This window comes from Onychostruthus taczanowskii, unplaced genomic scaffold (genome assembly GCF_017590055.1).
Source record: "Onychostruthus taczanowskii isolate IOZ18803 unplaced genomic scaffold, ASM1759005v1 scaffold29, whole genome shotgun sequence".
Taxonomy (NCBI): Eukaryota; Metazoa; Chordata; class Aves; order Passeriformes; family Passeridae; genus Onychostruthus; species Onychostruthus taczanowskii.
Window position 1 is genome coordinate 2,948,284 of NW_024500239.1, and position 144,179 is coordinate 3,092,462.

Below are 144,179 nucleotides of genomic sequence, written 5' to 3' on the forward strand. Positions count from 1 at the left end.
GGAAGTGCAGCTCTATAGGCCCCATGCCCTATTCACCTGTCTTCCAGGTGAATGAGTAGAGATCCTAGAATTATAGCATGGTTTGTATTGGAAGGGACTTCAAAGATCATCTAGTTCCAACCCCCTTGCCATGGGCAAGGACAATATATGTGAAATATCTGTGCAATAACAGAATTAGGGGATGCTGGGAGAAATACAAAGCGCTCAGCGAACATTGCTCCCATAAGGAGTCCTGCCCTTGAGTTCTGTCAAGTGTTGGAAAGACATGAAAATTATTTGGTCATCTGGTTGATATATATTACTTGAATTTCCAAAAACCTTTGCAAGAAAATGTGGCATGACACATCTCATAAATTCAACAAACCTGGGCTTTTTCATAAATGTTTGGGCAAGACAGAGTTAGCATTCTACCACGGAGGGTGAGGTGACTGACTGTCTTCTACCCAGGCTTCATAGTTAGGTTGCTGTAAGTATCCTGCAGAAATATAACAGAGTTCTCTCCTTCCCAAAGACTAGAGAGTACCTCATCTTTGAGAGGAATCATTCAACAGATCCCATTGTAGAGAAGGTTATTTTTTCAGGTGTGTCACTAGGTGAAGGAGATGTTAGTGTCCCTATGGTCATGGACAGTCTTGTCCCTGGTAGAGGTGGTGCCATGCAATGAGTAATTCTCACCAGTGGCTGGGACAGACGTGTGGAAGTTGTGGGTCTGCTGAGACACAGCAATGTGTACCTTCCCTTCCTCTAGTGAAGCCTTTACAGACTAGGGAGTGAGGTCAGCACCACTCCACTCATGGAGGACTGGCCTCCTTTCCTACTAAAATAATGAATTTCTTCCTGGGAGCAAAGCAGTTCATCTCCTAACATCAGCATGGCTGTGGAGTAAACTCCCTGGCACCTTGTGACTTACAAGTTGAGGCTTGCCAGACTCTTTTAGCCCTTAACAGAGACGGGCGCCAGCTGGCATTCCAAAGGGAGGCAGAGCAATAACACCAGGCTTCATGGGACCTCAGCGAGGCTGTAAATGAAATACTGTACTGCCACTGCATACTGAGGGGCAGGGGATTTGTAGACAGTCTGAATCCATCAGCATCTGCACCTAGGGTAGTGATAAAGCTGTTGCCCTTGGTCTGACCTCTCTGAAGGATCTATTTGACATGTATTTTCCCCCATATGTCTGTTGCTCCAAAGGTGACAGCACCTTTAAGGTAGAACGTTGCCTGTGACAAACATAAGGTTCACCATTTCCTGTGAGAAGCATGTTCAGGAAGAAAGTAAGAGGAAAAGGAAGAAAAAGGGATTAATTAATCTCCACCAGCTGCTGGCAGGTCCCAGCCTGTGCCTCTTCCTGATGCCTACTTGGTGGTAATAACCACAGCAGTGGTGGAGGGGGAGAGGGCTGCTGCAGCCAACTAAGCGGGGCTCTTTCCTCTTTCTTTTCACAGGTACCACGTGTTTTTCTGTGTGTCTACCATTGGGCTGGGGAGAGAATTCAGGAGGGAGAGGGGGAATGAAGGAAAACAGAAGAAGAGTAAGGTTGATTTTCTGGCTTTTGGGGGTTTTTTTGGAGGGGTGGCAGGATGAATAAGGAAAATAGAATCACAGAGACATAGAATAGCTGAGGCTGAAAGAGCTCTATAGAGGTATCTAGTCCACTCTGCTGCTCAAAGCAGGGTCACTTAGAGCAGATTGCCAAGTGCCATGTCAAATCAGACTTTAATACCCTCAAGGATGGAGACTCTACAACCTCACTGGGCAATCTGCTCCAGTGCTTTATCACACTTTAAAAAAAATCATGTTTAAATGGGATTTCTTCTATTTTAATTTGTGCCCACTACCTCTTATCCTTGTTATAAATGAGAAGCTTCACTAGGCCAATATTCAAGCAGCAATCAATTTATTAATTAATATGGTAAAGTATGAGCAATACAGCACTGGGTACAGTGGGGAAGTTTTCTCTCCAACTGCACACTGATAGTTGAGGCTTACAGGTATTTATAGGGGTACTCATAAGCTTTCTCAGCAGTTTCTATTCCCAATTTTCACGTCACAATTCTATACACTATTGTGATCTAGTTTTTGTCAGGATGTATCCCAGAAAGGAGTATCCCCAGATGGTGGGGGTCCAGCTTTTGAAAGAAGTCTCCCAGCTGGTGAGGTCCAGATTCCAGATGTGGGTCCAGCTTTTGATTGCAAGGACTATAAATCTCATAACAGTGATGTCCAGCTTCCCTTGGTTGAAACTATCAATCCTTGAGTTGATGTTCATCTTCCTTTCTCAAGCTGCTTTTCACTGCTTTGTTAAGTCATCAAGATAAGCACGTTTCCTTTTTATATATTCTAAAGCTATAGTTTCAAAGATCCTTACTACAAGCAATATTCTAAAATTATACTTCAAAAGGTTATTATTGCAAAACTCTTTAAGGCTTAGCTACAAGCAGAAAGTTCCTGTCAAACAGCAACATCCTTAAAGCTTTAATTCAAATACTCCTAAATCAGCTTAAGATTTATAAAGGTTAATTGTGAACAAAGGATAGGTTCAAAGGCCTTCTTCCATCTTTACTTCCTCAGTTATTTATTAGAATTCGTCTTTATAACTGTCCCATGGTCAGTTTCCACACATATCACAATCACAAATACACATGTTGCCTGTATGTACCTGACACGAAACATAGCTTTGTATTTCACATCCTGATACTGGATACCATTGAGAAGAATTTCCATTGAGAAGAATTTGGACCCATCTTGTATTTATTCACTTTGATATGATCCCTACTGAGCCTTTACTCTCTGGACTAAATAATTCCTTTGATATGATCCCTGCTGATCCTTCCTCCAACTGACTCACAATCTCCTCCTATGTCAGATTGTCCTGCTCCCTAATTACCTTAGTGACCATTAGTGGAAAGTTCTCTGTGATCACTACAATATCACTCTTTTACTGGGAACCCTAATCTGGACAAATAATGGGGTCACTGTTCTCAGCAAAATTTATGCTTCAAGGCATACTTAACCTTATCCACATCCTGCTTTGCATCCAGTTTCTGTGGAAGGGGGTTACCCTGGGAATGGATGATGGTAGTGGAATGATAAAAATAAAACAGTTTTTATGGTCAACCAACAAAGTTAAAGGAAATGAGATGTTATGTTTGGGTCCAGCTTCAGTAATGGCCATTTAAAGAGGCAAGATTTCTGCAAATGTGCCTCTGTTTTCAAAGCGCAATTTGAGAAGGATAAAGGAAACTCTTAGAAGAAATGTCACAAGATGAGTAAGTAAGGTGTCTTTCAAAAACCTGTGTTCAAATAGAAAAGTGTTCAAATAGAAAAGTGAAAAACAAATCAAATAATATCAGATTAGTTTGATTAATAACTTCTCAAAGTTGAAAGAAACATGAAACATCAGAAGTGGAACAGCTTGCCAGGAAGTCTATAAGGCAAAAATAGAGAAGGAACACTTAGGAGAACTGTGGCAATACTGAGGAATTTGAGGGCGGCTCCTGTGTCAAATCTCCGCACACAGCATGAACAGTCTCAAGGTCAAAGTACTGTGAATTATGTTGTTCAAGAAAGATGGAAAAAATACAAAAAATTGGTGAGTCTCTATAATTAGATGGTAATTACCAGTGAGTTTAAAGGGACTCAGGAATTACCCACGTCAAGACGGAAAGTTTCTGTATCACAGGCTATGAAAATACGTAACCTGACATCAAGATTCCTGAAGGATATCATGGGGACTACCTAGCAGTAAATCTGAAGACTCAGCTGTGAAAATTGACTAACTGTAGTAGAGAATGGATTTCATGGACTTGTGGATAACTATGGCACATTGGAGGAGTCAACATTACATTTGCTGAGGATGACATTATATGATACAAGGGGACATTCCTTTGGTCAGTTCAGGTCAGTTGTCCCAGCTGTATCCACTCCCAGATTCTTGCCCACCCCAGCCTGCTCATGTTGGAGGCAGGGTGGGAAAATAGAAATCCTGATGCTGTTCCAAGCGCTGCTTAGCAATATCAAAATGTGGGTGTGTTTTCTGTTAGTCACAGACTCAAAGAAGAACACAAACAGACTGCTTTGAAGAAAGGTAACTCTGTCCTTGCCAGATCAGTACAATTTGTCAGAGTCAGACCCCTTTTTGGCTCATCACATCCATCAGTCTGAGTCATCACTGACTAGGGGATCTTCAGCCAATGTGGCTGACCTTGGTGCCAGTCTCACCTGAGGCTGCTGCTTGAGACAGATCATACAGTGATGTGCCTTTAATCAAGGACATCCTTTCAGCCTAACCAGCTGCTCAGTGTAATCCCTTTTTAGAGCATCTGTCATATGTCATGGCTGTTATCTGCTGTGGAATGCAGCCTGTTGTGATAGTGACTTGCTCTCTTCTGTTGGCTTGCATCTGCAGTCTTTGTTTTCTTTACAGTGGTCTTGATAAATGGAGATGTGATTTGGTTCTCTGGCTCCCCCCGTGCAGAGGGCATGTGGTGTGGGGAGACAAGCCCTTTCTAGCACTATTATCAGAGTTACCAGACTAACACGGGTCTGGCTCTTCCCATGTCTGTCCACCACAATCCTCTGGACTGGGACTCTCCCTCTGAGCTGCAGTGATCCCTTCACCTCTTACATGCTTTTTCCAGGCCACTGTGTCTCTCACACTGTGTGATGGTCCCTTAATGGCACCACTCTTTTAATGCCAGCCCCAGACTTACTGTTTGATTCAGCTTCTCCCTACTTGCCTATTACTCCTTAAAACAGATCTTCAGCCCTTCCTTTCCTCCCACATTTGCCTCCTCTAAGTCAGGTCTTAATTGCATCAGACATACTGTGTGCCCATCAAACACTGAACTTTTCTATTCTGTTCAATAAATGCTCAGTGCTGCTTTTCATACATCAGTCCCAGTATTTCCTCCCCAAGCTCTTTGACCCTTATCTCAGACTCTTGGCTGGCAGCCAGCCACACCCAAGTTCATCACACTTTGCACTTCCTCAGACACATTCTTCCTCAGGTTTCATGCTGCCTTTCAGTATTACTGAGTTTGAGGGGGATTTAATTTTCCATGTGCTGGTATTGGCTGGGGTAGAGTTAAATATCTTCATACTAGTTATTACAGGGCTATGTTTTGAACTTGTGCTGGAAAAAGTCTTGATAACACAGCGATGTTTTTGTTACTGCAATGTTTACAGAGTGTCAGAGCCTTTTCTGCTCCCTTCAATACTCCCCTAGTGAGGAGGCTGGAGGTGCACAGGAATCTAGATGACACAGCTGGGAAAGCTGACCCAAACTAACCCAAGGGGTATTCCATATGATATGGTGTCACACTCAGCATAAAAAGCTGAGGGGAGATTTGGGGGTGGGGGGAGAAGGTGCTCAGGGAGAGGCTGGGCATCAGTTGCTTAAATTTGCCTAACTTTTCTTTTTTGGGTTTTATTTTCCTATGTTTTTTTAATTTTTTTAAAAGTTTATTTTATTCACTGACCTGCAATCTGTTCTAACGCCCTCTTCTCTAATATCTCATGAGTGGGAAAACTGGTGTTTTTCATTCCCAGTTGCTCCCTGGTCACATTCGGTTTGTGATTAACAGGACTAAAGCACACAGATGAACCACACCAATGAAACGCCTACCTGGATTTAGGCTGCTTGACAAAGACTAACCTCGGGCTAGAGACTGCTACAGGCCAATAATGCCTGGTAAAAATGTTCAGAATCAACTTTTCAAAGTCCAAAATCAGAGAAAGATAGTCCACAAGTCTTTGCAGGTGTGCAAGAAATAGAAGGAGGACAAATCATCATAAAGCAACCATCAGAGCTCTCTCTTAATACGGATTGTGGAGCTGGAGGTGAAAAAAGAGAACCTTAGGGACAGAAACTGAGAGGCAACTATACCCAAATACATATATAGACTCAAAACAGCTTGCAAGACATTTTATGGGTACCATATGGCAAGAGTACCACGAAACAAAGCCAGGGGCACCAGGGGAGAAGTTATCCTACTCTTTTGACCAAACATAGGCAGGCATGAGCCACAATGCCCCAGTGTTAAAAGTGCTTTTTGAATCTATTTTGTTCCTTCTGATGAAGGGTGGGGGGTTTCTAAAAAGAATAATTAAAAAAAAAAAAAACCAAATCAAACCAGGATTTTTAGGGACCCATTAAAAGGAGCAGTAAGAAATAGAATAGCTTAAAGAAATAGCTGAAGCAAACTGGTTAGCTCCAGATATCCTGAAAAAGGAGACATCACAGTTCTCCCTTTATACCAAGAGAAAATTCTGAAATAGAATATGTTGAGTTGGATAAGAGAAAATTCTGAAATAGAATCCAGCTCCTGGCCCTACCCATCACCATTCCTAAGACTGACACCATGTCCGAACACATCTGGAACTCTGTTAGGTTGGTGCTGTGACCACTTCCCTAGGGAGCCTGTTCCCTTGCCCAGCCACCCTTTTGGGTGAAACACTTTTTCCCAATAAAATCCCAATCTAAACCTCCTGACTCAGCTTCATGCTGTTTACTCAAGTCTTGTCAGTGGTCATGAGAGTGATCAGAACCTTCCCCTTTGCTTCTCCTTCACAAGGATGTTTTGGACTGCGATAGACTCCCCTCAGTCTCCTTTACTCCAGACTAAACAGACCAAGTGACTTCAAGCTGCTCCTCATAAAGCTTCCTCTCCAGCCCCTTCACCATCCTCGTTCCTCTCCTTTGATGCTTTCTAACAGCTTAATGTCTTTTTTCTGTATTTCTGTAACCACTGGAAAAGTGCATCAATCTTCACACAGGGCCAAACTTCTCTTAGTGGGAGAGGGGGAACAGTCAGAGACTGTCATTGGGCATCTGGGAAGGCTGGGATATTTCTGGCTCCATTTCTCAATACCTATAGTTAGATTTATTCCTGCAGAGGGTTTTACAAGGGACTATCAGTAAAGCATAATTAGTTTTATAAGAGGGGGAAGAGGCTGTGCTGGTAGTGGGCAGCCTCCTGAAGTCCCTTCTCACCTTTTAGATTGTATTACAAGGAAAAGCTGTAAGCTGTAACATAAAGGGTATTACCAATAAATTGCCACATTTTACTCCTTCAAGATGAGATTTATCTTCTGATGGAAAAAAAAAACCTGGAAAGCATGGTGTTTGCAGACAAACTACAGAATTTTGTGTCTTAATGCTTCTGTTGCTGAGCTGTAGGTGCTGTAGCTGAGTTACTGGAGTGTCATGTTAAAAGGGAACATGTACTGGTGCTGAGGCTGCAGCTTAGCAGTCCCTGCTCCAGAGGGACAGAAGCACAGCAGACCAGACTTCTTGAGCTCTGCTGGTAAGAAAAACCTGCCTGTGCTGCTGCTGTTTTGTAAATCCATTTGTCCTGTAGCTCCTGGGGAAAAAGTCCAAAGAGTGGAAGGTTGCCTCCTGCAGAAAAGCAGCAGGAAATGACGAGCAGGAAGCAGCAGGGTATGGAAGTGAAGTGCTGTGCAGGAATGGAGCAGAGTCTCTGTCACAGATTGGAGGCATTGCACCACGGGCCACCCAGAGTCCAGTCAGCTGCCTTTTGTCACTTATGTCCTTAGAGAATCAGACTGCAGTGCTAAATCCTGGGTAAGAGCAGCTTCCAGAAGCATATGATAGTTTTCTCAATTGATTCTAAAACAGCTTCAACCCCAAATCACAGTAATCTTGTAATTTCCAAAGCCATTACAAGCCTAATGAAGATGAGAATGTGAGATGGTCACCTAGTTGCTTACAACAGTAAATCCCATTAGAAGTGAGGAAGTTTTTGAGTTACTCTTGGACACTAAAACAGATTCTAAAATATTAATTATCCAGCATGAGCTGGTTCATATGCAGAACCACATTTTTAGCTGATGTCATTACCACAACTAGAAAGTTAATATATAATTAGTTAATATATAATCAGTTAATATATAATTCTGTATCTCCAAAGTTACTACTTATAGGTTTTTTACCACCTTTCTTTCCAGTAACAAAAGGTAACTCTTTATCCTGTATGCCAAGTCTTTTATTTGGAAATGGAATGCATAAAACAATGACTTGAACAGGAAAGTCTTGCTTATCTTAAAGACTTAAAATGTTCTAATTTTATATGCTTTATGACTATTGTATAGAATATCATGAGGTCAGTGTCAAGAAATGCAAGACAGAAGACCAGGAAACTCACAGTATGTAAAGGTGCAAGAGAAATTTTTCAACAGCTGTGTACAAAAATGAGCAATGAAACATCAGAAATACCCAAATACAGTATTCTGGACTTTGAGAAGCTACTCTACAAGAACCAATGACCTGGTTGTTTTGAAATGGCACAAAAAGGGAACGTGCTATATGCATTCTTTATATCAGGAAAACTTTTCACACACATTTAACTTAATGTGAAACATTAGTTTGCTTAACAGTAAAGAGCTCATTCCAAACAAATTCAAAACAGGTACAAGATACAGCAAATGCAGCCCCAGCTTTGCATAGACTTACTTAGGTGTGTTTAATGGTAAAGTCAGTAATCTGTAGTTACAATTAACAGCATAAAGAGACTTCAACATTAACAGGAGATAAATATTCACTTCAAGACTCCTTTCCATTGCCAGCAGTGTGTAAGGAGGACTTCAGTACAGGAAAGGCTGTAGTCTGTAGCAAAACACAACAAGCAGGCAAACTTCTTTATCTTTTTAGGACTAAGTTTTGCAGTACCAGAACTGGATAAAATCCACTTCACAGTTACAGACCACAGGAGCTGACCTGTATGAATATTTTCAATTCATGACAAATTGAGGTTAAACAGCCTTGCACAAACAGCATGCAATTTAATAAACTTAAGAGTCATTATGGTTTATTTGTAAACTTACTGACCAAAGCAAAACTAGAACTGGAAACTAGAATTCTGCCTTTTGGATTTTTAAAATTGTGTTTTATTTGATGCTGAAAGGAATGCACTCTATTTCCCTTACTGTTACTGAGAAACTTGCTTTTAAAAATCTTTGAAGATGTTAAATTTAATTTTTTCCAACCATTTTTATAAGTGGTTTCTAGATATAGCTGTGTAGTTTTGATTTTGGTATAATAATTCAACCTAATAATTTTTTACAAATTTGAGAGAAATCAAAATACCTCCCTTAATGAATTTCATTCCCATGGAATATAGATTTTAATTTGAAAGGTATGGATTGTTCTTTACCAGGTTATTTTTTTTCCTCTGTATAATGTACTTTGTTGAATTTGTACTTGTGCAAAATAATTCTATTGGAATGATGTGTGTTTCATCTAAAAAATAGGATGGGGCAGGGAGGGAAGAGGAAAAGACTGAGGAATTATTCCCTTTGAAACATGACAGAATTGGCCTAGTAGGTCACTGTGGTACCACATGATGAAGAATTTAAGAAGTGTTAAGAGACTTTCCCAGCACGTAACAATGATTTGCATTACATGAATACCTGCTATGCCAAGAAATCAGGTTTGTCAACAATGCAGAAGGATTTCTATAAACTCACATACATATTGAAAGAAATCATGTTACAGTTTTTTCACACCTTCATTCACTTTAAGAAAACTGAAACCCTCTGCCATATTGTAGACCAAGAACACGGCAGAATTTGAAGTTTAACAACGCCATCTACCTTATCCTATATTTCCAACAATATATTTTTTTAGCTAGGAATTCACAATTTCTACAATTTCCATTATCTCCATTATCAAATTAGAATGATTTGTAAGTAGAATATAATCCAATATTATACCTTTTATTTTTGACAGCCCCCAGTTTGGCAATAATCCTTGATTCTGCTGTAACACAGTGTCTTGTATTTTCAGTTTTCATAGCCTAGTGGCACAGGCACCACAGTTTCAGTTCATGAGTTGTCTTAAAAACACAGATTTGGATCTTAATTACAATGCTCAGGATGCTTAGATTTTCACTGAAGAGAATCTGAAATGCAGGAAGTTTATATAATGTCATCTGGCAGACTGTAGGCCTTATGAGGACGAAGAGGGTCTTGAAAGAGGAGGGTATCAAAACTAGATTTTGGCAATATAGAAGATGTATTGTCCATGTAGTTCTGTCATAAGCTTTAAAAATACTCTTATTAAATAAGTTTTTCCTTCCTTAAGACTAGGTAATACACAAAGCAAGGAAGAGTCCAGGGGTCAGAATCTTCTTCAGTTCTTAGTTATTCTCTATGAGCTTTTTTTTTTTAACTTTTCTTCATAAGATTCTCCATACTCATTTACTCTGCTCTTATCCACAGGATAAAGCCTGGTAGAAAAAAAAACCAATTCTTTAGTTATATTACAGCCTCCTATCTGAAGGAATTAAGTAGCTCTGTGATGCTTAATTTTAAAAGTTAATTTCTTTGTCATCATATTCTCTATTCCCATTTGTGGCAAAACCCAACATCTTTAAAAATTTGTACAGACATATCAGCTTTTTCACAATATGACTCAACCAGTTGTCTCTTAACAGAACCTCTTAAGAGATGTATTAGCGCTCTTAAAGCTTGGCTGGAGTTTTTTCTTAAGCAATCCAGGACACCTCTCAAACTTGAAACCAGTGCCCAGCCCCTATCAGAAACTGCTGACCACTTAATTTCTACAATAATAACAATAAACAAAAATGCTTATTCTTGGGGAATAAAAATACACTTTCTGTAACTTCACTATGAACAGTATTTCATAAGTAGTGCATATAGCTTTCTTCCCTGTCTGATTTTAGTTACTCAAAGCATCTGAAACTCAACAGATACTCAACTTACAAGAGAACCTGATAACTTGTTTTTGCAAACCAGGTAAAGAGAAAGGCAGAGCAGGGCAGTCTCCCATCACACAACACCCTTCACTACTGCCCTGCAGAGCACCTTGGAGAACATATGGAGATGTGGCACTCAGCAAGGGTTAGAAGCCCAGTACTGCTAAGGTGAATACAACCTTAGGAATTTCTCTCCTTTCCCCAACTTCAGGTATTTATGTCTCATATTTGATTTTTTTTTTTTTTTTGTAGTTTTTGCCTGGTTTTTCTTTTGTGTTTTTTTTTTGGGGGATGGGAGGATTTGCGACTTCCAAATTTGGTGAAAAGAAGGATGGAGCGAAAAGGGGTAACTGACAAAAATTCTGAGCACTGTAAGAAGAGGAATTTTTTGACTACTCTGTATCATGTCCAGGATTACTGTCAGTTATGGGAAAATGGTTTTGCTCCTCTTATTTGTATTGAGATCTCCTTTACAGGGTGCCCTGCTCACCATTCCCTTCACTAGGCATATACATAACTAACATTATCCAGACCACTCTATATTATACATTATTATAGTATAAAACTTCTGCTCCAAATCTATCCCAATCTATAGCTCTTTATAGCAACAAGACTGCAACCATCTATAGCATTGTAAAAACTGTAACAAATATTAAAGGAAGTCATACCATCTTTGGTAGAGATAGACCAGGAACACAACATCATCTCTAAAGCATGCCAGCCTATGAGATGTTGGCATAGTGATGATAAAAGCAAATATATCATCAATAAAGGTGTTGAATGCCTAAAAATAAAAGAAAAGTACACTTCAGTTGGCTGTAAAGAAAGGAAGTCATCAGTCATACGAAGTTAGAAACTTTTTTATATTTTTCTGTGGGAACACAGACTTCCTCCATATTTGTAACAACATTTAAAGGTTATGCTGCAAAACCAATTAATGCAAACTTTAAAATGCCTTCTTTTTATGAAGACATACTGTCTACTACAGACCAGAATTTACAAGTAAAAAGGAAGTAAGACTGTTTCAGGTAAGTGAGAGTACTGTCATGGGAGGGGAAAAACACAGACTCAATTTCAGAGAAAACTTCAAAAGGAACTGGAAAAACCCCCAGATTTTTGTTCATTCATTACTCAAATGACAAGACGTACAAAATGTCACTTCACTTTCGTTTTCTGTAGAAATTAGTGTAAAATTTCGTTAATTTATTGCTTTTAAGAATATTAACTTAATAGCCTTGGAAAGACTTTAAAGTATTTTCAGTGCTTTCCTGGAAGTAACCATGTCTTGAATAAGGGATGGATAATTTTCCACACCATTTCCAATTAACTAGGTGTACTATATGCTTCATTTCTGCAGGAAAAATGAAAAGTAATTTAACCAAAAGGCAACTCCTCTGGATCTGGCTCTTGGCTACAGGGAGGCTGTACAGATCAACTCTTACAGTGCATCAGCTCTAGTACTCATGCTGCAGTAAACTGTTTCAACTCACTAAAAACATCAGGAAACAAACCCAGCAAAGAATATTCATTGCTAGGTTAATAAACTGAGTCAGTAACATGGCTCCTTTCAGTTTAGCAAGCTGTATGCTAATCCATACCCTAAGAAGGGTGCAAGTGATGTAAGCACAAAACTCAGGCTACAAAATGAACCAATGTTTATATGATGGAAGAAAATACCAGCAGAATATGGGGGTGCTGGACAGGAGAGAGTTCTCTCTCCTGTTAGAGATTAGTTACAACAGGAGAGCTCTTTCTGTCAGGTCAAAACAAATCCGTCAATCTGAAGTGAATGAGAAATATGACTGGCACTCCTTAAGCCTGTGCAAAGGTTTGTCATGGAACAAAAATAAAAACCTTGGAGCTGGAAAAGACAGCCTTTCCAAGTCAATAACCGAGTGAGTGATCCTACAATAATAATGGGAAGAAAAAGCTAAATGCTCCATCCTTCAGGCACACAGGCAGTCTTCATAAGGCACTGCAAGTGAATGCATGAAGGCAGCCCATTTGATAGTGTTTAGACTGGATAATTTTCATTTGAGATCACCTCACTTGAAGGTACTCTTTATTAACAAAGGAACATAAAAGCCACAGAAACTGGAAAGACAGAGTTCAAATTAAGGAAAAAATACAACAAAGCTCTCTAAAACAATGGTCACAGGTGAGCCCTCAGACTCTTCTTTCCACTTCAAGTGAAGAAGAGAGCAAGCAACTTTAAATATCCATTAAAAAAGTAAAATACTCCCTCCAAAGCTGTCTAAATTAAACATAATTGAAAACAAAACCAGACTTCTTTCTCCACACACACAAGACTTTTTAGTGGGTAGCCTATGGCATCTAAACAGGAACTATAAACACTTTGTAAAAGGCTGTTCAGCAAGGTTGTACTGATTTAAAGGTTATTTGCTTGAATAATCTCCCTCTGTTGTTTATTTAACTGCTGATGTAGCTGCTCAGTTATTTTCTTTGGTGAAGTAAAATTGTGAAATTATTTCACTAATATACCTTTTGCTTCCTCCTCTTAAGAAACATGCTGATTTGCCTAGTATATGCCTGAAATACTGTGTTTATTGTTATATTTGTCTCTATTTCCACATCAACCACTGCTTAGTTGCTATTCTGCTACCAGCTACATTTCAATCTGTTTTCCTAGATGCACCCTGTTTCCTTAAAAACAGTAAGGCAGCAGAAAGTTGGACAATTGCTATAGGCTCATAGAAATGCCTTTGTAGACTCTTTAGATGTATATGTTTTATTTCTTTTGTCCCATATCTTCTGTTCAGAACTGGACACCATTTCTTGAGCAGTTTTTAACACTGTTCCTTTTAAAGTACAGATGTTCTGGATAGTTGTAATACATCAGCACAAAGGAAGAATGAAAGCATTTATGAGTGGAAGCACAAGCAAAAAGGGTACATGGTAATGGCATCAGGGCCTTGATGATGCCAGCACATCCAGCCAGGGTTTCTCAGGACATAAAGATCAGGAAAACAAAGCACAGTACAAAAACCGTAATGACTAGGATTGGTGGGAAATGATAGCCAAAACACTATCAGCTCTTTAGGGGTATGAACAAAACTAGCATAGAATTGCTAATTGAGGGAGAACATAGGAAATGTGGGAACTCAACAGTGGGTGTCCCTTGTTATCCATATCAGCACATGTGATAGCCAGCTGGGATACTTGGGTCTATCATCTTGGTGTTTGGATACTACACAAACCACTTGGACACTCAAGTGGGTGCTTGTGGATATGCAGCTATCAAAGGGTTAATGAGCTGATTTTGGTTTTAAATAAACTCACCTTCCCCTCCAAGGTCTGCTATTGAGCTTGACTGCAGCACTGCGCTGCCCTACCAGGGCAGCCTAGGCAGTGGGGACACCACAGTGCAGCCCCTCTCCCCCCATGGAACAACCCCCCTCACATTTTCCCAGAAGCTCACAATTACCACCCTGGCACAGAACAGTGTGTACATTATTCAGCCTCTGGTAGTTCCTGGAACCTGCCAAAATAAGGTCTTCTAACATTCCTAACTGTTTCTTGGGAACTATCCCTTGTCAGCGATGCACTGACACCTTCTTAAATTAACACGTTTAACTGAGACTGATAAATTTATCTGCACTCATGCAAGACATCTGACAGTACAAAAAGCAGTATTATCATATAAACTAGGATGCAAGTATTCTCATCATATGGAAGTCATTATGAAAAATGAAAATCAGTGTGGTTTTTTATTTTAAGGACAGTTGCAAACAAGTTTAGTTCTTAAAACAAAAAAGTACTGCCATCCTTAAGCTATTAGGCTGTTTCTTACAGAAAGTAATTTTCAAAATGACTGCACACAACTTTAAATTAGAGCTTTACTTACTTTGTATGTGAAAGCCTTCCATGGTAAGTGTGCAACAGATTTCATCTAGAAATAAAAAATATCAAATTGTAATAAAGTCTGGAGGAAGAGACTAGAAAAGTAGACCTTCATCACTTTTCAATCTTACCTTGTAGTTTACAAATAGTTGGGGCAGCATAAACAGGAATCCAAAAGCATACACTCCTGAAGATGAAATATGGAGAACAAACAAATGCACATACGTTAATCACATGACTGTACTTCCATAATTAGTAAATTTACTAATTTTTTTCTGAAGAATGAAGATGCATCTAATTCTTTTGGGTTGATTCACTTTGGGTTGATTCTTCTCCCTTTTTCAATCACTGTGATAATTTAGTAATAAGTTATTGATCTGTATTACACTGATCCAAATGACAGCAGTTAATATTCTTTTGAGTCCTGGCCTTCATCTGAAAAAGTATGTATAGAAAAGAGAACAGAAGGCACTCACCATTGACAAAACTGTTAATCAACCAGGAGTACCAGCTACAAAGAAAGAGAGAACAATTATATTTAATTATAACACATTCTATACACTACTGTACATCACATGACTACTCCCAAGAAATAGCTGTGCTATAAATTACTCCATGCAAGAACTAAATACCTCACATCTTCCCTCCTAGAAGGGTCTCCAGAGAAGGTACTTTAAGCAACAGCTACTTATCAGTCCATACAAGAAGTTTTGACAGATTTATCACCTGTTTTTATACTTTTACACACCATTTGAAGATGTCTGTGTTGATAATCAGAAAACAGATACGAGATATGGGCACTGTGTGTGTAATACTGCTCACTGAATCCTGACTGTATTAAGGCCTGCGAAGATAACACGGTATCCTAAATATCAAAGAGTCACTTAATACGGCACAGTAAGGACTTAGCAAGTTTCAAACAAGTACCATTCAGTGCAAACCACAACAACAGGTACTTAAAAAAAACCAGGGAAATACAAGGAATCTAGATTTTCCCCTCCTTACATCTAATAACCTTCCCAGGTGTTCAATGGAGCACAATCTTAACAAAATAATGGTAGGGCTGCAGACAATGATAGAATCTCATACTTCTGCTTGCAATCCTGAGAACAGCTAATAACTGTCACGCTCTGGTTACGTAATTTAAAATTAAACTTGCACTGCTGTGCTACTGACACATTAATAGCAACCTTACAGTTGTACCAGCATTTCTGTAACCCACAAGCATTTAAAGAACGAATAAGAAAACGCCTCCAAGATTAAAGCATAATCCACTGCTAAGATTATTTGTTCTGGCACGTTTCCTTACTGATTTAACAATGGCAGGAATTCTATTATATGAATTGTTTTCGCTTCCTTAAGCTGCAGCTCATAAAATACCTGAAATATAGCATTTGGAAATACTAAATAAATTCAAGAATTTTATCAGAAAAGCAGAATTTTAAAATGCTGCATATTTTTTAGCTGCTTACTAAGACAAAACCTTTTGAAAAAAAATGTTTTTCTAATAGCCCAGAAATTGCCCCAGTTTCTAGCATGAGTGTTACACCTCATGTATGCAGCAACAGCTTAAAATAACATTAGGAAAAACTACTACTGCTTTTTTTCTCCCATTCCATCTGGGCCTAAGGACTGTCAAAAATGCCTACATGGCTGCACCATGCTTGTGTTTGCAGGATTTTCCTACAACAAAGTCTCACGGCTGCACACTTGCTTGCATCTCTCCAACACAAAATGAAACAGCTACTTTGAGTAAAAGGTGACAAAGGTTTCATTTGTTCATGAAATATTGAGTGTCCAGCTCTTGCTGAAGTATTACTATGTTGCAGGAAGTTAATGGCTGTAAAGGAATAAAGAGCCCTTTCTAGAAAATGCTTTTGCTTGCTTGCCATCATAGCTATCATATCTAGGAACAGAGAAGCTTCTTGTTCAAACCAAGTAATTTTGTGAAGGTTTTTGCTTCTTTTTGCTATTGGACAGGTTCAACCACTGAATTCCTTTCATCTCTCCTATCACCAACTGGTCCTCTGAACATCAATGGCAGCCTTCTTCCTCCTCTTCTGATTGACATGTATGCGAGCTACTGAATTCTATGCTAAAGTAATTATCAGGTAACCTGTGAAATGCAACAGCCTGTTGCCTACAGGATGTTAAAAAAACCCTATAGTATTCAGCTTTGGATAGACAGGACAAGGAAGTTTCCAGTTCCTGGCCTATGCATCAAGCTAACAACCGATTTCCATAATCATGTAGAAAAAATGGGGAATGCTTCGATTCCAGATGAGATAATTTATAGAGTTACAGTACCTTTTGTATTTAACATTCAGCAAGGAGTAACCTGCACCTCCAATACATAGTGGATAGAGCAAATAAGACAAGTATTTCATAGCCTAATGGACAAGAAAAACAGTTTGTTAGTTCACATTCTATATGAACAGATTTTTCATGGCATTAAATAGCCACAAAAAGAAGACAGCCATATAATTTTTTCCTGATAATCTTTTCCTATTCCCACATGTCTGCTACAATTTCTACTATGCTTCCACTTCTAGTGGTGGTGATGAAAATTCCAAAGCCCAATTCAGACAAGCAATCACCTCAGAGCATTGGCACCAAGAGACAGCGCAAAGATCAGTCTCTAAAAGTAGCTTCCTACTTAACACCAATGTTGTCACCTATGCTCAACTCCTTTCAGAAATCAGGAACCACATGAACTTTCCTTCACTAAAAATAACAGCTTTCAGTAAAAATAATCAGCTTTTTCTTCAGTAAAAATAATCAGCTTTGAAATTTTTGAGTGGTAATGCTTCTCAGCACAATGCCTCAACGAGATTCAACAACCAAAAGAACTATTTCACTGTTTCCTTTCATTAATCATCAGAATGGATCTTCACTGTCTGATCATCTACACAATGATGATCCACTTGACAACTGTGAGGATGTGGAAAACACACTTGTAGAAAAAAAAAGCAAAACAAGTCAATCAACAGGTGACATACACAGACTTTGGAGATCGCAAGTCATAGGATTCTCTCTTACCTGGGCATCGTATTCCTCTGTTTTCTTTTCAGAGTCATTGTATGCACCAAACTGCAACACACAGGAAAACCATAATCATATCAGAACACAGGGGAAAAAGCATTTGCTCTCCAACTCTCTACATTAAGCAGGTAACAAAGCTTTTGCCATAATCACATCAGTACACAGGGAAAAGCATTTGCTCTCCAACTCTCTACATTAAGCAGGTAACAAAGCTTTTAAAAGCTTCTATATAGGAGAGTCATATATTTGTCTTGGGCAGCCTACTAAATATAGGGTAAGCAAAAAGATTAACCTTTAACGTCCTATTTTTTACCAAACTTCCAGGTTTGAAACAGCAGAATTCACAAAGTAAAATCAAAGTCAAGTAGTTAGAAATTTGTCAGATACAGGAAGCATTTATGAAAAGCCATAACCATGAAGAGGTCATGGATTATCATTGTTATGGATTATCTCCACATGTCCAGAAATTCTGCCTGCCTCAACACATTTCCTTGACATAGGAACAAGCAGAGCCACCAGTCACTCCAGACAGAGACTTTAAGCAGCACAAAACCTCAGCACTTCTTGTGAAGAAACACTGGGTATTAGACAAGTGTTTTTTCTACCAGCAAGATACACTTTCAGTGTAGACTGCACTTTGCCACTGCATGTTCTGCCATCTCAGCACTTCGTTTTACCCAGAGAATCATCCAAGAGTGCACTGTCCCCAGAAAATGCCACATCTTCTGTTGGTTCCACAATGGAGAAGTTACACCCACAGGTTCATGAAAAAGCCAGTTTCTTATTTCAAAACACGATGTCACTTAAGGGTGCCTTTCCAACACAGTGGCAGCAGCAAAGCCCCACCAATAAAGATTTAGCAGAACTGACAGAGAAGTTCTGAAGTTTCTTGCACCATAAATATATAGAAATAGCAGCTTCTTCTAAAGATCTCAAAGAAAGAAACAGGTTTGCAAATGCCCATCCTGCTATTGGATTAAGCCGTTCATAGACAGATGTACACAGAAAACTTTTATAATTAAAAAAAAAATTCTTAATTTCCTAGATGACAAGTTGCACAGTAACCTGGAAACAGATGGATGATTCAAGAGTGTAATCATTAACAGGGCAGTGTCTACCATACCTGAAATCTGGGTCTCAAACCTTGCCACCTGATTGTCATTTTCAAGGCCTTCTTCACCTTCCAGAGCTGTGATTAGCAAAACCAAAAAATGCACATAAAAGATTATTATACAAAGGGACATCTTATGAAGGATTCAGATAATTAGAATCAAGATGCCAGAATACCTATTTTAACCCCCCATTGCATAAAGCAGTAGCAGCCTGACTGCAGCACACACTGCCTGTGCCTACACAAACCAAATGCCACATCATCAAACAAGTACAACGTTGTGAGCCTGCATTATTAAGTCTCTTTATCAGGTGATGTAATTTAAGTGAAGTAACGTAGTCATTCCAGGGCATCTGAATGGCAGTGTCTAAGTGGGGTTAGCACCAAGATGAACCCCAGGTAAGGAATTCGGAAAACTCCAGTAGTCACCTGCCAAGCAAGTTTTTAGGTGCCTTTGATGAAGGTGGCTCAGAACTCCTAATAGTGATTAAGTTAGCACTTAAAACATCATTACATTTCAGAAGTGGACTACAAGCAAAAATCAGTGAATCTGCTGAATTACTTTGTTACTTACTGTACAGCTGTAACAGCCTGACTGCAATGTAAACCTAAAGTTTCAGTTCACCTGAAAATTTACTCATGTACCTACACTGCTATACAGATGTGACAACTCAGGCAATGCAGGTCCCCAGGAGAGCTGAACTCCCTGAAGTTTTTTTGTGGACAAGGTTAATTTGTTTAACTTTAGATGCACCAATATTCTCTTCTCACCCCACCATATATTCCAGACAAAAAAAAAGGGGAATAGTGTAAAGACAATCTTTTACTGTTATCTGTGGTACAAGTGAGAAAATAATTTCTTACAGAATCAATGTTACTATCAGCACTGGATGAGAAACATGTGTTAAGCCCAAGTTGGGAAAAAGTTCTTCCTAGCAGACAAATTCCTCTGAGACATACTGTCTGTATGATTGCTGTCACTCTGAGACAGCTGTGCTACCTGCAACCCACTAAAGAGATGCAGACTTGTGGAATCGTGCACACAGGCAGCAGTCTCCTCCTTTTCCTCCTTCCCCAATCACCTCAGTCCTGGCACTGTCTGGGCACACAGCCTGCTCTTTGACAGTGCTTCCAACGCCGGCTTGTTGACATGGTTATACTTGCTTGGCCAGGAGTGAGGCCTATTGGGTGATGTGATAAGTGGAACTTCAGCATCGCTCTGTGTTTGGTTTCTGCAATATCAGCTGGCCCATCCCAGAAAAAATGGATACTTCCAGTTTAGTTATTTGATCAAGGGACACCATCTCCTCTGTCACTGAAAGCCAAGGACATGCAAGCTACAGTAGAATTTTCCAGTAACTAGTTTAGCATTAGTTTTCTACTATAAACTATGGATGTTGCTACAAATACTGGTATCTGGTGCTACAGTTTTAAGAACTCACCTCAATCACTGCACCAACGCCTGCTGGGATCAGTACCAATAAACTTGTTTGTTCATCCAAAAGGAAAAGAAATATTACCACAGTACTAAAGCACCTCCAAAGCACTAGACAGAAGACATGAAAATGGAAGGCTTATTAATATTTAAATGAACAGCTGAGATGACAGAAGACTGATAGTCTATTTGGTGCAATTCTGTCTTACACAATTTAAGTATGAATTTCTTCTGTGTACATCTTGATATATCTAGTAGTCCTAGAAACAGCCAGAATCTCTGGGCAAATAGAGAACAAGAACATTTCGTGCAATCCTTATCACAGGAGATGAAAGAAAATTGGAACATTTAATGAAGACTTCTGTACTGAAGCAATTCAGCAATATGTGAGTACAATTAGGAACTACATTAATGATTCTTGTCTCCAGGAAGCTGAAAGGCTGTGAGATAATATAATGTCCGTATCTGAAATTCATTTATTGTTTGTAAATGTTAAGTCTTTTGAATGTGACTTTACTGAGTTTTCAAACTGGCAATTGACTCTTATTTCTGAAATTCCATGGACTGTTTTGAATTTTTATAAAGTTTTTTGCATTCACATGCCAACAGCAGTACAATTGCTGTAAAAAAACAAATGCACACATAAAAATGATACATGGATTCTCCATGTGATAAAAATATGTTGTTCATCATAACATAGAATGCCTTTTATTTACCCCTGGTATTGATATTCTTTACGTGTTTTAATCCATCTGTAAATATGGCAGAATTAGGGATAGTCTCAGAGGTCAAGAAACTCCAGGTTTACAATTTTGCTTCATAATGAAAATTGGAAAAAAAGCTATTGGAAAAACCTTCATCTGTTTCTAGGAAGGCTTGGCAGGATGTCAGATCACCATGTTTCTCTCATCTTTCCTACACACAAATCAAGTCACTCCTCCCATGCTCTCTCCCTCCCCCCACCCCAGGAGCCTCTACTGCTCCTGTTTACATCGAAGCCCACATCATGCAAGAGCATTACAATACAGCACTTTCCACCCACAAATATTTTGGAACCTGTAGTTATCTACAAGGAACACAAGGGACTTGCACAACAGCATTACTCATGAAAGCACATTCTCTCCACCCACAGGACTTTTTTCTGGTCTTCATTCTTTTCTCAGAGCACTTCTCTGTTCCTTCAGCAAGGAAAACATGGTGACTGACCCAACAGTAATCTAATTCCCAACTCCATGACAGTCAAACCTCAGTAGTGACACAAGTGCTTAAACCCAAGTGATACCTGAGCAAAGAACTAACAAAGTTAGAACCATCTGTGTATACCATTAGCCGTCTCTTTGTACACAAACCATTTTGCTATCTCTGTAAACCAACAAAGTGACACCTTAAGCAAGACTGAAAACACACACCATAAAATAGACAGCACATAGACAACACTTTACGCATTCTAGTCCATACCTGCTTTTGTAGACATCCCAATCATGCTCCTCTTTTTCTTCCAAAAACTGATGTCATTTTTAAATGCAAGGAAATCAAAGAGAAGCTGCAAATAGGAAGAAACATGCTCATTTGCTTGAAACATACACTAATTAGAGACTGAAAATGTTAACAATGCATTCAACATGGTATTAAAAAGCCCCTGTTTTAGAAGCTTCAGAAATGAAAATTAAGACTTACAAATAAAAGCTAAAAAGAAAAGTTTTTGTAGAAGCCCAGGTTCTAAAAGCAGTGCAAAATGACAGGATGAATTTCAAATATTACCATTACAATGCTCCACAGATTAGTGTTCTGTAAAGCAAGTCAGAGAGATTTTGCAGAGACCCCCAATACAGGGTAACTCATCATAGAAGGTAAAGAATGAGGACCCTGAGGAACCACACATCTCAAGAGATCAGGGAAAAGCATAGTAAACTAAACTAAAAATGCTCTGTATTGGATTGACAGTCAATTTACATTTGGATAATATAAAAAACTTTAGAAAAAAAAATCCTACAATACAGGAAGTCAAGTTTCTTCTGTATTTTGTCACTAAGCTATCTAAACTTCCAGGACATTTTAGAATTCAATTTATTTGTAGGAAGCTTTTTTATTTTCCTCAGTATTTTCATTCAGTGTAGTTTTGGTATTTCCTTTAAGCCTTCAATGTCTAAAAAAAATTGAACACAGATTCCAGAAATTCTTGGGTCAGTGGATTTTAATGAAATTTTCAGTTGCTTTTATGGGGTTTATTTGTCTATAGGAGGGATATTTTTTAATTATTTGGGAAAATGATACACAAAAGAAAAAAGTATCAGAAAAGCTTCTCCCAGTATACAGATACTTTGCACCCTGATAAACAAAGTGGAAAAATGAAATCAGTATGTAATGGAAGTCTAAGGCTTTCCAAACAAGTTAACTGTGTGCAATATAAGTATAAAGAAACACAACATTCCAGGCAAGTTCTTATCTCTCACAGAGCATGGGAACCGTGTTAAGTATATCTGTAGATTACAAAAATGTTCCCAGTGTCTAAAAAACATTGTTCATTAAAATCAAGGTTCAGATTTAAGTCTATGCTACAAAAGGGACAAACAACAACAAAACATAACCATGAGCGCTCTACACTTTACAGGAACATTTCTGGAAGCAATTTCACAAAATATCAGCTGATCTGAATTTATACAGGGATTAGAAGTCAGAGACTCAAACCCCAGTACAGGTGCCCCACCGATGCCACTGCAATGATAAACCTTGTGAGAAGTCAACAAAATTTAAACCAATGTTTAATTAATTCTATTAATTCTAAGGGCTTTAGTTCAACTACAATGTAAAAAAAGTGATAATGAAGGTCATGTTTTATATTTCAGTCAAGACTGCTAATTTCTGTATAATTATCTCCAATTTCTGCCTTATTTAATGTCTTTATATTAACTCTGTATTGCAAATATAGCTGACTTTTGTATCAGATAATGCTTCCACTGCTCTACTGAAATTACTGTTTTCAAGAATAATTCTTGATAAATGGAACACCTGAAAGTCAGACACACCTCTCCCTTTTTTTTCCCCCCATATTATGTACTTCCTAAAAACTAAAACCACTTACATGGAATGCAGCTACGAAGAATGTCAAAGCCAGAAAGTACAAGTTAGTATCAACAAAAATTCCTTTTACTTCATCTGCATCCTTTTCTGAAAACCCTATGAAAAAGAACAAGTCACTGTGCAAGAAGTACCTGACAGTTCATTGCTTTTATGCTCAAGTCCAGTATGAAAGGAATCTTTTGTCACCTGCACAACTTTTGTTAAGGAATCATAAATCCAAAACATGATGGAAGCTGTATTGGTGAAATCCTTATCTACCTATATTTTGGCAAGTTATTTGGCTTGCCCAAACCCAAAACCCATCAGTTACAAGCCTTTAACTTCTGTAATTACAATGTGTTTAGTAACAAGCCTTTAACATGTTGTGTAACTACAACCTAAGCTGACCCCTGACAGGCAAATGGGAAGACACATTAAATCATTCTGGCCTGAGCTGGAAGTAAAAAAAAAGGTTTTACAAATTGGCCTCTGAACTTTAGTTTGATACACAGTAGGACTGAGCTTCACATCAAAAGCTGAAAAATAAGAAGGCGACTACACAGTAAAGGACAACAGAAGTCACTGAGAAACGTGGCCATAAATGCAATGCTATGATTGAAGTCCACAGTTCTCAGAAAATACACAATGCTGCGTTCGTGGCAATAGTGCTTGAGTGCAGCACCAAGTTACTCGCCATCACAGCAAGTACATGGCCATTCTCAAGTGATTTTGGAGTTTTGTTACTGATCTGACTGCTCCAGGAATTATTCCAAAAGGAAAATTTCAAACCTGATGTCCCACTATCTACATACGTAGGGGGAACAAACAGCATCTTACACAGGCCTTTTTTCCAGGCAGAGGAAGTACTCTTGGGATGAGAAGTCTTGATATCTGTGTCTATTACTTGACAACCAAGTCATGGAATAGGAAAATTTCAATTCTGAGGAGGCTCACAAAAAATTATGGAGAGGTGATGGTGGACAAATGCCCTACACAAACTCTGAGTAAGCAATTACTTGATTCTTTCAAGACAGTTATGTTTAGCAGACATATTTCTAGCTTTAGCACACATTAGCCTGAATTAAGGAGAAGCAGTTGGATTTTACTCAGTATGGCCTGCTTGTATTTCACTGCAGATATATGGCTACACTGAGCAGCTGTGTATACTTTACACGAAAGTATAAAGCATATGTAAAAAGTAAAAGTATGAACATCAAAGCCTATGTACCACTGATCCAAATTTTCTGCTCCATGGATGACAGGGGAAACCCATGGTGAAAATGCTCTTCTTGATCATGTGCTCTAATGCTTTTACACAGTACTTTCCCAATAAAATTAATTTTAAAAATGGTTAATTCACCTCTGTATTCTTGTTACCTACCACATGTCAACATGTATTTTTATTTTAACTTAAGGTGAAACAACACAAGATTTGTAGCATTGAATCTCTTTACCAGCTATCCAGAAAAAAAAAAAAAAAAGTGTCATCTATGTGCATAAAAGAAACAAATTAAAGGGTTAGTTGTGGTTTCTTAGCCTAAAGTCATTAAAGGTAAGCATACCAAATTGCTGGAGGGAGTACACAGCATCCTGCATGTGGATCCAAAATCGGAGTTTTCCAAGAGATATTTTGTCATATGACACTGTAAGAGGTAGCTCTGTTGTTGAACGATTTATAACCTGCATTTCAAAAAGACATGTTTCATCTTTAACAGCAGAAAAATGTCAACAATTACTTCCATTCATATTTTTTTTTAAATAAAGTGATTGTATCACACTATAATTTTAATCACACAATTTTATGAACTCTGTTTTTTAAAGGGAATAAGATCTCAGACTTCTATACAATGCTTGAAGTCTTTGTGTTTTTTCCAGGAAATGTTAAATTAGCAGTTTGTTCTGTTCAAGTTCCTATAGCAACCTTACTGTTCCTGTATACAAATGCCTCTGAGATGGCAGCTTAAAGTGGGAAACGTGTGCTTAAGATAACTCTTTTGACAGTTCTTCTCTGAATGTATATGCTAAGATTATCTAAACTAGAATATTATACAAAAACCCCAAAAAACCCAACCAACAAACAAATTGTATCCCAAAGTCAGATATTTATTCCATTGAGGTGGATTTTGAGAGAAATTGAAAGGGTGGGGAAGCAAGATGATGCCACTAGCTCAGCCTAATGAAAACACCACAGCTAAAGCTAAGTCAGGTAACTTTGGGATCTGGGGTGTCACAAAAACTTTCTTTCTGCACCCCACAAAATAAATCTCTGCTAATCCTACTGTATCATCTGTGTGTTTATTAAGCAGGAAAAAAAAAGTCTTAAATTGCCTCAGCTCCTTCTGCATGACAGCTGCCCATGTTCACCTCTCAAACAGGTTTAAAAAAAACCACAAAAACCTCCTTGTCCTCTCAGATGTTAGAATACTCAGCAGGTACCTAAGAACAAGTTCAGGCAGTCTGTTTTACATTTCCAGGGATAGCCCCGGACGATAGATCGGCAGGCACTCATTGCAAGAGTTCAAGGTCTGCTGCTCCAGGCTCCTAATTACTCCCAATCATAATTCCCGTATCAGACCTGCTACTCTACACTGCATCTGTTTCTACAGTAATTAGTTAGCTCACATCTAACTGAGGTGAATGGGCTTCTCCTGATTCTTGTGACACAGAACATGGTTTTAGGCTCCCCACCTATCACTCACATGTGAACTGAGGGCTACGTTCATTCTCCCATTCAGTCTTTCCTTCAGTGAGTACAAACAAATCTCAATTTCACCAACCTCCCAAGACCCTGTAACCTTTTCAGACAGGGGCAGAACATGCAGGCACATGAGGGAGAGGAAGGGAAACTGAGAAAGTTTTATGAATACAGCAGGGAGAAAAGCTTGAGAACCTAGAACAGTGTCAGGGAATCTCTGAACTGAATTGAACAAAAATCAAGTGTGATTACACACTGTGACTGTAGAGAACACTGGCAAGATTCTACAGGTTTTGGTATACCAAAAACCATATAAACATCTGCCACACTGCTTCTCCTTTTCAAAGGATTCCCGTAATTCAATTAGTCTAATTTCAATTTCTCAGTCTAACAAAGACGGCATTAACATTTACGGCAGAAAGGGAAAAGAAATTTTATCAGTGGAGGATGGGCAAGAAACAAAAATTTTGCAAATGCCTGGGTAGGCAGCATGTGGCAAATGCACTCTCCAAGACAAAGAATTACTATGGAGGAATTAGGGGTAGTGTAGGGAGGAAACTGGATTGCAACAGAAGACAGAGATTCTCCAACACCAAAAACAAACTAAAATAAAGCTAAGAGTAGAAGAATTAATTCTTCCTTAACAAACAACTTAAAGCACACAAGTGGTGCCCCACAACCTCAATGTGAGTGTGATGGTTGCTAAGCCTTTGAAAGCTAGGAATGACCACATCCCTGCAATACAACCTACTTTTGCAGTAAGGCATCAGAGCATCATTACTTCTAGCACTCTACTTAATCAATACTACAAAACAGTGTGCAAACACTGCAATAAGTTCAGTGGTATGAATTTTGAAATGATCTCTTTATTAAATTCTGTGCAATCCCAAAACCACAGCATTTAAGCACGTGTAAGAACACGAGAAACACAATCTCTAGACTGCAGTATTCACCACAGAAGACCTACATCTTGATGAAAATGAGAGTCAGTTGACAATCTACACAGCCCAGCACAAGCAGGAAAAAACATCTTCAGCTCCATGATTTTAGGTCAGGCATAGAAAACAGATACTGTCTGTGCCCCTATTTACAGTTAAATATTAACCTGGCTCCACAAAAGCTGTACCACCTTCTCTCCTTATTCTTTCCTGCTCTTCACTTAACCACTTAGTCTCTCACAGAATGTTTACTACAAGATCATTCTTTCTGCAGGGCTTGAGAACAGTTTGGCTAGTCACTACTGAGACATCACATAAGCCAGCGATGACGGGGAAGTTTGCAGGTTTTAGTGGAATAGTCTTTGCAGCACTTCCAAGGATCTTTAATGACTTTCTAAGGCAGTGAGTTACAACAATATTAACTGTGGCATGCATGACAACTGCAGGAATGTCATTAGCAACATGAGAATGCTGAATTTATTTGTAAACAGGGTACATGACTTGACCAGTTAAAAGTTCACATGAATGTTCTGAACTGGACTGGATGAGCTGCGATAAAACTTTAACCAAAGGACAATGACCACTAATGCAGACATTACAAATACATATCTAAAAAAATACTGGACAAAACAATCTGTTGTCAAGACTTGTAACAAATGCTCAGGAGTTTATTTTGCTGTACAAATCTGGGGTGGAAGGGACACAAATTTGTAAAGATTCTCCTGAACACTAAGTAACAAAACCCTTTCACTGAACTAAAGTAATGAATTGGAGAGAATTTTGAAGTTCTATGGGGAGTTTACATCTACAAAGGCTTCCAACTAGAAGATGCATAATACAGATGTGTTCATTTAACAGTTTTGAGACATTCCCCAAGACTGTTCTCAGTAACTCAAATCAATTACCAATTCCAGTCAGTGCAACTGAAAAGAGCTGCAAGGCTTAACTAAGAGCTGCTAAGATCAACATGAATTAAATACCTGGGACTGCCATGTATCAAAGGAACAGGACTACCTGCAGCAAAGCAACTGCTTGTTTCCTACATGAGAATTTGGACAAAAACTGAACACAGAAAATTCCTTTTTCTTTTTTTACTGCTGGAGTAACTAAGTACTAAAGCAGGTTGCCCATAGAGGCTGTGGCCTCTCTGTCCTTGGATATAAGCAAAACTCAACTGGGAAAGGTCTTGAAAATCTCACTCCACATTATCCTACTCTAAGAAGGGGCCTCGGACTAGCAATCTTCAGGAATCTCATCCAACTTCATCCTTCTGTAATTCCATTACTGAAGTTTCAAAGTCCTGATTTATTTGAGTGCACAAGATCACTGTACGTATTCTAACACCAAACTTTCAGGTGCTCAATTTAGTCTAACATGATAGCAGCACCAAGAAATTTAACCCCATTTGAATTTTGGGGAGACGAGAATAGCTACTGACTTATCTCAAGTGTAGCTCCACTACCAGCTGTGGATATTGCCAATATGCCTAGAAGGTATGAGAATCTACTCTGGGATGCTAACACAACTTTCTTCATATTAGGGAGTCAAACTACTGAGGAGACTGGTCCTGCCAGTGCTACAGTGATGTCCCCCATATCCATCCAAAAGGCAGAAGCAATGGAATCCAAAAATCATTGGTGGAATAGAAGACAGTGACTGACAGATACTTCTGCCAGAGAGAAGTCTCAAAACTCAGATCCAGCTTCTGTAATTATCACAGTAGGTCACATTAAGATAAACGATCACTGAGTCCTTTTGTGCATTTATACTTCTTCATTACAGCAAACAACCTATGAGAAAATCTTAATTAAAACAACATTGAAGATTACTGTTAAAACTATTAAATGTAATTAAAGGTATTCTATTACTCACCATCAAATCTTTCACTCTGTTGCTTAGCTGATCAATAAATAATATTGGAAGGTAATGCACTGTCTTCCCCAACTGAACCCTAGGATGTTTAAACATGGATTTTATGACTGTAGTGATCTAAAAAGAAAACTACTTTTATTCAAATTAGCACTCATTCATCACTTTCAAATCTACCCATGTAGAAATTTCCCACCATCTTTTCAGACATTGTCTTTTAACACACAGCAAGAAATTAGCCACTAGTCTAGAATCAATCTTTCATTGAAAGATACCAGTATTGAAAAATATTGTTTGTTTTCCCTCTTCTGTAGAAAGACAGAATAAGCAAATAAAAATACAAATGAAATTGGTTAGGATGATGGTGAAGCTTTTGTGTGACCAAGAGACATTTAAAAGTCTTTGGAAGAGAAATATGCAAAAGTTTACTGCCATATATTTGTATCCTTTGTTTTAAATATTCCCCTCCTACTGAGACCATGACACCCCTCTACCGTCTCCCTCACTCATCAGTGCCTGGCAGGACATCAGTCTCATGCTCTCGCCCACATGGGACCATGAATGTGATGGCTGATGCACAAATGAGAAGGTCAGATACTACTGCAGGGATGTACAAGGAGCAGAAATCTTCTCTGCCAACTACAGAAGCTCTCATTTGGATTGCTATACCACCTCACCAACCTGCATGAATCAAACAAACACTTCCTAGCCTTCAAGCCCTCTATCAAATTGGTTCCTGTAAAGTTATTTAGTGAATTATGACCCACTTGCAGTTGGCTTTGTTAGCATCTTGGGAAAGTATTTAGCCCAATACTGTAACACAGACAAATTCTTCAAGTCTTCACTTGAAAGGCAGTTATCTACACTGTGATGCTCTCAGTAAAAATCTACGGAGTAGCATCATGGAGATTTCTAAAGCCTGAAGGTTGAACTTTAGCTGTTGCCAAAAGAGAAAAGTCTCTATGCATGCTAAGAGACAGCATATTAAACACACAACGTGCAACAGTAACACAGAAAAGTACTAAATTGAGGCTCAGAAATAGTGCTTGATTATTTAACTGAAGTGATTTGATTTCTATGTAATAACTATGATTAAAGCTATTCTTACTGAAATTGCAGCAGGTTATTTCATATCAAAACTCTTTTCCTGAATAATGCTATAACTAAACAGCACTGATGTAAATCAACCAGAAAAAACTTCCTTATCCATCAACCACAGTCTAACAACCCCTTCTTGCTATGGTTCTACCTATTCTGGGTGGAAAGCTATCCCAGAACCCTGGGGTGTGCTGGTTAACCAACTACTTCTGGATTTAAGAGGGTACTTGTAGAGAAAGGCACCAACATACAGCAGCACAAGCCTATACAGCATCACTTATATGCTTGATACTGGAAGCGACTGAAGCCAACTGAGCAGAAGCTACTGCCTGCACCTAGAGGCCTAAAAACCCAACCCTTTTGTTACAATTTTCTCGAGGAAAATGACGTAACATAGGAACACACACTGTCAAAGTAAAATAAAGCTAATTATAAAGGGAGAAAAAAAGATATCCTAGGAGATCAGCTATACTGCTTCAACACTTACAGTTTGTAAAAGTAACTTGCAGATGAAGGAAAACTGCAAAGGGTCAAGGGATGGCAATTGCTCTGAAGGCCAGAAAGACAACTGGAGAACAAACAGGTCTGAGGTCTGCTATAGCATTTTACCTGTGTTTTGTAGTCCTGCTTTGCCTTACTACGGTAACTCCACACAAAAAAGTACTGTAAACTCTGAGCTTCTCAGGAACCAGGTATCTCCAATAAGGCTTTCTAGTACATAGTATCTTAGCAGCAATTTGTCACTGCCAAAATGCAAGCATTAAGAACATCTGCTCTTGTCTCTAGATGCCCATTTAAACATAAAATACTACAGAAGGTCACGGAAGATTTTTGAAGAAATGTGACATAAGTTTATAAATAACATATCTGACAAAATTAAGTCATCAACTTACATTTTCATGTAACGGTGAACATCAGCAGGGAGCGATGATCCATCAAACACAAAATCTTCCACCATGACATTTAAGGTTAGTCTTGACCTCCAGTGGGAGACCGGTTCATCCAGGGCATTGGGCTGCTTTTCTGCTTCAATTTGCTTTAAAAAAAGAATAAAAATACATACTGCTAACCACCACAAAATTTTGAACAAGGTAATAATCTAACTCACAGAATCCAGGGAATCATTAACTATATCATAAACCAGAAGCCCTTCATTTTGACCAGATCAAGTATTTTGCTCAAATACAACAGAATGCATTTTAAAGGCCCACCACAATCCGACACTGAAAAACTTCAGCATTCATTCACATCTTGCTCATCAAGAAGGAATATTTATCTAATTAACCTTCATACCTTAGGATTGTGGATACTAGCAATCCCTTTGAAATCAGGACTATACAGTAATCAGATTTTACTTCAAAACAGTCAAAAGGATGATCAACCAAACACTATTTGTTTGTCTCCATATCTTATTCTGCTATTTTACAACAGCAAAGCATACTATTTCAGATGAATTCAATTCACTATAGAAAGCAGCACCATGCTGTTACAGAGCAATACAGTATTTCTACCAAAAGCAATGAATCCTTGAAGCAATTACTGTTAACTAGGATAGTGTTTAAATAACTAGCCAGCATTTTAAAGAGCCCTGCCTCTGCTCTGCTGAGTGGTCTGCTATTAGCAAGATAATTAAGAAGAGGATTTTGATTTTTTTCCCCCTCAGTTTTATCATCCTCAGTTTAAAGACGCAAGCACAGCAGATACTAACACCAAAAATGTCTATAAAATTAAAATTACTTATTTTGCAGATGTTCTTCCACAGATGGAACACACACCTACCTGTGTGGCTGATTCACCAGTGAGTAAATTAATCTCTTCTGGTTTGGGGACCATGTACGTGGTCAGAGGGCTTACTATATGCACCTGCTTACCATCATGCCACGGCAAAATGCCAGCATGGTGAAGAAATACAAATGCATATAATGTGCCATTATTTCGGGTTTTCTTTGGTACGGAGACATTCACTGTCCTAAAATACAAAATAAATATATTATGAGATGACATAGCACATGCTGAAATATTTAGCTATTACCAGACACAATTACTTCTGGCTAACAGGTTCCAAGGCTGGATGAGGTATTTTTTATACATATCTCAATACATGCATTTCCAAAGATTTATTATTATATTAAGATAGTTTAACCTTTGTTCACTCCCTACTTTATTACCCTAGATAACATAGGACTGCATCATCAATTCTTTTGTTGCTTTCCTCTACTGGTAGGTCACAGGGCCAAAATTATGACAGCACTTGTAAAAAACCAGCCTTCATGTGCTGAAGATGCATCACAGATTGTATACACCATACAAAGTTTAAAAAGAAAATCACAAAGTTTTGCCATGCACTTTGCATTAATAAAATATCTTCTCAGTTATGGCATGCCAAGCACAGAACACTAAAATGGAGCCCCAAACCATGAAGTCACTCCCCTTGCACTAGCCAAGAAATCATCCTACTTGCACCCTTGCATAATGCCTCCTCTATTCCTGTAGTCTAGCTCAGCTTATTCTGCTCTGAATACTTTCAATGGCTTAGCAGACACTGTCAGTAAAGCAATTCTTATGTGGTCTGTCAGTGATGAAGTTCAATATGGCCTAAACTCTAACCAACAAGTTCTTTAGTCATAGAAAATGAAGAGAGTGAAATAATCTTGGAGACTATGATAACAGAGTCAAGAATGGGGCAATTATTTTAAACAAACAAACAAAACAAAAGTGAAACAGCAAATCTGAAGAACAAAACAAGTAGTTCCAGTCATTTTTACTGTTCAGAGGCATATGCAGAGTGCAGTGTTCTACCAAAAAATTTCTATAAGGGCACAGTCTTGGCACCAATATCCCTTCAGAAGATCCCCAAACCCTAGACTATCAGGAAATAAGGTTTTCTCATGTGATTTTTGGCAGAGAAATAGTTATGGAAAACCACGTTGCTAAAATACATTAACAGAGAACACGGTTTGACATCTAAGTCCTGTTCCAGGTCTGAAGCCACAGCAATTAAGAACAAAACAAAACGTGTAGCCAGTGTCCTAGCCATGTCATTAGAGGCAAGTCTCAAGCACTTCCAGGCACATTTGCCTTTAGATTTTCTCAATGGAAAGTAAATTTTACTATTATGAGCAAGGCAAACTTCTGCAAAATGTTTGCCTATATGGCTGAGAACAGCACGCTGATCCAAGCTAACCAATAGTGAAATCTACCTTGGCTTCATGCATACTTCCATCCCTGTAACTCCTAGTTAGGATGTGCACTTCAGAATTCAGCAAAGAACTCTGATACCTTGGACACTACTGGTCCAGATCCTTACCTTTCAAATTTGGACTCAATATCAAAATCCTCCACATTCAAAACGAGATCTATATTACTTTCAGCACCAATGCTTGACCGTGTGGTAGTGTACACGCTTAACTGAAATCAAAACACAGCACAGAGAAATTAAGAGTATGGAAATAAATTTATGCATCTCTACTTTTAGAGTACAGGTCTGTCCTCCAGCTTCACTAACTCTCCCAGTTGCAAGAAGGTTTTACACAGAGGGAAAGAAAATAGCGTAGTCAAAAAAAGTCTTTCAGCTCCTTTTGGGAGCAGCCACTAAATACATTTTAATGGGATGACCTGTTTTGGAAGGTGAAGGAAGTGGAGCCATTTCACAGAACCAGAGATCCTGTCAGTGAAGGAAAGGGTCTCTGTCAGGACTGGAAAGGACCTCTGGAGATCACCTTGTCCAACACCCCTGCCAGGGCAGGGTGACCTAGAGCACGTAACACAGGAACACATTTAGATGGGTTTGGAATGTCTCCAGACAGGGAGATTCCACCTCCTGGGGCATCCTGCTCCAGTACTCTGCAACCCTCAACATAATCAAGTTCTTCCTCACACTGAAGTGGGAGTTCTTGTGTTTTAGTTTATGGCCATTACTCCTCATCCTGTCGCCAGGCACCACTTAGAAGTCTGGCACGATCCCCCTGGCACCCATCCTCTGAGATATTTATATGAATTAATAAAGACTTCCCAGTCCTCCCTAGACTAAACAGGCCCAGCATTTCTTCCGCAACGCTGCTCTAACCAGTACGTGTGTGACAGCAGACACACGAAATCAATACAAACCACGAACCCCCGCCAGGACACCAGCCAAGGGAGCTTTCCGCAAGGCCCAGCACCGCCGAGAGGGCGGGAGCAGGGACACGGGGACAAGCGGGGTCAGGGGGCACGGACAGGGACAGAGGGCAGGGCGGTGCCGAGAGGCCGAGCCGTGCCCGCCCCGCTCACCTGGAGCTTGGGCCTCCGAGCCAAGTAGGGCCAGACGCATCCCCCGGCCGCGCCGTCCGCCGCCGCCGGGCAGGGCCGCGTGTAGACGATGCCGTACATGACCCAGCAGGTGTGCGCCACGTACACGGCGAACACGCCCACCACCAGGCTGGTGAAGGAGCTGCGGCTCAGCATGGTGGCAGTGCCGATGGCGATGGCGGCGGCCGCCCCCGCCCCCCGCCGCAGCCCCGCTCGGGATCCGCCGCCGCCGCTCGCGCATCCCCCACGCGCCGCCCGCCCCCGCGCTCCTGGGCTTGGGGCTGAGGGAGCCGCGCTCGGGCCAGGGCGAAGGACAGCGCGATGCTGGAGCAGTCCCGATGAGGGCAGTGGAGTGGTGAAGGGTCTGTGCACAAGTCCCATGTGGAGCAGCTGAGGGAGCTGGGGGTGTTCAGCTTGGAGAAGAGGGGTCTTGGAAGGGCTTTATCACCCTCTACAATTCCCTGAAAGGAGGCTGGAGCCGGGGGGGTTGGCTGGTTGGCTTCTTCTCCCAGGTAACAGGATGAGAGGACAAAGTCTTAAGCTGCACGTGGGAATTTAGGTTGTACTTCAGGAGCAATTTCCTCACAGAAAGGGTGATTAGGTGTTGGAATGGGCTGCCCAGCGAGATGGAGTTGGATGATGGGTCCCTGTGAGGTGTTTAAGGAAAGACAGGACCTAGTGCTTTATGCCATGGTCTAGCTGATGTCACAGGTTGGACTCGATGATCTCAGAGGCCTGAATGGATTCTGAGTGACTCTGTGATAACCATCATCATTATCATTGTCACCATTATTATCGTCAGTCACATTCTGCTCTCTGAGGCCTGAGCTACCAAACGCTGTCTCTCAAGGGAGCTGGGAAGGCTCTTCCCGGCCCTGTGCTTGGATTGAAAAAGGAGCATTTCTTGTGGTCCTTCCTTGTCTGCTGGTGTGTGGGTCAACCAGAAGAAAGCAATGATGTGAGTACTTACCTCAAGTACACCTCAGCTGGGAGGCTTGGGCAGAAGGTACTCGGGTCAGAGGAGGCAAAGCACGAGTTACAGATAACTGCCCCAGCAGCTCAGCGCAGTGGCACAACCAGGAGTTTCCTTGCGGCACAGATGAGAGAGAACAGACACCTGGGTAGGTCAAGGGCATTCAGGCCTGTCCTGGTTTCAGCTGGGATAGAGTTAATTTTCTTCCTAGCAGCTGGTACAGAGCTGTGTTTTGGGTTTAGCATAAGAATAATGCTGGTAGCACGCTGATGATTTGGTTGTTGCTTAGCACTGCTTACCTCAAGTCAAGGACTTATCAGCATTCCATGGTCTGCCAGTGAGGAGGTGCTGGGAGGGAGCATAGCCTGGACAGCTGACCCAAACTGTCCAAAGGGATATTCCATAGTACAGAATGTCATGCCCAGTATATAAACTGGGGGGGTTCCTAGGAGGGGCTGATGACTGCTCAGGAACAGGGTCTGGCATCAGTCAGCATGTGGTGAGCATCTGCGTTGTGCATCAGTTGTGTTTCTTGGGTTTTATTCCTCTCTCTTATTTACATCAGTTTTATTTACAATAATAATAATAATAATAATAATAATAATAATAATAATAATAATAATAATAATAATAATAATAATAATAATAATAATAATAATAATAATAATAATAGTAATAGCAATAATACTTATCCCAATTGACAGGTTCTCCCTTTTTCTGATTCTCCTCCCCATTGCACTGGGGGAGGAGAAAGGGCTGCATGGTACTTAGTTACTGGCTAGGGTTAATCTACAACACTTCTTTTTGGCATCTGATATGGGGCCCGGCCATAATGACAAATCTGACAAGAATGCATGAGAACAAATACAAGTATTCATTATATTAGTTTCATAGTTGCTGGTCACAATGTTGATTTATTTGCTCTCAGAGTTGGTGTGCTTTTTCTTAAAAGTTGCATTATGTGTTACCTTACAGGATTTCCCATTCCAAATAATCCCTGTTGTGCTGTTTGTCACCCATGGGGACAGAGCCAAGGTTATAATTTTGTTGTACTTTGCAACTCCAGCTTATGGTATGATGGAATGGCTGGCCATGGAACTAACCTGGTGCTTGTATTCAGCACTGCTGCCAGCTCTGGATTTTGAGAGCCATCTGAAGACAACTATTAATAATTATGCCTTTTACCTTTTCTCCTTGGAGAACCAATCCATGGAGGAGACACCTTTTGAAAATTTTGAATTGGTTGTTCATTAATAGATTGTTCCTATTGCTGTGTCTCCTGCATGTGTTCCATGTCTGGCCTAAAATCAAACAGCTATTTAAGAACCCTACCCAGAGACCTGCCCTGGGATTGGATACTTCCTAAGTGGCAGGGTGTGGAGGTGTATTGGATTTTCATGGCCAAGCTTTGGTAGCAGGAGAGGGGCTGCAGAGGTGGCTTCTGTGAGAAGCTGCCAGAAGCTTCCTCCATGTCCAGAAGAGCCAATCCCTGGTAGTCCCAAAGCTGGACATGCTGCTGGTCAAGGCTGGGCCAAGTAGAAATGGTAGCACCTCTATCATAATATATTTCAGAAAAACAACAACAAAAAAAGAGGTTTTGGGCAGTTGTAATTGCAGCCAGAGAAGAGTGGGGTGGGAACATGTGAGAGGAACAACTCTGCAGACACCGAGGTCAGTGGACAAGGAAGGGGAGAAGCTGCTCCAGGCACGGGAGCTGAGGTTCCTCTGCAGCTCATGGTGCAGACCATGGTGAGCCAGCTGTGCCCCTGCAGCCCATAGAGATCCACAGGAAGGCAGATATCCACCTGCAGCCCATGGAGAAGTCTGACACTGGAGCAGATGGATGCCTGAGAGGAGGCTCTGACTCCAGGGGAGGCCCATGGAGAGAGAAGCCCATGCTGGAGCAGCCTGTCCTGGAAGGACTGCACCCTGTGGAAGAGTGACCCATGCTGCAGTAGTTTTGGGAGGATTGTTGCTCGTGAGATGGACTGATGCTGGAGAAGTTAATGGAGAACTGTTTCCCATGGGAGGGACCTATGGCAGAACAAAGGAAGGGCTCCTCTCCCTGAGCAGCAGGAGAAATGTCGGGTGATGAACTGACCATCCCATTCCCTGCAGAGCTGGGAGGAAGGGAGGGATTGGTGGGGGGAAGGTGTTTTTAAGTTTTTATTTTACCTCTTATTATACTGCTCTGACTTTGTTAGTGATAAATTTAATTAATATCTATAATTCTGGCCTGTTTTGTATGTGACAGAACTCCATGAGTGATCTCTCCTGTTCTCATCTCAACTCATGAACCTTTTGTTACTGTCCAGTTGTGGAGGGGAGTGAGAGAAAGGCTTTGGTGGGAACCTGGAATCCATCCAGGCCAACCCACTACAGTGGGACAGCATGGGCAGGTGCCCAGGACAGCGGGAATCTCCAATGTATTGGAACTTCACCCTTGAACAAGTGCAGATGGAAAAACTAGTGAAACACCTGGGAAAAGTATGCTCGTGCCCTGGCTATTCCAGAGACACAAATGATTGCAACGTGCTGGGGTCTGGCCCAGGCCTACTGGGTCCTCTTCAACCTTATAAATGACCCTCAGGGGGAGAAGAAGGTCTCTGGATCTGATGACAAGGGAACAGGCACTGCAGCTACTCTGACCCCAGCAACAGGCACAGCACCTGGCCCTGAGAACCAACCCGTGCTGGTATCAGCTGCTCCTGTACAGGAGAAGACATGGATGCAAAAGTCACCTTGTTCAGTAAAGGAGAACAAAGTGAGGTCACCACAAGAACATGAGGAAGAGGCAGAACAAGGTGGGGTTTTCCAACACTGGGATACACACTTAGCAAAGGCTCTGTGGTTAATCAAGACCAGAGGATCTGCCACTTTGGCTGGCCCTACCTAATCAACACTTCTATGTACTGTCGTGTGGAAGGTGATAAAGTTCCTGTAATGCATGTAAAAACTATGGGGAAAGCAATCTGGATTACTGCTGCCTCGGGCAAAGGCAAGCCCATTTGTGGGATGAATTCCATGCTCTGCCAGTGAGGAGGTGCACAATAAGCTGGAAGGGAGCATGTCCAGGGCAGCTGACCAGAGCTGTCCAAAGGGATATTCTTTACCACAGAACATCCTGCCCAGTGTATAAACTGGGAGAATTGCTGGGAGGGGCGGATCACTGCTCAGCGAGGGGCTGGGCGTTGGTCAGAGGCTGGTAAGTCATTATATTGTGCAAAACTTGTTTCTCTTGGGTTTTATCCCTCTCTTTGTTGTCACCTTTTTCATTATTATTTTATGCCAGCTATTAAACTGATCTTATATCAATCCCCAGGTTTTTCCTTTTTTTCCCCAGTTCTCCTCCTCTTCCCACCACGGGTGAGGGGAGAGTGAGCAAGTGGATACGTGGCTCTTAATTGCCAGCTGAGGTTAACCACGGCAACTCCATCACCTGAAATTAGAGAATAACATTAAGTAAAACACTAACAAGTCTTCCCTTGAAATCTTCAAATCATCCTGAATGTCTGTTATTTCTCTGGTGAGCTTCCCCAGGGGTTCACTTTTATTCTCGATACTGTTCATATGAATGGTTCAGCTTACACCCACTGGACCTCAGAGGATGCCTTTTTTCCACCCTCCATTATCCATTTTTCAGTGTCTGGAGTGCTGGACCCCTTCTTGTCTGCTTCCTGAATAAAAAAAATGTAGCCAGAGCTAATTCAGTTTAATTTAGACGGACTTGTTCTCCCAGAATTCTGGAGTCCCTTTTCTGAATACTTTTTGATATTTCCATGTTCTTCTTTAAGCACACAAAATAGAACTGGAGACAACATTGCTGTGACAGAGGGATATTTTTTTTCTCTTGTTTTTTTCCTCCCCTCCCTCCCCCTTTGAACCCCTGCATTTCATCCTCCCAGTTGTCAGGTAAACAAACACTTTTCCTACACACACTGACACAGAGAACACCCATCAACAAAGCATGCCTAAACATATATGGACTCAGTCTTACTCACAGTTATGGTTTATATCCTTTCCCTTATGGTAAACACTGTGGTTAAAAAAAAAAAAAAATCCAGAGGAAACGAAGTATTTTTTGTTTCATTTTTTTAATTTGGCTTCACGCTGAAAATTTAATTTACAAGCCATTCATGAGGAAAATGTCCAGTTGGGCAGAATGAGCCATGATTGTGTAACTGCACTCAACACTTGTAGTGTATCATTTAGGTCCCTTTCAGTAAATCATCATATGCCTTCTATAGCACAGTTTAAGCACCTATATCATATGCTCACTTCATCACACCCTATAGTCCATTTTAACCTATCAGACAAGTAACAAGACAAGAATGCTCGAATTGAGGTATTTCCTTTAAAAATTTACTGATCACTGGCATTCAGAGGTAATGTTAAATCATATAGTTTTAAACATTGAAAAAATGTACAAAAACCAAGTTCATTTTTAAAAAATATTATCCTTAGTCTTCCATGCATGTTAATAAAAAATATAAAAATCAAATTTATAACACTGAAGCTATACCTTTTGTTCTGCAAAAGTATTTCCACAATTGGAGCCACAAAGTATGGTCATCTTTAGTACAATACTTGTTTTTGCTCTTCATTTTATGAAGTATAGTCAGTTCAGTGCAAAGGTAATAGTCTATGTACACATATCATTGGAGCCACATGAGGGAAATTTACAGCAGAAAATATGCATTTAGATCATTATTATCCAGTAGCACTATATATTGTTACAGATTTACACTGCACATCCAAGGGCTCTTACAGTAAAAACCTTCTTTCTTTAAACACACCAGCTCTGTTTGAGCAGTCCTGAAGTCAGCAATAGAAGTTGTCCCACTGATGGAACAACCACGTGATACCTCACAAGGAGTCCCTACAAAACAGCTTCCTCCTCTGTCAACACAGGTTTCCAGCTAAAAGCATCCTTTTCATGGCAGTGCCTAACTTGGATTCAGTAGAAGTACAAGAAAATTCCAAAATGTGATAATTTCAGTGTTAACTTTTTCGGTTTTGCATTTCAAGTTTCAAGTGTGTTCAAAATCATAGCAATCTTTTTTTTTTTTTTCCCAAAGTATAAAAATGATATCCTCAATGCAAGTTCAACAACAGAGATCAAAATTATTTTTTTCTGAGTTATTTCTCAGCTTGCTGATTACTCAATTTTATTTTTCCAAAAAAGATCAACTAGTATCTGTCATCAAATTAGAAATGTCTTACACACCTGGACAGATGCTGGGAATTATAAAAAGGTTTAGAAAGTGGTCCCATTGAACAGATGTCAAACACTTTCAGCACAACGCTGCAACATTTAAGTAGTATAGTACATAATACAAGGTTAGCTGATGCTTACTCTTGGTCCTCTTCCAGGAAACAAATTCTATCACTTCTAAAGAAATTTACTTCTGACTTCTATTTCTAACATTGCTGATTTACATGGACTTTAATACCCTTAGAGCAATATGAAAAAGCAATATAAACAAATCACCAAACACAAACAACTATAAAGACAAGCAGCTGCAATGGGTTTGCTTTTTCTCTAAGTATATACAGTTGCTAAGGAGACATGTTTAACTTAAAGGAATTCGAATTCACATATTTAAAAATACAATTTCATTTTCAGGTGTTCACTTTAAAACTGCTTTTGTTGTCTGGAAAATACAGCACTTGCTAACCTAAATGTCCTTTTTGAAATATAAGAAATATTTTGCTTGAAGTTCATTATAAAAGAAAACATAGGACAAAAAAATATATACTTAGGCCATAAAAGATCTTTCAAAGTTTATTTCTTCAGCATTTAAAATACAAAATTGTCTTCATGCTGGATAGTGAATAAAAGACATGTATTTGGGATTTCCCCATATACATTCATAGACTTAGAAACAACCTATTGTCAGATGAATTTCATTTCCAGTACCATGGTAGGATGAAAAGTGTCTGAGCATCAGCTTTCTTCGGTATCCATGAGGAGACTGTTTGCAATCACATTTATAGATCCTGCATTTGGAACATGGAAGTGAACAGGCTCACACAGAAAGTGATATATATAGAGAGAGTCAGGAGTCAATCCAATTTAAGGTTTCACTGTAAACTTCTAATACTTCTAAATTTAATTTTGTATTGCTCACAGGAAGAAGGACAATCTCATAAGCTCTTCCAGACCTGCTGTCACCTGGACACACCTGCAATGGCTGAAGTGTATGAAAAGAAAAAGCAGTTCTGTACCTAATGGCAGGCATGAGCTAAAATAGTTTAGTTTTGGGTAGCATTATCAGAATGGGACTTGAATAGGTGAAACCTGCTGCTGCCGGCTCAGGGAGAAAAGTCCATGAATGTCACTTCAGCTAAAGAGGCAGCAGGGTCTCCCTCTGGCTGCAACAAACCTACAAAGAACAGACAGCACAAGCAAGAACTAGGGATACAGTAAATGGAATTCAGCAGCCCAAGAGGCAGAAAAGATCCTTCTTTACTGTGGGAAAAGGCCAGCTGCAGAGTAAAGGCTTTGCTGCCATGCTGGGCATGGATGGGATTTTCTACTTGCTGGTTCGGAATCAGAAGTTCAGCCTGATTTTTCTTCAGCTGACTTTGGCTCAGAACTGGCACTCTTGAATAAAACACCCCATTGACAGTATAAAAATAGAGTATTACAGAAGTCATGACTTTTTTCTCTTGCTTCTGACGTTTTTGGTCAAAGTGAAAAAACTGAAATGTAACACTCTACCAACAGATTATCATACAGCACCTTTTTTGAAATCCCCAAGCTATCTTAAGTGAGCTCTGATGTTCATATGGCTCTGTTCAACTTAGCTCAGAATAAAGCATGATAACTGTGCTAATAAAAAAATACTCCAAAGAGCTAAGTTACGTAACAGAAATAACTTACTGAGGTGCAATCAGTGCTAAGGTGATCCTACCGTTTCTTTTCCCAGACACTGATCATTTTAAAACTGCAAATACATCTATACCCAAAGTTGGTCTGCACAGGAGTATTCTGCTCTGCCACCCTGCTAAGGAAAGTGGAATAAACAGCCACAACTAGTAAAATGATTTTGCATAATGGACTTGCAAGACAATCTAGGCAGTGTCAACTACTGTGCAGAAATGTGTCAGCATATCTCACAGAAACATAAACCTTCTATTTTATAAGCCTCTTATATCCTCTGCTCACTTGGTATCACCCATTTCAGTTTAACCACATTACACATGATAAAGCACATCACACCATCTGGGTAAAAAGAAGCTGCTTTCTACAAAACAAAGCACTCTTCCACTTGAAGAAGTCAAAGTAGTTAGTATCTTGAAAGAAACCTGAAATGTTTCCTAGAGAAAGAAACTGTCTCAACTTAAGCACTATGAGACACAGGAAATACTCACAGACCCAAGTCCAAACACATCTAAAGGACGCCCTGTTTGCTGCTCCGTTCTCTCAGTAGTTTTAACTCAGTATTATCATTTGCACATGGTTTGACCACAAGATGCTGGTGACCAGCACTGTCATATCCAGTTCACCGCCATAACTATTCCACAGAACTATCACCTTTGTATCTCTGAGGTGGTGCTGGAGGGCTTTTACCTGTAACAAGATCCTACAGGGTTCCTGTCATGGTTTGAATACTTTTCTCCATAATTCAAAGAAAAAAAGGCAGGGTGAGAAGATGAAATCTCCACTGTCAGTGACCAAGACATTACTGGGATGTTGCAGTACCTTCAAGAAATCACCTTCTGAGTGGACTTTACCTTCAATTCTTAAATTCTACCTAGTCAGGATAGTAAAATTACCTGAATGACCATGTCAGCCCTCCTGCTCATATGTGAAACAGATCTTGCAGTTTTGCTGGACTGATCAATTAATAATTAATTAATAACTAATTATCAATGGCACTGATGACAACTCTTATTTCCATTTTGTATTCTTCCAGTTTTTTTTGGTAGTGATTTATTTAGAAAAATTTGTTAATTTAAGTCTTCCTAATCAGCTGAAGTTCAGATATCTGAAAAGTAGCAAACTATTTGAAGTGCCTGGTTCACAGGGAGCTTCTGTGCCTCAATACGGCTTTAGGAGCCAAATTTGAATCTTGCTAATGTACAACTCTTGGCCAGTGTATTTGTCATTTCCTATTTCTAGAGTACTCACGAAAGCTCTGCTAGAGAAAAAAACATAGGGTTCACATTAGGTGAAATGCAACATTTCAGAAAGTATTATGACCCACACTCTGATCTAAAGAAAAAATGAACTTAATTGGTGAGAACTTTAAACCAGAATTTTGTTTTCTCTCCAGCCTAGTTTAAGTCCATAGCATATGCAAAGCTTACAGGTTTTTTCTGAGACCACAGGATCTACAGCACATGCTACTAGATTTCTCTACAGTTCTGCAGCTAGTATTTTTTAAGTCAGGGCAGGTGGGTTTACTTTGTTAGCTTTTTTTTTTTTTTTAATTTGTCCTTAATGAGGATGCTATTTTTGAAGGAGCAGAGAGCAGAAGGTGACTAAAACAGTTAATATGAGAAGCTATAGTTACCACATGGTAAAAGTAAAAGAAGAATAATTAAAAGTAGGAAGTAGGAAGAATAATTTACTGGCAATACCAAAGATGAACTTATCAGGGAACTCATAAATATATAAAACCACACCTGCTTTATAAATTTAGCAGATGTTGAAGGGCAACAATGAATTCTACAGGAAAATGTTTACTGCATTTTGTGAAGACAAAAATACTACAACCACCCCAATGCCTAAACTAGCTAACGAAGTCATTCAGCTTGCATGAAGATATTAATAAAGAGCTCTGTTTGACACTTAGCTATTTACTTCTGGCAGCTGTGTCACTAAAGAGGTTGCATCACTTCCCCACTGCACACGTGTCCTTTTCAACCCCTGTGACCTAAGGATTTACACCTCGAAAACGGGATTAGCAAACACACACACGTCTGGTTGCTATTTATCACACCTAGATCATTCTAGCTACAATAAATGCATCTAAAACATATAGTGTAATTAATTAATTAATATAAAACTAAGTGTACAGCCTAGCTTCTCAATCAGGCTTATAAATTTCCTATGAAGTGTTTTAAATTTATCTGTTACAGCAACAGACTCCCCAAAAAATCTGTAACAACACTTGCCATACCGTGCTAGAGACAGTGGTTTAAACATCATTTGCACCCACAAAACATTTGTTTGGTTTTAGTGGGGTTTCATTATGTTTGAAAAAATGTAAATTGAACAACAAAAAACCAAACAACCCCCCCAAAAACTTCAGATATTTTGGATTTTGTAGTTTTCTGGGTAACTTTAAATACTTGTTCAGGCTATGAGAAGAGATACCCAGTGCCTTGGCTGGGTATCATACAATACATAAAAATTCAGGTTGATGCAAGAACTCTACTGGCAAGGGATGGCAGTGTTACGTAAGAGTACAAAAATGCTCATCAGAAATGTTAAATGCCTTCACAACCCTGCATTTTTTGTGTAAGGATCATTTAAGTTAAATAGTTGCTAAGTCTGCTTGTGTCCCCTTGTAAATTTAGGGGGTGTTGATAGTACCTGCTAAAATATACCAATCTGCCTATAAAATCAGTAATATTTTAACAGAAAGCATTTACATGTCAACATTTGGTGAAGGGGAAAGGAAGTTTTCACTTCTTCTCTGACTTTGCATCAGGTCACTGAAACTTAACTGTTGCAATCGAGCTGCTCTACAGTCAGGTGCCTCTAAAAAGGCTTCTCATCAGGAACTACTGAAACACTTCTGCAACTGGGGTTTGATGGATGAGTTGTAAGGAGAGTATGGCTGCAGCCATGTGATGTGCTACAGGCCTCTGCCCTCAAGAGCCTGAGTTCAGGCTTCTGAACTGTGGTAATGTGGCTTCTCTCTCACTACAAGGCAGTCTAATATTATATACTACAAATGCTAAAATTAATGGAATTATATGGATTAATCTCAACTTTTGTGATACAATGTGTGATCTAAAAGTGTTTCCATGCAGGCTGATCCTTCACCCTATCATTCCTCCTATTGCGTCTTTATCTCATTCAGTAATTTCTCAGAAGAGGGAGAATCACATTTCCTTCCAGAATCTGTTGTTTTGTCTTATGCATTTTTTTTTTTAATGATTTAATCAACCAATTTTTAAATGAGTTTTGATCCACCAAGAGTACTTGCTTGTGCCTTGTGTTGGTCTCCAGCAGCAGCTCTGGGCTGAGCTCACTGGGGCACGGGACTTTCAGTGCCTCTTTGTGGAGCCTGTTTAAGGGCCCATCTACTACAGGCTGCAGCGCCCTCCAATGCACTCTGTACAGCTTAGGTGCACACAAGTACAGTCATTACACTCACCACAGAATTGTAAATTATAAAACAGAAATAAACAATTATAAAACAGAAATAAAAAAAAAAAAGTCAATGAACCTATGGGCTTTCATAAAACAGACCCTCAAGTTACTCACACCATACATGCAAATTAGACACACTTGTATTTAGCCAACTTCATTCCGCTTTCTTTGCTTTTTCACAGATGTGGTCAATGTATCTCCTTTGGAGTGTCTCTCACTTCAGAGCTGTCCATGGGATTCTAAGCTTACCTCTTCTTTCCAGACACATGTTGAGGAACTCTCTCATTCCCCGCATTCTGAAATTCTCACATTCCCAAGCTCACATACAAAGCAAAAGATAACTATCTTAGCCAGCTTGAGCCAGGTGCCATATTATTGTAGAGATACAATATGTCCAGACTACACCTGCCTTCCCTTACATCCTGTATAATTACAGAAAACAGACCTCAGGGACATCTTAGTGTAACCTTGGGACATGATCAGCAAAATCAAGTGTCTCTATTGGAGCTTCTCTATTTTCAAAAACTCCAGTTTTCAAAAACTTCCTTCCTCCACTGAAGGCAGGCAGGCTGTTCACCCCACCTGAAATAACCCTCCTCCTTAGCTTAATAAGGCATATTGTAAGAGACTTTTCCTAATGCTTAATTTGCCTTTTCAATTAACAGCCAGCATCTATCATCCTTGTGGAGAAGAGTGTTCCTATTTCCTCTGTAGCAACTTTTCCCATATTTAAAGACTGTTCACATCTTCCTTCAGTGTCCTCTTCTTTGGATTAAAGGATACTTTTGATCTCTTTTTGAGTACTTTCTGTCCTTCAGACTTTATTAATTTATACCCCATCTCTCTCAGATGCCCCAATATGAACAGGTACCTCAGGTAAGACCTTATCACATCTTGGTAACAAAGAAATCCACCCTGCTTCTCACAGGCCACATACTCATGCACTCCACCATCAAGAGCACCTTTTCTGCAGCGAAGAGTTAACAGTGCTCAGCTTGACATATTCTGTGCCATCCCTGCCTCCAGATATAGCACAGTAATATTCACTCCCTCCTCTGTGCAGCTGACTATTCCTACTTAAGTGTAGTTTCTCATATGTCTTATTTTTTCAATCAATTTCTCCTATTTGTCATGATCAGCTTTAATTCAAATCTTGCCAGCCAGTCTGCTGCCACCCCATGAGCTTGGCTTTTGTTACCTAGATAAATCAAAAATGTAATTATTACCTCCACATATGCCCCATAAAGCATATTTTCTTACATTTTTTCCTCCTACCCTCTTTATTAAAGCCAGTTCCAGTCTGGAGACCTGCCACATACAGTTCAGGATTTCAAAGGACACATTCCAATACCCTAATAAGCTTTAAAGCACCTCCTATTATTTTAAAAAAATAGTTATAAAAGCATTTGGTACAAACAGACATCCTTTGCTAAAATTCTTCCTTTTCAAATCTAGTTTCAAATTCCTTTGTGGAAGACTCAAATCTCAATAGCTTTCCATGCACAAAACCCTACAAAACTGGTCAGAAATTACTTAAAAGATTTTTTTGTTTGGAAGCAGAGCTGCCATCACAGTTATTTTGTGACAGAGTCACCATCACAGTTATTTTGTGACAGAGTCCTCCCTCCTACTCCGTGAGGCTTCTGTCACATTTCCCAATCAATGAAGTTCCGTGGTTTTACAATACTCTAGATTTTTCTCTGAGACCTCCAGTAGCAGTTAAGGCATCTGGCTTTACAAAAGGAAACATATGATTACTAATACAAGTGTGGTAGTTTTTTTAAACAGTTCTAAACTATTCTAAGCTTCATATATGTTCTATGAAGTATATGGAATGTTGCTATAGAGATTTAACTAGCACTTCTTCAGGATGTTCTGCAACTTGCTGCTGGCTTGGTCTCTGAAGTGACTGCAACCTCTTCCAACTTCTGCTGATACACCTAAGTTTCCATGACATATTCCATGCTATGTTATCCATACTGTGACTCCTGATAAATCTCAATCAAATAGAGCTCTGTATACATCTCCCATAAAATGCTGTGTGGTCATGATCTGAATTGGTTATGAGAGGAAAGCACGAACAGTTCAATTATGTATTTTCAGACAGTATGTGGCATGTCAGTTTGGAAAAATTCATGTTTAATTGCATCCGGAAGATTACAGTAGAAAAGTGTTGGGGTGAGGGATAAGAAGCCTTTCCTTTTCATTCTACCATGGAAAGAGAAACAATTTTGTCATTCAGCAATAAAAATAAAAAAGTAATCCTTAGCAAGTTTTTGTATTACTGTTTCCAAACTGTTCACTGAAACCAAAACAAAGGGCCAAAGTATGCTCGCCTTGCTGAAGAGAATAATTCCCACCAAAATCAACAAGACTGACTATTCAGATATGGACAGCAAAGTTTGGCCCCAAATAAACATCCCCATAATTAGGGAAAACACTAATCACCAAAGTGCACTTTACACCATAGTAGCTACAGTTTCTTTATACATGCACAGTTTGTGCGACACTTGGTACATGGAACTAGCCAATGGAATATAAATAAGTCGTGCCGCTTCCTTTTAAATATGAACATTAATAATGAAGCACATTCACATTTTTGCCTTTCAAAGACCTTTTGAAAAAAAAAAAATAAACACACCTTTCCCAAAGCAACCTGGAACATGTTGTTAAACATAGCACATGTGATTCAAAGGATGGTATTCAGGTAGAACTTTCACACACAAAACTGGTATTTGCTGTATAACTGGAGTGACTTATGAAAATCCCAAGAAAATACAACCCTCTCACCAGGAGAGGAAGGTAACAGTTGTAGTGTTAATTCAGTTTCTTCTGCAAGGGCTTCTTTCTATCTCCACTGCTGTCAGGGCTGAAGTCAGTACAGATCCCATTAGGAGCAGAAAGAGGTGAAGTCTCCAAGCCACTCTCAGCTCGCATCTGATCAGCATAGAGATATTCTTCTGCAAAGTGTGGGTGCAACACAGCAAATGTGTAGAAGTCATCTAAAAAAAAATAGTTGTTGCACAGAATCAGCTCTTTGAAACAGAAGGATGCTAAATTTGAATACTTACACATATATAATCACATGATTTCTTTGGAGGAAAATAGCAGTTAACATAATGCTATCCCCAGTGCTTGCTTTAGCTTTCAGCCTAACTTTATCACATCTGCAGAGCTGAGATGCTGCAAAGAGTTATCTAAGCCCTCTGAAAACACTTCAGGCCAGAGCTTAGCTGTATGAAGGGGTAAACAGACTCAGATTTGCATTAAAATGCATGATGAGCACCACATGCCCTGACACAGCATTTCACTATTCACTGGGGAAGTACAGAAGCCCTCCAGCTGAAGATCACTGAACATCAAGAGCAGTCATTTCTTAAATGCTTAAAACTCTTTTGCAAACATGCCCTTTAATGCTTTGCACTCACAGTTTGCTTCAACCTAACAGCAGCTGTCATTGCTGCCTTCTGCTTTCAAGATTTCAGCATTTTAGAAGTCCCAATATTTTAGAGAATAACACTGAGGAGATAATCTATAACGCAGGAAAGAATTCCTGATTTTAATGTTGGATAATAACACAATAATAAGAAAAGCCAGATTAGTTCTTGGGGGAGTGGGGAATCCTTAACATCCAGAAGTAACATTCTGTGCTGAAAATCAGACACTGAAACTTTGTCTCAATTTGCCCATATGACTTTAATCAGACATGATCTGAACACACAATACTGTACAGGAACCAAGCAACAAGAAGCTATTCTTATAATGCAAACTGACACTAGAAAAATCTGGATGTGAATGTTTTCACTAATGCAGTCACCTACAGTGTATCACACACCTCCCACTGAAATTCACTGTGCTATCCCAGAAGGGCTCACGATCAGATGATGATGTGAATTCCCTGGAGTGCAGAGCAGATGACACCTGAAGATGCCTTTCAAAGGAGTGAAGCCCAGTTCCTCCTACAACTGGGCTGGTATGGAAGAAGAGAAACACTGCAGCCTTCCCTCTCTGCCACTCTTTGAGATGACAATGATTTTTCAATATTGCAAAGGGCAAGGGAGCAAGGGAATGCCATATGGCTCACAGGGGCACTGAAGTTGTAGGGCAACCCTGCCTCTGAACTGTTGCAAAGGGATAGGCAAGGAGAAGGCAATAAATGTAACTTTGTCCTTCCGCTCACAAAGAAGTGGGTATCATCCTTTATCCATATGGATCTAGAGCATTCTGGACCTATAACTTCAACAAAAGTTGATGAAGTTTAGGTCATGAAAACCAACATTACCATCTACGTTGAAAAACTCTATGTACAACAGGCTGATGGATCATATAAATGATAAAGTCTTTATGAGGAAAGGGCAATCCAAACTGAACAGAGTAACATTCTGGATAGATCTCAGTAAGCTGACATTTTGGGTCCTGCTGAAATAAGTACTCAAAGAATTAAGGAATACTTATTGAAGTTGTACTCAGCAGAGTGCAATGGAAAGTGCTTGGAATACCATTTGCCTTATTCATCAGAAATGTGAAACATTTAAAAGATCACCTCAGTCATTAACTTGGGGAAAAAAGGTGATTTTGCTTCCCACCTCCATTAAAAACAAAGAGACAAAGAAAGAACCCAAAGTGGAGTTAAGAGTCATATCTATATCTTTGCATTAAGTATGCATATGCACTACAAGAACTTCAAGAAGTTTTTCTCCTACCCTTGAAACACCCTCCTACTACTTGATGCTCCTCCTGGAAGCTCTGTGTTCATTAATCTTCTCTAGTTTCTGTTTCCACTAAGCGAAAAAATATTATAATCCTGATCAATATATAATTATTTTAAGCAAATAATTCTTCCTTCCCTGATTCTTCATCCATACAGATACTTCAAATATGGCAAATTCCCCCTTTTTTTTTCTGGCTACAGCAAGCCAGTGAGTCTTCAGAACACTTTCACAGTCTGAATTGTCTACAAAGAGCTGGTGGAGAGTTTCCTAGAATTTGACATGCCATCCTAGAGAACCTATTCAAACTCTCCAGAATCATGTCTTAAGACTGATAAATCTTGCCTCTGTCTATATTAGACTAAAAGGAAAAGCTTTGCAGTCAAATTGCATCTGAACAACTAAGCCAACTGCACACTGCGTGAGAGAACTGATACATAAATCTCTGGCAACCCAAGTGCTTTCAACCATGCAACAAAAATTCAGATTTCCAACAACTCAGATTCACATCCTTGATGTTGATCTTGATTATTCTGTTTACTTGCAACCTGAGCTTTTCCTTTGAGATGAGATCTGTGGCTTCAAGGACTCTGCTGTGCATGCAGCAATTTAGGTTTGATACTTTGGGTATTTTATCTTTTCCTCTTACAAATAAGGCTCAACTTAATATTCCTGTTTTAAATTCCAACACCCTAGAAAGGAGATTGTCAGTAGACCTCTGCTGTGTGTATCCAAAGTAACATTAATTCCACCAGATACAATGCTTTGATTTCTCAGAACTTGTCTTGACAGTATCCTCAGAACTGTGTGGTCTGCAAGTTTTTTCACCTTCCATTTTTAGTAAGTGCAATAAATTGAGCATGTGTGAAGTTCCACATATTCTCAAGAAAGGCAAGAGGTTCAATATTTATGTCAGGAACTCTCAAGACAGAAATGCAATACTAAAAGTTTATTTACACCTTCTAATTCTCTAATCTAGTAACTTGGATATTCAATCCCACTATTAAACTTTCAGATATGTTGAAATGACATGTTTCTATTATAAAATGAGCACTTCTCTCAGAAAAACTGCTAAGGGAAGTTTCAAAGAAATTATGCAAACACCATCCTCCTACCTACTTTGTGTTCCATCACAAAAAACCTAATCTTGACTACAGGATATAAAATAGTGAAAATGAGGGCCAAGCACTCCAGTGGCCACTGCTGTCTCTTGGTGGTCCAGATTTTCTTGTGATGGGAACATATGATGACTACTTAGGGAAAAAGTGCAGATTAAATGCACCAATTACAGATTAATATTAAAATATGAATTCTTTGGTAACTTACATAACCTGGTCTGAGTTCACTTGTACATGACTACAAATTTAGCTATTCTCAAACAATGAAATGTGCCAAAATTACAATTCTGCTACGCTTACCAGCTTAAGATTTGTGCTGGTATTTTTGAAGCCGGTGATTGGGAGGTGGGGGGAAGAGCTGAGTCACTGCACAATATGATTTGGAAGACAAGGAGCAACAGTGATGAGCAGGAAAAAGACAATGGGCAGGATGGATGTGGAAATGCTGGGGATGTGACAGATAGAGGCACAGAAAGGAAAGGGATAGTACAGCAGGAATCAAGGAGAGAAGACAATAGTCAGGCAAAATGGAAAGGACAGTGGTAATGATACTGATTTCAGTAACTCTAAAACATTTGTGTATTTGAAGTTTTACATATGTATTGTATGCTTGAAACAGAGGAATCAATAATGTAGAAACTATAATTTACTAAAACTAATTATTATTTTGTAAGATTTTTACCAATGAAATACATACTGATTATCCTGAGGGAAAACAATTGGAACAGGGTATGTCATAAGCACATCTACTTAATATGCTGGCTATCAACAACTCAGCTCATACTCAAATGATACAATGAAATTCAAACCTTACTGCGTAAAACATAAATAATCTGAAGTAACATATAAGTACTCCGACTCTCAGCACAATCTATTCACCCAGGTCTCAATTTTTCAAATGCAACTTTCTTGCCTTCATTCCACCTACACTGCAGACTATAGAATAGACAGCCTGATTAACTCCCTCATTTCCTGCTCTCAGGCACAAGAAAAAACAACAAGACAGAGCGAAGGCAGGTTTCTTTAAAAATACACGTTCACATACATGGAAGTCATAGAACAGAAAACATTGAAGGAGCTAATCCTCCTATTATGTGACTTGATGAGGAAGGGAAAACTGAAAACATGCAAACATGGCATTTGATACCAAAGGTGAAACTCGTTTTTTTTTAAATGTACATTTACTTTGTTTGCAGTGCTGCTATCTATATTGAAGTCACCAAGCCAAGTAAAAAAGGTAGAGTTTAATAAAAATGTAACTGCTTTGTTTGTCAACATGAGTGCTCGCAACTTTGACATTTTGTGACAGTTCAGATGCAGTTAGAATACTTACCATATGTAATCTTTCCTTTTTCCTCTTCATCTACAGCTCTAAAAAGATGGGTAACATCAATTTGTGACACACCCATGGCAGTCTTCAAAATATGAGCTAAATCCTCTTCTGTTACAGTTCCACCTTCTGACTGGTACAGCTATGAATCAAGACAGCAAGATAAATCATTGCAAAGCTGAATGCCAGCTCCTATAAACAGCACTACACTGAAGTAAAGCAAAACAAAGTTGGTATTACAAATTCTAGTCACTCTCAGACTGATGTGATATATTAAGGATTTCAGATTAGTCTGGGTAAAAAATATCATCAGTTCACCTGTGTATGCTTAGAAAGTAAAGCTTGCTATAAATCAGAAAAAAGTCCTAACCACTGGAATCACTGTGATATTCAGCAACAAGACTGTCAAACATTAACATGTTTTGCAAACATATAACTGAGAACAATATTCAGTCCATCGAGCTACGTGTTGGAACTTCAACACAGTCTGTAATATCTGGAGATATATTTAGGTCAGCCTAAATCAGATACCATTTCCACTTGGTCGGGTGTAAAACTCAAGATTCCTTTGACCAAAATCCAAAAGCAAGCTTGCATTACATGTCTGTATCTAAATGGTATTAATCAGGAGAATCCTACTCCATACACCAGTGACGGGCATAAAATTTTCTACAAGTATTTATTGTAGAAAACAATCAATTGCATATTCTTACATCCTAAAGAGTTACCTCAAAGAGTTAGCTTTATTTCTGACAGATTGATAACTATGAATAATTGCTCACAGTCTCATTGCATTTTTGCGTATGTACAGTGTTTTACCCTGAGAAATGGACCTGAATACTTCAAAACATCTGTACCAAATACAGCTTCATTAAGTTTCCTTAAAATAACTCAATTTGCCTATACAATGTGAAGTGAGAGAAAAGAGGTTTTGAAATATTTCTCTCTCCTTTTCAAGCATGACAACACCAAAAATATCAAACCATGTAAAAAGTGCCATTTAGGAAACTTCCTTTTAATTTCTCTACATCATTGAGAAGGTGGGAATTGATGAGATTGAACAAAACAGGCACAAGTATGTATTCTTCACACAAGCAGAAGCAGTTGTCATGAGACAGCACACCTTAGTGGAATAAAAATATTGAAGTTCCATGGAAGAAAACATACGCTCAGATCAGGAGTCTTGCCTTTTGCCACCCAGCACCTAGCCTGCACACTGTTTCACAGGAATAGGGCAAAGACCAAGACATTTCTTTAATAAAACCTGCTACATTTTCACAGAACAAGTAGTCAGGTAATATTGGGTGGCCAGTATAAACACTATATTGACAAGATTCACAACAGCTTTTAGTTTCTTTTGCTATTTGGAAGGGAAGGTGTAGCTCTTACACCAGAGTACTGCTCTTAATCCAAACCCCCTGCCAAGGCAGGGTCAACCAGAGCACGGTGCACTGGAGTGCATTCAGGTGTGTTTGGAATGTCTCCAGAAAGGGAGGACTCCACAACCTCCCTGGGAAGTCTGTTTCAGTGCTCTGCCACCCTCAGCATAAATAAGTTCTTTTTCGTCTTGAGGTGGTACTTCTTGTGATTTAGTTTATGGCCACTGTTCCTCTGTCATTGGGCACCACTGTCCTGACACCCACCTTTGAGGTATGTACATGCATTAATGAGATCCCCCCTCAGTCTTCTCTTGTCCCCAGCTCCCTCAGTCTCTCCTCGTAAGAGAGATGCTCCAGACCCTCTCCATCACCTCCTGGTCTTGTGCTGAGGAGCCCAGAACCAGACACAGCACTCCAGATGTGCCCCACTAGAGCCAAGTAGAGGGGCAGGATCACCTCTCTTGACCTGCTGGCCACACTCTTCCTGAAGCACCCCAGGATCCCACTGGCCCTCCTGGCCACAAGGGCATTGCTGGCTTATGGCCATCTTGTCATCCAGCAAGACTCCCAGGGCCTTCTCTGCAGAGCTGCTCTCCAGTGGGTCACACCCCAGCCTGTGCTGGGATTTGGGGTTTTTCCTCCCCAGGTGCAGGACCCTGCACTGGCCCTTGTTGAACCTCATCAGGTCTCTCCCCATCAAACTCTCCAGCCTATGGAGGTGTCATTGAATGGCAGCACAGCCTTCACATCTATCTCCCACTCCCCCCAGTTTTGTAACAACTGCATATAATGATACTGTTTTTCAAGTTCTTTAGTCATACACTAACACTTTAACTTTGAAAACCTGTAGCTATGTGAAATGTTGCACTTGTCCTGAAAGAAGGACAGAGGACAACATCTGTTCAAAGTCATACATTCATGAACTAGCGAGGTCCTTCAATGGCTCCAGGTAAGCTGTGTGAATATCTTACTGTAGGTGAAGTCAGGACAGGAGGTAGGGAAGGATTAAAAAATGTTCTCTTTCCTTATTTTTTAATCCCAGAATAAGCAAAATTTCCTCAGCTTGAGACTTTTCTTAACCCTTCCAATCATCACTAGCAGGATAAAATGTGCCATACCTGCTTCCCCTCGCTGAGTACTTCCCCTTCTTAATACAGGCAATAAAGCTTCTTTGCAGTTTTACAGCTAACTTTATATTTTGTAATTAATACATAATTTTGAGTCACTTAGTTGTGTGACAGGGAGTGAAACAGATAATGAAGAACAGAAATTTTTTTTAAGAAACAGTTTAATTAACTTCAAATGCTTCCAGAAAGAAAATAACTGTCCAATCTGAACTTTTCTTCCTGTCAAATCATAAAATTATCTTGCACGTTATCAAGCATGACAGCTAAATTTAAAAAAATATTTCCCCAAAGCCACCTTTACATTTACTTCAAATTTGTTCATTTTAGTATGCAGACAGAGCTGACCAAACAGCACCTATTTTTCTATGCCATTTAATAGCTGAAATGGACTGAGTCAGGACAGAGACCTTTCTTTCTGCCTTTCTCTCAGAAGCAGCAATAAGTAACAGCAGCTACTAATGGCAGATTTCCCACAATATTTGTAGGAAATAAATATTTTTGCTCCTTCCTCCTTTGCTAAATTTACTGGATTTTGGCTGAAGGGTAAGAATGATACATGTGAACACTAAGCATTCACAGGAGCTTCATTTCTTCAGCAGCACGTATTCAAAGTCATCATGCTGAAGAACCTGAATACAACTACACAGAAAATAAGGCTGCAATGTAGCACCATGCAGTTGAATGCTCTGAGCTTCATGCATTCACTAGTGAAGACAGCATCAAGACTTAGCACTACTCAGTTTCAGTAACACTGAAGACCATGTGAATTCAAGGCAAAGGGAAAAGATGATGCAGGATGCAGCGGAGTTTGCATGTTGAAACAGTAATATTAAAGAAATTAACTGAAAAGTAATAAATCAAGGTGTCAGAAACTCATTGGTTAAGCATTGCTGCTGTCACTACCAAAAAGCTTGCATTAACAATCTATGGTGATGCTACAACAAACCACTGAGGCTAGAGCAAGATCAGGAGCACTTCTGGGAAGCATCAAGTCTGGACAAAGACTGCAGGACCACCACACATACATGGTAAGACTAAGAGGGAAGAAAATTTTAACAAGAAGAAAGGAGATAAAAAAAAATCTCAATTAGCACGTAGGAAATTTGAAAAAAATATTTTATTAACTTGAAAAATTAGATTTGATTGAAATATTCTAAGAGTAGTAAGCACAACTCGACAGACTGTTTAGAAGAATCTGTACAAAGGACTTGAGGTTTGAAACTTAATTTGCTAAAAAGGATTCTGCCAGAGTTCTACAGAGGACAATTTCAAGATGCAAGCTTTCATAATTTTATACAACTTACACTTGCAATGTATTCCCTGTTAACATGAACTCTTAATCTAACTTTCCATTAATATTGTTTGAAAATGTAATCAAGTATTAAAAGGAAATGTGGGAACATCTATTGAGTCTAATTTCAGTATTAGTAATTTCTAAAAATAAGTAAACTATGTAGACCAAGAAAATGCAGCTTACCTGAAATGCCAGCTGAATTGTTTCCAGAGTTTTGGATGGCTTACAGACAACTGACAGAGCAACGACAAATTCCCGAATGTCAATGATGCCATCTTCATTCTGTGAAGGAAAACCTCCCATCAAAATAGTGCAGTTTGTATGACAATTTTCATAAATAACTAACAGTTGCTAAAAATGCAGAATATTCAAAAAGATTTTTATATGGGCCACGACAAAAAAAAACATTTCACTGAAATGAAATCACACGAGGACAAGAACCTGGGTGAAAGCTCTGCAGATTCTTTTCACAGTCTCAGTCAAAGTCACAGTTTAAATATTCTTGGAAGACAGTGCTGCTAGTGTCACCCTTCACTCGCATATCTAAGATTTTTCCATTAAACCTCTGAATCACTGGGCTGAAATTAAAACCAGAGGACAACGCACCCTAATTTAAGCCCTGAATACATGACATCTGTTCCAAGAGAGAACACTGTGGACATATCCACCTCCTCCTGGTCCAGACAGCAGCTCATCCACACAAAGATAATAGTCATTTCCCCATTCTGACTGATTGCCAGAGGAATGAAAAACTCATTTGCCAAGATTCTTCAGGTTTCAGGTTCACAGAAGAACAAGTAATTTATTTACAAGGTAAACGAAATAGCAGCTAACAGACACTGCATTCATCTGCAGTGAGCAGCAGCAGAGGTCTAGCCTGACCCTACCTTTCTTCCTCTTCATATTTTGCATCTAGAAAAGAGACAGTTCTTGTCCAGCTGATATTCCTTTTAATTCTAGCTGAGGGAATGCTTTATTTAGCTGATGATAGGTGCCCTTACCTTATTGAGAGGGAAGTGCAGTAAGCAAATTTTATGGTGAAGTGCTCAGAAATCAGACCTCAGTGAATTAAATTGAAACAGAAGTAGGTTGAAGTGGAATTTACAAAAAGTAGTAAAATTTTTAAACTTTATGTTGTTTCTTACCTCATCAAAAAGTGCAAACATACTTTCTAATGTCTGAGAAACAGGAAATTCCAAGTAGGATGAAAATTCTTTGAGATCAATCTTTTTTTTCTTCATTTTCATGGCACTGGCAGCATATTTATCAAGATCATCTTCAAGTGTCTCTGGCTTCAGCCTATAAAGCATATTATTTTTGCACATTTTAAAAATCAACCCAGTTTTAACAATTGTTTTGAAACAGTATTTCAAACCATCAAATGAAAAAATGGATGATTATGGTGTAAAGCACTACAAAGTTTAGATTCTGATTATTACACAATTTTATTATCAAATAATGTATGTCTGTAATTTTAAAGCTCCCATTAATTCTCAAGCTGTATCAGGAATTACTGCAAGGGTTTAAGAACCCTGGACAAACTCATGTCCTTTACTCTACCTTGATTACAAGCCATATGTGTAAGCAGTTCAACAGGAAGAAACAGTCTAGAACTAGCTAATAAATTCCAAGCATGGAGAACTTGGTGGAATTTAGGTCACCTGAAAATGGCTGTGTTGTAGGACAGTACTATAAACCAATTATGTTTCCAAATTTACTAATGTCACTAAACAGGAAGGACATGATGCATGTCCTTACCTAAAAAAAAATAAAAATCAGGGATTACGTAATAGTGATTATACTGTTAATCCTGTTTATCAGTCCTCATTTTTCACATTCAGTCTTGAGTTGGACACCATTATGAGGTAACCCAAACAAAATTCTTGCAGTCCCTACAGCTACACAATTTCCTTAGTCCCTCCCTATTGCAAAACCAGATGTTGACTGATGAATGAACTTTATACGTATATAGATATCTACTGCATGGTTGTTGGCTGGGTTTTTTTGCCTAAGTCAAGCTTCCTGTTTTGGCTTTGCGAAAAAAAAAAGCCAACAACAAAAAATAACCCCAAAAACTACCAAACAAAAATGCCCTACTGAATAACCTTACTATGAATAAAATAAACGGTGCTGCAGGTATGATGTAAAGAAAAGCAGCTTTCCCCCTAATACAACATCAAGCAGATCTGGATCAGGTCTCCTCTGAACTGATTTAGGGTAACTTGGGCATCTTTCCACTCCGAAGACAAAACATGCCAGTAAAGTCTCCTACAATGCCCTTCTGCAGTTGTCTGTTTTGCTGCTTGCTGCTGCAGACAAGGAAAAGCAGCTATTCACACAACTCAGAAGCTTACACCAGAACTGCTCCCCGACTGCAGCTGGGACTCTTCATCAGCTTCCTCTCAGTAACAACAATGAATAAAATGCTTAATATCAGCATTCTGAGGAGCTTCTGAAAAAAGATAAGAGCATTTCTGCTAGGAAGATGATCTGATACATCAGCTCCAGAATGTGATCACTTGCTGTAGTTATTCTTCCTAAACATCACAACTTCTAAGTAAAAATACAACTCCCATGTTTTTTGTCATGACCTATACTGACTTACCAATATGTACTAACTAAACCATGCCAAGACTGTATTTCTGAATTATAAGACTTGAACATGCAAGAACTCTTCCAGAAACCCACAGCTCCTACAGAACATTCACAAATCTCCATCCTACCATTAAAGCACCTATCTTAAGATTTAGTCCTAGACAGTGAAAAAAGAGTGAGACACCCTTCTGCAAACATTAATTTTCCACAATCAAGTAGAAAAGGAGAAGGAACAATAACAAAAAAAATCCATAGAGGATTTGAGATGCACACAGAATTCATCTTCTCACATGCAGGATTACATGCAAGAAATGTCCACTGATAATACATCCCACAGTAGTGGCTGCACTGGATTTTGACTGCAGCACGAGGACAGCTGGCATCTAAATCCTCCCTTGAGATAAGCCCCCACTGACGAAGAATATGTAGTGTAACATTTGTCTCTAAACCAGAGAGATTTTGTTTGCAATGAATGGTCTCAAAATTCACCTTCTAGAACAGAGGGAGCACCCATTTGGTGAGTAGCACTCAAAACTTGCAAGATCTCCTCTTCATGAGTAATTAAGCCTGAACAGCTATAGAAGCTTGAAGGCAAAATAACGTATGGAAAGTAATACAGCCCACCAAGAATCTTACAGGCATCTTGTGGTTTATGTTTTGTAAATATGGAAAGATGTGTAAGGCAATCTCAAAAGCAGTATGTGGATCAGTGAGGCCAACTGCTTCAACTTGAATATAACAGCATTGTACTTCTGGTCATCCAAGGCGGGCTCACTTCCCTCTAGCCCTTCAAAAGCAGGAAGTCATTAATATGTTGATGACCATAAGCCGCTAAACTGAAGTCTTCAGAAGCCAAGTGCAAATGTTATAATAGGTTCTGAACCAATGTGCAAAGGTCTGAATGTCCCAATTCCTTTACAATTGTTACTTTTATCCCAATGGAGGCCATAAATTACAGGAAGCCCACAACAAATGTCTTCCCTCATGAAATGATGTTTGTTGGCTTAATAGTTTCCATGCAGGATCCAGGCTTTATGATATATAAAATTATTTGCTGTTGTAGTGTTTTGCTTCATCTTTTAGGTCAGTGCACACTAAAGAGAACAAGAAGTATTCCTGAGTCCATGAAGATGGAAAGGACATTTTTCAAGATTAACAGCTATGAACATTAAATTTTTCACAGCAGACTTCACAAGGAAAACCAGATCCCTCAAGGTAGAATATTTTACAGCATAATTATCACTATTTTTAGCAAGTAAGCTAGTTTTCGCTATATTTGACTATTTGAAAACAAGCTTATTTCTTGCGTGCTGGGAACCTGCCAAAAACCTTCAGAGAGCTGGAAGAACAGCTGGATCTTGTAGCTAGCTACTGGAAACTGCAAGCACAGACAAACATGCCCTAAGCCAGAAAAGCACAATACATGCAGCTTTATGTTTGATGATGTACTTCTGTGCAACTTCTTGCCATCATAGAGCAAGGGTACTGAAAAACTGCAAAACTGACCTTCTTGAATACTCTTGGCACACCCTGCCTTGATCCACAAAAGCAGGGGCTACCATGGTTGGTATTTGCTGTCATGCCTGATCCATGATCACTTCCTGTAGTGGAGAGCATTGCTTTTATCACAAATGCAGAAGGTAAACATCCTCCAGAAGTTTTTTCCCTTGTTATAGATGACCTCTGAGCACTCTGAAGTCACAGCGCAGGTAATTAGCTGTGAGGGCTGTTACTCTGGGGACACAAAGTCCTGCCTACAGTCTGGACCATTTCAGACACACGTGGAGAGCAGAAGTCTGCATTGTAGTCTAGACAGAGACTCTGGTAGAAGCTGTTGAGCAAGAATAGACAGGCACCAGGCCTGAGGTCCTTGCAAATCTTGGTAGCTCACAGCTGCATTGACTAAAAGGATCCTCATGGTCAACTTGATGAGGTAATATTGGGAATTAGAACAAACAGAAGCTTGAAACAATAGGAGCAAATCAATTCAAACCAGAACTCAAGGATCTCTTAGCAGGCAACTACCCTAAAGCAGCTCATAAGAAGCATCTCATAAAAAGACAGACTAGACTTAATTAATTGTATTAACACTTCCTGAAGGAGAAGATATTCAAAAGAGGTCTTTAGTAAGGGACAAAATCCAAACCAGATTCAATGTCCATAACATGGCAATAAATCCAGTTCAAGTAAAAACAGAGATTCACTTTAAACATTAATAACAGAATAAATCATCAAATGACGCAGAGGATTTACAATGTATGAAATAAAAAAGAAAGCTATAACATAGACTGCACATAGTTTAGGAATTAGCTTGTTGGTCAGACAAATTATCAGACTGGGGAGAAACATGACTCCTTGAGGAGTAATGAATGCACAATTTGAGAAGATAAGTCTATGATCAATTGATCTCATTGATAAAGCAGTCATTTTACCACAGAGGAGAAACATGACTCCTTGAGGAGGAATGAATGCACTATTTGAGAAGATAAGTCATGATCAATTGATCTCATTGATAAAGCAGTCATTTTACCACAGAGTTTGATACAAGCCAGCTGTACAGCTCTGTTAACAGAGCCCGAGCTCTTCCTTAGATGAAGCTTGAGAACTCACTGCTGTACCTGCATGGATTCTGGACTGGATCCCATCCAGCGGAGCACAGGCTAAGCAAATTTTACAGGTAACAATAATGAATCCTGTAGACACATAATGTGCACAGAAGTAACTCTTCAGTACAGCAAACGGAGGTGTAAGTTGTTTTCAAAAAATCTAAACCAAAAAGATATCTGAATTTGCCTTACTATAGGAATCTTAAGACTGGACATTATCTTGAAAGTACGTCATTGCTCAAAAAATAAATATTAAGACTGGATGAAAAATCCATTGGATAAAATTTACTCTTCCAGTTATTTGGGGATGCTAGTGGATGATCTTAATGCCTCCCTGGCCTCAAAACCTTTGAATAAGAACAAAATGACTACATTATTATCAAACGTGCATTAGAGATAAAGTCATATTACAATCTTCATCCAATTGTGCCAGAAAAATACCAGCATAATATCCTTCTTATTGGCACATGCCCAAATTCAGAGAGGATTATATTTCACCAAGGATTAATTGCTCATACCAGAGAGAGAACTTCTGGGCTGCAGTAAACCTCACTCACAAATGCACGTAACTGTTTCAGAGGCCAAAACAAAACCCTAGAAAAGCGTAATTTGAAAGAACAGCTTTATATTGAGCAGACAGAAGCCAGACAACTTAACAAGAGGATTAAACTGAATCCCAGGATTATCAACTGCATAATAAGAGACGTGGGTGGTTGGTTTGTTTTGTTTCACTTGTTTTTCTTCCTTAGTACTGTAAATTCAGAGCATTTTAAACAAAGTGAGAATCTTTATTTTCCCTTATAAATCTCTCCTATGCTAATGGACGTTTTTCAGATGGAAGCCCTGACAATAGATTAGTATATCCTTGTCATCTGAATTCATGATATGTGCTGTCCTACATTCCTTATTCTCCACCAGAGCTTTTTCTTCTTTATTTTCATTTATGTACACAAGCTGAAGACGAAGGAAAAATTAGTGAAAGGAAATAAAATACACAATGGAAACATGAAACTACGCTCTGTACTTTCAGGTGATGAGACAAGAAAATGAAAAAGGTGTTAGAATATTGATAGTTAACAGAATGAGGCTGTACATTTAGTTCATGGTTGCTCAATAAGACCACTGAAGAAGCAGGAGAAAAATTGGAAAACAGCAGCAAGTTCTACTATTTGGTTTATGTAAATTCAAGTTTGCTGAGGCTTTTTTGAAAGGTAGAGCTAGCAGGAAATGGCACTATGGGAAGAAAGAAGAGAGGACCCACGCTGCATTCACTGAGCTACAGCTGCATTAGAAAGTCCATCTGGCAGTGGCCTGCTCAAAAGATCAACCACCACCTTGTCTTTCTCAGCAAAGGGTGACCCCTCTGTCCTCACTATTACAAGGTTAATCCAGTCACAAGATTGCTGTTGACAGCATTTGTTTTCCCTCCACAGATGTCACAGGAAAAGGCAACTGACTCTCAACTGTATCAAATATTAGAAATCCCACGGTATTCTTGATCCTCTTCAGAAACTGTCTTCTAGCTCAGGAATGAATGCTTCAGATCCACTCTGCTCACTTGTCAGATGGAAAATAAAGAATTTTATAACCTACTCTACTCATTAGGATTCAGGAGTGCTGCTTGCAAGTGAAGTGTTTTAATTTTACACTTGTGTTTCCCTGATTGTATAATGGCAACATTCCATTTATACTCATAAACGCAGTATTGTTACAGGATGGGAAAACTATAGATATAAAATAAAGATGCACTTTACATATAAATATTGTATATGCTCACCCAAGGCTTCTCACAAGCTTTGCAAATTCTAAAAGACACGTATCTGAAGGTAGACGCAGCTGTCCCTCAGCCAAAGCCAGCTGACAGTCTTCAAATGTGTAGTCTGTCACTGGAACTCCCAACGCCCTTGAATAAACCAAAGAAACACTGTAAACAAGGCACTAAGAAAACTGAGCAGAATAATCACTTATTTCACAGCAAGAAATCCTGTAATAATTATGCTCTCTTTTCTGAAAAACTATAAGGAAAAGCCAGTAAAAGTAAGTTTACATAGAGAGAATGAAATATGGTACTAGATCAGTTGCAGAGCATCTGCTCTGACTGAGTCCATGAAAATACGCAAGAACACAAGGCAAAAATTAGGCAGTGCATAGACATTCATACACAAATTTCATATAAATGAATAACTAGGGTTTCAAAATTTTTCATCTGGAACATAAATATATATTTATTAACAACTGTGACCAATATTTTAATTATTGATTTGTTAATGTGCTAGCACACTTCAGCTATGATTAATATTATACAAAAGGCAACATTTCTCTATAAAGAACAGCTAGAACACAACACACAAAAACAAGCTCTAAGCAAACAAGTTATTTTTAAATGTATGACATAAAGGTAGAAAAAAAAACTACTCCCAAGACTTTATACACCAAACAATTCAGTATTGGTTTTGGCTTAATTTCTAACTTAATGCTCTGTAGTAATTCTAGCACCAAATGATAGTTGATGGAAATCCAGATATTGTAGCTGCCCTGCATTTGCTGTGGCAAAGTTGAGAGAAAGACAGTGTGGTGTGAAAGAGGCCTTTAAGAATTCAGTGTACAAACATAAGATGCAATTTAGAAAGCCAACATAGCTCCATATAAGCTACTCATCTGCCACATTTTTTATTATACCTCATTTTACTTAAGGAGCATTATCTCCTTTATGCAGCATTTTCTAGTTTGATGAAATCTTCACAGAATTTTTTTGTTTAGTTACCTTCATTCTTTTCATCCACAGTTTGTCTACCTTACTGCTAACCACCTTTTTAATAAGTGAGGTTAATATATACTAATGGCAAGATTGATGCAAAACCCTGAGGCCTGCCACACTAATTTTGGCTTTGATGAAAACTCTGCATTCAATTCTATGCTTTACTGTAAGTAGTTTGATCTGTAATGACAGTCACCTCTTATGCAAACAATTTCTGCCAGTCTCGTCCTCAGAATCTCACTCCAAGGCCTTTGAATAGCAAGGTAAATATCATAAACCAGTTCTCTTCTGTCCACCAATTCATTATCAAACTTCAGGAATTCTGATATATAGGACATGCACTAAACCTGAAAGGTACTGATCAGCGCTTCTCTCTTCTCATGAAGGCTGAGAAAGTCCAGCATTTAGGAAGAACACCTCACTAATAAATATTCAAGCTCCAAAAGTACCAAATATGGTAAAAAAAAAGAAAAAAAGAAAAAAAAAAAAGACAGTATTTATGCACAAAACAAGGAAATAGAAGGTAGTTATTTTGGCTGAATAGCTTCCCCCTTCCTAAGAAGAAGCAACAAAGAGAAAGGAACAAAAGGACAAAGCCAACTAAACCAAATGATTTAGGTACATAGAAAAGTCATCTTACAAGCACAGTGGTGAAGATTAGATTGCCTCATACTGGTGATCTAAGCAATTAAATCCAGTTCCTCTAAAATTTTCTCTGCTTGATCTGCTCTTGTTTCATCAATTAACCCCTCCTATGAAGTGTCCCAGCAGTATTTGTAAATCAGTAAAACACCTTAATGCAATGGACAAGATTCTTGTGATACCTTACCGCACCCCACAGACTTATGGTAAAATACAGATGACGAACTCCCCCATGCCGTGGGGATTGAAATCCATTTCCAAGTTCAACCTGACTTAGAGATCAGGTATTGGGAGCATGTCAATATTTCTGTTTTATAGTATTCCATATAATGCTGTATTATACAAGATGAAATCACTGGTATTTTACAAGACAAAATTAATTTTCCTCAAAAGAAGAGAAAGGAGTGGATGAAAGAAGCAGAGTCTATTCAGCCAGTTGAGATTACTTCCTATTTCCATCTTTTGTATTGCCAGTGCACTTGACCATCCCTATAGAAATCCATGTCAACTGTCTCCACCAAGGACATGCTACAGACAGTACGACCCAGAGCAGTTCCATGAAAGAAGGAAACAAAGATCTAGCCCAGCCAAGCACTTTACACCAAAATGCGTAAGTCCTCCAGGCCATGCTAAATATAGCATTTAACAGAAATACAGGAACTTACAGGCGATCAGCTAAAGCACAGGGGAACTACAGGCAAAAGGGGAAGCATGTTAAAAATAAGTTAGGAAACTGAAAGAGTAAAGTGCTCCTCTGTTGACATATTATGAAATCAGGAGAAGTGGTAAGACACTTAAATTCTGAAAGGACAAAAAAAATTTAGTGTCATTGAAAATTATTAAAGGTGGCAATTAAAGAGACTTTAAAGAAACAGAAGAAACTCAAGCATTCTCTCAAGGGAAACAGAGAAGATGGACAAGCTAAAACATAACTCTAAGGTGGCAAGCCAAAGCAAGAAACAATAGCTTGTTAAAACCAAAAGCAAGATGCTTTTCCAACACATCAAAAGAAAGATGACTAAGAAAGATCAGGCCACTCAGCCTGGGGGGAGGGTTGAAGCCTGAATGGCTGCCAACCGAGCACCAATGCCAGATTTAAACCAGATTTAAATAACTGCTAAATAATCGTCCCCAAATATGTTGAAGGTGCCTAGCTAAAGAGAAATTTTCAAAAAGCCCAAAACAAACAACAAGAAAATCAAAACCAAACTTAAGACAGAAAATAAATTCCAACCAAAAGGCAGGGTCATTTCAGACGCAGCCAAACCACAAGGGGAAACACAACCTGCATATTTTTATAGCTTTGTGCACCCCTTATAAAAGAGGTGGTAGTTGGGCCAGAATTATATTGCTGCTGTCAGTGAAGGAAAATCCCCATTACAATTAATACCTACATATATGTTCAATGTCAACATATACACAAAATGGGATTCAGAAAGACAAAAGCATCTTCTCTTGTTCACTTGTTGTAATTTTCAAGCTGCTGGACTTAAAAAATCCCAAACAAATGAACTTAAACAGGGTACACATACATCCAGACTTTCACAATGACAACGACCAGAACTGAGGAAGGAAAGAAATACTTCTGCTCAAAGCGAAGTTCAATCAGAAACAGCCAAGGCCAGATAGAGTTCAAGGGGCTCTTGAGTTCAGAAGACAAATCACAAGCTGTATAGAGCTAGCAGCTTTAAAGGACCTTGATTTCAACTCAGAATGTTGAAGAAACTGAAGCTGGGCAGCATATAAAGTTCATTATTTGTGCTAAGACTTGTGAAATTTTTAGTTTCTTAGAATAAAGCCTGGCTTGTTAGAGTTCACTGTAAGGCCTCAGTACAAGTGCAACTCACAGGATTTTCTACAGAACCAGTTATCAAACCATTCTAACTTATCCTCCAGGGCAATCTTCTTCTACTGCAATTAGGGAAAAAAAATATAATTTCAATTTGAGATGCAAATCACAAGTACAATCCTATATTTTTAATAAACTAAAAATAAAACAACTTTTCCCGTATCTTCATTGGAAAGCATTTCCCCCCCTCTTTTTTTCAAACTACCTCTGTTTTCACACTCAACTAATGTGAGTCTAGCCTTTAAAAAAGTCCAGCAGATTTATATGGCCTGACATGAATATCTCACTTGACATACCTTGAGACGTTTTCCTTCCCTGCCCTCCCCAAGATGCTGGCTGTTTACCCATCATGACATCACACTACATGAAGTTTCAAAGTCACCAAGTCACTTGAAAATAATAAATGAAACAAAACCCCAAAAGCTTTCCTGCAAACCCAATCTGATAAACACAACAGTTATCCTTGTTATATCCTGATGTCTTATACCAAACAGCTCCCTATGTCTAACATTTGTGCCATCATAATATGAGATGAATTATTAACTTCCTCATTTTCTGCATAACAATCCACTATGCATGCAAAATGCCAAACATAAAACAGAATGTGACTACTGGAATATTATATAAAGTGAGAGAAAATGGTACAGGCAATATTGTGACATTTGGAATCTACATTTCAAGAAAAATATTCTCAAAATGTTTTACATTGTTCACAAGCAGAACTGTGAACTAATCAAGAGAACATTCCATAGGTTGCTCACAGAAAAACTCCTTTAAATCAATTATAACCCTTATTGGGTGCTGAAAACATTAGGATTCTATCCAATTTGGTATTTTTCTTCATTAGCAGATGTTCAGCAAAAAGACATACAAAACACAATGGACAAATAACTCCAATTATTAGTAGTCATCTAATCTAGTCATCACTAGTACACAAACTTCCTGAACCAGAGACCTTTTGTACCATCGTGTTTTAGAATCGCTCATTAACCACACGTTTTTTACAGTGTATCTCAGCTCTGATGAAGTAATTTTATCTATCTGGTAAAGAATGCCACAATTTTGGACATTTTAAAGACTTCATTTACCTTTAGCTGATCTACTGTTGAGTGCTTTAAAACTCTCCTGCCATGAAAAGTAAGACTTCCTTCAGTATTGTTTTTCAGAACACTGGTGATTTTCCTGACCTTCAAAACAATCCTCCACTCTTTTTCCCCATCCTTTCCCAAGCTGAAGTGCTGCCAACTTAATAGTTTTGGAAGGCCAGAGTAGATAGTCCCTTTTCTCTCCTCAGACTACTACTTTGTGACATTCTCCAAGCAAAAGAAGGTCCAGTCATGAGTCTGAAGTTCACATAAGGAATCTATTATCTCATAATGGTTTAATTTTTAGACAGAAAAAGAAGCTGCCAACAACTGTATTTCTGCCTGGTGTTGTTTGAAATTGGGTCCTGTAATTGTTGATCTTGTGGACTTGCACATCACAAATCTTCAAGAAGTAAAAAACAGAGGAGGTTCTCCTTGTGTTGTCAGCATTCAAAAACCAGTTAAAACCAGAGTGTTACAAAGTATTACTTAACATTTAAAAATTTATTTCTTCCTTGAGAAAATAAATGTAGCAAGAAGTTGCACAGTTAACCCTGCTCTATGACTATGTTCTCCACCTGCCACACTCACAGTATTCACAGAAATGAACAGAGTGCACAATGTATTTCTCATCTCCACTTTTGTTTATGGTGTGAAACCCAAACAATGCACAGAATCTTTTAGGAGGGAAAAGACCTAAAGTCCAGCCTTTGACTGATGACTGTCTTTTCAACTAAACCATGGTGTCACGTCCAGTTGTTTCCTGAACATCTCTGTGGGCAGTCCATTCTGATATTTAACACTTCCCATGAAGAAATTCTTCCTGATGTTCATCCTGAACCTCCACTGGAGCAGCTTGAGGCCATTTCCTCTCATCCTATCACCTTGTTGGACAAGAGGCCAACCCACAGCTTGGAACAATCTCCTTTCAGGCAGTTACAGAGAGCAGTAAGATCCCCCTGAGCCTTCTTCTCGCCAGGCTACACAGCCCCAGCTCCCTCAGCCAATTCTCACATGATTTACTCTCTAGATCCTTCACCATCGATGCTTCAAATGGATGCTCATTAACTCCAACACTACAGTAATTCCACTTATACTGATGCTTATGCCTTTGATGGTATAAAAATGCCGAAAAACCAGTTTGGATTTCAACGTTTAATGCTGAGCATCCAAACAGTACCTGTGCAGAATCACACAAGGAATTTCAGACAGCACAGGCACAGAAAACAGCAGTTTTTCTGAAGTTAGATTCAATGGGCCACTGAATACAACAAATTGCCATGAGTCAGACCAGTAAGCTACTGTAAACTCACATGCTCAAGGCCACTCTTCAGCAATGAGCATTACTCTATCACATATATTGGCAAAGATTAGGTTCTGATGCTGTCAGAGCCTGCAAGAAAAAAAACAAACTCTGATTTTGACTGTGCAGAAGATGACAAAAGGGAAGATGGACACAGAAGACTACCTGTAACGTTTTTTGCTTTCACCAGCATGCTGGATAAAAATACTCATTTTTCAAAAGCAAAATGTAACGCTCATATGTCAAGCTGGTAAGTCAGTGTTTTAACTGTATGACATGCTCCAGCATGGGGAAAGTGATCCTGACAAGCACTTGATAGAAAACATCAGGAAGGCAGATGTTTCAAGTTCCATGTTTAACAGGCTGCACTTTAATCAATTTCAGCATCTACTGCAAATATAAAAACGTGTCTTTAAATGTTTCTGTGAGAAAGAAAAACAAAATTACTGGAAAAATGCAAACTCAACTATATATTTTGCTATTTCTACAGGAAGGCTGCCTTTCTGGGCTCACCAAAAATGAAACTTCAGAACTCCGGGACAGTGTCACACATGTTATTACAGTGCTGAGTTTAACACTCAAAAGATCTAGGAAAATAAAATGCTCAAATCAGGAGTACTGAAAGAACTTCAATTCTGAGGTGCTTACAGTTTTGAAAATCAAAGGGGCAAAGGCATCTGGTTTCCAACAAGTTTCAGTCTCAACATCTGCCACATGCAAAAAAGAAAATTAACAGATTTGTGATATTTTGTCTTTCATTTTTTCCCAAATTGCACTACCTAACCACATTCTTCCCTACTTTGAAGACAGTCTTTAAGAGAAACTAAAAGTAAAGGAAAACAATTTGTGTTTGCATGTTAATATGTGACCTGTGGGTCTGTGTATCATCAGTCAGCTTATACCTGTAATTACAGCTGAGGTTACTTCACACTTGCACAAAGAGCCTGCAGTGCAGATTTTCACAATCAGCTGCCTGCATTACCACTGGCTTATCTAAGTACAAAATGAATTTTTGCAACTAAAGGCTAAGCTACTGGCATACTTCTTTCAAACATATCTAAGTCCTAAAGAACAGCAGGGTAACAAACTTGTTTTCCCCTCCAAAGTGGGAGTAAATGTTATCTACTTTTTCCTTCAAACAGAATTTCTATACCCTAAATAGTACTTTGAGTACAACTAAGAGATGTCTTTCAGAATACAGCTGCTCATGAAAATTAGGCATTTAAGAACAGTTGCAAACGGCTACAACTCCACAATGAAAACAGGCAACTAATATATTACTTTAGGGGAAAATACTCCAAACAAACCACAAAACACTCTTAAAGCTATTCTTTAAACAGCTATCAGTAAATTAGGAACTGTGATGCAGCAAAACAACATAGGAAAGTAAAAATGCATAGAAAATTGAAATTGATGCAGCTAAGAAGCATAAGACTTTTTAAGGCATAAGAGAAAATACAAAAAATAATGTAACTATTAGCTAAGGATAGGAAAATTATCATCAGAAAAAAAAACCCTTCTGTCATGTGCAACACTTTACATTGGGAAGCAATTAAGACAACATACCTTATGAATTAAAGGAAGTCTTTCCCAATGCTCTAAGAGTGATAGAGATATTTCCTCTACCACTGAGAAATTTCTAGAAATAAATACTTGTGATTGCATGGTCAAGTGATTTGTTCCTAATAATTCTGGAAAAGGTGGATTAAAGTCTCAAGTGACTGGCAATTTTACAACACTAACATAGTTCCAGTAAACTACCACTTATTAATTAGAAGATTTAAAAAAAAAACCCAAAAAACAACACGGATCAGAATGTTTCAAGTAGAAAATATATAGAAGAAACTGCGGAACTCAAGAAATTAACAGACCAAAACAACCCATGTTGACTACCATCAACATAAGATGATAATAGGCTATGCACATGAAGACCAAAATGATGATTTTGCTTAAGTAATACAAAAGTAAGGCAATATCATATTTATCTATACGGCATGACTTACTAGTAGGGTGGTTTCAGAATTTTGTTAGAGCAATAAAGAACACATGAAGTGAATTATAGCTCAGAACAGCACCACACTTTATTTATCGATTTTAAAGAGATCCAGCCAGGACTGTTGCCATATTTAAAAGCACTCAACATTTTCAGTGATTTGAAAGTGACTCTAAACACAGCTCCTGATAGCACTTGGTGGGTGACCGGAACTGACTAAACTGAGTAGGAGTCAGAACAAGGCCAGAAAGACCAAACAAGACAGACTCACTCAAAAACAGGTTGTATGAGAAAATTAAATATGAAGCATATCGTTAAGGTATAAGTAGGGGCCATATTTTAAACAGCATATTAATTTTTGTGCAAATTAAGAAAATGACCCAAAAGATGTCAAGCATGTTCAGCAGCAGTGGCTATCCTGTATGAGTCATTCCAGTTCTGATAACACAGGCACACTCTGGATTTCACTTTTTGGGCAAGTAAATTCACCCAATGTGCAAGAAACTGATGTCCTAAAGAAACAAACCTCAGTGAATGACAGCACCTCCTTACCAAAATAGTTAAGTGTTCACTCACATACATATATAAATTGAGTATCTAGAGACTGCAATCACTCACATCTGTGGCCACCCACAGGAAAGCTAGTCAAATATGGGTAAACCAAAAATTCTTCAGAAAGTCAACAAGCAGAAGCCGCATAAGATACAGATGTCTTGTCAAATGCTTTGTTCAATGCTAAATAGAAGCTGTTCACAAATTAAGATTATTGTGAAGGCAAATGATTTCAAGAGCAGAAACTGTATCTATTGCTGCACTCAGCAACTTCTATCAACTCCATCTGAAATCAAGAGCAAGACACAAGGTTTCCACAACACTGGTTCTAGACTCACAAATCATTACTACCTGAGAGCGCCACCTTTGATGCTGTAAAATTTCCAGTAGAATTAGACTCTTCTGCCAGAGAAATATGATGAGGAAGAGGGGTAAGAAACCTAAAGAGATCCCCAAAAGGACCTCTTGACAATAAGATGCTACACTGCCACTAACTCAATCCTCGAGAAAATCTAGATGAAGCAGTAATACTGTCCTTTATTCAGCAATGCAGAGTGCAATGCTAGCACCAAACAGCACCTGAGGTACTTGAGTTGCAAGCTCCAGAACAGTCTTGACAGCATTTGAGTTGGAATCTCCTGTACCAAAAGCTGCATGAATAAGTCTAGAGAACTGACACAAGGAGGCATCTGGAAGTGGTCAGAAGTAAATAATTTTAAACTATGTTTATGTTAATTGGTCTACAGTTATCCATGGTATCCAGGCATCTACATTCTATTTTATTCCCACCTGCATTTTGACTTCAAAACTTCAATATCCACACGTGTTTGTTTTCTCATTCCTATTAACACAGCACCTACAGCCCCTGCTTCATCCCAAAGCCGTTTTTGACATCTCCCTTTTGACAGTCTTCCTGTTAGATCTGCACTCTTCTTCTGTGACCAAAAATGCTTAATTCCTCAGGGCTGGGAGGGAGAAACATAATCATGTTTTTCCTCCTAAGTGAACTCAGAGGGGAAGGCTTGCGACATGCCAGTTGTTGTAAAATTTTGTAGGCTTTCAAAGTTTTTCCTTACAGCACACAATCCCTGTTATGTGATTGGAGCAGAGTTCAGAATGAAGATTCAATAACTGGCCTTCTACACAAAGTCTGAGGACAACACTTGCCAAGTGATAGTCTTTAATTAACAACAAAAGTCTTTGAGGCCAGTGCCTCAAAGATTTTTGTCTCCAAGACAGGATGATTCAAACAGGTCCTTTTGTTCTTTTCTCTTGTGAGCAATGCCCTTTTGTACAATACATCTATTGTCATATTATTGTCTCAACATCCGTAAGGAAACTCACAGACGTGGGTTCAAGCAGACAAGACTTCTCAGTTACTACCTGCAAACTGGCCTTTGGCTTAAATTGGAAATGGAAGAGAAGTTAGACAAAGGAAATTATGATTTCACAAGTTCTTTCAAAATCAGGATTAGGAAGATACATAAACCTCTCAAGAGTTATTAGTGATCACAGGCCTGAGAGTTTACTGTAAATATGGAAAGTTATCTACTGACTAATGGAAGATTTACTGAAAGAACAAAAAATAAATGAAAAAGACATTAATAAAAATGCAGCAAAAGAGTGAAAGTATTAAATGTTGCCTTTATTACACCCTATAGACAAGTGTTTTAACTGTCTTCACATTAACATTAACTTCAATTAATTTGCATTGTATCAGTCCTCTGTTTCCAATGGAAGTAAAGCCACTTCACTGCACTTTACTGTCTGAAATACTACAGGCTAATAATGAATACATGAAACTATTCTTAACCTCATTAAAACAGTCATAGCTTAAAATGCAACCCCAATAGCACAAAATTACATAACTTTCCTAAAATTCCACCATATCCTTCCCCCAAAAGACTAAATACCCACTGGAGTAAGCAGAACTGCCTTGTTAAATGAAGACATGTTAAAAATCCCCAAAAGAATAAACCGAAAAAAAAAATTCCAAACCCATCAACTCCAACAGTTCTTGCTGTATTTGTGGCTCCCTGGCCTCCTCAGAGGGGAAAGTAACTGCTATGTAAAAGGTCTTGCAGACACTCCTGCAGACTACAAGGTTCTTTGCAGGCAGACAACCACACCAACTTGATTCAGTCTAAATTTAAAATCACACATCTATTTTTATACGGAATTACGACATACTTACTCTGCCATTACACGCCTGACGTTATTGGCATATAACACTGGATTTTTTCTTTCTTCTTCTGAAGGAATATACACGGGTAGAAACTGCATACAGAGAACTGAATTATACCAAAAATATTTAACATTTTATACAATCTCTTACAGCACTATCGTGAAAATTGTATACAGTTTGTTGTTACTCATAAAATTGTATTAAGACTACAGAAAATATTAAAAATTAAACTTTTAAATGCTTAAGTATATGTCACACGTCTAGAAATTAATACAACACTGACTCTGCTAATTTTTTATGACATGGAACCCAAGCAGAGTTTTACCTTCATTTCCTAAGTAGGACTCAGAATTTTTAAATAATTTAGAAGTATTAGCACTTTTTTGCATCAACCTCACTTACCTCCTGTATTGCTCAGCTCTTTCCAGATAACAAAAAAAAAGCACATGCTAAAGGAATATTGTTTTATAACTTAAAAATTAAGAATCCAAATTTTAAGGACATCAGGTATTTACTGTCCCCCTGCAATTTTGAAATCATGTACAACTGCCTAATATACACACGAAGAGTGTTTTTATTTTCTGCTGTTGGATGCTTTGAATTTTTTTTTTCCTTCTAATGGGACATGAGCCATTAACACTCCATTGAAAGAAAAAATCTAAATGAATGCAGATGACCAGAGAACCACTGAACAATTGATATTGGAAAGGGGAAAATTAAACCAGAACTGCTGGAGACCCACAACAGAAAGGGCAGCTTTTGAAACAGCACAGCCTACATTAAAATATCTTCCAGTATTTAAAGCTGTTTTTAAGTGTCCATTGAAAAATTACGTAATCCCCAAGATCATGGCCAGTCTCACCAATAAAACCTTCAAAACATTTCATTCTGCCAAGTGACTAACTTCTCAGATGGGAGGAACAAGAGCAGATCACTCTGATCATCACTCCTACTCCGTACCAGACAAAACTCTCTCAGTAGTGCCACACAGTGAGATAATTTATGCACTAAGCGAGCAAAATGCTCACAATCCTGTGTAAAGCTTCTGTATTAGAAAAAAAGCTGCAAGAAGCTTAGTTGTATACATATAATTACATATGGGTAGTGAAGATGGGAATTATGACCCAGAAATTTCACACTGGTCTTTGAAACAGAAACTAACAACCGGGTAAAGTTGTTGGTCTTTATTTTAAAGTTTATAATTTCAGCAAACACTTCTCAATAACCATGAAGCTAGCTGCGCTTTTAAAATTACATAACTGTATGATCAACAGTACCCAAACACTGCTATTGGACATTCACCTGTTTCCTGTAAAGGACAAATATTGAATTTATTTTGAGTTTTGCTGGAGTTTTCCCTACATGCACCACTGCAGCTGTAAACACTTGACTCCTGTCAAAGTTTACATTATAAGCAGGTACACCAGCCTCATATAAGATACAAAACCACAAAGACTGTGAAGTTAACAGAGATGGAAAGACTGCTCCTTCAACTTCCAAACCTCATTCCATTTACTTGAGTTGCAAATGGCTATCAAGTAATTTGTTCAAACACAGGAGAAGTTTGAACATGAGGTGATTTCAGAGGTGTTCTGCATGTCTGTGCCTAACTCAACATAAACAGCACAACCATTTCAACATCACTAACAAAACCAAGAGAAGAACTCTCAGCTGCTGCAGACTGTCGTGGATGTACAAACACTGAAGTAGACAGGTCAGTAAACCAAACAGGCATGAGCCAACACAAACTACATGTGCAGATGATCACATATCCTTCTTCACATTGCCAGCATGTCAGCTCTAAGTACAGGATGGGTGGATGGGTGAATATTTACAGAAACCTATTATAAAACCTACATAGATGCTTGCTTCTCAATACACACGCTGGATGACACACACAACATGCCAGAACATATATTATATGCAGAGAAGCCCAGACTAGCAAAGTTTGGATCCTGATTGCTGGCTGTTAAATCTTACTGGCTATCATTTAATAAAAAAAAAAAACTCTGAGTTTGTGTTTTGTCATATGTCTTCCTGAATTACTGGATCATCAGCACTAACTGCAGCATCCAGGCTGTTAAGTATTTGCCAGTATCTCTGTGTTGATTGAACAGAGCAGGAGTATCAACTAACAAGCTTCAGAGACCAGAGCAAAAATATGACTTCAAACACAAACCAACTAATATTTCCTATATGTCCTCACTGCACTTCCTTACAAAAACAGATTCAACTGCTACAGCTCCAGAACAGCCTTGACAGCATTTGAATTGGAATCTCCTGTACCAAAAGCTGCATGAATAAACTGGGAAAGTTCAGAGAACTGACACAAGAAGGCAGCATCTGGAATCTGGAAGTAGTCAGAAGTAAATTATTTTTAACTATGTTGGTGTTAATTGGTCTACAGTTATCCAGGTAGTATCCATGGCATTCAGGCATCAACATTCTGTTTGAGTCCTATCTGCATTTTAACTTCAAAACTTTGATATCCAAACACATTTGTTTTCTCATTCACATGAACACAGCTCATACTGGCCTGAGGTATTACTCTGCCTCATACTTGAGAGCAACCTTGCAAACAGGTCTGCTCCTCTATCCTCTGCCAGTCCCTGCTTTAGTATGGGCTATCTCAGAAGGTCACTAGTTTGCTTTTTTTCCCTCAAGAACTAACAAAGATCATAGCTTGTTATGTAAGAGTTACAGAAACTCAACATCCGCTAGCAGCTGCTGCCTCAAAAATCAAGAAAGCTCAGCAGTGTTCACTCTAGTGTGTGAAAGAACCCATTTTACTTGCCTAGGGCAGAAAACCATGTTCCTGAGAAAGGATAAAGATCCTGCCAACCAGCTGGTTTGTCTTAGCCCTGAGTGAGGCAGTCACTCCCTGGCCCTTCTGCAAAACACAGGTCACTATTCTGGAAATCCCACTTGTTTTTTATCCAACTGAATTGATAACACAAACCACAAATTTTTACAACACATACAACTACTGAGTGGCTGGTATTTTGCATATTCATTAATTCTGAGAATGACTGATTGCAAAAATAAGCAAATACAGAGCAATGACAAGAACAGTGATCAGCATGCAATATATGTTACTATTGTAACACAGTGTACGAAAACATGCAATAGTTCTTCCTACTGATTTACCCTGCCATCAGTTCCATCTATCAGACCTAAATAGCTGCTTCATTATTCAAAAAGCAAAAGAATTGCAGAACATCTGTCAAATATCCTATATGACACTGTAATTGTAAATATACTCAATACTGTAATTGTCCACAAAAATGTAATTACTCTGTGTAAAATGCATTAGGACAAGTTGAAAGGCAAGGCTATAATCGTTTCCATGTTTTCACTACAATAGTCTTCAGCCTTAAAATTACAGTATTTTCCTCAAAATAAAGTTAAGAATATAAATAGATTTTCTTTGTGCTTTCCAACTTCACATTCTGAACAGTGCAGCTGAATAAAAAAATTAGCCAGATATTAAATAACTTATATGGCTTATAAGAAACCACCTACAATTTCTCTCTACAAGACAGTTCTTAGTTCATACATCAGCATTCACACGCTTCAATGTCTTAACACACAAAGTCGGTACACTAATCAAAAGAGCAATCAGGCTATCATTAGAAGACAAGAAATTTGTTCACAAAAGACTTTTTAAAGTGAGCCAGAAATTTATCTACTCAATTCAAATCACTAAAAATTTAAAGTCTTATGCCAACTGGAAAACTGTATTTTGCTATTCCATTTTTAGACTGTATTTTCAGATACAACAGCCATTTGTCTAAAATATAAGTGGTGTCTTAAACTGTTTTACGACACACATCCAACATATGAATACAAACTTTCACTGCAGAATTATGTACAATATTATGTATTCTACAACTGCTCAGAATACAGTGGAGTTTTTTTTACTGACCTCAATTTCCACAGAATTGTGAAATTGACATAAAGTAAGCCACAGAATTTCAAACCTAAAAGGGGAAAAAGATAGGGTAGGATGGAGGAAAAAAAAAGTATGTAGTGAAACTGTAACACATTATGCTCCAAAGTCTTCACGTAGCATCCTACTTGTAGTATCATCATAATTCAGATAAAAATTAACAGAAAAGGCTTTTGAAAGTACTTCTGCATATTAAATTCTGTAAGGTGGAACAAAAGTAGTTTACACTGAATTGGCATCTTAAAAAATAGTCAAAAACAGGAAGACAAAAAGTGAAAGGTAATATATGCATGACATGTTAAAGGAAGAGTAAGTCTGTTTCAGAAAAATGCTGTATTCAGCACAAAGCTGGCAACATTAATTATGTAACCACTGAGATTTTATCATTACCTTAGTTTGGAATCAAAGTTCATTATACTTCCAAAGTCTGTTAATGAAATGCAGTATGTGTATTTTAATAGCCTAAGATACAAGATAACTGGAATCAACTTGACCTTTGAAAGCATTAAGATTCAAATCCAGGAAAGGATTTAGTAAACCTAAATTAAGGAGCAGTGTCAAGTAGCCACATTTTCATACAGTATCTAGGCAGTTACAGTGGTCAATTATTGTGAAGGGATTGCTGGCCAAAATCCTCTTACACAGAAAAAGGGCAGTTCCTAGAAGCAAAACCCTACTCATTTTGTTATGCACCCATGCAGGGCTGCAAAACATTTCCCCCTCACTTCCTTCTTATTGAGCTTCCAACACATCAAAGCAAAGAATCAGGAAAAACAATGGAGCCTGTAATTTGAAGTCTGCACTCCTGACAGAAACACGAAAGTCTGGTTTCTAGGTCCTTGTTCAAGAGCATTAAAAATCCCCAATAAGTTACAAGTAAACTTTTCTCTCTGCCATCTCTGTAATCCTCAAAGATTGAACCCTGAATTTAAATAACAATTTAAAACTGATAGAATCTGTATCTAACTCAACTATGGTCATTCTTTATTTTCAAGGTAGACTCAGCTGATCTGCTCTGAATACTGTCAAAGAAGTAAAAACATTACTTTCAATGAGTGTTTAAGTTTGCAAGTGACAAGTTTTCAATCCATTTAACAGGCTACAGCACCTTTAAACAAACAGAATACTCCTAGATACCAAAACATTTCCAGATTTCTGCTTTAGTGTTAGCCAAAACATAAAGATGTGTTTGCCGAGAAAAGGAACCCTGTTACCAGTCTTAACAGCATTTTCTGTTAAGACATCACAAATACATTTTAGGTTATCCAGGAGAATTAATCCTAATTAAGCCAAGCTGTAATTTAAACTGACCCACTCAATTTGTATAACATCACATGCTGCTGCAGATTCTGATTCAGCTTTAATTTAATTTCACTTTATTAGCAGAGGTCAACACTTCAGAATAAGGGTTTTCTAGACATAATAGTGATCTGAGGCAAGACACCTACAGGTTTCTTCCATCTTCCTCTGTGTTCTTGAGCCCTCACTTAGGATACTAAGGTGGAAGTAAGTTGCTCACCTTTCTCCTCTATGGCTGAGGTTTTTACATGAATTGCATGAAAGTGCAAAGGCAAGGGAAGAGGTAGGAGCTCAGAAGAACAGAAATCCCTTTATGCAGCAAATGCTGCAGTGTCTGTTTACATTATACACAACCATGGACTCATCTACTTCCAAAGTGACAAATCATTTGTAAGCTGAACCTTGGCAAGTGATTGATGATTTTCTCAAGTCTCAAAATCATGTCCTTAATTAGACCTGGTTCCTAAGTGCAAAACTTAATTGACAAAATTCTAAATTACTTGAATCTTGGCTAAACCCCATGGTATCCTCATTATTACTGAAATATAGGATGCCACATGGGACACTCAAAACAATACAAAGCATTATCCACAGAAGTCAACTCTCCCTTACTTAGGGTTCAAAATTTGTTGTTTTACTCTTGATCATTTGGGATTTCTATTCAAATCCCAACAAGAAAATAATGCCTAACATTTCCCACAGAAGTCAACTCTCTCTTACTTAGGGTTCAAAATTTGTCGTTTTACTCTTGATCTAAACATTTGGGATTTCTATTCAAATCCCAACAAGAAAATAATGCCTAACATTTTTTTTAAACACATTAAAAGCGAGAACTGCTTTGTTTAATATTTTATATTACATGCATTTGCTAAAGAACTTCTACAATAACATTTTGTTTAAATAACAAGTTGAAGTGATATTCAGACAAGATAATGGAAAAACTATCTCCAAAGTCTTTGAGTGGGTCAACTGTTTTTGTGAGAGCAGACCAATTTCAAACAACAACCCCAGATTTTATACAGTAATATACCAAATCAACTTGCAGGCCACAGAATACATAGAGCAGAAGCAAGTTATTTTACTTCAGGCACTTGGCTAAAAAAATAAATTTGAAATAAAAACCTAAAACTCATTCTGCAAACCAACAAAATCATAGCAGCTGAAGTACATTGTTTACACCTGGAGTCCTCTTAATAACTATTAGTATAATTAGAGAATAACAGATAAAAAATAAATTAATCCCAAAAAATAATCAAATAACCAGCAACTGGTTGACTATATATGCATATAAGTCATATACATAAAATCTAATTGAGGCAAGCAATGGTAAAAGCAATAAAACATTAACCACTTACGCTCCTGGCCCTTGCCATGTCCATGTGATTGTGTCCTAAAAAAAGAAGTGTGACATTTGCAATTAATTATTGTGCTTTCAACTTTTTACACTGCATACAGCATAACTGACAATATATTACTAAGAAGCTTTCATGGAAACTTCTATGCTCTCTTTCCTGTTAGGAATCAGCCCATCTTTTATACAGCAATATGGCCAAAAAGAACACTGTGTGAAACACTAAGAGGACAAATCACAGTAAAAGAAATGAACAAGATGCAAATAGCAAAAAGGGAACAGAGACCTGTAAAGCAATATATAACAGCTAGGAATATGACAGTAAAAATCATCCTATTTTTAACACTAAGAAACAGCACAGGAAAATACGAAGATACTTTTAATACTAAGAAACAGCACAGGAAAAAAACCTGCACCACTTGGAGATGTGATTTAAGTGTACAAAAAAGAATCTAAAAACCTAAAAATTAGTTCTGTTATAACAGGGAAAAAGAGTTAAGGCATTAATGTAAAGACAAGAGGACTAATTAAATTCAGGTTTCTGAAAGACCGATCAGAAAGATAATTTTTTCAACCTACTGAACATGTTCCAGTTCACTTCTATGCTACCATCCAAACACATTCTAGAGATTTCAGGTGATCACACGTACCATGACCATGAAAAAACAAGTTAAACTCAAGTTTTAATTACCATTTAGAGCAAAAGGCCACCTAAAGTGAAAATAAAAGAAAGCAAACCCATCCATAAAAGGTGAAAAACGTGATTAAAGATCCACTAAAAATTCAAAACTTGACATTTAACAATTATTTTCAATCAAACGAAATATGATAAAGGATGAGTCTATCTGCAGCAATCAATTTATCTGCATTAAAAAAACCCACCTCCATCTAGTGATATTTTAGAACTATAATGTGGATAGTTTTACTGTTACACAGTTTCTGGCTATTTTGATGTCTCTGATAATACTGCAAGTAAACATATTATGGGTTTTGTCTTTTTCCCACAAAGAACTTTCATTACAAACCATGAGAAACCAGTGTAGATAGCTGATAACTTATCTAGAGACTAGATCTGCCCTATAGAACACCAAGCACTACACATCTCCAACTCAGCTCTCTAAATTGCAACAGCGCAGAGGGAGATAAAGAAAAAATGTCATCTCCATTAAAGTGTCTGGATCACTGAACAGTGCATAGGTATTTGCAGAATCCAGCCTCATGCTGGCTAGCTGGCAAGTCAAACTCAAGTAAGCCATGTTATCTATCAACAATCCTGCAAGACATTCCCAATGTGAATGTCATAATAGACAGGCATGGTTTTTTTTTGGTCAAAATATCAGGATGCATCAGGGATAATGGCCAGAAATGCTATCTAGGGGAAAACAGGATTCTGATCTGCAAGAGGCAGATCCATGTTATAGGAGACTCCTATCAGCATAATCAATATCTTTATGATAATAACAACAAGCAGAGAAAGGGAAGTAGGATTTTCCCTACATAACTAACTTACCTTTTATATTTATCACAGCTACCAGCTTACACTTCTGGACAACATTCTCTTTGACAGCATTCTTTGCATTTATTGTATCCAAGTAATGCATACTTTACATTGTGTGGAAGTACATAAAATGATACAATAGCTTGGTTGGAAGGGACCTTTTAAGGCCATCTATTCCAACTCCCCTGCAATAAGCAGGGACATCTTCAACTACATCCTGCTGGCCAGAGCTCCATCCAAGCTGACCTTGAATGTTATCCCCTCTGTTATTTCCCCCTCAGCACAGGAGGAAATAAAGAGAAGAGCCATCTTCCATGGAGTTTGTATTTGACACAAGAAGATACTGAGAATCATATGCCAACCTTCAAACAGGAGATTGGCTGTGTTTTTATAGGTTCAGGTAACCCTGATATACCAAAACTGTACAAGAGCTGCTGCCAAACCGCTTATTAAATAGCACAGTTACTTGTGGAAGATATTTGGACATAAAATACATTTTAAATGGCTCTGTGATATTTAAACAGGTATATAGTTGATATATTTTCATAATTTCATAAGTAACAGCACTCTGACAGAAAATTCAAATGAAGAAACAAGGGAAAGAAGTAAAAAATTGTAAAAAGGATTGCAGTAGAGAAGCTATGGGCGCAGACATTAGAGCCTGTATTCTAATTAGAAAATAGGCAATAGCTCTCAGGCATCCAATACCTAAAATATTACCAATCTAGACAACCAGTAGCAAAATCTGGCATATCAGGCCTAAACAACGTTTTAAGCCTTAAAATTTCTTTCTGCTCATGCATCAAGAAGAGAAACATATTAAAATATTACTACTAAAAAGCATTGATACAGGACCAGAGATGTCATCTAATACAAACAGCCACAAGCCTCACAATGACTGTTATTCAGGGAGCAACTCTATGAAAAATATAAAACACAGACCTCTTCACAGCAACCAGAACTAGATTTATTTGCTATAAAAAAACCCTGAATTTACTTCTTCACTTTTGCCATGTTTCAGCCCACTGCAGAACAGTAGTGCTTTCCTTAGTTCTTCAACAGACTACAATGAAATAAATACGCCAGAGTGCAGACACCTACTACATTCACCCCAGGCTCTGATCTTAAAAAGTCTCTCAAAACAGCCAGGTGCACTCAAATCCAAGACTGTTGTCATCTATACTGTGAAACTCAAAGCTCTGAACATGGATCAGAGCAGGCACTTCAAGCAAAACACAGTGGGGTGACTGCACACAATGTAACCTGGAGTTCACTGGCTAAGCAAAGATCTTAAGAAGTTCCTTTCTAAACCTAAAATTATAATATGCATCAGTCAAACAAGGCAACAAATAGAAAGCCAGAGACATTTAAAGTTTGTAAAAAATGTTATCTTAGTGTATAAAAACCAATTCTCATTCCCTACTCTGTTCTTACATGTGTTGTGGTTTAATCCCAGCTGGCAACTAAGTACCACACAGCTGCTTGCTCCCTTACTCCTCATCCCCTGGTGCGGCAGGAGAATTGGGAAGAAAAGGTAAGCCTTGCCTTCTAGGTTGAGACAAGAATAGCTCAATAATGGAAACAAAATAATTTAACTCCATATTCCTAACCAAAATAAACCTCACCTTCGTGTACCACATCATATTCCCTCTGCCTCTCTTCCTTCTAACTCTGATGCAACTCTTCTGCAACCCCCAAGCTAATGTAAAAATAAAGCAGTAATAGCAATTATCACTCCTGTCATTAATGCTTAGACCTTTGGAAGGTCTCTAGGAATTAGATCATAGGAGGTTAAATGACTCAATAAGGCACTGAAAATGAAGTGTTTTACAGCAAGTAAAAGTAGCAGGAAAAACTTAAGTCCCATACACAAACTCATGCCAGCTCACAATGGATATCTATATAACTAGTTAGAATTTCTTTTATGAGATGTTTGCAGTAACATAAAAATTATGAAAATTTTCATTTACATTTATATTGTTTTACGTCAATGTTAGAAGCTCACAAATTTCTGTTAGTAAAGTGTTAAAGTTATAATAACATTTACTATTGGTTTACAAACATTGAATATTATATACTACAGGCAATAATGACATTTCAGTATGCACCTGGATTTTGAAGATATTTACAAAATAACATTTGATAGCTTTATATTGCTATGGGCTTAACATTAACAAAAAGTTACAAGACATATTAATATGACATAAGCCAAAAGCATGTTTGCCCTTTTAAATGGCAGTGCCACCAAAACCTCAAACTATTTTTAGAAATGAATATTTCTTCCTGAAAATATAACAATTATGTAATGAAAAATCCCAGGCAGCCTGCTACAATGAACTTGATACTATGTAAGCATACCAGGCTGCTACTCTTGTCACAGAATCTGCCAAGATAATTTTGGGGTTTGTTACTGCAAACTACTTGACTGCCATTACACCTTGACTCAGCCAAGAGTGATTGGTGGTCTGTGTATATTAACTTTGCACGGATCCTTTTCTTTTTTAATCAAGCATATGTTTTATATCCACCTGTAAATGACAGAAAGAACAGTGGATGGAAATATTTGTAAGCTACTCAGGTACCAAGAACAAAATCCTTCCTTAGAACAAGGGGTTGTTAATGGGCTAGTCACAGACCTTCTGATGTGATATGCATCAGTAAAGGCGACCAGGCGGTCCTTGTTTGACTTCTGACACTCTTCTTAAGTAACTTCCCTCCTTAAGTAACTTCCACTTCAGAAGGGGACAAAAACTTCAGATATTGTAAATAAACACTATAATCTGCATTTTACCTGAATATAATTTACATTGGAGGACTAGTCCAAATTGGCTAATTCCTTAGCCAAGGGCATGGTGAATGTAAAACAGACAAGATGTCGCTTTATAAAGGTGCAGAGGACCTCAAGACATTATCTTATACCATTCAGCCAGTCACAGTAATTCATGACTAACACCCCCAAAGGCAGGAGATGCAGAAACATCTTCCAGCAATAAATGACATTAAGAAAACTCTCCAGCAAACACTGCAGGAACAGAGAGCACTTAGGAACACAGATGCTGGACAGAAACTGCCATTTGTCGAGTACTTCTTGTAACAACCTGAACAACTTTCAAAGCAGAAACATTTAAACTGTCTAATATTGCTTGAGGCTTAATGAATAAATGCTTAACTAACAATAACTTAGTAATGATTTCTGAATTTTTAAACCTAAAAGGTTACACAAGGGCCAATGCACTTAAAGGAAAATGCCCTGAATTTGCAAGCTGAACTTACCAGTTTGTTTGGATAACGTAAAACCACTGGCTGTACAGGAACCCCAGGAATAAATGCTCCTAGAAGGCACACAACACAGAATTAATTCATAGTCAATTTTGGTAGAGAAGAAATTTACTGCAGCAAGAAAAAATTATACAACTAACAGATTGATAGGAAGTAGGTGATGGTGAAACAACAGGAGCTGAAAGTAGCCTTGAAAATAATCAAAAAAAGCAAGCACTGGAGAATGACTCCTTTTCAGCAGATAGCTAATTAAAAATGCTTGTTTACATTATCTCTCAAATTATCCTCTAGCAATTATACATATTGTCATTTACACAAGTCAAAGCTTAGTACCAAATTCAGCTCATTAAATGAATATAAAAAATGAGCATGCACAAGACAGTTAAATTAATTTATTCCCTATGGTCAACAATATTTTTGGTAAAGACCTTGGGCTTTCTTATGTAAAAGCAGCTTTCTATTTTTATCTGAAAAACAATAATTTATAGGCAATTTGTCATCTCTGAAATAACAGAATTAATGTCACTTCTATTCTGTAGCTATGGGAAAACTAATAGTTACAAATTGAACTAGAGCTATATTGAACTAGAGCTATTATTCAGAAGCATTGCTTCACTTCATGGGAAAATTACAGTTGTGATAAATAAGCAGCACAAGTTCTATGTCATTTGCTAAGCATTTTCTTGGTTTCTAATATAAAGACTGGGTAAGCATAATAAGTATCTTGTTCAAGACTTCTCTTAACATCTCTTTCTCTCATGAAGAAATTAAGAATTTCACTCAAATTATGTTATTCTTGACAGTTTACTAAGATCTCCCTAATATTCCAATCAAAATTAAGAACTGAATAATTGAAGTACACTGTATTCCTAGCATAACATTTGCTATACAAAATAACTGTTAGTACTTAAAAGGAGTAATTGTTTATGGAGTATAAACATCTTTAAATGAAGGTGGTCTGTATAGAATCCTTAAGAGATTTGGAGGCCAGTGGTACCTTCTGCTCAGTCTCAAAGAACAGTCTAAGTAACTTTTGAAATAATTCAAAGCTGACAAAAGCTGAGCGGTAGATGACAACACTACCATTTTAAACACAAAACCAAGAAAATGTGTAGTAAGAGCAAGGAGCATAGGCCATGTTAGTAGAATGGGGAAAAGCATCCAGATAGAAATAACTTGAATAGAGACCTAAAGTAACAGGTGAGGAATAAGTGAAGAATTTTGAAGTAAAGGATTTCCAGAAGGCTGGATGGATACAGACAAATGTTTCAGTAAGAAAAGTGAGACAGTCAAGAGGCAGACAGCAGCATGTCCTAGACCAGAGCAGAGGAAGATAGAGTGAGAATGTAAGGATGAAAGACATGGTGCCTGGAATGTCTATGGCACAGAGGGAGGACAGGAAATCAGGATTTCACATGAAGGATTCAGGCTAGCTTTCAAAGCATGGTCAGGATTCAGGTGGAGAGAGGAGAGCAAAGAGCTACAGAAGCAGATGTTTCCCTAATCACCATTCCGCCATCTAAAAAGGTAAGAGCTGAGAGAAAAGGGTGAGATTCTTTCAGCCAAATGAATCAGTGCAAGGAACCACAGTGCTGACTCACTGCATGATATTCTAAGAGTGATATTTAAATTGCAAGCCAAACAAAACACAAGACACACAGTAAGACCAGAAACTAGGCAGAAAACTAGGAAGTCCAGAAACACATTCACAGCTGCCTTGCTCACTGAAGCTCCTTTATTGACCATCTCCCTACCTACATGATAAAGGCAAGTTTACATTAAAGATTAGTGGTTTGCTGCAGTACTGGCATTTGTCCCTACTGGAAATGCAGTTTACAGCTACAGCAATGTTCAGCATTACAACCTCTACTAATCTGATAAACTAAATGGGTGATACTACTGAAAAGAGCTTAGAACATGGATGTTATGTAAAAATTGTAAAAAATGGCAGCCTCTGTAACAGTATTACATAGGAAACATTTTTGTGCCATCTTCAGAATGCAACTCCACAGAAGAGTTAGAGAAGGATCAGCCAGATACAACACAGAACCAATGCTGGGCAGCCTGAAATAGATACACTACAAAGCTTAAGGTAGCAGTGAATATCTAAATGCTGCATGACAGACCCAATATAGGAAATGGAGGGGGCAAGGGAAAAAAAAAAAGCAAAAAGACACGAACATAAACAAAAACCCAGGAAGAAACATTACTCCTCCAGTTCATATGCATCTCAGAAGCCAAGAAAAAACCTGAATTATTGAAACTGTTTTGTTCAATAGTAGAATTACAATCTTCCTGTAGCATCAAAATTTATATTCTAATTTTACCCTATTGCAAGGTTTTTAACTCAACTTCTGCAACAGCAAGCAAATTAAAATGCAACTGGTATTTCAGAATATGAAGATACAAGGACATTCTGTAGAGAACAGAGAAATGAGCATAATACCTACCAGGTTTGAATGTAATTAGACAGGATCGGTTTGTGCAAGTGCCCTCTGGGAATATCATTATCTTGAAGTAAAAAAAAAAGTTGACTTTTAAGAACTATTTCAATGTGAATTTATTTATAAACACATATTTTTAAAGCTGTTATTAACTGACTACAGCAAAAATGTTCTCCGGGACAGACAGTTCAGAGAAAAAAAAAAAAAAAAAGTTGCTGAAGATATCAAGTAAACTTCTACCTTAATAGGAAAAATATTTTTCTTTTTTGGTGATTTTTGCCTCTTTCTTGCCCTCCAATAATAATTGTGTTTATTGGAACACTAGCAATGACCAGAAACACTTGTTAAGTATGAGTATTTTCACTGAAGATTTTTGCGCTAGATAAAGTATCATAGTCTGTTGTGTATCAGAACAAAATGCCTGCTTGCAGGCTAAGAAAATTGTTATTTTCTCTCTGCTATTACTGGGCATGTGCACAGATGCCCAAATGACACACACTGAAGAGAATTATAAAAAAAGGAGCAAAAACACTTAAGTTGAACCAATTCAGCAGAACAGGGTAGACTGTACAAGAACAAACAAAGGCCCCTCTCCCCAAATTCATATTATAAGGGAACAAAGCAGTGGACTAGAACTAACATTACTAGTTTTATTGCCCACTCTGTCCTAGCTTGCTTTGAAATCTAATGATGAAACTCATGATGCAAAAGCTGTAAATCACCCGTCACATTGTTTATAGCTCTTCATAACATTTTTGCCGTCCAGTATGCAGAGGTATACCCACTGTTAGCAGCAATAATCCCATAAAAATATACAGTACCCTAATCTCAAAAAAACCACAGGAATGCTTCAAATTTGCAAAATAATCACATGTTTCTAGGAATCTGAGATCTTATATATCATCCTTTCCTTCCCATTGCTCTCTTTCAAGGCACATTATAAACAGCCACATTTAAGGTGCAGAAAAAAGCCCTGGGCCACTTGTTCTATCCATGTTTTCACCATGTGTTTTAACAGAGGTGGGTATAGGAACATCCAAATTTTTTGGGCTGCCTTGCCCAGTACCACATCACCAACAATGGCAATGCCATAATCTTGTGACGGGTGAGAACACACAGAGCTTTTCCAGGTATTCTGCTAAGCACTTCATTTTCTTTCCTCTTAGAGGACTTCCTCACCTGCTGTTGTCTGTCCATTTAGTACCACTTAAGAACTGCCTAGCCATGTACTTACCCAGTTTCCCCCAAAACACAATGCAATGAGAGACAGATGAGAATCTTCCATTTTATCTTCTAGAAAGAGGGGGTGGGGAAAATTTCACACACACGCACAGCACCCCAAACCATCTAAAGCCGCCCACAATGAAAAAAGCAAACTGCATATCCAAAGCCTGGAAATGCCAAATACCATCTCTTACAGAGTAGCAGAATACAGTACCTGTGGCCATTTACCATCAGACTGGGCACGCCTCTTTATCTCTTCAACAGTTTTCCTGCGAGAATCCTGGTCTGACCGAGATACAAATACTGGTCGGATATATTTGATCAGAGCTGAAGAAGAGGGAAAACAAAAACAAGGACCAGCCTTTATTTTCCCTCTGTTTGAAAAAGATCCCCCACCCCCTCCATACATCCCCACTCCCCCACCTCCACCAATTAGTCCTCTGGACATAACTAACATAAAAGAACATAACTACTTTATTATATTACACTGCAAAATCGAATACTCAGCTGAATTATTGCAGCTTTATTGAAATATTTTCTCAAGTTTCTGTGAGGAAAACAGTTTTCAAAATTTTGGCATTTTGCAGTTTTTCAGTTTTTAATAGATCAATATATACAACACAGATAATGTAAAACATGATGGTACATATGGTACAGTTTTCTGCAACAATGCAGCTGTGGCTGTCCATAGGCCATTTCCTCCTTCCACAAAAATCACAGTCTATAGCCACACCCAAACCAGCAAAACAGCAGGAATCTCCCTGCTACCTAGGTGCTTGTAAAAGACATTCTGTCAGTCAAACTGTCTCTGTCTTTAGAGCCTTTGTCTTCTATGACAGCTCAGCTCCACTAAAGGTACAGCACCCAAGATATTATACACACTGATGTTATTTTTTGTGAAGAATCAGTGTCAACAGAAAAGGCATGCTCATTTTCTCACTTGTCACTTGTTTGCCTGTTCCTCATACCAGACGAATTAGATCTCAGACATCCTCTTTCTGGCTCAGTGGGAAACCTCTTGTACGTAGCCAGACACAAAATGAACATGAGCAAAAAATCAGAAATCAATCCACAAGATACTCTCCATGCATGTCTGTCACAAGGACACCAAAGAATACTTTCAAAATAATAAGCCCATATAGCTCTTTTGTAGTGCTTTCAAAAAGCACTACAAGAAAAGCACCCTCAAATATAGTGCTCCGTGCCTTTATTTAAGCAGGTTGTCTTCCAAACCTTTTAATAATTTTTGTATCATGTAATCTTACTTGAAGGCTCAAGAGTCACTAAAACATCAGCTATTCTACTTGCCTCAAATACAGTTTTCATTTTTCCAGCCCCTGTGAGAAGAGTTCACTGACACTGTATAATCTGCTTTTGTCAAGGATAGACTTGCTACATTAACGGATCAGCCAGTGCTTAAAGCGTGAAGAAAAAAACAGTGTAAGGAATTACAGCCCTGCACTCAGCAAAAGCTGCTGGTTATGGTGTTATCCCACTGTAAGTTTAGCCATCAACTCACCAAAATCCTTCAGTACTGTAGGTTCTGAGAAACTAATCTGTCAAACCTTATAGCAAGTTCCCAAACATTCAGCCAGCCTCTGAAATACTACTTTTATCCCATAAACTGCCATGGCTCAGGAGAGAGCGTATCAGAAAAGTTACCTTGCTCTTGTACTTTTTCCTACATGTCCACTCTTAGACAATATCTATACAATATTGCTTGTCAGGGGAGCAAAAATCATCTTTGGCCAGCTGGGGTACTGTCAAGGTGAGGTAAAAACAAACAAAAAAGCCCCAAAACAAACCACAAAAAGACTAACATACAAAGAATAGGGGGGAAAAAAACCCACAAACACAGAACAAATAATAAAAATAACAAGGGAAACCACACTTGGTATCATAATTGTTTTCTTCTTAGTGATGTTACTCCTGAGTTTGCCCCACTGTTACAATTTACTCCACAACAAAAACACTATAAAGGAAAGCAAAAAATCCAATATCCCCAGCCTTCACTTGAAAGTTTCTTTTACATTAGGCCCAAATGACAGAATTTAGGTTACTTCAGGCCAATGAATGAATAAGATAATTCCAGAACTCCTAGGCTCTTCTGAGGACATGCTGCAAGCAGGGTCTTATTTATCAGGCATGAAATTAAGCAAGCAGACAGATTTTCCTTTGGGCAGTGTGACAGAAAACATCAGACTACACTGATGTCATCGGTATCTGAGAACTGTACAGACAAGATGGGCACACTTGGGAGCTTTACTGTTACAACCTTCCCAAAAGAAAGCTACTGTAATGTTACAAAGCTCCAGAGGAACACCAGGTGAGTTATCTTACAAATGACCAGCACCACAAACAGCAACACACCCTCATGCAAAGAAAAATTACTCTGGTATGCTGAAAGACAGAGGCAACTGAAAGCTTCCTAAGGATTTGTTCTGCCTGTTGAGTTAGCCTATTAGGGTAGTACATTAAGCCTTACTTCCTTAGACACTGGACTAAAAAGGCTGACAGAATTCTTGTTTTAATATTAAACAGCAACTGAAGGTCCTGTGAGACACCAGCTACCAGGCCCTTAGTGGTTAAGTCCAACACTTTAAGTGAACTTGAAACTCAGTCATCAATAAAAAGCTGAAAATACACACCAAGGGAAAGCTAAATTTTACTTTTCTTAACCACTTCTGAAAACAGAGCACAAGGCTACACAGACCTTTACTTCCACCGCATATTTCCATGTTCAGTAAACACACAAATCTGAAAATACAAAGGCTGTATACCAAGTTGATCTGTTCAAGTCAGGAGCAGGGCCAAAGGTCTGTAAAGAGAAGCTGAAAAACATACCAAATAGGCAGCCAAGATGAGACTGTGGTCAGAAGTCAAGTTTAAACACAGGGAGAAAGTACCTAAGGTAGTGTGTGACACAAGGAATAGGGAGGACTAGGGTGAAGTCAAGCCAGAAGTGAAAGCATAAAATGCTTCAGACAGCTGGCATACTGAGCAACTAAAGGAAACAAGCAGAACTCTGCAACATATTCAATAAACAGAACATAATCATATCCTCCTCTGCTCAGCAATTTAACTGTCCAAGACTGGCTGTAACCAGCTAGTGAAGACCACAGCTCAAGAGTTCAGAGATTCTGAAAAATGTGCTTGCCCAGCTCCTCTCACTCCATTAAAGCCACCCTTGAATTATCAAATCTAGTGGACAATGACAGAGAATCTGTCAATTCACAAAATTGATCTTGTGAGTGTCATTATTTCAGCTTTTTCTCTAGCAGTGTCAGTCCCATTTCATCTAGTCCCTCTCACTCCCACTTTCGGATCATACAAGGAGTCCTGTGGACAGCTGACATGCTGCATTCTACCTTCTCAGGCAGGCATTTCATATGCAATTTAAAAAGTGCTGCCAGTAAATCATTAAAACCTCTGCCTCTCAGGGCAGCCAGAATGCCACAAATATTCTAACCAACAGAAAGTTGCTTGAAACAGCCTTTTTAAAGAAAGCCTGCAAAAACTCAGTATTGCTTCAATTAATAGCAGGGTGGCAGCTCCAAGTGATTTCAGTAACTCCCATGCAATCAATTTCAGCACCAGCACAATGAATAAGCAAAACCCATCTTTTTCCTGATAAGCTGAACACATACAGTTGATGTCTTTAAACTTCTTAAGACAAAAGGGAAAAAATTATTTCCCCTCTCTCTTTGCAGGCAAGTATGTGTGAGGAAACCTTGTTTAAATTCAAGACACAAAGTGCTGTATAACACACAACAGCAGAAAGTATTGTAGCAAACCATTTATACTGGCAACATCACCACTGGTTCCACAAGGCACCAGAGAACACAAAAAGCTATGGAACAGAGACAGGGCACGACTTACAATTCTTCTAAGATGTATTCATATACACATTTTTGAGTGGGCAGTTACATTTTCACCATTGTAGAATCAACTACAAACAAAGTGATGGCTGCAAAAGCAGAGGACGCTGAAGTTGAGGCTTTCACTTGGCCTCTCTACCAAACAACACAAAACCCCGTCACTACGTTCCCCTGACACTCTAAGGGAATCCTACAGAGGCAGCACAATTGGCTCTGCTTGCCTTTGTCACAGAGGTAAGCTGTACAAGTAGGCTGCAGTGGGATATCCATTTACAGTATTTACTCATGAAGGATAAAGGTCGAAAAGTGCTACCCTGGGCTTAGTTTTCAAGAGTTGCCTTACTCAAATGTACATGCTCACAAAGTTCTGAACTTCACAACTGTGAAGTTTTGTTGTGAACAAAAGTTCACAACTTTTCTAATGAAATAACACCTAATATGAAAACTGCTCTTTTCTGTAGAGAAAAGAAGAAAGGAAATCTACAAGACGCTCAAAAGTCCTCTGGAAGTTATAGGGGAAGAAAACCATTAAGGTTTTCTTACAATTACTTCCTGTGTATATGGACACAAAAGACCTCAAAAATGTAAAAACTCAAGAAACATACACACACCAAATACACAAAGTTGTATCAATACACAAAACTTAATTCAACCAAAATTAGGATCTTCTGCACTTGGAATTACATTGTTCTTACAAAAGATGTGTTATAGTCATGATACTCTGTAAGATATTTGTAAAGCTGGTGGTAGTATCTTATTTTATATATAGTAAATATACTTATTATATTTATATAATAAGTATATATATTGTATAATAAATATATATTATATATACTTATATATATAATATATATAATAAATAAATATATATATACTTATATATATAATATATATACTTATTTGACTCAAGTCTGAATCAACCATTGAAGATAAATGTATGTCAAGAAAACTTCTCCAAGTTTGACTAAATGCTTAGCAGATGGACCACCTGACTGCAGGCATGCCAAGCATTCATGGTATTAATGAATGGGAGGCAGCATTAATGGGAAAGTTCTCCTCCCTGCTTCCAAAGAGAAAGCCAGGAAACAGTGCAGCCCATAGGACAAGGAAAGGTCAGTAGTGGGAAGTAAATAATCAGTGTCCTCCTTAGCTTTAACAGAAGCAAATTGTGGTATTTGGGTCGGTCTTTAAAAATGTGACCAATTTCCTTTAAGGACTCCTTGAGAGACAAAGACTTCTTTTTTATCTCAGAGACACCTGCAATACCTGTATGAGGACATGGTTTTATGCTTTAGATTTCTGCTGCCAATCTAAAAAGTATTTAAGGCAGGCAGCAGTATTGGTTTGAAGTTTTCCTATATACTGCAGTTTGTAACTTCAATAAATGATATTAACTAGAGATGGTGGTTTGAAACATTCCAGTAGCAGTTTAAATGAGAAGTAATTTTTACAGAATTTTCCAGGACTCCAAGCCAAATGATAAACACATACCCATAACACACAGGTGACAATGCAAGTATTTTCAATCTGAGAGAGCTTCTGTGAGACTGAAATCTTGCAGGACCATCTGGGTGCCCACAGTCTGAAGGAAACATTGAATTTTGAAACAGAGGGTTTTAAAGGAGAAGATGAAATGGATAAGCTTGGCTACAACTTCAAGATGCTGCTCAGAAATGGGGAGTTCAAGTGTGTACTCAAGGCAAGCTACAATGCCAACACAGCATAGGATGTTGGCATTCATCCTGGTGACCTCAGTGTTCAAGCCCCTGATTTACAGTGTATAAAAGAGAAGAAATCTGTAATGCCTTCACCTTAGATCAGATTTTTCCATAAGGAGTTTAAGGACTGCTTTAGTGAATCTCATAAGTGCTTAAATGTGGGATTCTCACAGAAGAACTATGGGTTTACCACAGTTCCCTTCCTTGTATTGTATAGAAGGGGTGGGGAGGGATGCAGGGCTAGAGGATTAGGCTGTACAACAGAGCTGGTGGGTAATTTGGCACCTTTTAAGTTTTGAGATGAAAACATACCCAGCTAGCCAAGCATAAATACTTTCCCCTGAATTACTTTTATTCTCATCTTTTAGTCATGATGCTTGAGAAAAACCTATAATGCACTTTAAAAAAATGAGCTTGAACAAAAATTCACTAGTTTACTAGGTGTGGAAAAAACCATCTACAAGAGAATTGATAGTTTTATAGCACTGTATGATTCTCCCTTTCTCTGTAGCTCTGCTGTGTTCTGCCAAACACAAATTACCTCCTTCCCTTTTATAAACCTAGGAGGGTAACATATCATCTGTATTTCACAGATACCAACTCCCTCTCTTTTTCAGAGTGGTGTTAGAGACATTGAGAAGTTGCCCAAAGTTTAAATTAACTTTTCACTTACATTTAGTTTCTAAAAGTTCAGACCACTGAAAATGCTCAAATCATAAAAATGGTCCAAAGTCCCCATCAATTCATATTTACTGATAAATTTCTTGTCCTTCTTCCTGAAGCATTTCTGCAGCAGGACCAATCATTGCAGCAATGAAAAACTACTTTTATCCAGGTTGCTTCAACAGCCAAAAATAAGACAGTGAAGTGTATCTATCCAAAATTTATGCACAAACCTTGTCCTGACTTGAAGTGAGATTCAGTAGAAGTTTAAAGACCTGTAGTGATAAATTGATCTGACTTCTCCAGACCATGTAATGTATAACAGACTCCTACATGCATTTTCCCACAGTAAGACTTAAGTGGTCCAGCAAAGTTCACATCTCCAAGCTACCAAAACCCTGGAAAATCACTGTATAGGAACATACATCTTCCTTCAGCATCATGACATATTCCATCTGTTTGGCATTCTCTCCTTTCCAGATACTGATTTTTTTTTAATGATCATTGAAATACTGTTTATATTTGGGCAAGCAGTTCCTCCCCAGAGTTTGTTAACCTTGTGTGTGTGCCAAATGGATAATTTTCTTCACTACTAACCACTGACTGAAGAGTTCATAACTCTTACCCCAGAACCAAAGAGCATTTTTAAATCTGGTTTTCTTTGTTTTCCTAAAAAGGATGAAGATATCTGTAAGAGTCACAAGACATAAGTCTGCTTCTGAAATCGGACTTTGCAAACCAGGAGAGCTGCCTTCAAGTTAGACAGCAATACACAAATACACTTGTGGAGTACTTCCAATCCCATAAAGAACCGGCTTTTAATCATCTGGACTTTCAAGTGGATCAGAAGCTTAATATTCCATGACTGACTAAGGGTACAATAATATAGGCAGCTGTTCCAGAAACCTATTAAAATGCTTGTAGAACCAATCTTAGTAAGCATTTAGCAATCAGATAATTTTGTGCCTGCTAAAGCACCTGATCCCTCTGGTATACAATGTACAATGTCTTAATAAACACTGTCATTACATCAAAAAGCCAATTTATTTATATCATACTTGAATATACAGGATGAGGATGTACTCTTCACCCAAAGTCCTCATCCTTGCAAATGATCTTTAAATTTCTTCTGCCACTTCATTTTTTTTACCTATTTAAGTCTGCTCAGATACTTAAATAAATGTACTTTATTCAAAACTTCCCAGAAGATTCAGAATAACCATTCACAAGACTCAAGAGATAAGTTTAGGAATATCAGTGACTGGCTCCAAAACCTTACTGAAGATGGCATACCAAGCTTGCAGGACTTACAAAACTGAAGAACACATGATTCTGACCTCTCTGGGATAAATTCTTGATGAATATCTAGAATGTTGACAATTCACCAGGCAATCCAACAAAAACATGAGCACATTATCACATAAGCACAAGAGAAATATCAGTGGTCTGATAACATGAAATGTATTTTTTTATGTGTGTGCACGTAGAGAGGTGTAAATAACATTGGGATTAAAATACTAGATCAAAGGAGAAAATGGTCAGCACTATCTGCTTCACAGAAAACTTCTCTCAAACAGTAAGAGATTTAAAAAAATAGTTTTACTGGAAAGTTCTCACTAATTTTTAAGCCAAACTAATCAATACAGTGATTACTACCTCTCTGTTAAGGTCCATTTACTTAAAGAACACAAACAGCTATAATTAATGTTGTAATTAATCTCATATAAAAGTCCACCCCTAAAAACAAAAATGGTTTTTCAACTCTCAATCCCAATTACCACCTTTGGTATGCCTCACTCCTGTGGCATTTTTGTGAACATTTCACAAGTAACTACATAAGTTTTGTGGCTGCACAGCATAAAGCAAATGCAGCTATACAATACAAAACATTCATTTATTTGACTGCACTGTACAGTCCAGTAATATTCCATCAAATCACTTACATGTTCTCTTTTTCTGTAACTGGTTTTACTCACATATGAACTAAATGAAGTGAATAACTTTTAAAATATATTGTAGGAAGTCTAGACTTTCAATGGAATTCTGTAAAAGTCACCTCAAAATTAAATTAGGTATTTAGAAAATTTGTTCTTCTTAATACACATTATTTGTGTTACATTCATACAATCTCCATATCCCTACAGATCCACCTGGTTCCCACTGAATCTACCATGTGGGGATACTTCAGTAGCCATTATAGTACAGTCAAATGCCATTCTGCCATTTCATCACATTGCAGTAGCACAACAGGGACTGGAGTTACCCCATTTAATTTGGGTCCTCCAGACAGACCACCTTCAAATCAAAGGGAGTTCCACACAGACTGCTCTCATTTTGCTGAGCCAGCAATTATTAAACAGTCAATTGAGTGACCTCAGAAAGAAGGTATCAGCCCCTGCCTCTATGTCTGGACTGCTCCTAAAGCCCAAGTTGGCCTGGATACACCTGTGCTGTACAAGACTGCCAACATACTGTCTCACAACAGTATCTTCTTTCACAACTGAACAAGGGAGTTCTTTTTGTTTTCACACTATGCTTGTTTGCATACACTTGTTTTACAAAAACACATGCCTGCCTGCACCCTTCTTCTTTTGGTTCAAAGCATCTATTAATTTTTACACAGATTTTTCACTGCCACTAATTTCTAAACACCATTAGTAAGATATTCAGCGAAATTAAGACGCAACTACAGATCTGGCCTGAATTTTACCTCATACAGGCAGACCCTTATATGACAAGATTCCTGAAATGAAACTTCCATAGCTAACCACTCACCATTTCTGGCTGTGTCTCAGCTTCTGTTTTTGAATGGGACCTTAAAAACACATTGTCTAATTAAATTTCAGAAGGATGTCAGTACCAACAGCCTAATTCCACTTAGCTGCAAAGGAACTCAAAGCTTTTGTTAGACTTTTACATTTAAGAGTCCTACCCACGGCCAAAGTAAAATATTTTGTCACCTTTTGCCCATAAAAATCTACACAATGAGACACAGGGATATTCTTTGAACTTTGCTGGTCGCTAGACACAAGACGGTGGGTTGCTTCAACACAGACTTTGGTAAGAAGTCTACATGCCCAAAAGCTTACACAATTTTTTGCCTGTCACAACTGTACCAAAAAATCACAGGTGTCCCTCAAATATTTGTGAGAATATACATGAATAATTCCAAATACAGTATTCAAGCACTACTGACTCAGGCATCTGCTTCTGTCATGACTAAACCCAAGTGCACACCAATCTGCTCTTGTGCTCATCTCTCACACTCTGCCTGAAACAAACTTATTGATGTGTGAAGGATTAGCAGCACTCCCTCAAGGCAGGGTAGTGTTCAGAGCAGACCACATTCCTAAAACACGTTTCTGGGAGGGTACCCCAACTCACACCAAGTCTTTGTAGACTTTCTCTCTAGCATCAGTCTTTGCTTCCATAGCTCCATCCTAATTTGCTTTTCTACCTGGCAGGTCTTAAAATGTTACAAGTTCACTGCAAATTAAACCATGAGTTCTGTAGGATTGCTTTGACTTCATATGGGGATTCGACTACAGAGAAAGTGGAAAAAGAACATTCCCCTCCCCCTCCTGCCCCAATTTTTTTATTGACATTAAGAGTTGACCAGTTAAAAGAACTTCTTAAGCCATCTTTTAAAAATTGTTCTTGAAAAATGAAGTATCTACCAACTTACTTCCCCAAACAGGAATATCTTTGCTTTCTGCCTTCATCACAATGGAGGCGAAGGTCATGGTCACTGGAATGGCATCAAAGTAGGAAGAATGGGGAGCCACCGTTAATATTGCTGCTTCTGCTGGCAATGCCCGTCTGCCTTTTACATTTATCCAGTGGAATCCACCAGCAAGCCACATCATTCTCATTATTGCTTTCAGCAAAATATCCACTATCCTGTAAAGAGATGGGAAAACAGTTATGTTGCTGCAGGAGCACCTTAAAATAATAAAATTAAAAATTACATGCATGATGGAAGTTCAGACAGGATATGATGCTTAAAGAAGAGCTGGAACACTGCACACACTCTGTCAGCTGATTTAAAACCATATTTAAAACCATTTCTACCATTTTTTAGGCAAGATGCTGTTCAACTTCATTTTATACCTGAACACTAATTCATTCTAGTCTCCCAGACCATCATTTAGTACATTGTCAATTTTAATTAAGACTATGACTGTTAAGTTTCTTCTACACAATGCCCAGTAAGGTTTTCTAGTAACACCTAAAAAGCTCTAATAAATTCAGTCCTGAAATATGCTATTAGGATATTGCCAGAATGCACTCACCCTGATTCTTGGCTTCAAGTTTACCCAAGCAAAAAGGGACAAATATAGGGCAGAAACTCTCAAATACAGGAAGGCCTACAGGATACATATGAGAGCTCTGGAAATAGTTTACTTTCTTCCCTTTCCTCATCTTCTCCTGAAGTGATTTTGAGTTTTGTTTCTTGTGGATTTTTTTTTTTTGGCGGGGTGGAGAAGGTTGTGGTTTTTTTTTGTTTTTTTTTTTTTTTTGTGGGGTGGAGAAGGTTGTGGTTTGTTTTTTTGGGGTTGTTTTTTTTGTTTTGTTTTTTTTGTTTTTTTTTTTTTTTTGGTGGAGTTGTTTGTTTTTTTAAACTGTCTGACAGTCATGAAAAGAGAAACTTTGAATCAACAGAGCACAAAAATCAAACACCACGAATTTTAACACTTACAGGGACTGGAGGCTGGAGAGCAGGGTAACACTGAAAATTGGAATAAGTGAGGAAGGGAGAATCTAGAAAGATTCAAAATAACTGTATGCAAGACTGAAGGCAGACAATTATTCCCTTAGTTATTGCATTGATATTGCTCCAAATGAAATGTAAAGTGACATGCCTCTGTGATTCTCAACCTCCTTCCCTCCTGTGATTCAAAACACAATCACCTTCCTTCATGCTAGTGCCAGCTCCTAATTTTAAAGTTGTCTATAGAAGAGGTGATACACCCCTCCCTTCCTGCTCCTCAAACGGCAGTTTTCATGGATGGGAGGACACTGTCTTACATTCTACCTTAATTAGCATTGCAATATCAAAGCAACCACAGACTTTCAATAAGCACCAAAGTATGGGGCAAGCCCTCGGGGAATCAACACGAGTTTTGTCAGTTCATCACAGGGTAGAAAACAATGGGGTGAAACAGTTTAAAACAATAATTTAGAATATGAGATCAGGGCACATTCCATAGAGTCAATTTTCATAACCAGAAGTTGACATTACAGGAATAAATGCAATGGAAGATGCCACAACAAAGCTTCACGCTACCTCCTCAATAAAGATAAGAAGCCAGAGATTACCAGTGTAATTCTTGGATCACCTGGCAAATCAAAGAGTTGAGGCATTTAGTTCCCCATCTGAGGGAAGTGTTTAATAATTTTTATATTTTTCTTTTGAAGAGAAAAGTAGGTCTCTGAGACAGGTATTTCCAATCATCTCTCTTTCAAACTGCTGAACTTTATAATGATTCTCTCAGTATTTCACCACATCAGTGACTCACTTTCGCCACCAGGAGAGAGGCTTTTCAAGCTCTTGCTCATCAGATCCCATTGAAGCAATGAACGCAAAAGGCCAGGCCAGCAACATCATAAAAGCAGCAAAAAAGAGTCGGATAGGAAACAGAGTCAAGGTCATGAAGGCAATCTGAAAAAAAAAAAAAAAATTAAAAAACCCACATTATTCCAACACAATTTCATACTGAAAAGGTCAGTGATTCCTAGAAACCAATACCGTTTATTAACTTAAAAGCATCTAATGACAGAAACAGCAGAATACCATTCAATTCCAGATATGCCAGATAAGGTTAAAAAAAGCACATTTTTCAGTATCACCATAGCTGGGCAAGGATGAGTAACAATGCATAAGGTGCTGTCTCATGTTGTGCTTAATCTGATGCATCTCCAGGCTGCTGTGGAAAGATTAATTCATATTCTTCTCTTCCCTGATGCAGATCTAGTCATCATGCAGCTCACTTTCCACTTCCTCTCACTTCCCAAAACAGCTCAACAACCAACTCACTCTGTAGGTGCACAAATCTGTAAATCTAGGGTTGGTGAGGGAACACACAGCAGGAGAAAAGCCCAAGATACCACTTTCAAGCCCTAAACTACCAGCCCACTGCAGTTGGATTTTACAGCACTGTTTCAGACTGGCACCATCATCTCATAACAACCACAATCTCACTCTCCAGAACAGGATTCCAGTCCCTATGGAGACTCTGCTTTAGTTTGCAGAACTGACAGAAAAAGGATTTTTTTTTCCTTAGGTAGGCTAGTTTCCCAGATGAACCAGTAAAACTTCACTACAATTGTCAGATGAGCACCAAAGTTACACCAACTCACACAACTCTGCATCCATAGGCAAGACCACCATGTCTGGCAGCAAATAGAGGAGCATTCTGGAGATGAGAGCTGCTGCCTTCTAAGTTTCTAAAATGAGAAGGACCAGCCACTAAGAAATAAGTGAAGCAAAATGCAGGTGAGAACACAGACCTTTGGGATTCACACCTCCTTCCTCCCTCCCTCCCGCTCCAAGTCTTCTCCTGCTTGAGAGCAAAAGTGAATGGCAGGTGACTGGTAGTGAGGTATTCCACCCCTTGACTCTCTGCACCACTCCTTTGTACCAATGATCCTTTTAGTGCCAGGTAAAAGAATGAAAGCAGAAGTTGCATGCATAATGTCCTAAAAGATGGCATAAATGTGCAGAAAAGGCCTCTTGGTCTTCCAGAGACAGCGGGGATAGTAATGGCCAGCAAGAAGCAAATGCACCAAATGTACAGGGTCTGGCCATGACACCAGCCTCTTTTTAGCAGGCAATAGTTCAGCACCTGTTGACACAAGAAATTTGGCAGGAGAGAAAAGTATGTCTACCTCCTGAAGAAGGTTAGGAATCAAGAGAGGTGCTAGCGTTTGAAAAGTAGTTCAGCCTATATCTACATTCAGACATCCAGGTAAGAAAGCTTCTATCTTGTAAAACCTATGTACATCAACAGTACAGTCAGTGTCAGACAAAAAAGGAGAAGATCCTGTCCCCACTGGCCGCTGTCAGAGACCAGAATGCAGGAGACATACACTCTGGCTCTGACTTTATGTGCACATGATTTTGGTGATCACATTCCTACATATTTGGGATGTTCATAGAGATATGTCTTCCATTAAAACTACAAATTCTGTTTGGCAATAAGTAATCTGTGAACACCTGTGTTCTGAGAGATACATTAAAAAAATCCTAAAGATCTATCCAGAGCTGTATTTTGAGGGGCTCAGTTCATAACTAAAGAAATCTCAAGAGGGGGTTGACTACAACATTTGCTGGTCTACAGCATCCCACTTATTTTTTCAGAAGCTGCAGTGTATACTGTGAAAGACCTGTAGACAGCTTGTAATGGAAGGCTGCCCAGGGAAACTGATCTCCATTCTTCCATCAGAAGGGCTTAAATCTGATGTAAGGCAAGTCACTTAAACTACATAGGTATCATATGTTGTCCTTGTTTAGAGAGACTGCATTCAGATTTAAGTATGGCCTCACAATGAAGGTTTAAATATGAACTCAAGTTTCAAGTTCTCCAAAATATCTGGTCCCATGTATCTAAGTGCTGAGCAAGAGAATCACAGAGTACCCTTGTTTCTACTTCTTTAGGTCTGTTTCCTATCTTGAAAAGCAGTAGCACAGCTCTCATGCACAGGGAAGCTAAAAAAAATGCAACTTGGAAATTACCAATACCATAAGAAACATCACTAAAAACAGTTTATTCCCAACAAAATTTCCATGACTTGTTAAAAAGTAGCAGTCACAATACTGAGAAAGGCAGTATTTGACACAGTAGAGATTTTGATTTTTCTTTTACACGTATTAGATAGAAATTACATCTTACACTTATACTTCCTCACTATTATCATCCCCATAGCTCAACTCACCAAAGATGGCAGTGCAGGAGCTAGGAATTAATCCCTCAACGATTCTCTCACTACCCACTTCCCCACTCTGCAAGTTCCCCAGCAGACACATTCATGGAGATAAATACAGCAGGATAAATTTTCCTGTGCAGTTAAGCCAATCTAACAGATCACTGCTGTGAAAGAGTGGTCCTGTTCACTCTCTCCTCAATCCTCCCCCTGAGTCAGCTCTAGCACTTATGTGAGCTACCAATGAGCCAATATAGCTCATTAGTGAGAAAAAACACAGCCATCCCAGCAGAAGAAAATAATCAGAACACAAAAACACAATGATATGCTGGTTTAATGAGCCAAATAAGCTCACCAAGGCACCAAATGAACACCAGCACTGGTGAAATAAAAGAGCCAGAAACACTGGAAGAAAGGAAAATGACATTGTATTGTGTTTTGAAGTAGCAGGGAAAAAAGCTACAGATGCTTACTGACAGCCCCAGTAATGCTTTTGCCAGCTCTGCAGTGGTAACAAGAGCTTGGACTTACATGACAGGTGCCCAGAAGATGTTAGCATGAACAAAATCCGTGGTTAATAAAATCATGTCTGTCTTTCTCACAGAAAGAACCTTTTTATTACAGTACTGAAATAAAACAGGTAGCTTCAAGAATGAGCCCTACTGTCACCCTCAGATCAGAGTAAAATAGCCATAATTTCTACTGATGAGACTCTGTTCTGAAACAGTCTTACTGCTTTTACGTTCTTGTAATCTCCCAGTTTTTAGAAAGTCAGTGAAAGATGACTTGAACAGTTCCTTGACGGTCAAAAGGATTACTTTGTACTGTTGCTCTTTCTCCTCATGGTTGTTTTACCCTCTCACTTTTTACCTTTTCTTGGGCTGGAACATGCTAAAAAGCATTTACTTCTGAGCTGCATCAATGAATAAAAAAGCTAATCTAACCTCTTGCAGAGTGCAGGACGAGGTTGTAGCAAAGATAACGGGGCTATCTGGCAGACCATCAGCAACAGACACCAGACCATCGGACAAAGCAGTCTTGTCTCCCAGTCCCCTGGGCTCCCTACTTCTTGTAGCTACATTCCTAACCTTCCTCGACAGCCTGTGCAATCCCAGAAACCCCCGTTAGATGCACAGGACAGACAGAAAAGGCTGTGACACAATACATGCCTACAGCTGAACAGGAAGTGAGTTCAGCTGCAATAGCTCACACCGAGCACTCCGTAGCTCTCCAAGGCTGCTCAGATGAGAATGCACACTTCTGAAATTCACCTGGGGAGCATTTCTTCTCAAATGCAGCAGTTCCACAGCTCTGCTTTAACAGCTTCTGTCTCAAGCACAACTTTTAATCAGTGAAGAGGCTGGAAAAGCATGACTAAGGCAAAGAAAAAACCTACCACAGTTCAGTATGCCAGCTTATGGGCTTTTTCCTGCATGAAACTGCAACAGTAAGACTGAAGAGAGGTTGGGTTAAAGAACTGTGTGCTGCCATATATCAGTGAAAGACTGCTCGCTTAAAAAGCAAGTCTGAGACACAATCTGGTGAGGAGGCTGCTCCTTTGGCCTGTGCACTGTGACAAACTACAGTGGTTTGAACACATCTCCTCATCTTCACTGGAAATAACAAATCCTTGAAATCCATTGGCAAAGATCCCATCTCAAACCTATGAACAGGCAGCCCACGCAGAAAGCAGGTGTGCTCTACAAGCAGATACCTCCCTGACAAAGCACCTCAAGGTCTGTCAGGACTAACATCAGATCAGCAATGCTACTAGCTCCTATGAGACTCAATACTACAAAAGCTGTCAAACAGAGTCTGCTCTCCGCTCTCAGCAGTATTTTTAAATTTTTTTATAAATAACCAAGCGGGAAGCAACATTAGTGAAGCACTCCTAGTCCCTATGAACATGTGCTATCTTTGTTTTTCTCTGCTCCCTGAAAGACTTCTACCTCATTAACTGCATTAATCATGACTTCAGGAACAAAATATGGTTTGGAAAGGAAATGTTTACAACTATGCAATTTATTGAGGAAGCTCTAGATAAAAAAACTAAATGAAGTAGATGACACAAACCTTTTCTGCCTTTTCCAGCTCAAGCAACAATTTATGAGCAACCACTGAATACATACTGGGCAACTTAATAAAACTGAAAACCTTTCCTTTCCTTGAATGTACTATAAATTCCTGGGCTGCCTGATATGTAACATGAGGCACATTCTGATGGTTTATAAGTCAGGCCATACATATCTTGTGTTAAGCAACAGAGCAGTGCAACAAGGAACTTCACTTACATGCAAATCAAAGCTGGAATTAAAGCGCCTTGACCCAAGAGGTTCAATATTAGTGATTCATAATTTCCAATGTGAACAGGTACTGAAGGCTGTCAGGCACCCAAAAAAACAGCTTTATTAAGTATTACAGTGATGGAAGCGGCAGAAATGGCCAGCCCCTCATTAAGTGAGCCTCTGACGGTATTTCTTCCTCCAGCTAGTGACCCAGATCTTACCGAAAGCCTAAGACAAGGGCCATGCCCTCTGAATACCCAACCACTTACAGCTCACCGTGCGAGGCGAGGCAGAGGCACGGAGGAGGGGGAAAAAAACCCCTAAAACCGAACAACGAAATAAAAAGCCACGCAACTGCAAATTCGCATTTTAATACCGCCTTCTGTAGTCACCGCTACCTGCACAATGCAATGCCTAAATTACGCCGCTGGGACTATTTACCCGGGGGCAAAACTTCATCCGCACCGGGATGGCTCGGCCCAGGTTAATACCTACCTTAACCTGACGCTGAAAAAGAGCGGCTCCGCAGGGCCGCTCCCCCGTCCCCCATTAAAAAAAAAAAAAAAACAAAAAAAAAACCAAAACCCCCAACACCAAAAAAAAAAAGGCAACTAAAAAAAAAAAACCCAAAAAAACCCCCAAACAAACAAAACCCAAAAAAACCCCAACGAAAACCAGAAAAAACCGAAAAAACTCCCAAACCTCAAAATGCCAAGAAAACCCACAAAAAGACCCCCGAAACAAACAAACACCAACAGCTTTTTTTTTTTTTTTTTTTTTTTTCCTTTGAAGCAGACACCGGAGCACAAGTTGAGGCGCACGCCCCGCACTACAGCATCACGGCCGCCCCCAGACTCCCGCCCGCCGGCCCGGGCACGGCCGCCCCCGGCAGCCGCCTCGCACACGCCCCGCACCGCTGCCCGGCTCCGCCGGCTCACAAAGCACCGGGGCGCGGAGCCCCCGCCCGCCGCAGGACGCGGCCCGGCAGCCGGTGCGCGGCGGGGGACGCGCGGAAGGCGGCGGCGGCGAGGAAGGGCGGCCCGGCGGCCGCACGCCCCTACCTTGGCTTTCTGCAGGGGGCTGAAGCGCAGCTGGTGCACGAAGGGGCTCCGCGGCGGCGGCCCGCGCTCCCGGCTGCCGCCCGCGCAGCATCCCCGGCCGCGGCTGCTCAACTTCATGGCGGGGCAGGACGACGGGAAGGCGCGGCGCGGGAGAGGGCGCGGGCTGTGCGCGGCGGCGGCCGAGCGCTCCCCGCTGAACGCCGGCCCCCGCCCTCCCGGCCGCCCGCGCATGCGCCCTGCGCGCCGGCTACAGCGGCTCGGCTGCGCGCCGGTTTCCGCGTCGGATGGGAATGGGAAGCGCCTGGGAATGGGAAGCGGCGGCGGCGGCGGCGGGGTGGGCGCTAACCCTCCCGCCCTCCTTCCCTCCGCCCACCTAGCCACCCTCGGAGCGTCCCCCTCGGGCATGCCGGGAGCGCGGCCTCGCCCGGCGGCATGAGAGGAACCGCTCGCCCGCTGCCGGGGGCCCGCGCTGGCACCGCATCCCCCGCGGCAGGAGAGGGAATGTGCCGGGGGCCGCGGGGAGCTGCCGCCGCCGGTGCTGGCACCTCGGGCGAACCCCCAAACGGGGGTTCCGCTGGGCGTACGGCAGAGGAGGGAATTGCGAGAAAAAGGGGAACGAGGAGGGGCGAGGAGAGGCGCTCCGGGCTGGAGATGGGTCTGAGGTGCCGCAGCCGGATGAGCACCGCTCCCGTACCTGGGAGAAGCCAGGTGTTGTGCTGGCATCACGTGGCTGGAATTGGTGAGGTCCGTGGGGAGAGCTCTGTTCCAAGCAAACCTAGACAGTTTTTAATGAAGTCTGGCTAATTTGCACCGTGGGATCTTGGCAGAGTTGGCTGAAGAAGTAGCTTAAGTTTGGGGTGTAATAAATCTTAAAATGAAAAGTAAGTTACTAAGAAGTAAAGAAAATCGTTTGTGTTCTGTCCGTTTTCAGTAGACACAGCTGGATGTCCTGTACTGTTCTTTACTCTTTTAACATAAACCACAGGCAAAACAGTAGAAAAAGAAACAAAAGAGGTTTGATAAAGAGATAAGTAAGATATCCTTAGTGTCAGTCACCTCGACTTATAAAACAGTTCTGATAGCCTTATTCAGTAACAGAGGTAAATTGATACAAGGAACTGCAGAAACACCATGGCTTCTGTTTTTAATCTAGTAGGCTTAGAACTGTAAAATGGTCTCTTTTGGTTAATACCATATGTACTTCTAATGCCTAATGGTGTTGAACGGTCAATGTGTTAAAAAGAGAATTTTTGGTCTTCTGAAAGATAAGAAGAGTTTTCAGAGGCTAGTCTTCATGGTTTTGGGGTGTGCAAGTTTCTGCAGGCTCAGCATTTTCAAGATTTTTACCAGAGATCCAAGATCAACTCATTGTTAATGAAATCTATGGATGTGCTAAATGGTAACTTAGTAAACTACTGTGAGAGCAACTGCAATGTCATCTGGACTGCTTAATAAAATTAACACTTTCAAATGGCCAAATGTGCAGGCCAAATTTACTGCCAAATTTTCCAGGAATACAAGCCATGCCTCTGGAAGGAGAGCTTATGTCTTAGAAAAAATTGTCTAAAAATCATGTCAAGCAAACTGTTTTGGCTAAGGTACAATGTGTCCAGTCTGACTGTTGGATGTACTACCAGCATTCCAGTGTGTATTAATGGGAACTGATAGAACAAGGTGTGTGGCTCTTGACATTAAAGATCAAGTGGTGCAGGAAAGACCTGGCAGAACATTATAGTACTGGAGAAAGCCTCTCATAATGATACGTTCTGAACCCATTATCAATTTGTCAAAAAAGATCTGCAAGATTTGCTGTGCTAAAGCTTTTTAAAATGGTAGAAGAGAGCAAAACAAAAAGAATCAGTGGTCAGGAGCTGAGATAATGTAATGCAAATGTAGTGGTTTTAATCAAAAACAAGCTTCTTAGCTCAGTTTGGGGTTGGTAATAAGACTTACTGTCCTGTGGTCAGAGTATTTGATCCAATGATCCCTTTTAACCTTAAACTCTCTGAAGTATTTTAGCTGCATTCCAAACAATTTGGCCACCCTCACCTTTTTTCCCTCTCCAGTGACTTCAAGTCAGTTGCTGGTTCAGCCATATGGGGCTGATTTCAGTAATGAACGACAGATTTTTTGCACAATGAAGGAGAGACTCTCTCTGACAGGGCCCACATGCCACGTAGCCAAGGAGTTCATTGCAGCTTCCCTCAGGGTTCTTCCAGGCTCTTCAGCCAGTGAAAGCTGTCCTGCAGGGCAGCAGGGAGGAGGTGGTGGCCACTGGCTTCTGGTATTTGTAGTGTCTTCCTCTGTTATAAAACCTAATGAAGTATTAGGCACCTGCCTGGTCCTTTGGCTCTTAAACCTTTGCTATTAGAGCACTTCTTCTGTATTACTGAGTGAATGAGCAGTGTTCTAACTTTTTATTACTGCTTTCATGGGTTTAGTCAATTATTTTCTAATTAGCACATTAACACCTGACAGAGTTTCCAGGAGACTTTGTAGTTTTATAGAACTCATTTGTTCAGTAGGAATAATATAGCCTCTAAAACAAGCTAGGAGATGGTTATCAAATTACAATTCATGGAATATGTACATACATGAACTACTAGGATGTTAAGGGGTGCCTTCCTGGTTTCTGCTTCTCATTTGTTTTCTTCAAAATTCTGATGTGATCAGTATAACTGAAGACAGATAACTTAAAAAATGTATAACCTAGTAGTCTTAAACTTGCAGAAATGTGTTTCCCTATTTCTGTAGTCCCTTTAATCTGAAATTGTAAAAAGATGAATGTAAGCTCTGTTTCTTGTGCAATAAAATTTGAGCAGTGGAGGAACTGAGCATGAGCCCTGGAACAGGGGCAAACCCATGGCAGGACTTGAATGGGAAAGGCAGGCTAGGAGTCTGGAAGCAAACCAGTTTGGCATGTGACAAAGAGAGAGGTGAAGGGACCAGCATACATGGCAGGGCAGAGTCAGCCACACACAACAGTACGGCTTACTTTGTAGTGAACTGGAAAATGTATTTGAATCCTTCCAGAGACACATGATAAAAAACTTGCTCCTGGAATTTTATTATATGACTCTAGGAAGATGGGCTTAAGGCTCTGCAAGCATGCACAAAAAAGGGGCAGTATTTTATACTTACAATACACAGAACCATAGAATTATCTTATAAAACATGAATTATTTTTGTGAATTAATTTGTTCCTTGAATAAAGTATATGTCTGTAGTATTGGAATTCGATTGCTGCTTTTTTGTGCAAATCACTAAAAAGGCATAACTGTGATGTTGCTTTCAAGGCTGGCATGTGCTACTAACTCAGCTAATACAGGCTTATAAGGACATAAGGAGAGGTGATGAATTTATTGCAGGATTTATGGAATCTACCTTGCAGCACAAGAGGTGTGATACATTATGTTGGATGTAAGTGTATTGTGATGCAGTTGGAAAAGGAAATGTTGAAGCTGACTATCGTGAGAACAAATTGCAGTAAGCTCTCAAATAATCTCCTTAGGGAAACTGTGGAACCTGAAACCATTGAAATGAAACTGCACAACCATCTAAGAGCCATTCCAGCCTGAAATGCTCTAATTGGTCCTTTCGGTCATTCATTTATATGATTTATAGGGAACTGTATAAATAAGAGGACTCATGCATAAAAAGCATACAAATATTATGAAATCTTCTTCTGTGAACCTTGAAGTAGGAAAAGGAGTATTCAATATTTAACAGCTAAACTGAAGTGGCTTTCTCAAAAATAAATCAAAGAAGTGTTCATAAAAAGCAAATATATTGACCGCAGCCCTGAACTTTATTTCAAAATTAAAAAAAAATAAATATTGCCTAGGCAAAGTCCTTGCTTTGATTTTTATGATGGTCCTTGACCTTGATGGCCATTTGGTAGAATCAGCTGATACCTATTCAAGCATGATTCTGGTACACTTCCACCCTTAAAACAATTTTCTACAGTTGATTTCACATGTTCTGTAGGGGTATTTTTCTTTCTTTTTCTTTTTTTGTTTCCCCTTATGGCTTTCATTATAAATCTATGTTTAAATTAGGAAAGATTTTAAAAATATTTGATAAAAAGGTGTTTTACGAAGGGAAAAATTAATGTTGAATTGCTAGAAGTAGTACAAATTTTTGCAATGAAAATGCACGAACATTTTTCTTCTGATTTGTAAAGAAACACAGAATCTATCTGACTTTCTTGAATCAGAAAAGGAATGGTTGGAGTTAGTGGCAGGTCTATGGGAAGAAGAGCAATTTCTTGCTTTGATAGTTAAAAAAGAGAAAGAGACCTACCTCATTCAAAAATTATTAGGAAACATAGCATAACATAATTCAGAATTTTCAAGAAATAATTGTTCTCTTAATACCTGTGTTTTACCTCAGGACTCACAGCATTATAGTTCACACATGACCTTGGCTTCAGCATCACAAAGAAACTCTTTAGATCCTCCCAATGATGGCCTCTCAGTAGTGGGGCAGGAGCAGGCTGATGTTTTAGGTGTCACAGACTCTGCCAGGTGCTGAGCTCTCCACACTTGGTGCACAAACCCTGCCCCTGCACACTACTGGAAATACCCAGCCTTATGAGAGTGAGAGAATTTAAGGTGCAGTGTGTGCTGATTCCATCCCTTCCCCATTGAGGAAAAGAAATTTTGGTCAGCAGGAGCCTTGTTCACCTCGTTCAAAGGCTAATTTGAGACAGTGGAACAAATTGCTGTGCAATTTGAGATTTGCCTCATACTTAATCAGTTGATTATCCCAGTTTGTCCCTTGTATTTGATTTATCTCTTATTTTTCTTAAACTGAAACACAGAAAAAGGAATCTATACCAATTCTGATAATAGATCAGAGACATTTAAAAATATTTGGTTCTTAGGGATGGTTTAGATCTAGACTGAACTTCTTTCAGTTCCTAATTGGAAAACCACATCCTTGTAAATAGCTACACACACAAGGTGTAGGAAGTTGAAAACAGAGCCCAGATAAAGGGAACTAGGTACAAAATAAAGTAGCAAATATTTTCAGTGCTTCACTGTGATTGTAGCCCTCTATATATGTGTTCATTTCTTTCTCATGTTCATATACCTTCTCCCTCTTCTTTCTCTGAATGTCTTGGCTAAAAACATTTTATGTTTCTAGTTCTGTCAGGAAAGTGCAATACTCAGGAAATGAAAAAGTATGCCCCTGATATCAGATAATCTTGGAAGGTAGGGAATGAAATCCTTGACTTCTTATCTGTGCCTTCTTAGGTACATCTGTCATTTGCAAGTAGACTGACTATACATGATCCCCAAATTCTACAGATGCACTTGTGCTCAAAAGAAGGAGTATTTCTCTGCCCCCATGTAAATCCCATGCCCAGGTATATAGCAGCTAGAGCTCCATGACTGTCATGATAACTTCTGCAAGTTAGGACACAGAGAAAATGCTTCCTGTCTTCCAGGTCACATTATATGAAGTAGATAAGAACATCTAAAGTTTTCTGAATACTCCACTTGTGTCTTTGTGCAAATATTGCAATATCTTATGAAAATACCTTTTGAATTCCAACACATTTGAACTGTACTTTGCACTTGTTCTCTTCCACCCACTTCCTATGATTTCTCATTTCTAAGTTATTGTACTTATTTACAGAAGTTTTGTATTAGGCAATCTTTATTTAAGGAGTACTGCATTAACATTATTCAGAAGAGGAGGAAAATGGTATCCAAAGATTTATTTTTGGATGCTTTGCTCATTATTCACATCACAAATAGTAATAGAGATTGCTGATAAGATGAAGCAAATTCATATAAATGATATCACCAGAAGCAGCCCTCACAAAATTAATACGATGATCCAATTGCATTCAATGCTGTTTTCCAATCACATGAATTCTTAATTTTTCTGAAATAGTGTGATATTTAATATGTTTTAAATATCTATTTACTATAAACTAATAACACTGGCTAAATATGAAAAGCATAATATACAAACATTTTATGCTTTTGGAAGTGCAGATAGGATGAGCTGCCAAAAGATCCCTGGGCAAAAATGTCCAGATTCAATCTGTTGCCTTGGATTTTAGGGAGGCAAAATCACAGCCTGAAGCTACAAGAAGCCCATATGGGAGTCACAGTGGTGCCAGCAGCCTTATGCCCAGCTCATGCCCCTGCCCCTGCCAGCTCCCTGGCAGCTGCAACCCTCAGATGGAACAGGGCAAGGCAGAAACAGGCATCCGTATCTTCCATACCTGTATGCTCCCCTCACTCTGCTGGGGAAAGGAGTGTGTGTGTGTGGATGTTGCTGGAGAGAGCAGGGCTACACTAACTGCTCTCCAAATACTGATGGATGCACAGATCTTCCATGGGGTCAGTAAAATCCAGGGATCGTGTGAAAATACAAACTATGGCTGTGCCACAGTGAGTGTTTTGGCTTCCACAAGTAAGAACCACAAAGGGCTGCACATGTATGTGTGCAAGTCAGGATAGCCCAGAGGCAGGACAGGACACAGGGACAGCAGACGGTGTAGCCAGGAGAGCCAAGTAAGATGATGAAGAACTGCCAAATACAGATACATTCCCTCAGGATGCGTCATGGCCTGCGTCATCCAGTGGAATAACCTAGCTAAATCTAAGCATATTAAGTTCTCCAGTGAGTTTATTAATGTGGGCTAGCACCATCTGTTTGTGGATGCAGGGCATTTTATCTCTCATTACCATGATACAGCAGTTAAATTTAGATAGGCTCTTCTATGAGCTCAGAACTACTTAGCTGTTCTTCATGCTATGAACAATTTCTTGGTGCTGGAGAACAGAGTGGTTAATTAATATGACTGATTGTACCTAACTTTTCTACAGCTTTTCTTAAATTCAAGATCATCTTGCCAATAAAAACACGATTCTTTGAATAGAACATTTTGTGTTAGTAATATTTCAAAAGAAATATTTTGAAACAGTGAGCCATGATGACAAACAGTAAGGTTGGTTATACAGAGTGCATTAATTTGATGTGAAGGTTTAAACCCTGTCAAGTAGTAATAGTCAATAGTCAAGTTTCGATAGTCACTGAAATGATTCAGTTGTAAATTGCACAGTCCTGTTCTATACTAATCTTGTATAGATTAGATTTTAGTGCTTTTCATTGGCTTTTGCCGAAAGCTAATTGATTTTTTAATGTCTGTTGTGTAAAGTGGAAGAAGTGACACTAACTATCCAGTTTTCAATTTTCAGGAGCTCCCTGCTAGTGACTTTTGATTCATTTATAGTGTGCTATTGCTGGGTCAGATAGTTTTCCCAGAACTTTGGTAAGGATGGATAGATCTTAGAAAAGCTACTCAATGGAAGAATAGTCATAGTGATGGTCCACAGAGCAACCCCTGTTAAACAAAATGTCTTTCATGAGCCTTAAGCTCTTCTGTGTGACTTCATGCAACTCCACCCACAACCACCAGTAATCACAGGGCAGCCAGCAGAAGATTTGCAAAGGGAGCAGGGAAGATTATTGCCCCTGTGCCTTGCTAATAATACAGAGCTCCTCACATGCTGTCCCTACGAGAGTCATGAATGACAATAGTGTTTAAGTGAGGTTTCAGCCAGAAAACAAGAGAATATTCTGTAGTCTGAAAAAAAACATGGCTGGTGAGAAAATTGGAGTCTGATGTATCCTGTAGGATTGATAATTACAGGCACTCAAGGAGATTGCCAATGGTAGGTGACTCTAACCCTGCAGAAAACAACATCATAACAAGATGTAGTGACTGGAAGAAAGCTAAAAGCATCCAGATTCAAATTAATTTGGAGAAGAGGGATCTGGGAAAAGGCTAGTGAAAAAAAATAATTAAACATTCACAGGTTTCCTTTCAGATGTCTACATTTCTCACATTAGCTGTTGTAGCAAATATTTTCAGTCTTTCTTAATGGAATTAAAAATTCATGCAAAAGTCACTGTCTAGGATTTGGGGGCAGAAGTTATAGAGGTCACTTTAGGTGGTCATGTGGTATTCTGCCTGAATGGCCATTGCTCCAGAAGTGGTGGACTTCACCTCTTTGACTAGTGAGTTAAACTAATGAACTGCACAGAAAATTTACCAGCAGCCAGAGACTTGGGCAATGGTTGCAGTCAGCATCAGAGACAAAAAGCAAAGTGTAACGGGTAGAGAAGCTGAAATATATTTCAAGGCTCATCTGCCCTAAAAATCTCAAGTTCACTATTTGTAGCATGTGTGAGACTGTTTTTATCACACAAAGTGTTTGTGAAAGTCAGGGAATGGCAATGACTTAAAAGGAGGTTTCTCAGAAAGAATCTTTTTCTTCAGATACACTGCTGCTATAGTGTAAAGCATTTTTTTTTCCTCCTTTTTAGATACCCTGAGATTTTTCAGAAAGCTTGAGAAAAGTTTATGCCCCTACTTGTGTCTCTTTTGAACCATTAACTCACTGCCTTCTGTTGTCTAACATGATGAAGAGAATCTTTTATACTGCTTTTCAAAACTGAACCATGCCAGAGTCCACAGTCCATGGGCATCCTCTTAGCTTGGCTCTCTCCCCTGTGATGAATGTCAAATTTTTAGTTACTGGCTTATTTTATGACTTGCAAGAAATATAACTCAGTATCCTCCTGCTCAGCAGAAGCTTGAAGCTTTGCAACTGCATCATATTTATAAAAAGATACTCAACAGTAATGTAGTAGTAATAATAATAATAATAGTAATAATAATAATAATAATAATTTATATATACTCATGCACACAGATGCATACACCATACTTTCAGTCCTTGGTCTCACATAATTTACCATATGGGAACTGTTTGCATGCAGGTAATTTGTTGCCACAGACCACATTAAAAAACTATAGTTTCATATCTCCTTTCAAAAGATACAGGTCAATTAACCCACAATGTCTTGTGTTCTTGTGTGAAACACCCAAACCTCTGTTACACTGGCATGTTACTCTTCTTCACTCAAGACTGCTGCTTAAGGCTCTTTCCTCATAGAAAAGAATCCAAAGAGGGTCAGCTTAACTGTATTTTGCAGTAAATACAATTTTGACAAATTGTACAGGAGGCATTTATTTTATTTGTAATTTTTTTAGCTGATCTTTCTGTTTGGCCATATTTAATCTTAAGTTATGGAGTGTGCAGCTTTTGATAACTAAATCAAAACTGGTTTTCATTTGTTACTGTTTAAGCTGGGGCGGCATTATTCTGCAGCAATGAATGAAGGAGCTGAATTCTACATGAGCATGTGGAAACTCCTGAAAGGAGGAGATTCCAGAAAGGGTAGCACAGTGCATATCTGTCCTTCTTTGATGGGTTTCAAGAAACTGCCAATTCCAGTTAGCTGGCAGCAGTCATCAAGGAGGCTGCAAACCCACCTACACTGACCTGGTAGTCTTGGAGGGAGGCTGCCTTGAGAGGCCCTTGAGAGCACCTTCAGCTTCAGGAAAACATGGTAGGCCTACGTCATATTTTCATCACAGGCTTTTCAAACCAGAGTCAGTCAATCCAACAAGGGTATGTCTAGTAGAAAACATCAGAGAGCCTGATGACTTTGTAAGTAATGGAATGAGTCCAAGGACTTCTGCTCTGGAATAGAGACCAAAGTTGTCTCAAAACCCCTTTGAAAAGAGGTGAACATAAGACACCCCTGTTTGCCACAATGCAAGGTGTTTTATTGCCATCTCTGCAAGCAGAAATACACCACTGTAACAGTGGTTTCAATGCTGCTTCTGTTCTGTTGGACAGGAGAATGCAGCCTAACTGTTTCTGTGAGGGACATGTGCTGGAAAGGACATCAGGAACCCTCTGACCCTCTGCTATCACTTCTCCTTGCTCTACCAGGTGCTCTACAAGGTAGCACTGGGGCATGGGGCAGGGGAAAAGACAGGTGAAGGAGGAGATACTCAGTAGCGAGGGCCATAAATCTGGGAGAGGATGTGTATCTATTTGTATTTTGGGTACTGAGCACTCAAAGTCCATGATGATTCCCTTTAAGGAATCATTACCAGGTGCAGAAGTGTGTAGTCTGTAGCATGGAGTCGAGGCTCTACATGGTAAGGCAAAGTGGGCTTCCCCCATCAGTCACAGAGTTTCACAGAAAGGACATCTGCAGTTCAAACTTCCAGCAGCTCTGTCTCTCTGTTTCTTCCCTATGTCTTGCTCGCCAGGATAGGTTAAATGGATCTGTCAGACTCAGTCTCACATTTCTCATTTGCCTGTCAGTACAGATTTCCCTATTGGTCAGCCTAGGGCCATGGTCAGCCATTCCTCTCTTCTAGCAAAGTAATTATTAAAGGGGTTTGAAACCTAGAGAGGAAAACAAACTGTCTTTCTCTATTAAGCGTGACAAACCAGTCTTACTGTAACTAGACTTCTCTGTAACTCTGTCAAACAACAGAGGAATATTCTTTCCATGAGTGTACTCAGTATATTGGATACATGAATCTCACCAGCAGCCCGCATGACCGTGTGGTCTTTCCAAATGCATTGCAGCACTGTGGACTGCTCCTTCGTGATGGCAGTGTGGGCTACTGTCACAATAGCTGGTTTATCAGCAGTGTTCCAGTAAATTGTAAATGGTGACAGCAATTGTAAATGGTGATCTTCCCGATGTCCCAGGAAAATCTTACTTCCTGAAGAGAAATCTCGTTTTAGTGTACTGTGGCAGTATGTTTTCTGACACAAAAATTGTGATGGTGCTGCCAGCTGCTGGGCTGTTCCACCCACCAGAGGAAGCTGTTTTGAGCCAAAGACAGGCAGTTCTTACAAGGAGAAAAAAACCCAAGCAAACAAATAAAAAACAAAAACAACCACAACCCACAACTCTCTTTGGGAAGACTTATAGTCTGCTCAGTTTTAGCTTCTTCCATCTTATAATGCGCATGAACCCAACTCTGCTGCACACCACTGCTAACTTGGGCTGAACTATGTCTGTATTTTTGGTTCTGTACTAATTCTTAACTTTATTTTCCTATCTTGGGAAGTGATTGTACTTAAACACTTTTAAAGTGGACAGATTTGAACTTTTATATCTCACTGGGAGATACTTTTTTCCTGTCTTTGATCATTTCAGCAACTCATCTCTGAAATGTCTCTGGTATTTCAACATCTTTCTACATATGTTGTTATTCTGAGGAGGCTGATGAAAAAGCTGCTCTGCTACCAGATGGAAGCGCATACAGAAGGAGGTAGCAGTAAGTGTTGCCCAAGTAAAAAGAATTAATGCCTCTCATGGTGGGTGAGGAGAGGTGATGTGGATCTGTACTGCAATATCTGCCAATGGAATAGCAAAAGTGAGTGTCTCTCAAGAGCATTATTTAGGATTTTATTATCTTTTTTTACCCGTCAAAAATGAAGAAGATGGTAACCCTTATGGAAATAGTGGAGGAGATAAAAAGAATAACAGTAAGAATGAAGATGATCAGATAAAGAAATTGCATACTATATGCAAATAGATATTTTTTCCTAAAACATCTCTCTGAGAGATCTTTCTGCTTTGCAGAAAATGTTTTAGAGACATCTTTACAGGCTTTGTGAATTTTTTTTGGGTGAAGACTGGGGCAGTCTCTGTGATGAGAAGACTGAAACGTGAGAATGAAATGGAAAATATACTTGTGAGTACTTAGCAGGCACGAGGAAAGAACAAAATTACTTCAGCCTAGGGCTCTAGGAATGTGGATTGAGTCCTGCAAGATGCCACTTTGCATTTGTTGGTTCACCAGCTCATGAAACAACTTGTTCCTCCCCTCGCAATGCAGCAGGTATTAACCTCCTTATGGCTTTCCCAAGGCTAGGAGCACCATCTAGCGGAAAACTGTGCTGGTCCAGTAAATAAGACAGATTTTTGTCTTTGCATTTGCACTTTGCACTTGCTTTTGTGTATATACTTCTCCAAGCACAGGAGAGAAGTTTAAGTCTAGCATCACAAATCCAATGAATTATGAAAATGTTTTTAATCTATCCTTATTCTTGTTGAACCACTGTTACTATCAATTTTCATGGCCATCATAAAAATATCACTTTAGACAGTCCTTTCTTTTTAAGTGCTGTGGATTCTCCATTGCTATACTTAGTATTTGGTGTTTTCATGCTCATATTACAGTACTCAGTGTCCTCTCAGTTCCCTCAGAGTCAGCTTATGTGGCTGTAATTATCTGAACTGTGACAGAGTGCTGCAGAAGGGTCTGGTACAAGGGTAGAGTCTGTATTCCACGAAAAATTAGCACAACAGAAGACCATAATAGGAATTGAAAATTATCTATAGAAATGAACGGTTATCTTTAAAATTCCTGTGCTTTATCTGTAGTAAATTTTGACATTAAACTCTCAAAGCTACCTCCTAAAATATGTACTTTCTAACACTTTATGAGAATAATTTTGCACAGAGGGATAGAATATAAATAAGTAGATGAACTGTTTCAGGCTAGAAAAGAGCTGTATGAATGTATGGTAAAGAATATGATAAAGATCCCCAGATTTTTTTACTGTTTTCCCATAATGTGGTTAGTAGAGCACTTTCAATGAAGGTGCCAAGTGACATATTAAAAGTAACAAAAATGAAGCACCTTTATTCAGTTTCTAAGCAGAGTTTAGAATTATTGTTGCAAGACAATATGGAGATCAGAAACAGGTTAAAAAAAATGGGATTAAGCATACTTTTAGAGGATAAGCTGGATGTGGCTGTCAAACTCAGCAGTTTAGCTGCAGCCTGGAAATATCCCAGCTGCTGCTAACTGGAAGCTGGTAGGACATATAAGCCTTAAGAGCAGAGGAGTGGCTGGAGTGGCACAGATCATGGGCTAACTAATCCATTATCCTGTCTCCAACAGTGTCCAAAAGCCTGTGGCTTGGGAACAATAAAAACAAATCTATGAAATACTTCCCTTTTAAAACTTTCCCAGCTGAGGGTATTTCTTGAATCTGCTGTGGTCTCTTTTGCAACACTTAGGACCTTTTAAGTGCTCCTGCAGACTCTGTTAGAGGCCCATCACACTTCTTGAAGTTGCAGCCTCTGAGTCGAGGAGTTTCTCATCTCTCCATCGGCCGTGTGGTGAGCCACTTCCTTTTATTTGTTTTGAGCGTGGCTGCTATGAATTTTTTTGGCTTTTGCTTCTGTACTGGACAAGACAGGGAACAATCAGTCGTCTCTTTTCCATTAAGGATATTGCAAAATCACTCACTGTGAGCCCTTGCTGTCCCCACATATTTGTGGAGAACTGCTCCCAAGCTCTAACTCTCCTTGGTGCACAAGGGCATGATTAAATTCCAGCTGATTCAGGGGGTGTTTTCTTATCTGCAACATAAGGCAGGCTGCTCGGGGCTACTGTGGTCCTTTTCTCTCCTCCTCTTCCCTTTGATCTCTCTTTTTTTTTTTTTAAAAAAAAAGCTGCAGTCTCCTGCCTCCTTGTATGAACATCAATGCAAGAGCTGTGCCTATGATGGTATTGGGATGCTTTGAGTTGCATTACTTGCATTTTCAGCTTTGGAAGTGTGGTGCAGGGATCCCTGGGCTGGATTTTCTCAGAGTGGGCTGAGAGGAAACCAAATGGGCTTTAAATAAAAAAGCACAGGTTGCCCAGGGCCATGTGTCAGGTCAGAAACTCTTTAGCATCTGAGAGAGCTCTGAGGTGCTTTGCCTTCTCCCACAGAGCCTGCTGAGTGTGGGGTCCTGGGGGTGCACAGGCTGCCAGAAAGGCAGTGTGTGCCAATGGCTCAGAGCATGTTCCTGGGGCCAAGTAAAATAAATCTGCCTTTGCAGTGGGCTCAGACATCCCACATTTAAACAAGCAGGATGATACAACATTTCTCTATTTTGCTATCTCATTGTAAACTGGGTAACTGCTACTATGAAACAAGTTAGATTTTCACTAACCTTGAAAAGGTTCTAGACCAAGAAGTTTTCTTGAGATAGGCTGGAAACCTCCTCACCAATATTTGTTAAAATAATTTTCTTTTTTTTTTTTTTTTTTTTCTTTTGCTTTGCTTTTTTGTTGCTCTTCCAGACTCTTTCTTTCCATAAACTTGTCTTATCTAAAATTTGTTTCCTTCTAGCCTTATGGGTTTGATTTGCTGTTTTATAGGCAGCATAAAAGAGTGTGTTAAGGATGGGAAAGTCTATCTTTTGGTGGATGTGGTGTATCCACATCATTGATGTTGCAGCTGAGTTGGCTGTCTTTGGAATGGAGTAGTGCTATTTGAAACAGCAGCTGCTTTTGTCTGAGCCTCCAACCTTGTAAGTATGAATTGTGCCTGTGGCAGCAAAATTAATGGCTAACATAAAAGGAGGAATAGAAAGCAGGTGGCCTCTTGAAAAAACAGCCAGAGCTGCAGGACCACATTTGTACTACAGAGCACATCATCAGCCATGCATTTTCTTTACCTGAAGTATTTTTTTGTAGCCCTTTTCTGTAACCTTACTCCCTACTTGACCTACAGTCCTCCCAGAGGCCCATCCATCAGCCTGGGGAACTTGATATTAAAGTATAATTAAGATGAATGTGTTCAGACCCCGGTAAAAGGACCCCGAAACCCTGCAATGTTGCACTTGTCTATTCATTTATATTTACTGTTCAGATGCTTTTATTTGTAAAAGCAGTTGAGTCATGAACAGCCTTGTTCTTGAAAGAATATGGTTCCATCATGCAAGGCAACATATAGTTGAAGTCTTCATATTCCTTTCTAATTACAGTGGGTGATATCTCTTTGTTAATTCATCTCTGTGTTTCACTAAACTTGATCAAATACACTAAAAATCCTTTTTCCAGAGAGGAGTTGGAGGCACAAAGATCAGGGGGAGCTATGAATCTGCTTCCTAACATCTCCATTTTTTAAAATGGATCTGCAGTCTGATCCACTACCCCAGAGGATCCTTCCCTAACAGTGGCACAAAATATGAACCTTATATTTTAAAGAACCTTGAAAAAGCCCCTGTCTTTAGAGATAGGCAAAGGGGTTTTATTCACATAAGAACCTAGGGGTTCTTATGTGAGTAAAAGCTGATAGACTGGGCAATCCATCTGAATGGGTGATTAATTCACCTAAGTCTACATTTTGTGATACACACTGATACTACAGAACAAATTATTTGTAACATTTTGTAAGTACTAAAATTAATGTTGTATGAATTTGTCATTTCAACAGAAAAGTTATAGATTTTGTGTATTATAATTTCATCTTGTTAATGTAAAAGAAGGAATTTTGCTTTCACTGGCCTCTTGGGAAGCAAAAAAATAGTGTATCTAATTATCTGAACACTCAGGAACATAAAAGAATAGCAAGTGGTGAAATTACAAATCTGTTGGAACAACTCCGTGTTTTCTGATTAAACTCTATTTCTGGTGGCTCTCAGCAATCATGTTCCTCCTATGTTCATAGTAATTGCATGTGTCAAAGCTGAGGCCTTGTGTAAACTGTACCAAATGAGTTACAATTTTAATTTAGAAGGAGATAACTGTATTTGCCCCTGCAGGCAGATTGCATCGGGTCAGAAGTTTAAAAACGAATAAGAAAGAGAGTAAGGAGGAGGCTGGAGGGTCTCCAGGTTAATAATAAGTAGAAAATCTAATAAGGCTTTCATTACAGCAGTTGAATTTTAGGGGAGGGAAGGGAAGAAAAAAATGCAATTTGCAAGCATGAAGTCAAACTCCGTTACTTGCATGTTATCCATGTGTGTGAGTGCACACTTCTAACTGCATGTGGGTATGTTTGGCATGGTTAAGAACTATTTCTGTATTTTACAGGTAAAGGCTACTGTGCACTTTACCTCTATACTAAACTGATGAAAAAATTTCGAAAAAAAGTTTTCAAAAACTTGTGAGCTCTCAAAACCAAGGGTATTTTTACTATTTAAAAATATGTTCTCAATCTCTATAATTGCATTATCTTTCAGATTGCTTTTGGTCTAAGAAATACAGCAGATAGTTTTCCTAATGCTATGTGGCATTTTTGAAAGGTTAGTATCCTCATGAAGAACAAAATGTTTTTTTAATCTAAAATCTTCTTTTTTTATTTTAAATTTTAATCAAGGCTATTAGAAATATGTTTGAATATGACGATGAAGCTACACTAATTCTGTGTGTATTTGAAAGCAATCACTTTAGCAATGATACTGTTAATTATACATCAATGGTACTGTTAATTTTGCTTAGTACTGAGATATGAAGCTTGTTTTTGCCTAACTTTCCATACAGAAGACCAGACAGACCCAAAGGTTCTTTGAAAAGAATGAGGTCTTACTACTTCTTATAATTAAGGCTTAATTTAATTTGTCTACAGCCTTGCAAAACTTTCCCTTTAAGGAGCCTGCTTCACGCTGATTCTGTGTTTGTGCATGTTTGATTTTCACCTGAAACAGTCCGGTCATTTCCCAGAGTGATATTACAAGAAGAAGCCTGTTTTGTACCTGTTAACATTTTCCTTATAATTACTTCATTAGGGAGCTGCACTTCCTTTGTTATTCAGTGCAGGATAGAACTGTAGAAGGGTTTGGATTAGAAGGGTCTTTAAAGGTCATTCAGTTCCAGCCTCCCTGCCATGGGCAGGGACACCTTCCACTACAACAGATTGCTCAAAGATCCATCCAGCCTGGCACCAAACACTTCCAGGGATGGGGCATCCACAGCTCCTCTGGGCAACCTGCCCCAGTGCCTCACAACCCTTGGAGTAAAGAATTTTTTCCTAATATCTAGTATTTAACCTTTCAGTATGAAGCCATTCCCTCCTGTTCTATCAGTACATGCCCTTGTAAAAACTCTGTCTCCAGCTTTCTTGCAGGCTACTTTTAGCTACTGAAAGGTTCTATAAGGTCTCCCCAAAGCCTTCCCTTCTCCAGGCTGAATAACCCCAGCTCTCTCAGCCTGACTCCATAACAGTGGTTTTCCAGCCCTCTGGTCATCTTCATGACCCCCCTCAGGACGCACTCCAAGAGATCCATGTCTTTGCTCTACTAAGGGCCCCAGAGCTGGACTCAGGTGGGATCCCAGGAGAGTGGAATAGGAGGGAAAATCACCTCCCTTCACCTGCTGGCCATGCTACGTTTGATGCAGCCCAAGATACAGTTAATTTGAATAGTTAATTTGAAGACCATGAGAGATGGATAATCAGCTACTTCCTCTATTACCATTTTTCAGACTATCCTCCTCTTTAAAATATTCTGCCTGTTTAATAATGGGGGTGACAGGTTTTAGCTTTCAACATTGTTGTTGAAAGGTGCGCTTTACACTGCTGGTTTCAAAAACCTCTGAATACTTGTATTAGTTTTTTTCCCTCATAGAGATGATTATACTGTGTAATCACCTCTCAGTCTTCTGTTTGTTATGTTAAAGTGATTGAGGTCTTAAAGTCTTTCTCTATTCTTAGAAGCATTTTTTGCAGTTTGTGAATATTTTTTGAATATTTTTGAAGCATCTGCACATGCCCTACAAATGACAGTGCAATACTTTCACTGCATTTCTTTGTTTAGAAGGAAGCGTGGTCCTTGTGATTCTTTACTATCCATTTTAAGAATATTTTATAAAATGTTTTCTGCTCTCAATTCAGTTTGAGGTCTCTTGCTCACAGGTAACAGGTAACCCTGATCTTTGTTGGCACCAGCATAAACAAGTCACCTTTTTTACAAAGTCCAGTACTTCCATGTATGGTGCAGATTCATCTCATGGCTGTATTGGACTCCCTGTTCTGTGACAGTGTTTGTGCATTCAGAGTTCTGAGCAGGACCATTCAGTCAAGACATGTAACGTTTTATTGAGACCTTAGTGCTGAACTCATGTGTTTGGGGTTTGGTGGGTTTATTTTTGTGGGGTTATTTGGTTTTTTAATTCTTCCCCCCTCCCCCCATTCTATTTACTTGTATTAATTCTTCATTTTTTAGTTAGAGTAGCCCAAATCATCTTCTGCATATAGGAGCACAGTACATAAGAAACAGGATCTGCAAGCAGTACAGGACACAGTAACACCATTCTTCTCTCCACAAATGGACTTCATTCATCTTCTCTTTTGGATAAGGCTGGGAACTCAAGGGGATTGCACACAGTTACTAGGACATTTCCTTTTTTAAAAAAAACCCTCCAGTTCTTCATTATAGTGAGATCAGGTCTTTCACATGCCGAATGTGAACCTTCAAAGCATTTCCTTTTTTAAAAAACCCTCCAGTTCTTCATTATGGTGAGATCAGGTCTTTCACATGCCAAATGTGAACCTTCAAAAACGTGTCAGATCAGTAATCATTCCTAAATGCTAAAAAAAAAGTCCAGAAACTAGATTATAGTGAGATCAGGTCTTTCACATGCCGAATGTGAACCTTCAAAAACGTGTCAGATCAGTAATTATTCCTAAATGCTAAAAAAAAAAAAAAAAATCCAGAAACTAGAACATATAATTTGGATTACAGTCTTCATTAGAGTTTTCTGTGACTTGTATATGTCAGCCATGATTACAAATTTGATAAAGCTTATGGAAAATGGATAACTGAGCACATCTCCCACCAGCATATTTACATAAGTATATCGTGACATATTTACTTATCATGTGTATTTATTTTTTGGTTTTCTGTGCCACTTTTGAGCAGGATGACCTAACAATCCATCAAGAATACCAAAGTCTATAACTTAATAGTTTGAAATTGATTGTGGTACTGATTTAATATTTGAAGAAGGAGGATAAGACAGTAAACAATGTGGGCAGACTCCAGCTCATTTTCAGAGAGAAGCTTTAATGTAGTTTTGTGCCAAAATGAGCCATAGATGTAAATGTGCTCATGCATTTTAGATAAAGGAAAGTATTATTCAAACTGAGGGGAGTAAAATCAATTATAGGTTATATGTTCCTTAGCAAACAGTTCTATCATTTGCAATTCAGTCTCCTATAAAATAATTCCTAGGATAACTTCTCACTGGCTGAAGGCAGATGGAAATACTTTAGTCTTTTTACAAACAAAAGAAGTTCACAGTAGAGTCTCCTGCAGTGTTTTGTAAAGTGGTGGGTTTTGCTAAAGCAGCATTGGTTCTACAGAAAAATTTTCACCCTCCTTTTTTGCTCAAAAGAAAAAAATCCTTTTAATATGAGAGTAAACAAGTGTGAAGTTCAGTGTGAAGTATTCAAAACCAGACTAACGTGACAAATTACAGCTCTGCTGATTCTCTTGGATTTTCAAAATTATATAATTAAATGTTTATCCTATTCCATGTGGTCTGTTAGCAAACATATTTCCATTGGATGTTCGACCTTGTGCTTTTTCAGAAATAAAGAGTTTTTTAGCATTGGGAGACATTTATTAACAAATGTTAATAAGTGGCTGCAAAAGACTCCCTTTCTGTAGATTTTGGCTTTCATTTATACATGGGAAAAACAATGTATGGAACAGTCACCTGCACAAAACCTTGTATGCAGTCAGTTACTGCTTATTTTGATATGGGTAATTCTGAAAAATGTGCATTTGGTTAATAGACATGAGAAGTAAATTCTGATAAAAGACATTGGCCTTTAGTGGCCATAATGACTTTACAAAAGTGACAGAAGTAATTGCAGATTTACATCAGCCTTAAAAGAAAGTGGAATCTTTCTCAAAGTAATGCAGTGTGTTCCTTCATCCTGCTTAACCCTGTTTCATTGGAGCAGCTACTACAGCTTGCATGCTGTTAATTGCTGTTAGTGAAGCATACTTGATTCCAATTGCTCCTCAGAGCCCCATTCCCTGACACCAAATGATTTTGTGCAAAGTGGAGATCTTAGATGATTATCAACAACAAACAAAAAATTATACCTTATCTATTTTCATTGTTGGCTTAAAATATTTGTTGTTTCTTTTAACTTTGGAATTTTATTTGTTTACAGGTTTCTTTTCTTGGAAAACCATTGCAGAATTTCATCATTTGCATGAATAAAAATAACTTTAATTTTTTTCCCAAAAAATCATACAAAATTACATTAAAACAGCCCTGATTCAAAATATTGCAATATTTTGGTGGGTTTTGGTTTGATTATTTTTTTAATGTGTGGGGTTTTTTGGTTTAGCTTGTTTGTTTTGTTTAGGTTTTTTTTAACTTTTAGAAATATATAGTTAAATTTGTATAGTATAATTACACATATTTCTAATGTTTTAAATCACTTTGATATAGCCACAATATGCTATAATATTACCAGCTAAGGACTTAAAAGGCTCATTATTCTTTCAAGTTGCACTTGAGTGTTGCTGTTTTGACATCATTTCATTACTGATAGCTCTGCCCTAAAATCTTACTAAAATCACACAATATGCTGAGTTGGAAGGGACCCATCAGGTTCATCGAGTCCAACTCCTGGCCCTGTGCAGAACATCCCAAGAGTCACACCATGTGTCTGAGGGCAGTGCCCAAACACTTCTTGAACTCTGTCAGACTGGTGCTGTGACCACTCCCCTGGGGAGCTGTTCCAGTGCCCAGACACCCTCTGGGTGAAGAACATTTTCCTGATATCCAAACTACACTTCCCCTGACTCAGTTTCTTGCTGTTCCTTTGAGTCCTGTCACTGGTCACAAGAGTGAACAGATCAGCACCTGCCCCTCCACTTCCCTTGTGAGGGTATTGGAACAGTCTCTGTCCTCTTCATACATCCTCCTTTGAGATTTGAGTCCACCAGCAAGGAAAAGTGTTGCTAATTTTAGACCTCTTATAAATATTGGGCCTTGAGGCTGAGATGAGAGTGATAATAAAGAAGAAAAAAGGCATCAGTGTTTCACATCCTCAGCAGCAGCTTTTTTTCCTCCAGCCCATCCCTTTGGTGCACAGCCAGGGCCACTCTCAAGGCTGCCACCCTTCCCCTTGTTGCCTATACCGTTCCTCCAGGCTGACCATGATGGTGACTGCTGAAGGAGGAAGCCAAGAAGTCTGTGTCTCCCTTCTGCTTGGGAGAGCTCCAAGCAGCCACATACGTGATCATGGATAAAAGATACATACAAACCCACAGCTGGAAAACACATTCCCAGTTTAAACAGAGCCCTTTTCTCCTTGTCCCACCCTCTGACCCAGCAATGGTCCCCACTGTGTAAATGACCCCTCCTTTTCACTACTGATTGATCTTTGAGATCCCTGCCCTGTTATAATCTGCCTGTATTTTCCTTCAGAACTGACATAGGAGTATTGAGGAACATTTTCCTGGCAGCTGAGAGAGTTTATTAGGAAAACGCTATTATCAACAAGTCCTCATTAGGAATTCTGTTTGGACAGCCGTCATTTAATGACTTTATAATCAGTCTAACGTGAGTAATGATTTCTGTAATGATTTTTTACTTAAAATTATGAGTATTACTAAACAGAATTCCTCTGGGACAAAGCTTGTTTTTATAGTTACACTATAGTATACTATAGTTATACTATACTATACTATTAGTTACTACCCTACTACGGGTAGTACTAATAAAAGTATAATGAAATTCAATGCAGATTTAAGTAGGACAAAATCAATGAGTTGCAATGGCAATCTAAGGCTAATTCCTCTGTCCTTTTTGTCACAAAAAGTCATCAGTCCCAGAAATCGGATTTGTACACCCTAGAGGGAGTCACCAAGATATAAAATTTGTGAGTGTGGGATTCTGTCTTTTTGTAAGGAAGTACTCATTCAAAATTGCACTGCTCTATGCACAACGCAAATATGATTTCATCATGTGTGCCAAAGTGAAGGCTGATCCACTGTCATGACAGATTTTCACAATGATTTCAAATCCTGTTCCAAAGTGAATTCAGACCACTCACTTGGATTTTCCCTCAAGATCAAAATGAGCTGACAACCTGGAGTCAATCACAATGTTTATAGCAGTGATAAGGATGGCAAAAAAAGGCCTCCTCTTTTTTTTTTTTTTTTTTTTTTTTTTTTTTTTGCTTGAGACTTTTCACATACAGATTTCAAAGTGCTTGAAGTTGAAGAAACTGCATTGTTGTGTTTTTATAATGCATATATATGCATTGTTATCAAGCAATGGAAGATAAAGACAAGGTTTTATGTACACAAGAGCCTCTGTGCCCAAAAACCTAATTTTTTTCAAATATGAGTTGGTCTAGTAAAGAATGATGATTACATATCTTGCAATTCTAATGTCCTTTGACCATAAGAGCAGTATAATGTCTTTTTGAGATAAAACATGATGTCTATAAAGAAAAGTTGTTTATCCAGCCTTTGTCTTTCAGTAACTGGCATCATTGACAAGTGCACTCTTTTTCAAAATACATTAGCACCAAATTTCTCATTTTTCAAGACTTTTTAATGATGTTCCTTTCTGAGAATCACTGAACCCTACAATGGAGCCTGCTTGTTCCTTGCTCTTAATTTTCTTAATTTTAAATAAATTAAATGAAAGTCCTCAGGATGTAATAAAACAGATGACAAGGCAATCAGCACAGATTGAAGCATACAATAAAAAACTGTATTTGGAATCAACAGTCTGCTGATATAGCACACAAAGACACTTTCTCTAGAAGCTTTCACCAAAAAAACAAAATCTTTGTGCATGCCATTTACGGCACATACCTCTGTGCAGAGACTATTTCATCAGCATCAATGTAATCTAATATTTTCACTAATTGTTAAATGTTCAGGGTATTTCTTTCAGTGCAATGTTGGGATTTCCTTCACTGACACAAATATTGCTGAGTGTTCAACTGGAGAGAGAGTTGACTCAACTTACAGCAACCTTATTAGAGTCTTTTTCTGGTGTAGGCATTTCTCCCTTCTTAGTGGTGTTAGTGTAGACAGCCCTTGCACATCCCTCTTGTGTGCCTGGGAATACTGCTGCTATTCCAGAATTAGTCCCATGGAATTATGGGTTCTGGGCACTACCCAGCTGCAGCTATAATTTTCTAACAGTTTTCATTATATGCTTTATTCTCCCTGGGAAGGATTTGGCACTTTTTTAGCCTTCTGGTACTGACACCTGACATTGTCTTTTGGGCTCATGGTCCCTCAGGCAGCTGGAGGAGGCTGACAAAACATTTATTTTGCTCACAAATCCGTCAGCCATCTCTGTGGCTTTCTTCACTGATGTAGGTTAGACAACTAGTCTGCAAGATGATATCAAGGGGAGAGTTCTCAACCTTTTCAGATTCCTATGACAGCAAAAAGTAAGAAAAATACTCTTGTTTAAGTCTCAGCCCCGTTCAAGTTTAGTAATATTTTATTATTATCTCTGTCATAATGTTGAATCAGAAAAAGTATCCTTTAAGCTGATAAGCTGATTGTAACAGTCACAGCAAAGAAACTCTTCAGCCAGCCAGCTAACTTCAATAGCACAATATTTCCCTCAGGGAACGGGTCTTTTTTACAAGAGACATGAGGAGACAGGAGCAGTCTGCTCTCAAATCAATCAAAATTCTAAGTTCAGGTGCAAACTCTTGACTTCTAAATCCTGAGCTGGTGTAGACTGCCTGATAGGTAACAATACAATAAAGATAAACATAGAAGGTAGGCTTTTTAAGTAAAGTTTGATATTTATGAATTCCTGGTTGTAATTGTTAATTTGAATGTTTGAGTATAGCAGCACAATTAATATGTATGGGTGTAGCCAAGCACTGACTTTTCAATATAAAATCATCAAGGATTATAGTTAGCAGTATCTCTGCTTCTATTGCCCTTTGTTTGCCTCAGGAAATGGAATCTTATGAACAATTTTAATGAACAAACAAACAAAAAAAGCCAATTTAGTTCAAATGACATTTGTTTTGGGTTCAGTATTTCTGAGGTTAAGTTTTTTAGCCAGGCAGTGGTGTTTATTGCAACAAAGAATTGATTGGGTCATGTAGGGCATAGAGTACAAATAGCAGTGTCATTCACCAATAGGTACCACAATTTCCTCCAACATGTACTGAACTCCTACTGGTCCTTCCAGCACCAGTGGAAGAGAAACAGGAGAGAGTATCAGAAAAGCACACTTCGTTTTCATTTCTATATCTTAAATAAGCCTTGAGGCTAAGGCTCAAATGAGTGACAGGCTGGCTTATGTTGTTTTAGTCTACAGAAGTGTTTTATCAAATCGGCAGTGCTGTGTGTCAGTTATATGTGACCTCTGCATGGGAAATGTTTACACGACATTATTAACTGTTTTGCTCCAGGGTTTCCTTATGAATCTGCTATATTCCCTGCATTAAGAGCATGGCAACCCAAGCTTCCCAGATCTCCAAAACAATTGTTTGAAAATACACTCTTACATATACTCAGAGTCTAATCAAGCACTTTCATTCAGATTTTTGGGGAAAAAAGTTATTATTAAATTTTAATTTGGGATTAACTCTGTTGCTTGATCAAGTTTCAGGCACTGAACATATTATTAGTTGCCAGTTCATTCTCCCCTACTTAACAGTAATAAACAAAGACAGATGATTATGCAATGCAGTGATAGAAACACATCCTTTCCCCAGATAAATTCTGTATGGTGTCTACTTTTTCTAGGAAAAAATTTTTTCTTTTGAGTCACTTTCTAAGACTCCTTCAGATCCACACATTCCCCCTCTTTTACAGCACCATATACGCCACCTTTTGAAGTTTCATTTTTCTCTCCTTCTTTACTTTCTGTCTTGTGAGACTTGTTTTGCTTGGGTAAGGTTATTTTTCCAGACCCAGAAATAACAGTTCAAGAGTGATCTGTAATCTACACCTCCCTACCCCAGAAAGAACTTGTATTGAAAGGTACACCTGATCCTTCATATCCATAAATATACATGGGATCCTTCATACGCTGAAAGAGGAAACAAGGTGTTTCAGGTAGAGTCTTACTGCCTGAGGTGTCTTATATTTTCTTATGAAACACTCTGCAGCCTTGTGGCTGGGTGATAGAACCAAATCTCTTCATCTAGACTGTGGTAGTTTTACCTGTGTCACTTGTTTTAATCATTAGAGTTCTTTTCATGGTCCTGACCCACAGCTCAGTGAAGCTGCATTCCTGCTAACTGTGTGTTGCTGCCCAAGCAGCTATGTGCTCCTTATGCTGGCACATTTTGCTACTTGGTTTGCTCCGGGGCTCTGGTTCTTTGGTGCCCCATGCAGAATATGCATGCTAGAGCAGTAGCACCCCCATCTCTACCCAGCCATGTAGGCCCATCTGCTGCCAAACATGGAGTGAGGCAATGCCTCTTTGTCCACTCTTACAGAAAACCCATTCTCTCCATCCATCCCCACTTATGCCCTGGAATGAAGGAGGCTTTGATGTAGCTTCCTGTACCATGAAAACCCTAAATCATTGCAAGGATACTTCCACACAGCTACATCATCCCTCGGGTTTTTGCTAATCAGAAGGCTTATTAAAAAGTCCCTCACTTCCCAGACAGACATAGATGGTCAGCCGGCTGGCCACCACACATAAACACATACACCTACTCACTCAGTCTCCCAACACAGAGCAAATGCCCAAGCACTGCCTAAATTCTTGCGGTTGTGAGACCACAGACTCATGCAGATGGAGGCCAGATGCATGATGAGAACTTCTACACTGCTGATGAGCGTCGGTGCTTTCTTTTTGTCTTACCAAATTGAACTCAGACTTAACAGTTGGCAGAGATATGAAGTGGTACAAAAAGAATTTTTCCTAGCTTGCATACCCCAGGAAAATGCAGGTTGTCAGGGTAAATCAATAAATTCACATGCCAAAATGATTAGAAGTATAGTTCTGGCTTGCTGTGCGCAGGTTGGAAAATATACAATTTACAGTTTATTGTAAAGTATTACAGCCCAATTTACAGTTACTGTAAAGTTATTGTTACTTTTCAGCTCTCTTGCACTTCTGACCTGTACAGTACATGACGTGGAAGTCATTCAGGAGAAGTTGCACATGCTCACATAAAGCAAATCTGGTTCATTTGTCTCTGGGATGACTCATCGCTATTGCCTTATTCTTTGGTACAGAGTCTCTGTCACAACCCTTATGATTTGTACATTAAAAAAAAAGGGTTATTTGTTACTTGTTAAAGAAGAACTTGTCATTGCAGATATGCACACGTACTAAATAACAGTGGAATTTCCTCCCAATGAATTCTTGGTTGTTGGAAGACCAATATGTCAGATTAGCCACTGGTTTACAGGCTGCAGACACATTGTGGATTTAAAGCCCCCATGTCAGTGGCCATGTTAAGTCAGATGGCAAGCAGTCAGCAAGCTGATATGAGCTAAAGACTTGACCTTTTAACAGCAATAGTGATGAGTGGAAAGGTTTATCTAAGTCTGGCACTGAGCAAGAAATTGGAAGCTGAACAGGAGATACCTGCAGATAAGCCCTCTGATATATGAAAGAATTTAGTGTGCTGAACGTGTCCTTTGGTGGTCTACTGAGAAGTTAGAAAAGCATCCTGATCCTCTGCTTGGTGCAAAACCAAGCAACATTTTGATGTGATTGGAAAAAAAAAAATGTGTATGACACTGAGCAATCCCATGGAATGTGCTTCTCCAGGAGTTTGGCACAGCCTGTGCGGGCTGGCCAGGTCTGCCAGCGAGGTTTCTTGTCCTACTGCTGGCACCTTGGACTTTCACTAAGGCAGATTAATTTTTCTGAAGCAAGACCCTGGTGAACTCATAGGACTGCTGGAGGAGGAGGAGGAGGCTTAAGGCTGGAAATGTTGCTTTCAGTCCTCCTTGAATCCGACCTTGGGAATATTTATATCTCAGAGAAGACAGGTCTTATTCATAAAAATGTCAGCTAACAGTAAGGTGCCACTGAGAGATGAGGACCACCTTGCTTCTCAGAGCATTTGTTTTTTGGCTTGTGTGGCTGCTGAATGGGGCAGTTTGGGGCAGCCTGCGCTTCCCATGGTGGTTCTGTTAAACAAGGATGGGAGATGGCTTCTGCCCCGAGGGCAGAGAGCCAGAGCAGGTGGACAGAGGGGCAGGGTGAGGCAGGAAGCAGGGTGGAGAGGGGGATATTCCCTACAATGCTTCAGGGAACAAGAGACCTGTTTAAATATTTGTGAATTTACGTCATTCACTTCATAAGATTTCTCTACCTGACAAGTTACTCTGCACTTGTATGCTGAGTTCTAATAAATCCTGCTTTAAAAGCTGAAGGAAGATGGTATCTTCTGGTTTGCTCCCTTCAGAGTTATGTGGAGCAGCTGTACCTCAAGGCTTTGGTTGATCCAGTCCCACCATCCATCAGTACTGAGCACGGCAAACAACCGCAGACTGTGCTGGGTGAAACTGCAAAGCCACACTGCCCATCTGGGTGGGACAGGTGAATGAAAACAGCTTGGGACCTCCAGAGAAAAGGATTTGCACATGGAAAAAGGAAAAGCTAAGTACTTGCCCATTTCTTACACTGAAAATATAAAGTCCCAGTCTGGTAGCACTGTCTGCAGGGTGTTTTCTAACTTTCAGAGGTTCAAGTGCTTTCTCAGGAAGTATGTGTCATTGTGGCTAGTGAAGAAACTTCTATGGCAAATATTAGTGCTTCAGTTTCTTTAATTACCTACAGCCAGTAGATAGGATCTTGTCAGCCAGCAGTGAAGAAAAATATTTTAACTGAGATCTTCCATCTTTGGCAGGCAAGCAAACTCAAGAAAAGCCTGGAGATTGGTGTGAGTATAACTGCCAACAGTTTGCACCCTGCTGGATTCACACAAGAGGATGAAGTATCTCCAAACAAGGGCACTAACCTTAGTTTGCCAAGGAAATGAACTGAGTGTTACAGAGAGTGTGTCCATTTCTCTGCTCTATCCACCAACATCTAACATTCCATGCAGTGACATTCAGTAATGCAAGCAGTTATTGTCTCTGGATATTGAGAGTTAAGTACCTTCAGCAGAACACCTCAAGTAGCTTTATTTCTGGGGCATGTCTGTATAGCAGAAAAAAATTGTGTCAAAGAGATAATCCATTTTTTTCTCTGCTGGTTGTCACAAATCTAAGAGCTAACCTGCCTGTAGGTCATAACAGCTGTAAGTAGCCCTGAATAGATGCAAAGAGTAATTTTAAATTATTGGTTTTGAAAATATTAATGGCTGAAATTTATTGGTTTTTAAACATCTGTTTCCTACTTTTCCTCTGATGAATTTTTAGAGACAGAGAAAATTACCTTGAAACTCTATTTTTTCCCCTCTGTGTCAGGGTGACACCTGAAAAAAGTCCTTGCAGGTAGCTGCCTAAAGAAGAAAAAGGTTGTTTTGCAGCCTGTTTGCAGCTGGATTAATTCAACCACAAGGACCTTCTCAGCACTATTGGCAACTAAACAGCATGTTGTATAATGGTTTCTTTAAAAATCTTAGATCCATGCAAATGTATGGTTCCCAGGGAACAACAACTTCTTAAGTTCTACTTGGAACTTCTCAAACTGTGATTGTGTAAATGGAGAGTAGATAATAACATTTATTAATGTGGTTATTAAAGAATACTTTTATTCTGACAATAACTACTCTTAAAAGACTTTAAACATTTACTTCAGTAAGTCACAAGCCTCTCACATGTCAGTACCATTCCTCACCTACAAGTACTGCCATCTGCACCTAAATAAAATAAATCTGAAATGATAGCTGAGAAATGAATGAGAGGAAGATTTCTTTAAAATCCTTTTCTCATTCAAACCATTCAACCTTTTGTCAATACCTACCAGAAAAATCCACAAAGCAAGACCCATCCCCAAACACTTTTGCAGAAACAGAACTATAAAATATTGTGTTTGCTGCAATTGAGGGAATTGCCCAGTCTTTGCTGCTTCTGCTTTATATCTTCTTCCTCTAGTCTGGAAATCCCCTCATTGGCTATTACAGAATCACAGAATCATCAGGGTTGGAAGAGATCTTCAAGATCATCTAGTCCAGCTGCCAGCATTGCAGCACCATAAATTATATCACCAAATGCCACATCCAGATGCCTTTTGGATACTTCCCAAGACAGTGACTCCACCACTTTCCTAGGCAACCTACTCCAATGCCTAACCACTCTGTCCATGAAAGGCTTTTTTTAATATCTAATCTGAACCAAGTTAATGCCATTTTCTCTCATCCTTCCTCTTGAGACATGGGAGAAGAGCCTGGCCCCCACCTCACTACAACCTCCTTTCACGTAGTTAGAGAGGGCAATGAGGTCCCTCTTGATGCTCCTTTTCTCCAGACTAAGCAATCCTGGCTCCCTCAGCTCAGTTCCCTCATAAGACATGTTTTCCAGACCCTTCACCCTCTCAACTGCCCTTCTCTGAACACAGTTCAGCCTCTCAGCGTCCTTTTTGAAGTGAGGGGACAAAGCTGGACACTGTACTCAAGGTGTGGCCTCATCAGTGCCAAGTACAGGGTCAAAATCTTTCCCCTAGGTCCTGCTGGCCCCAATATTCTTGATACAGGCCAGAATGCACTTGGCCTTCTTGGCCACCCATCTGGCTCATATCCAGCTGGCTGTTAACCAGCACCTCCAAGTCCCTTTCTGATGAGGAGTTCTCAAGCTGCTCTTCCTGCAGCCTGTAGTGCTGCCAGGGGTTGTTGTGACCGAAGCGCAGGACCTGACATTTTGTCTTATTGAACCTCATGCCATTTTCCTCAGCCCATCCATAGTTTGTCAAGCAGACCAACACTCCCACCCAACTTTGTTTTGTCTGTGAACTTACTCAATTGCCCTGTCCAAATAATCCATAAAGATGTTAAGCAGATGTTTGCCTTAGGTGAGGACTCCCTCATGCAAACATGCCATCCACACAGGCTTTAGGTGTATTGAAGTCTCTTGCATCCTCTGTCCACCTTTGAATGCACTGGCTGGTTTCTGCTGAACAGCTTCAGTATGACCCTGGAGGAACTTCTGCAGCTTTTCCTTTGGTCCTGCAGTGCTCTTAAAACAACTTTCTTATTTTTTTATGTGTATCACAGAGACATATAGAATGTTATTGTATGTCACATGCAACCTGTCTTATTTCCAAATTTGCAGCACTCAACACATGAATTAAAGAATTCACAGAAATGCCAAGCAGGAATGGAAATGTTAGTCACAATGTAAGTGGTGACAATAATGTTCTTTCAGCAGTCATTTTGCTTTTTGGAACAGAAGTCTTTGACCCTTCTTATTTTTCGGTCAGTACCCCTACATCTGGTTTAGTCACAGGATCTAAAGGAAGAGATGAATATATATTCTTCTTTAAAGACTTTTTTGTGACTTGGCTTATTGTGCTGGGTCAATCCCCAGGGCTGGTCACAACCCCTGCTGTAAGAGGATAGCTGTGACCCATGTGAGGTGCCAAGTACAGAGGGAGCAAGGGGAACAGGGCGTAGGCACCTACCCGTAGGACTTTGACAGTTCTCATCCGTGTTTACATTTTTATTGCTTTGTATGAAGAAACACCCAGTGAGAGAACCAGTGAGAGAGGTTTCCTTTTCTCTGAACATGAGTTGTAGTTGAACTGGATTTTGTAATCTGCAGGTGTTAAACTCCACCATATTTTTTCTGAATTATAGTTGACAAAGCCACAAATTAGTGACACAAGCTATTTTTCCTGAAAGAACATACCTGACCAGTATAGAGACTCATGGTACAAGAGCAGAAGTAATCTCTGTTAATATATATAGCAATAATATACAAATAATCATATACAAATAGATGTCTGGGTTTCCTATCCTAATTCCCAAGAGATACTGTACTATCAAAGATGAAGAGAGGTTGTCACCTCCAGTAACATGCTGAATTCTACATCTGTTTTAAATAGAAAATTTAGGGAAGATAACTGCACCTGAGTTGCCTGCAAGCACTCCTTTTGCTATTTTGTCTTTAACTTTACTACTTATTCCATCTCTGTTAAGAGGATGAGATACTGATAAACAGAAGGACCAGCCAAAATATGCAGATGGTAATTCACACTTATAATGTTTGAAGTGTGCTGTATAGGCAGTATTAGCTGTCTGACCCCCTTCTGGTGGAAAACCCTGCATTTAGCACCTTGCCAGTTTTGGGATTGGGACTCTTTCCCTGTGCCCAGCTGGGCTTGGAAGCCTTCCCCTGTGAGACTGGCTTTGTTGGAATCTCTCTTAGCACTCAGCCCAATCTGCCCTGCCAGCCCATGCTCTCCTGGTTTCACAGCCTTTTTGTTGTATAATCCCAAATCTGAGAGTAGGTGTATTGAGCCCTTATGAATGGATGCTGGCTGTTTGCATTGTCAGACACAATCAGAGACCTATAAAAACTGTGGTTCAGACCACACTAGCCTCAAAGTTGTTGGTTTGAGTGGCTGCAGAATGGTTCATGGGATTGTGTGTGGTGTGGTTATACAAGGATTAGAATAGTTTTTCCTGGCTGGATGAGCCTGATGGTGCTAAAGGTGCCTGAGCTTTGCAAAGTATTCCCTAGAGCTCTATCTTATTAAGGGGCATCTTTTTGCTATTTGTACAGGCAAGTTAGCAGAGCAAAGATTATAATGGAAGTGAAAAGTGCAGGATTAAAAATCAGTTACAGGAAATGCAGAATGCAGTTGTGATTTATCATTCAAAATCTCAAGCCATAAATCAGCTCAGTGACCCTTAAATGAATGCAGTAGCAAAGAGGCGTGACTTATAAATCAGGTTTGGACTTCATACATCAACTAGGCAGGACGTAAATCCATTGTTTGACAAGGTATGTCAACAATTCGAGACATAAATAGTGTGATAAGTATTTTCTGACAAAGGTCATCTTGGTTATAGCCAGTGCTCAGTAAGAACAAGGGGAGGAAAGAGCAGATGGTATTCCTGCATTTGCTGTACACAAGATGCTGAGGGAAGAGCTGGTTTTGCCACCAGGAGGAGAAGGCAGCACAGCCACCTCTGTGGGGAATGCCAGCCTTGCACAGCAGAGATCAACACACAGATCTCTTTGCTGGCCCCGATCCTGCTTGGCTGGGAGATGTAAGCTGTGCATGTGCAGTGCTGAGCTGAGCTAATTCGCTTCTGTGCTTGAATGTGGCCGGGGATTTCAGGTTTGTATTTTTGCAGAGAGCTCTGCTCTTCCACATAGGTGTGCTGGCTCCCTCCCAGCCAGATGGGTATCTCTGACAATGCTCTGTGCTGTGCTGTCTACACATGCCCTCTGCCAGCTACATATCCATTACAAGTTCTTGTGGAAATGCCAGGACAACTTAACACTCTGGGTAAATAAATCATGACCAAATGACAGAGCCCAGCATGACTGAGCTGGGAAGCAGGGCTGGATCTGGGTGACTGGGCAGGATGTGGTGCCTCTGGAGTGAGGGCTAATCTCTTGCTGTAACTGAGCCCTGTGACTTTTTCTGTTATCTTAGATTTATTAAGCATAAGGCTGTTTACTGCAGTTACCAAAGAAACAACTATCCACTACCAGTGACTTTCTGCCTTATGAATTATGAATTCACGTGCCTCATCCAAATGCTTTTTGAGCACTTCCAGTCATGGTGATTTAACCACTTCCCTGGGCAGCCTGCTTCATTGCTTGACAAGTTTTTCAGTGAAGAAATTTTCCTAGCATGCAATCTAAATCTTCCCTGATGTAATTTGAGTTCATTTTGTCTTGTCCTATTCCTTACCTTGGAGAAGAGACCGATGTGGCCAAATGATAAGATTTTCCCTGATCTCAAACAAAGTAAGGAAACTGTCAGGGGCATGAGGGCACAGCCAGCCCTGACTGCCCCTGCTCGGCCCCCTGCAGCTCTCCAGCCTGCTCAGGCCAGGCTCCACCTCTCCACAGCCCCACCCTGGCCCAGGGCAATGAATTACAGAAAAACAAAAAAGCATTGGTACCAATACCTGTGAACCCCCCTATTAAAGCAATAAAATGAGTTACAAACAGTGTAGATTTGTCAGAAAGAATTTGTGGCAAATTGCTAAATTTCTTCAGCAAGATGAGAAAACTCTTGCACAGATGAGCAGCAGTTGGTAGCATTGGTTGCTGTCTCATGTCATACGCTGACAGCTGCGATAGGGAAGCGCATCCTGGACAAGCTGCAGTTTGGAGATTCTTCAGAAAAGTATGCTCAAAGATTTTTTGCAACTGATAGCACTGTCAAAACAGACAGGGTCCACTTTGTGCCTCCAACTGCTCAGTATTTTTACAAATGACTTAGAGTATGGGATAAAGAATATGTCTGTGGGCATGGAACAAAGCATGAGGAGGAGAGGGCTAAGAAGGCAGTTTGAAATCATAAGGGCAGTGAAAAACTGAAGAATGACTAACTGGAAATGATCATAGGTCTGGAAAAAGTCCTCAGTGAAGGAAATTTGAACAAAGAGGGGTAGCCTGAAGTAAAGAATGCAACATTAAACTCAGCCAGCAGCTGTTAAATAAGATAAAAGTGGCTACAGGGAAGATAGATAGCAGACGCATGGAGCACTGCAGAGGAATCAGGATTCCAATTGTCCATCAGTAGACTCAGCTGAGACACCAGAAGAAGCTTCTGTGCTCTAGGGATGGTGAAACTGTGGAAGAGATTCTCCCAGTGTGCCAGTAAATCTCCCCCTTGGGAGGTATTTAAATTCAGACTATGGAAAATTCTGTGAAGGTGACACAGGCATCCCTAATTTTGGCTTGGGAGTGGGGAACATGCTAGAAGGCAATTTGAAAAACTTGCCAGTGCTGAGTTTATGATTTTGCCAAGCAATCTGGATTACTGTGCAAGTGGCTGGTCCTCAGTATCACCTATCACACTGCCAAGCTGTCACCACAGTTTTGTCATTGTTGATTTTCTTTTTTAAGCATATGACTATGTTAATTAGTATCAGACTTAGCAGTGGTTCTTCTTTCACTTTACTGGGAAAACAGTATAAGTTTCGCTATTTTCCCATTAATGACTGCTGAGGTCTAATGCTAATTAGTCCTTGTACAAAGTAGTCATTGCTGCTGTGCATTTCAGCTCCGTGAGACAGACATGTGAAGCAAGTGCTAGTGTGGTTGAAGTCTGGATCAATGCATAGGTATCATAAAAGGATAGCATAGGTAGCATAAAAGAAGTGTGCTTGTTCCATGATAAAGTAAAACCTTTAGTTATAGAACAACTAAAAATCTGGACTACTGTCTCATGAAAAAGGAACAGTTGTATCCATATTATACATATAAAGAACATTAGCCTAGAGCAATTATAACTTCTGTATGTATATTTTTAGACTTCTCAAAATATTAGAGAATGCAATGGATTTAGCCTCAAAATGGTCTTCTGAAGTGTGTGATCAAATACTCCTGTTCCTAGCTGCTCAGACATGAAAGCTTAAGGCAATGTGAGACTAGCACAGTCTTTGAAATCACAGGTTCCTGATAGAGCTTTGCTCATATTATCTGTGTCCTGCTCCTTTCCTTATATTTATTATATATGGCTAGGACAATGAATTATCTCACCAAAAAAAAAATCACACTAGAAAACCTCCAAACTGGAATTTTGTTCTGTTAAAAGAAATATTATTTTATATTCTAATGCTTGTGCAGTTTCTTTATGGATGATCGGTATTAAAAAGCCAATTGCTATCTAGTGTGTGTCTAGGAGACTCTTGTACAGTGGCGATATGTTCAGAAGATGGTCACAGAGCTCTAAATCCCCAGGTACAACAAGGTGCAGATTGGTCACTGCAGCTGTTTTCTTCCCACAGGCAGGAAGGTTTCTTCAGTCCCTTCAGTGGGGAATTGCTCCCCCGGGGGAGGTGGCAGCTCTGAGATGACGGGCACGGAGCTTTCCCAGCTGCTCTGTGCTGCCCTGTCTGTGTCCCAGTGCGCTCCTGCCATGCTGGGTGCTGCTCAGGGGGGCTTGCCACTGCTTCTGCTCTCCTACTTTGTCTGTACACAAATGCTTGAAACCAGCACCTCCAGTTGTATGTGCTTTGTAGAACTGTTTTTTTTTTTTCTGTTTCCTGAGAGGAAGGTATGGACCACGACGCCAGTAAGAAGGGAGATGGACTGACCACTGTAGAGCTGTGTTTGTAACTGCAGAGATAAGATTGGTTCATCACTCTGTATTTATAATACCTACCCTGAATCTTGTAGTTTGAGAGGTTTTTTTTTTTTTTTTTTTTATTCAGGACATTTCATTTTGAACTTAATCCACTTTCTGAGCATGACATGTCTTAATTACAGGTCAGGACTTGACTTTTCTAATGCTATCATGTTAGTCAAGTGACTATTGTTGTTCAATATCACCCAACACTTTGAGTTGTCAATGTCCCAAATATGATAACCTGCTTCCTTTTTCCTGCAACATGTCACCCCTTAGCATTCCAGCAGCATTACACACTGCCTTCAGGGATACAAAGTTAGGGCACCAGGCTCCCCTAACATTAAACAAAGGGACCGTCTGGTGTCCTTGAACACTCAGGGCTCCGCAAGACGAGTTAATAGAGATGAACACTCATTTGAATAAAAGCTTTCAGCTGGTTAAATTTATAAAAAAATATAGTCTCTTTATTTATCTTACTTGTCTCCTTAATTAGTTTCTAATTAAAAAAACCTACATACTTAATAGAAATTGTGATTACTGAAATATAATTTGCTTACTGTGAATACTGAAATATTATTTACTTACTGCTTACATCTTACTTATTTATTGCAAGTCTTCAGAGAGCTCCTGGTTGCTCAATGCACTGGACTTGTGTCTTTGATTCTAAGCTCACCTCATATTACCAAATCAATCAGGAATGCATCATACAAAGTAATCCACTGTAAATAGAATAATTAGTTATTCAATGTGGATTTATATTTGTAAAATTGTTTCTTTGAAACAACAATAAAAGAGAAACCAGAATGGAAACTATTTTCTGAAATAAAAATTCCATCCATTTGCTGAAGTGAGAGTCATAGTTTTCCTTTCCTTACCTTTTCCAGTCCAATTTTAAAAATCCCAAGAGATATTAAGTAACAAATTAGACATGAGCTTCCAATGTGTTGTGCCTAGAAAGAAAGGTCAATGTGGTTTTGGGTTGCATCCACCAGGCACCCTATCATCCTGTATTGGAGCAGGAAGCTAATAATCTTTTTTTATGTGGTTTTAGGATGCAAAACATGCTCTTGCAATGCTGTGTTCAGTTATGGGCATCTTATTACCAGAAAGATATTGACAGATCATAAAAGCACAAGGGCTCAGGTCATTTTCATTTGTCACACAGTGTGACATTCCACCCTTCTCCTTCTCCCAAGAGGAAAAAAAAGCATAGCAAAATTTGACTCCAGAAATATTCTGTTTTATTTATTAGTAAGTTATGGTAATAAATGCATTGTTCTGATATTATATTATGCAAGTCTAAGTGACCTGCCAGTCTTGTGAGAACAATTCTGAATCCTTGCCATGTATAAAAAATGCAGAATTCTATGCTTGAAGGTCCAAGTGAGAAGTTTAAGATGATATTGCTATATATTTCCTGCACCAGAATGGTACAACAATTTAGGTGTCCCCACAGAGATTCAAAAGCAGTTGGCATCTAGAAACCTTTCCAGGATTCCAGGAAGTCTTGGCATGCCCTTTAAAATGTGAAGAGTTTTTTTCCATTCTTATCACAGGAATTACTATTATTTTAAAAATTTAGAAACTTGTAAGCACTCTTAAGCTAATCACACTTGTCTCCTTTTCAGAGTATTATTAAAGTTTCTAAATTAGTCATGTATTACAATCTTTTGTGATTATATGGATATTTTAATTTTGTTTCATAACTCAATGCCCAAAGAAAGCATTTCTCATTTTTTAAATTATGGAGCAGATAATTCAGTAGGAGTTTTCTCATTAATTTTCTTTGAAAAGCTCATGCAATTCTTTGGAGTTTCTTCAGCTTCTCACTGAAGGAGGAAGAGATTTCCAAAAGCAGTACAATTTATTGGGATTTATTCTGAATTTTAAAATATTATTTTTGAATCTCTGCTTCATGGGGCTTCAGATATGCTTTCAATTATGTCATAAGAAGAATGAATACATTAAATATTTATTCATGTCTCAAGGGAGACTGTCACCTGGAAAAGGACATAATCCTGGCCTGAGTGGAGAGTCCTTTGGCACTATGATCTCAGTCACACCACAGGGAGCTGGAGCCTGGGGGCAGCAGCCACCAGTGCTGCCAGGCTCAGGCAGCCTCTTAAATAAATCTGGGGCTTTATAAATAAACATGGCTCAGGTTGCTTGTGATCTTTATGTGAAGATTGGCTCGTATAACATCCTCTGTTGCATATAACATTGAATACCTGAGGTAAGGCATGATCTATAAGTGGATTATGATATCCATCCTTACACAGTGATATGCACAGAGCTGTATGCACATGCACAGTATATAAGATGGATAGGAGCGTGTTTTGTGTACAACAGGAAAAGTTACTGAGGGAATGAAAACCTGTGACTCCTGTTGTATGGTTCAGGCCTGGTAAACACCACAGTTTTGTTAGTTGGTCAAATATCTGGATTTCTGAGTGACTGCGGTTAAGGTGCCTGGCGCTGGAGCTGTCTGAGATCACTGCAGCAGCTCCTGCTCTTCAATGAAAATACGAGGTTATAAAAGTGGGGTCCTGAAATACAGATGCACAAGGCCTGGAAATATTATGGAAAGGCAGACATTTCATTCTGGAATGAAATTCTTCTTTATGTCTCAAACCCAACCATTTCATTTACAAAATCTGTAGTTTGGTAAGTATAATAATTGTCAGGACTTTGAAAACTGCTCAAAGCCTAACCTGACATTTGCATGTTATTTTTGAGTCACATTTACTACCCCAGGGAGACACATTTTACATTATATGATTCTGTTTACTGTGAGAGTGGTAAGCCACTGGACCAGG

General features: G+C 39.1%; 2 protein-coding genes across 3 annotated transcripts; both read right to left on the reverse strand.

Annotated features, from left to right (window-relative positions):
* Window positions 1–7,991: 7,991 nt before the first annotated feature.
* CLPTM1L (CLPTM1 like) lies at window positions 7,992–34,395 on the reverse strand. Its single transcript, XM_041408123.1, has 17 exons — window positions 34,115–34,395; window positions 33,153–33,253; window positions 31,625–31,814; window positions 30,739–30,881; window positions 28,751–28,829; window positions 24,808–24,925; window positions 23,268–23,362; window positions 21,644–21,728; window positions 20,193–20,296; window positions 18,763–18,828; window positions 17,637–17,687; window positions 16,905–16,987; window positions 15,074–15,108; window positions 14,729–14,784; window positions 14,602–14,646; window positions 11,405–11,520; window positions 7,992–10,247 (listed from the first exon to the last, which is right to left on the reverse strand). The coding sequence occupies exons 1-17, from the start codon at window positions 34,286–34,288 to the stop codon at window positions 10,169–10,171; spliced, it is 1,620 nt and encodes a 539-aa protein (XP_041264057.1). The 5' UTR covers window positions 34,289–34,395; the 3' UTR covers window positions 7,992–10,168.
* Window positions 34,396–40,877: 6,482 nt separating this feature from the next.
* Window positions 40,878–106,736, reverse strand: LPCAT1 (lysophosphatidylcholine acyltransferase 1). 2 transcript variants are annotated; one of them, XM_041408043.1, is made up of 14 exons: window positions 106,536–106,736; window positions 100,786–100,928; window positions 98,952–99,166; window positions 89,222–89,334; window positions 87,790–87,850; window positions 85,334–85,392; window positions 80,567–80,601; window positions 77,889–77,943; window positions 73,973–74,055; window positions 63,374–63,499; window positions 57,541–57,694; window positions 56,579–56,677; window positions 52,599–52,737; window positions 40,878–48,440 (listed from the first exon to the last, which is right to left on the reverse strand). In XM_041408043.1, exons 1-14 carry the CDS (start codon window positions 106,650–106,652, stop codon window positions 48,256–48,258), a joined length of 1,584 nt encoding a protein of 527 aa, XP_041263977.1. In that variant the 5' UTR covers window positions 106,653–106,736; the 3' UTR covers window positions 40,878–48,255. The 2 variants fall into 2 exon arrangements, with proteins under 2 accessions (XP_041263977.1, XP_041263976.1); XM_041408042.1 differs by lacking the exons at window positions 73,973–74,055; window positions 77,889–77,943 and having other exon boundaries at window positions 106,536–106,720.
* Between the last annotated feature and the right edge of the window lie 37,443 nt (window positions 106,737–144,179).

What these genes read in the sequence shown, in the direction of transcription:
- CLPTM1L (XM_041408123.1), bottom strand. Translation starts at nt 34,288, where the DNA reads ATGCTGAGCCGCAGCTCCTTCACCAGCCTGGTGGTGGGCGTGTTCGCC. An exon ending in GTTCACCGTTACATGAAAAT is followed by an intron (nt 28,830 to 30,738) that starts GTAAGTTGATGA and finishes TAAACATCCTAG; the next exon opens with GGTTCAGTTGGGGAAGACAG. An exon ending in GTACTCCCTCCAGCAATTTG is followed by an intron (nt 23,363 to 24,807) that starts GTATGCTTACCT and finishes TCTTTTTCATAG; the next exon opens with GGTTTTCAGAAAAGGATGCA.
- LPCAT1 (XM_041408043.1), bottom strand. Translation starts at nt 106,652, where the DNA reads ATGAAGTTGAGCAGCCGCGGCCGGGGATGCTGCGCGGGCGGCAGCCGG. An exon ending in TACGTTATCCAAACAAACTG is followed by an intron (nt 80,602 to 85,333) that starts GTAAGTTCAGCT and finishes TTCTTTTTTTAG; the next exon opens with GACACAATCACATGGACATG. An exon ending in AAGCTTGTGAGAAGCCTTGG is followed by an intron (nt 57,695 to 63,373) that starts GTGAGCATATAC and finishes TATGCTTTATAG; the next exon opens with GCTGAAGCCAGAGACACTTG.